Source organism: Mustelus asterias, chromosome 1, assembly GCF_964213995.1.
Source record: "Mustelus asterias chromosome 1, sMusAst1.hap1.1, whole genome shotgun sequence".
NCBI classification, from domain to species: Eukaryota; Metazoa; Chordata; class Chondrichthyes; order Carcharhiniformes; family Triakidae; genus Mustelus; species Mustelus asterias.
In genome coordinates this window covers 2,972,524-3,115,397 of record NC_135801.1, presented here as the reverse complement: position 1 = coordinate 3,115,397, position 142,874 = coordinate 2,972,524, and the positions used below count along the sequence as shown (strand labels likewise).

Sequence of the window (142,874 nt, the reverse complement as noted above, 5' to 3'; positions counted from 1 at the left end):
CCTCACTGCTATAGAACACACCGCCTCACTGCTATAGAACACACCGCCTCACTGCTATAGAACACACCGCCTCACTGCTATAGAACACACCGCCTCACTGCTATAGAACACACCGCCTCACTGCTATAGAACACACCGCCTCACTGCTATAGAACACACCGCCTCACTGCTATAGAACACACCGCCTCTGCTATAGAACACACCGCCTCACTACTATAGAACACAACGCCTCACTGCTATAGAACACACCGCCTCACTGCTATAGAACCCAACGCCTCTGCTATAGAACACACCGCCTCACTGCTATAGAACACAACGCCTCACTGCTATAGAACACACCGCCTCACTGCTACAGAACACAACGCCTCTGCTATAGAACACACCGCCTCACTGCTACAGAACACACCGCCTCACTGCTATAGAACACAACGCCTCACTGCTATAGAACACACCGCCTCACTGCTACAGAACACAACGCCTCTGCTATAGAACACACCGCCTCACTGCTACAGAACACAACGCCTCACTGCTATAGAACACACCGCCTCACTGCTACAGAACACACCGCCTCTGCTACAGAACACACCGCCTCACTGCTATAGAACACACCGCCTCTGCTATAGAACACACCGCCTCTGCTACAGAACACACCGCCTCACTGCTACAGAACACACCACCTCTGCTATAGAACACACCGCCTCACTGCTATAGAACACACCGCCTCTGCTACAGAACACACCGCCTCACTGCTATAGAACACACCGCCTCACTGCTATAGAACACACCGCCTCACTGCTATAGAACACACCGCCTCACTGATATAGAACACACCGCCTCACTGCTACAGAACACAACGCCTCACTGCTACAGAACACACCGCCTCACTGCTATAGAACACACCGCCTCTGCTATAGAACACACCGCCTCTGCTATAGAACACAACGCCTCACTGCTATAGAACACACTGCCTCACTGCTATAGAACACACCGCCTCACTGCTATAGAACACACCGCCTCACTGCTACAGAACACACCGCCTCACTGCTATAGAACACACCGCCTCACTGCTATAGAACACACCGCCTCACTGCTATAGAACACACCGCCTCACTGATATAGAACACACCGCCTCACTGCTATAGAACACACCGCCTCACTGCTATAGAACACACCGCCTCACTGCTATAGAACACACCGCCTCACTGCTATAGAACACACCGCCTCACTGCTATAGAACACACCGCCTCACTGCTATAGAACACACCGCCTCTGCTATAGAACACACCGCCTCACTACTATAGAACACAACGCCTCACTGCTATAGAACACACCGCCTCACTGCTATAGAACCCAACGCCTCTGCTATAGAACACACCGCCTCACTGCTATAGAACACAACGCCTCACTGCTATAGAACACACCGCCTCACTGCTACAGAACACAACGCCTCTGCTATAGAACACACCGCCTCACTGCTACAGAACACACCGCCTCACTGCTATAGAACACACCGCCTCACTGCTATAGAACACAACGCCTCACTGCTATAGAACACACCGCCTCACTGCTACAGAACACAACGCCTCTGCTATAGAACACACCGCCTCACTGCTATAGAACACACCGCCTCACTGCTATAGAACACACCGCCTCACTGCTATAGAACACACCGCCTCACTGCTATAGAACACACCGCCTCACTGCTACAGAACACAACGCCTCTGCGATAGAACACACCGCCTCACTGCTACAGAACACACCGCCTCACTGCTATAGAACACAACGCCTCTGCTATAGAACACACCGCCTCACTGCTATAGAACACACCGCCTCACTGCTACAGAACACACCGCCTCACTGCTATAGAACACACCGCCTCACTGCTACAGAACACAACACCTCACTGCTATAGAACACACCACCTCTGCTATAGAACACACCGCCTCTGCTATAGAACACACCGCCTCACTGCTATAGAACACACCGCCTCACTGCTACAGAACACACCGCCTCTGCTATAGAACACACCGCCTCACTGCTATAGAACACACCGCCTCACTGCTACAGAACACACCGCCTCTGCTATAGAACACACCGCCTCACTGCCATAGAACACACCGCCTCACTGCTACAGAACACACCGCCTCACTGCTATGGAACACACCGCCTCACTGCCATAGAACACACCGCCTCACTGCTACAGAACACAACGCCTCACTGCTATAGAACACACCGCCTCACTGCTACAGAACACACCGCCTCACTGCTATGGAACCCACTGCCTGACCACAATGCTGCAGAATTACCCAGCATTTGAAAATGAAGAGGTGAAATAACAAAGTGAAAAGTAAATTGTAAATGTTTGCAAATGAAGCCCTATCCAATAGTTATAGACCCAGCGAACTTTTGTTTTGTCAAGGCTGTTGAGCTTTGACAAAGAGTCATCTGGAATCCAAACGTCAGCTCTTTTCTTACAGATGCTGCCAGACCTGCTGCGAGTTTCCAGCATTTTCTCGTTTGGTTTTAGGTTCAAGCAGCCGCAGTAATTTGCTTTTATCTTTTATATTCTTAGCTTCTAACTGTGCAAAGGTCCCTAAAGGTATTTGTTGTTTATCACAGCTAATGAATGGTCACTGACCTGAAATATGAACACACCAAGCTGAGAATTTCCAGCATTTTCCTTCTGATTTCAGTTTTCCAACTTTCGTTACATAACGGTTAAGACCTCTACTTGAGTTTCAGACAATAATCTCAATCAGCGCCACTCACCACTGGCCCGTTATCACCCTCTCCAATTATTTCCAATTGATCCAAAGCTGTTTTTATTCGTGATGTGGAGATGCCGGCGTTGGACTGGGGTGGGCACAGTAAGAAGTCTGACAACACCAGGTTAAAGTCCAACAGGTTTATTTGGAATCATGAGCTTTCGGACTGCTGCTCCTTCATCAGGTTCGGGGATAGGTTTTTGTTTGGTTTGGGTAAGAATTGATACGTTGCAGAATTTGAGTAGCAGTTTACAACGTACTGATCCTATGGTAGAAGTCATAAGCTATCCTCTTCCCTTTTCCTCCTGAACTTCACCCTTGTTCTGATTTATTCATTCCTTTGTGAGATGTGGGTGTTTCAGGATTTCCCCCATTGGTTTCATAAGAACTAGGAGCAGGAGTAGGCCATCTGGTCCCTCAAGCCTGCTGCACCATTCAATAAGATCATGGCTGATCTTTTTGTGGACTCAGCTCCACTTACCAGCCTGCTCACCATAAACCTTAATTCCTTTCCTGTTCAAAAATGTATCTATCCTTGAATATGGTTGCCATCACAAAGGAGAAAGTGCTAGAGAAACTAAAAGGTCTGAAAATTGATAAATCTCCGGGCCCAGATGGGCTACATCCTAGAGTTCTAAAGGAGATAGCTGAAGAAATAGTGGAGGCGTTAGTTATGATCTTTCAAAAGTCACTGGAGTCAGGGAAAGTCCCAGAGGATTGGAAAATCGCTGTTGTAACCCCACTGTTCAAGAAGGGAACAAGAAAAAAGATGGAAAATTATAGGCCAATTAGCCTAACCTCAGTTGTTGGCAAAATTCTAGAATCCATCGTTAAGGATGAGATTTCTAAATTCTTGGAAGTGCAGGGTCGGATTAAGACAAGTCAGCATGGATTTAGTAAGGGGAGGTCGTGCCTGACAAACCTGTTAGAGTTCTTTGAAGAGATAACAAATAGGTTAGACCAAGGAGAGCCAATGGATGTTATCTATCTTGACTTCCAAAAGGCCTTTGACAAGGTGCCTCACGGGAGACTGCTGAGTAAAATAAGGGCCCATGGTATTCGAGGCAAGGTACTAACATGGATTGACGATTGGCTGTCAGACAGAAGGCAGAGAGTTGGGATAAAAGGTTCTTTCTCAGAATGGCAACCGGTGACAAGTGGTGTCCCGCAGGGTTCAGTGTTGGGGCCACAGCTGTTCTCTTTATATATTAACGATCTAGATGACGGGACTGGGAGCATTCTGGCCAAGTTTGCCGATGATACAAAGATAGGTGGAGGGGCAGGTAGTATTGAGGAGGTGGGGAGGCTGCAGAAAGATTTAGACAGTTTAGGAGAGTGGTCCAAGAAGTGGCTGATGAAATTCAACGTGGGCAAGTGCGAGGTCGTACACTTTGGAAAAAAGAATAGAGGCATGGACTATTTTCTAAACGGTGACAAAATTCATAATGCTAAAGTGCAAAGGGACTTGGGAGTCCTAGTCCAGGATTCTCTAAAGGTAAACTTGCAGGTTGAGTCCGTAATTAAGAAAGCAAATGTAATGTTGTCATTTATCTCAAGAGGCTTGGAATACAAAAGCAGGGATGTACTTCTGAGGCTTTATAAAGCACTGGTTAGGCCCCATTTGGAGTACTGTGAGCAATTTTGGGCCCCACACCTCAGGAAGGACATACTGGCACTGGAGCGGGTCCAGCGGAGATTCACACGGATGATCCCAGGAATGGTAGGCCTGACATACGATGAACGTCTGAGGATCGTGGGATTATATTCATTGGAGTTTAGGAGGTTGAGGGGAGATCTGATAGAAACTTACAAGATAATGAACGGCTTAGATAGGATGGACGTAGGGAAGTTGTTTCCATTAACAGGGGAGACTAGGACGCGGGGGCACAGCCTTAGAATAAAAGGGAGTCACTTTAGAACAGAGATGAGGAGAAATTTCTTCAGCCAGAGAGTGGTGGGTCTGTGGAATTCATTGCCACAGAGGGCTGTGGAGGCCGAGACGTTGAGCGTCTTCAAGACAGAAATTGATAAATTCTTGATTTCTCGAGGAATTAAGGGCTATGGGGAGAGAGCGGGTAAATGGAGTTGAAATCAACCATGATTGAATGGTGGAGTGGACTCGATGGGCCGAATGGCCTTACTTCCGCTCCTATGTCTTATTCTATGAGGTAGCCTCAACTGCTTCACTGGACAGGGAATTCCACAGATTCACAACACTTTGTGTGAAGAAGTTCCTCCTCAACTCAGTCCTAAATCTTCTCCCCCTTATTTTGAGGCCATGACCCCTAGTTCTAGTTTCACCTGCCAGTGGAAACAACTTCCCTGCTTCTAATCTTATCTATTCCCTTCATAATCTTATATGCTTCTATAAGATCTCCCCTCATTCTTCTGAATTCTGAGTATAGCCCCAGTCTACCCAGTCTCTCCACATAAGCCAACCCTCTCAACTCCAGAATCAACCTCGTGAATCCCCTCTGTACCCCCTCCAGTGCCAGTATATCCTCTCTCAAGTAAGGTGACCAAAACTGTACACAGTACTCCAGGTGTGGCCTCACCAGCACCTTATACAGCTGCAACATAATCTCGCTGTTTTTAAACTCCATCCCTCTGGCAATGAAGGACAAAATTCAATTTGCCTTCTTAATTACCTGCTGCACCTGCAAACCAACTCCTTGAGATTCCTGCACAAGGACATCCAGGTCCCTCTGCACAGCAGCATGCTGCAATTTTTTACCATTTAAATAATAGTCCATTTTGCTGTTATTCCTACCAAAATGGATGACCTCACATTTACCAACATTGTACTCCATCTGCCAGACCCTTGCCCACTCACTTAGACTATCTATATCCCTTTGTATCCCATCCCTAGCTGCCCTTGAACTGAGTGGATAGGTGATTTCAGACAACAGTTAAGAATCAACCACATTGTTGTGGATTGGGAGTCACATTTTAGTCAGACCAAGCAGATTTCCTTCCCTAAAAGACATTGGAGAACCAAAATGAGTCTACAACAAGCACTCTGCAGTTTCGTGGTCACCATTACTGAGTCTAGCTTTCAATTTGAAAAATATTAATTAATTGAATTTAAATTCCACCAGCTGCCCTGGTGGGATTTGAACCTGCATTGCCAGAGCTTCTAGATTACTAGTCCAGTGATATTATCACTATGCCACCCTCCAGGTTCTCACTCTTAAAGGGTTCAGAGCAGAATCTTCCCAAGCAAATTTTCCCCCGTGTTCCTCCCCACCTACACAATTTTAGTGATTATGCAGTAAGAAGTCTCACAACACCAGGTTAAAGTCCAACAGTTTATTTGGAATCACGAGCTTTTGGAGCACTGCTCCTTCACCAGGTGAGTGTTAGTGATTATACAGACAGCGCTGGGATCATTCTTACATCTGCCTCCAGTCTCATAACACACTTATGTTTGTCGTGTTCAATGGTTTAATCACTCTGCTTATACCTGCTACTGGAGTGAGAGAGCTCAGTCATTGACACTCTACAGAAGGTTCCGGAATCTGGGCTGAGAGCATGTGTCTAGAAATCCTGTGATTGAGTTACAGTATTTTAAAATACTGTAAATAAGCCTATTGGAGAGCTAGAACTTTTATCATCTCTGCATTTCTCTAAAACTAATCAGATATACAAGATATACTGCAAACCGGCAAATAAATAATACTGTCTCCGGGCTAATGGCCAATCCTGTAGACCTTCCAATGAGTAATGGCTTTATTGGCTGTAGTTCAAATGCCAAAACACTGTTCCTGTTACTATTTTAATTGGGGGAATGAATGTAACTATGGCCTTTCAAAACTGAGGGCTTAAATGTAATCCACCAATATTATCATCTGACTAAGTTTTTGTAATGATGTGGAGATGTCGGCGTTGGACTGGGGTAAGCACAGTAAGGAGTCTCACAACACCAGGTTGAAGTCCAACAGGTTTATTTGGCAACACTAGCTTTTGGAGTCTCAAGCTCCTTCATCAGGTGAGTGAGGACTTGTGTTCACAAACAGGGCATATAAAGACACAAACTCAATTTACAAGATAATGGTTGGAATGCGAGTCTTTACAGGTAATCAAGTCTTAAAGGTATAGACAATGTGAGTGGACAGAGGGCCAAGCACAGGTTAAAGAGATGTGTATTGTCTCCAGCCGGGACAGTTAGTGAGATTTTGCAAGCCCAGGCAAGCTGTGGGGATTACAGATAGTGTGACATGAACCCAAGATCCCGGTTGAGGTCGTCCTCATGTGTGCGGAACTTGGCTATCAGTTTCTGCTCAGCGATTCTGCGTTGTCGTGTTTAAAAGGATTAATTATACTCCACTCACATTGTCTGTACTTTTGAGGCTTGATTACCTGTAAAGACTCACATTCCAACCATTATTTTGTAAATTGAGTTTGTGTCTTTATATGCCCTGTTTGTGAACACAACTCCCACTCACCTGATGAAGGGGCAGCACTCCGAAAGCTTGTGCTACCAAATAAACCTTTTGGACTTTAACCTGGTGTTGCGAGACTTCTTACTAAGTTTTTGTAGGTCAGATAAGAAAATAACAGTGAGACAGGAAAGGTCTGTAATCAACAGGAAAGCTTTAAGATGAATTCGCTGTTATATGGAAGCTGCAATTTTTAAATTCCTTCAAACTGGTTTCTCCAAATTCTCTTTAAATCCATTTCTAAACCCAGAGTAATCCAGGAGGATTGGTAACACTACCTCACTGCACCTCACCCACCCTCCCTCAGTCACACAGGGGGTGATATTGAGCCCACCCCCAGGATGGGTGTGAACCCGGTTTACTTGGATTTGAATAAATTTAAATATAATCCTTTTAAAGTTTATTTATTAATGTCACAAGGAGGCTTACATTAACACTGCAATGAAGTTACTGTGAAAATCCCCTAGTCCCCACACTCCGGTGCCTGTTCGGGTACACTGAGATAGAATTTAGCATGGCCAATGCACCTAACCAGCACGTCTTTCAGACTGTGGGAGGAAACCGGAGCACCCGGAGGAAACCCACACAGACATGGGGAGTACGTGCAAACTCCACACAGCCAGTGACCCAAGCTGGGAATTGAACCTGGGTCCCTGGTGCTGCGAGGCAGCAGTGCTAACCACTGTGCCACCGTGCTGCCCTAATCTGCCCCCGTGGCAGATATTAGCACCCTGTTGTATGTTGACAGTGCACCAACGTGATGTGAAGCTGTCATGGATGTCTCCCTGGGGGCATAAAGTACGTACAGTCCACGGGGGAGAGGGACAAGGCCTGGCAGTGCCATGGCAATACCCCTTGGCACCATGCCCATGCCAACTTGGCTGTGCCAACTTGTGCCAAGGGGCGGGCCCCAGTGGGAGCCTCATGGAGGGGGGGGGGGTTCATTTAGATGTGGTGTTAGTCAGGAGTGGATGGAGGAGCTGGAGATTCTGGTGATGGCTGTGGGGGTGGGGTTGTTGGAGGTGGTTGCTGGCTATGGAGGGTGGAGGGGGTTAAGAGGGGGCCGATGATTGGGGGCAGGGGTAGAAAATGCCAACTGTAATCAGGGGTGGGGAGGGGCAGACCCTGAGACCACGGTGGTGGGCTTGCGGGGGGAGATTTACTCAGATTCTGATCGGAGTGCCCTGTCTCTGTGCAGCCAGGCTTTGCCTCCCCCCTCCCCCCATGACAGTGTGAATCACTCCCCTTTGATTTTTTTGCTAAAGTGGGGTAGAATCTGGAGAGAAACATACCGGCTTTCTCACCGGAAAGAACACTGCCGTTTCTTGGTAAAATTCCCCACCCACCCCCTCCCAGATAATCCAGGCAGCCCCCTGTCCGTTCCAGACTTTGGACTTTGTAAAAAATGTTAAATCTCAAAGCAGGGCAGAATCACAAAGCACCATCTACTGTTGTGGAATGCAATAACAGCAAGAAGCTAAAAGCAGGAGGGAAAGTAATGGTGCTCATTTTCACTGTGGTAATTAAACCTTATTGCAGAATCTTCATTCAACTTTCTCCCCTCGTGCCACAGCCAACTGTACGCATATCCGCCTCCAACAACCTGCATCTTCATTGTAGTAAATCATTCTCAGGTGCTTCACAGGAGCCTAAGTTGGACACTGACCCACCAGAGGAGATATTAGGACAAGTGATCAAAGCTTGGTCAAAGAGGTAGATTTTAAGGAGCAGGTTAAAGGGGAGAGAGAGAGAGGTGGAGAGGTTTAGGGAGAGAATTCCAAAGCTGAGGGCTCTGCCAGGTGAAGGTGTGACTGCCCAGGGCAATCAGGACATGCGAGGGACAAGAATTGGAAGAGTGAAGAGATCTCGGAGGATTGTCGGGCTGAGGAAGGTTACAGAGATAGGGCGCAGCGAGACCACGGAGGGATCTGAATGCATCTGAATCCGAATGGCAGACGCGATGGCCTCGTGGTATTATCGCTGGACAATTAGTCCAGAAACTCCGCTAATGTTCTGGGGACCAAAAGAGAAAATGCTGGAAAATCTCAGCAGGTCTGGCAGCATCTGTGAGGAGAGAATAAGCTGACGTTTCGAGTCCAGATGACCCTTTGTCAAAGCTAATGTTCTGGGGACCCAGGTTCGAATCCCACCATGATGCAATTTGAATTCAATAAAAATATTTGAAATTAAGAATCTACTGATGACCATGAAACCATTGTCGATTGTTGTAAAAACCCATCTGGTTCACTAATATCGTTTAGGGAAGGAAATCTGCCATCCTTACCCGGTCTGGCCCACATGTGACTCCAGAGCCACAGCAATGTGGTCGACTCTCAACTGCCCTCTGAGATGGCCGAGCGAGACACTCAGTTCAAGGGCAACTAGGGATGGGCAATAAATGCTGGCCAGCCAGTGACATCCATGTCCCATGAATGAATAAAAAAAACCTCAGCTCCCAACTCTTACTGTAATAGTGACATGGTAAAATTCTCAGTCTGTAGCATTCTCTTCATTTCCAGGTGAAATGTACAATGATGTGGACATGTTGGATTGACCTCCTTCAAGCTGAAAGCCAGGTTGACGAGAGCGGGATGGGATACTGTCTGTGTTCTAAAGTTTGTGTTTTTGCTCACAGGAGGTATGAATGTTCAAAAATGAGCGACGGGAAAAGATGACCATTCCTGCCTCACATTGCTATGATACGTCCGATTAAACACCCATCTCTCACCAGCAGTCCCACAATCCCGACGGAAATAGAAGATATAAACATGGACAAGTAGGGGAAAAAAAATCAGGATAATTCCGTTTCCCACACTCAGTGCAGCACAGATCAAACAGAATGATATTAGGACCAACTGGGTTCAATTTTAATCAGTCTTGGCTTGTATTCTCTCAAGGTTAAAGGTGATCTAATCAGGGTGCATCAGATGATTAAAGGAGTTAATAAGGCGGATAGAGAGAAACTATTTCCTCTGATTGGAGAGCGCTGAACACGAGGTCAGAATGTCATCAGCCATTCAGGTGCGATATCGGGAAGCATTCCTTCACACAAAGGGCGAGTGGAAATCTGGAACGCTCTCCCCGAATAAAAGCTGGGGGTCAAACTGGGATCGAGTTTTGTGAGGCGATGATATTGAAGCAGTCCGAAACAAAACCCCTCCAACTTCTCCTTCCTCTCTTAAATGCACTTCTTAAAACCAACTTTGATCATTTATTTATTTACTTTCTTCAAATTCATTCACGGGGTGTGTGTGTCACTGCTAGGCTCCAGCCACGGTCCACCCCTTGAGAAGGTGGTGGTGAGCTGCCTTCTTGAACCGCTGTGGTGTAGGTACACCCATAGTGCTGTCAGAGGGAGAGTTCCAGGACTTTGACCCAGCCACAGTGAAGGAACGGCGACATATTTCCAAGCCAGGATGGTGCATGACTTGGAGGGCTGTGGTTTTCCCAGGTATCTGCTCCCCTTGTCCTTCAGAGTGGTCGAGGTCAGGGGTTTGGAAGATGCTGTCGAAGGAGCCCTTGGCAAGTATCTTGTAGATGGCACACGCTGTGAGTTGATGGTGGAGAGAGTGAATGTTGAAGGTAGTGGATGAGGTGCCAATCAAGCGGGGCTGCTTTGTCCTGGATGGTGCTGAGTTTCTGGAATGTTTGGAGCTGCACCCATCCAGGCAAGTGGGGAGTATTCCATCACACTCCTAATTGTGCCTTGTAGATGGTGGACAGATTTTAGGGTGTCAGGAGGTGAGTTATTCTCTGCGGGATTCCCAGCTTCTGACCTATCCCTGTAGCCACTGTATTTATATGGCTATTCCAGTTCCGTTTCTGGTCAATGGTAACCGCCTGGATGTTGATATTGGATCTGACAATAGTCTCCTTTCCACTCCCTTTTAACTGTACAGCACTGTGCCAACACCTCTGGTGGACCTGTCCTACTGCTGTGATAGGACAGACCAAGAGATAGGGATTGATTGGTCAGAGGTAGGAGAAGGAGGTTTAGAATGAGGACTTCAGACTGTTAGCTGCCTTCCTGTTGCCCCATTGCAGGAATCTGGGAGGCAGCTTTCCAAAGGGAGTTTGCTTTAGTCATCTCCACTCACCAGGAATACAGGTGAATCAGCTTGTGAAAGATGCAAATCCTCTGGTGCGAGATGGTGACCAAAACATAAGTAGGTGCAGCCAAGATCTGAGACAAATGCAGCAATCAAATACTCGAGAGACAATATTAACTTGCTGGTCCATCTTATTATTCTGCTTAGGAAGCACAAGCTTCGAAAAGACACAACAGGTTTAAACCACTGATGAAGAGACTGATGTAAAGACAATATCAAGGTTCAGTTTGAAGTTGCATTGTGTGGAAACACAGGAACCAGGTGGAGGCTATTCAGCCCCTCAAGACTCTTCTGCTATTCCATTAGATCAAATGAGTCACTGAGGGTAACTGGATGTTGGTTGCCCACTCCAATCTTATTCATCTGTAGTAGCTTTATATGCGAACGATGCTCACCAACACTGGCCAGCTGCAGTCCGTACACTTTGAATTAATTTTACCAAGTACAGAATTCTAACACCAATATCTTTTATCAAAAACAATACAATATAAGAACAGTTAGAACAAGAAATTGAGTTAATTGTTACACACAAACCTCTGGATAATTAACCCTTATGTTCCAGAGAGAACAAAAATGTTCAAAAACAATTCTTATGAGTGACAAATATGAATGCAACATTTATGAAACCGGGCACATTATTTTGCTAAAGGTTCAACCGTAACAGACAAGGAACAAACTGACTGGCAAGCCAGCATTTAAGTTCTGCAGCTGGAGTGTCAGTTCTAGATCAGAGTAAACAAACATGCTTTGATATTAATCCTCTGGCACAATTGTTTATTTTCCAATCGAGAGAAGCCTTTCAAATTATATATCCACAGAAATGTACACCTTCCCCAATCACTGCAGTCAACAGCCTCATGCAAAGGTTCCAGGTTGTTTCACCACCACTCCAGCCAATTACTCAATCAATATCCCAGCAGAGCAAAACGGAAAGTGAGCATTGAGTTTGCAAGCACACTGGGAGCGATGCCAAAGACTTTTTGGAAATACATCAAATGCTGACTCATGTGTGCGAAGATATATTAGCACTTTACTGTAAATATCTACACAGATATGGCTGCCCCGCAAGAGAAACATGCAAGTAACAGCTTGGTTCAGTGGTCGCACTCACACCAGAGTCAGTAGCTCAAACCCCACCCTCAGTCTTAAGCACCTAGCAGGCAGTAACGGGAGGGTGCTGCACTGTTGGAGGTACCACGTTTCGGATGTGATGCCCAATCGAGACCCCACCTGACTATTCTGCAAGATATAAAGAACAAAGAAAAGTCCAGCACAGGGACAGGCCCTTCGGCCCTACAAGCTTGTACCGATCATGATGCCCTAACCAAAGAAAAACCATCTGCCCTTACTGGGTCCGTATCCCTCTATTCCCTCCCTATTCATATACCCATCCAGATGCCTCTTAAATGTTGCTAATGTGCCTGCTTCCACCACCACCTCTGGCAGCGCGTTCCAGGCACCCACCCCTACCCCTCTGCGTGAAAAACTTCCCCCGCACATCTCCCTTAAACTTTCCCCCTCTCACCTTGAACCTGTGCCCTCTTGTAATTGACACTTCCACCCTGGGAAAAAGCCTCTGACTATCCACCCTGTCTGTGCCTCTCATAATTTTGTAGACCTCTATCAGGTCTCCCCTCAGCCTCCGTCTTTCCAGTGTAAACAATCCTAGTTTATTCAACCTCTCCTCATAGCCGACACCCTCGAGACCCGGCAACATCCTGGTGAACCTTCTTTGCAGTCTCTCCAAAGCTTCCACGTCCTGTGATATTGTGGCAACCAGAACTGCGCGCAATTCTCCAAATGCGGCCTAACCAAGGTTTTGTATCGCTGCAACATGATTTGCCAACTCTTGTGCTCAATGCCCCGGCTGATGAAGGCAAGCATGCCGTATGCTGCCTTAATCACCTTGTCCACCTGTGTTGCCACTTTTAGGGAGCTGTGGACCTGCACGCCCAGATCCCTCTCTATGTTAATGTTCCGGAGGGTTCTGCCATTTACAGTATAATTCACACCTAAATTTGATCCTCCAAAATGCATCACCTCGCATTTGTCCGGGTTAAACTCCATCTGCCATTTCTGTGCCCAAGACTCCAATCTATCTCCATCCTGTTGTATCCTCTGACAATCCCCAGCACTACAGCAATTCCGCCAATCTTTGTGTCATCCGCAAACTTACTAATCAGACCACCCACATTTTCCTCCAGATCATTTATATATATTACAAACACCAGAGGTCCCAGCACTGATCTCCATTCTGAAAAACACCCTTCCACCGCTACTCTCACCAGAATTCTACCACCCTACCTGTCAAGGAAACGCAGCGGGCGAGGGGCGGACAACGGAAATGTCCGTTGACCTCGGCTGGTTATTTCCGGTCTCGCTCGAGGCAGTAAAATCCTGCCCTCTGTCTTCTATAACCAAGCCCGTTCTGTATCCATCTAGCCAGCCCACCTTGAATCGTATGTGATTTTAGTTTTTGTACCAGTCTGCCATGTGGGAGTTCTTGTGGCCTTTCTAGAACAATCGGAAGTTTTCCTCGTCTCCTGGCCCGCAATGTCAGGGAGTCGAGCGTTATGAGGAACAGGCAGGGAAGGTGGAGTTGAGGCAAAGATCAGACCAGCCATGACTTTATTGAATGGTAGAGCAGGGTCGAGGGACCGAATGGCCATTCCCCCCCCATCCTAGCGGTGTTCTTATGGCCCAAACATTCAAATCCTCAACCGTCACTATTCATCTGTTTGTGGGATCTTGCTGATCATATTAAACATGTCACTTACAAGAAGGGGGAAAGAAGGGATTACAGTTTAAAAATGCACATCATTGGTTGCTCAAGGACATGAAAGGTGCAAATTCTAAAGCCATGAGACAGGAATTACAAGACTGAAGACCAATTTGAATGCTTCAGACATCAGTAGTTTATTGTATGTTTAGTCCAACACATTCAAAAAAAATGAAAATCAAAAATGAAGATTTGCCACCTGCAACATGTGTAACTATTACTATGTTCTAACAGCAGAAGATGGCCAAACATATCAGCTTTTGAAGATGGAAAACCATTATCTATAATACCCACAGAAGCCAAGGTGGTAAAGTCCATCCCATTGGCAAAATGGAATGATATTGCTCGAGTACAGTAATATATACCAGCATCTAGTGCCACCCAGTAATAACACTCAGTGGGAAAAGTCTACTAACTTTGCTTTTGGGGTATTATTGACTATTCTAGGGGATGGGGAAACAGGACAAGAGCACACAATTAAATTCAGTGAAAAAAAATCACCAGTAAGTCACCACATTCTGATGTTACCAGATTCTTGGGTTTTTTTTTCTGTTTTGTATGTTTGTTCAATACTTAAAGTGAGTGAGAAGCAAGCCGGGTTGAAGGATGGCTCACCTGTTTTTCTCAAGTTAACTAAACTGGTACGCAAGCACTTGCTGGGATTAGTGTCCGTTCCCAGGAGTGGTTTGAAGTGAAGATGAAGTTCAGTGCTGGTGAGGTGTAGCGATTAGTATAGCAGAAATCTGTAAAATTCTGGTAAACTGCTTGGCAATGAACTTGTGCAAATGATACTGAAACCAAGTTTTGCGTCCAAGGGCGAGGGTTTCAAGTAAGATTTGGGGTGGGGGGGGGGGGGGGGGTGGAAGAAAAGAGACAGTAACCCTTCCTTGCCCGATGGAAACTTCAAGTACAATATTTCCAGGCCACATTGACAAATCTGAAGTAGATATCAGTCGGGAATAAGTTTAAACAAGATTGGAAACACAAAAACTACTAATGTATCCCAGAATTTGAGAAATAGTGCAAGACTACCATCAAAACAAGGAAGACCTCAGAAATTTTCAAACAAAAATCAAAACCAACAGACACGTTTTTCCTTTCCATCAACACCTAGAAACAAGTAAACTTTGCCGTGTGTCTGCCAGGTTTGCTGAACAGTCAACAAGGGACAGCCTTAAAGCTGTGCATGTAAACAAATCACTGCGCCACTGATAAATGTGCATTGCTGCTAGAAGCTGTGACTTAATGACATCACTCATTACAACAAACAGCTTTCACCTGTACCAAGCTCGCACGGGTTATTTCCACACATCTTATGCTCCTTCTTCTCAAGCTGTCGTTCAGGTGAAGCCAAACATTGGCACAAATGGAGCACAAGCTGCTGCTGTTCCTGGATTGAAAGCTGCAGAATCCTTTATGTTGACCGCACTGCCGTTTCTTCCATTTTGTTTTTTTTTTCAGGAAGAACACGCAGCAATCAGTTTGAACCTTTGCATAATATAGCTTTCCCTCGAGGTTATACTTTATAGATAGACCGGATCAAAATCGTACAGATCAGCAACACATCTTTAAATAACCGTTATATGCACGACCATACTCTTTGCATATTTTTCATCAAGGTAACAGTAATGGGTTTGGATTTTAAATACCTAATTTTCCAATGTCAAAACACAAACATGCAGAAACAACCATCAGGTTGCAGGAATGATACAAAAAAAACCACACATAGCTCGGAATAGATGAATGGATTGTGCAATTTTCTTCTTTCTTCAATCTTTTTTAATTCTCCCCAACCCCCAACTCCCACCCCACCCCCACCCCCCCCAAAGCAAGGATGCTGCAGCTTTTCACATCTTTGCATTTTGTCAACACACTAGTGATTCCGTAAGGTTTTACAGCTGTTTGGCTTTGTACAACACAGCAGTTAGTACAATCCGTAGAAGAGTTGCCAGTGAGACTGGAATGACGTATCAATAGAAGGCACCATCATGCTCTTTACACGTTGAAAGAACTAAAACAGTAAAGTTTAGCTATGATTTTTCGCTGCACATTCATAACTGCACAGGTCGAGAGAAAGAAAAACTGGTGTCAAGCAGCGAGGCATCCCTGTATTGCAGTGGGTAGATAGAAAAACTAGCAGACATGCCACCAAACACAAGTTCAGGGCTGTTAATGAGTTCACAATTGCTTTTGTATTTCAATTTTTAGTTCGAGAAAAAAAAAATCCATCTCCATCTGAAACTGTTTCAAACATTGTCCATTACGGTTTACAGATGTGGGAAAATGTGTCGGCCACAGCAAATATAAGATTCAGAGCCCACATCTGGTCAGTCATCCTTCCCTTGTCAAAGTGGACAGTGGCTGGATCTTCACCCGTCTCCTCCTGCAGTTGCCATGGCGAATGACGCTTTAAAGAGTACCCATTAGTGCATTATGATGAGTGCATGAATGCAAGTTCTTGAGCCTAGTATTTCTAAAAAGAAAAATATCAAGGCAAGCTTCTCAAATTGCACCGATTTGATTGCCTCAATAGAACTGAGCAGAAACTTGACACATTTATAAAATAAAGCAGCCAAGTTGCACCAAAGACCCGAGGTTGTGTTTTTGTTTCGAAATGGGTGAATCTTCAGACCTTTAAGAAGGGTTCCAATTAAATCAAAGCCATTTGTTTGGTTTTTTTCCAGGTCCTTACACCAGGTTTTTTTTTGCTTAAATCCTGTTCCAAAAAGAGGGAAAATGATCACTTTGATGTAACTGGTAAAAAGAAGGCTTGTTTTCACAGAGAGATGAAAAACAGGCTGTGTCACATTCCAAAGCCAAAATTAACAATAACGCAAAGAAAGAAGAGAAAACGAAGAGTATGGTGTCACCAGCGAGTTATCAGGAGCGGTGGCTCTTAGCGACGGGGTCCAGCAAACCGGCCTTCAGTGGGCAATCCACCTCTCCCGGGTCCAGGACCCAGCTTCTGTGCCATGCCACCTCTGGGCGGAGGTCCCCGGGAGTCGCGGTCCCGCATCATCCCACCGCCAATCATGCCCCGTGGACCAGAGCCTCTGTCGCTGCGGCGGTTGTCCCTGCGGTCATCTCCGCCCCTGCGCTCCCCTTCACGGACTGCTCGCGTTTTCTTTTCTTCCACATTTAAGCGGACCTCACCTCGGAACATGACTGGCTGTGGACACAGATTTCAGGTTTAGTGGGCAGCGGGATGAAAACTCCACATAGCTTCATTAAAAAATCTATATTTTTCTGATGTCTGCATCATTTCTGGTACGGGTCAGCTCAGTGGGTCATACCTCAGTGGGTCATACCTCAGTGGGTCAATTCCCCACTCCAGACTTTAACCCTTAAACGAGGCTGAAACCCCAAATGCAGTACTGAGGGAGGACTGCACTGTCAGAGGTGCCACAATTCAGATGAGATGTTAAATTCGGGCTGTGTGCGCTCTCTTAGGTAGATGCAAAAGGCTCTACAACAGTATCTGTGGAACGGGAGTGTTCTCCCCAGGTCATTATTTAACCTTCAACCACTGCAATGGCCACATTATGTGCATTTAACTGTTTGTGGGATCTTACTGTGCACAAAGTGGCTGCCCAGTTTCCTACAATTCAACAGCAATTCCATTTCCAAAATACTTCACTGGCTGTAAATTACTTTGTGACCCCTGAGGCTGTGATATTAGTACATGTCTTTCTGTTTAACCTGATTGTATGAGCTCTGTAGGGAAGGACAGTCCCTTTTCTCAGCTGAAGACCAAATAGCTGCTTTTTCCGGCAGGCACGATTGGATGAGAGCCCCCATCTAATTTACAATTACTGTTGTTTGTGGGATCTTGCTGTGTGTGATATGGATGCAGCATTTGCTATGTTGCAAAAGCAACCACACTTCAAAGGTATTTCAGTGGCTCTGAAGCATGCTGGGATGTCCCGAGATTGCGAAAGGCACTACAGAAATGCAGTTTTGTTAGTTCAGTTGTTACCTTGGCACTCAAGATTCTTTGGACAGGATCTGGATCATCAAACACCACAAATCCAAAGTTGGGCAGCTTCCCCCCGCTGCTCTTTGTGTTAATACGGAGCTCAACCACATTGCCAAAACCTAGGCAGTGCAAAGACAAAACACAAATTGAAACTTCCAAATGCAGCAACAAGGCTAACAATAAAAGAGACTTTAGCAGGCTGAAGAACAAAGATTACCATGCAGCTGGTTCTTACCCTATCGTGGGTCACTCATCGCAGAAGATGCAAAGACTAAGAAACTCCGGCGAGGTGGCACAGTAGCACAGTGGTTAGCACTGCTGCCTCACAGCGCCAGGGACCCGGGTTCGATTCCCGGCTTGGGTCACTGTCTGTGTGGAGTTTGCACGTTCTGCCCGTGTCTGCGTGGGTTTTCTCCGGGCGCTCCGGTTTCCTCCCACAGTCTGAAAGACGTGCTGGTTACCTGAACGGGCACCGGAGTGTGGTGACTAGGGGAATTTCACAGCAACTTAATTGCAGTGTTAATCTATACCTTACTTGTAACTAATAAATAAACTTTTACTTTATTTAGGTTCATGGCGTTGCAAGCTCACTCCTGGCCGGTAGGTTGGCTAAGGTTACTGGGGAGAATTTAAACTAGATAGGTTGGGGGGAGGGGAGCTAGAAGAGTTGACTAGGATCAAGGAACTAATTGATGGGGTGGAGGATGCAGGGGTAAGGGGAATTACAAAATTAATGGTAGAGGAGAGGGTGCAAGTGAATGAAGGCGGTAATTTAGATAAGGGAGTAGAGGGAGAGGGTGTTCGCGACTCATCAAAGCGGGTCCAGATAAAAGCTGGAATAAGGACACTTTGCCTGAATGCACGAAGCATTCGGAACAAGGTAAATGAGTTGATGGTGCAAATCAGCACGAGTGGGTACGATCTAGTGGCCATTACAGAAACGTGGCTGAAAGGTGACCAGGACTGGGAGATGAATATCCAGGGGTATCAGGCGTTTAGGAAGAATAGACAGGAAGGAAAAGGTGGTGGGGTCGCGCTATTAATAAGAGATAACATCAGGGTAGTACTGAGGGATGACATAGGCTCTGAGGAACAAAACGTGGAATCATTATGGGTAGAGATGAGGAATAGTAGAGGGAGAAAGACACTAGTAGGTGTGGTATATAGGCCCCCAAATAATAATGTTGAGGTAGGGAGGGCTATAAACAAGCAGATAAGGGATGCGTGTAAAAACGGAACGGCAATAATCATGGGGGACTTCAACATGCACATTGACTGGCAGACTCAAGTCGGTGAGGGTGGAATGGAGGAAGAGTTCTTAGAATGCTGTCGGGATAGTTTCCTTGAACAGCATGTTACGGAACCGACGAGGGAACGAGCTATTTTGGATCTGGTATTGTGTAACGAGGTAGGTAGAATTAAGGATCTTATTGTGAAGGACCCTCTTGGGTCTAGTGACCACAATATGGTCGAATTTCTGATTCAGATGGAAGAGGAGAAAGTTTGGTCCCAAACCAGTGTCCTCTGTTTGAACAGAGGGAAATATGATAGGATGAGGGATGAATTGGCTAAGGTAGACTGGGAGAGCAGGCTGGCAGGTAGGATAGCTGAGGAACAGTGGAGGATTTTTAAGGAGATCCTTTTCAGTTCTCAGCAAAAATATATTCCAGCAAAAAACAAGGATTGTAAGAAAAGGGAGAACCAGCCGTGGATAACGAAGGAAATAAAGGAGAGTATTAAAATAAAAACAGCTGCGTACAGAGTGGCCAAAAATAGTGGAGAAACAAGTGATTGGGAAAAATTTAAGAAACAACAAAGAGAGACTAAGAAAGCGATAAAGAAAGGAAGGATAGACTATGAAGCTCGGCTAGCAATTAATATAAAAAATGATAGTAAAAGTTTTTATCAATATATAAAAAGGAATAGAGTGGCTAGAGTGAATGTTGGACCCTTGGAGGACGAGAGGGGGGAGTTAATAGTGGGAAATGAGGATATGGCTGAGTCTTTAAATAAGTTTTTTGTGTCGGTCTTCACGGTGGAGGACACAAATAGTTTGCCAAATATTAACGATAGAGGGTTGGCAGCAGGAGAAATACTTAATACAATTAATGTTACCAGAGAGGCAGTGCTGGGTAGACTAATGGGACTGAAGGTGGATAAGTCCCCGGGTCCGGATGGAATGCATCCCAGGGTATTGAAAGAAATGTCAGAGGTAATAGTGGATGCGTTAGTGATTATTTATCAAAACTCGTTGCATTCTGGGGTAGTGCCGGTTGATTGGAAAACGGCTAATGTTACGCCGCTGTTTAAAAAAGGAAGGAGACAAAAGGCGGGTAACTATAGGCCGGTCAGCTTAACGTCTGTAGTAGGGAAAATGCTGGAATCCATTATTAAAGAGGAGATAGCAGGGCATCTGGATAGAAATGGTTCGATCAATCAGACGCAGCATGGATTCATGAGGGGAAAGTCGTGCTTGACGAACATGTTGGATTTTTATGAAGATGTGATGAGGGCGGTTGATGGAGGAGAACCGGTGGATGCGGTGTTTTTGGATTTCCAAAAGGCGTTTGATAAGGTGCCCCATAAAAGGCTACTGAAGAAGATTAGGGCACACGGAGTTGGGGGTAGTGTGTTAAAGTGGATTGGGGACTGGCTATCCGACAGGAAGCAAAGAGTCGGAATAAATGGGTGTTTTTCTGGTTGGAGGAAGGTAACTAGTGGCGTGCCGCAGGGATCGGTACTCGGGCCGCAACTATTTACCATTTATATAGATGATCTGGAGGAGGGGACGGAGTGTAGGGTAACGAAGTTTGCAGACGACACAAAGATAAGTGGAAAAGTGAATCGTGTGGAGGACGGAGAAGATCTGCAGAGAGATTTGGACAGGCTGAGTGAGTGGGCGAGGATATGGCAAATGGAGTATAACGTTGAGAAATGCGAGGTTATACACTTTGGAGGAAATAATAACAAATGGGATTACTATCTCAATGGAAACAAATTAAAACATGCTACCGTGCAAAGGGACCTGGGGGTCCTTGTGCATGAGACGCAAAAGCCCAGTCTGCAGGTACAACAGGTGATCAAGAAGGCAAATGGGATGTTGGCCTATATTGCGAAGGGGATAGAATATAAAAGCAGGGATGTCTTGATGCACCTGTACAGGGCATTGGTGAGGCCGCAGCTGGAATACTGTGTGCAGTATTGGTCCCCTTATATGAGGAAGGATATATTGGCATTGGAGGGAGTGCAGAGAAGGTTCACCAGGTTGATACCGGAGATGAGGGGTTTGGATTATGAGGAGAGGCTGAGGAGATTGGGTTTGTACTCGTTGGAGTTTAGAAGGATGAGGGGGGATCTTATGGAGACTTATAAGATAATGCGGGGGCTGGATAGGGTGGAGGCGGAGAGATTCTTTCCACTTAGTAAGGAAGTTAAAACTAGAGGACACAGCCTCAAAATAAAGGGGGGTCGGTTTAAGACAGAGTTGAGGAGGAACGTCTTCTCCCAGAGGGTGGTGAATCTCTGGAATTCTCTGCCCACTGAGGTGGTGGAGGCTACCTCGCTGAATATGTTTAAAGCGCGGATGGATGGATTCCTGATCGGTAAGGGAATTAAGGGTTATGGGGATCAGGCGGGTAAGTGGTACTGATCCACGTCAGATCAGCCATGATCTTATTGAATGGCGGGGCAGGCTCGAGGGGCTAGATGGCCTACTCCTGCTCCTATTTCTTATGTTCTTATGTTCTTATTAGAGCATGGAACAGTCATAGAATTTCAATCACAATGAAAATTCATCTTCTGAAAGCCCTTGCGTGGCCAGAATAATGTGTGGCTGTGAAAACCAGACATCACAAAGAGTAACGAGGCTCGAATAAGAGCACTAGAAATGAAAGGTCCCAGGCGGATGTTACATGTGTTATGGACAGCCAAACGTTCACAAAGCTGGTGTTAAGAGGAATCTATTTGAGGCAGTATTATCCGGGAAGTTGACATGTTTTGGACATGTGATGCAAAAAGGAGGGGTGTGTTTGGAAATAGGGGCAATGTGAGGTGAGAGAGCTGCAGAATGTGCACAAAGACCCAAGATGGCATGGATGGATGGATAAGATCAGAACGTGGACTGGCCTCTCTCAGTGAGGGCAGTGGGGAATAGAAATCAGTGGAGAAAGATTGTTCATAGTGCGGCCAACCCTCGGAATGGGGACAGATGAAAGACAAGAACGTGGAACAACTGAAGCAAATGAACTCAGGAGGCTATGGACAAGGTAACCTGGTTGAATATTCTCTTCCCGTGTAGCAGTGAGCCTTTACTATCCTTGCTTTCAACTTATCTGATGGACAGTCAGAAACATGACATGGTCGGGCTGATTGATCCTCAATATTGGTTTTGGTTTCTTTCCCCTTTTCACCCCAAATGAATAATGTAGCGGCAGGCCCCACACTGATTCAGAAGTCACCTGTGAGATTTGGAGAGCTCAGAAGCTGGGATTATGATGCACAAGAGGTCACACACAACACCAGACCTCAAATATGTGTAAATGTGAAGCTGCAGCAAACTGCTGCTCGATTAAATGTTGAGAGGTCGAGATTTCCAGGTTAGTATATGCGAGATTAATCTATCCACGTTCTGTAAAGGACTACTCAGACATTTTAAATTGGACTATAATGATCCTTGCTCACTCATGAAGAAGTCTTTCAGTTCATTTTCATCAATGTCATGGGGCAAGTTGCCAACAAAGAGCTGGTGACTATCTGGGTAACGGATGATTCTTCGGTTCTCAATCTCATTTGATTCAACATCTCGACCTGCAACACACAATAACATTCCTGTTTTAAACTTGTTAATCCACATCTGTACAAACAAATAACTAATGCTCACATTCAAAAAGGGGATGCATTATTTTATTGCTCATGAGTTATCATGCTTGCCTATTCAGTTGTAGTTTCTCTTCCCGCACTGTATTGGCACCACAGGAGTCCCAATCTTCTTCCCCATGTCTATGCTGCAGCTTGGCAATGCCAACCACTGACAAGAGCTCAACTTCCAGATGTATGCCAATGACACGCATCTCTACCATCCCACCAACCCCTGTACCCCAGCACCCCCAATCTGCATGCCGCCATTCTCATTGTCTAATATGCAGTCTCAGGTAAGTCACTGAGTTTTTTCGGCTAAATACTCCACCGTCATTCCTTTGTTACTAACTCGATGGCAATCCCTGGTGACTATTTCACATGCTGCAATCCTCTCATTCTGTTTTGACTCTCTAACTCCAGATTTCCTCCATCACCCACTGCCTCTCCTGACCTCCCGCCATTTGCTGCCATGTCCCTCGCTGATGCTGTCTCACCTCTGGACTGGGGCACTCCATCCTCTCCTGACTGGCCTCGCATTCTCCACCCTCTGTTAACTTTTGTCCAGAGGAAAGCTGCTGTGATTATCAAGTCCCGTACCAATTTGCACCAGCCCATCACCCAACTGTGTTCCCTTACATTTTAAGATCCCAGCATCCCAGCTATAGCTTGGTCTGAATTGTTGCCTGTTCCTGATGTACATTGTTAGTATTGTGGAAGGTAACATTTATATCAATACCCCAGTCTCAGTGTCAAGCATCAAAATAAGGGGGAGTCAGTTTAGAACAGAGTTGAGGAGGAACTTCTTCTCTCAGAGGGTAGTGAATCTCTGGAATTCTCTGCCCATTGAAGCAGTGGAGGCTACCTCGTTAAATATGTTTAAGTCACAGGTAGATAGATTTCTGATCAATAAGGGAATTAAGGGTTATGGGGAGCGGGCGGGTAAGTGGAACTAAACCACTGTCAGATCAGCCGTGATCTTATTGAATGGCGGGGCAGGCTCGAGGGGCTAGATGGCCTACTCCTGCTCCTATTTCTTATGTTCTTATCCTCAGGACAGATAAAGAGCCCCATCATCAAAGAGCACCAGTGTTAACACTATCTTGTGGACTCTCTCACTTGATCAAGATTGCCAACTTAATGCCAAAATCAGGTGCTTTTATGCTGCCACTGCATCGCATTGAGATTGTCAACTTCATGCCACATGCAGCTTGGATTCAGAGCCGACCGCCCTTCACATCTGTTGGTGCCGAACCCAAATCCAAACGAGCAAGGTGACTAACTCATCCACTCAGGCCCCATCAGCTATCTGCTCCACTTCACATTTTCCCTATATTGATATTGAATTCACAGCACAGAAACGGGGCATTTGGCCCAAACAGTCCATGCAGACTTCCACCTTATTTCAGCGAATCCTACCATAATCCTCTACCCCTTTTTCCTCACGTGTTTATCCAGCTTCGTCTTCATAGAAATCATAGAATCCCTACAGTGCAGGAGGAGGCCATTCGGCCCATCGAGTCTGCACCGACCACAATCCCACCCAGGCCCTACCCCCACATATTTACCCGCTAATCCCTCTAACCCACGCATCTCAGGACTCTAAGGGGCAATTTTTAACCTGGCCAATCAACCTAACCCACACATCTTTGGACTGTGGGAGGAAACCGGAGCACCCGGAGAAAACCCACGCAGACACGAGGAGAATGTGCAACCTCCACACAGACAGTGACCCGAGCCGGGAATTGAACCCAGGACCCTGGAGCTGTGAAGCAGCAATGCTAACCACTGTGCTACCTTGCCGCCCCGTGGCTGGTGTGATAGGTCTTAAACCTATCTACTCTAATTACCTCAACCACTCTGTGGTCGCAAGTTCCACTTTCTCACTACTCCTTAGGGCAAGAATTTCCTGTTGGGTTCAGTTGTGATTATCTTATATCGATGACCCCTAGGTCTGGTCTCCCGACAAGCGGAAACACCTTTGCCCACCCTATCAAATCCTTCCCCAGGAAAACAGCCCGAGCCTGTTCAATCTTTCCTGATAGTTACAAACCTGACAGTTCTGGTAATCTTTATAAAGTTCCACTTTTACTCGAAACATGGTTAGTGAAATCTGTACAGCTCACCTGTTCTCGGCCCTCGGGACATTAAGCCCATCCTCTCCCTGGGTCTCTGGTCACGAGGCCGTGGGGGCTGAGATTGGGTTTCCGTTTTAGCTTCAGCTCTTGGCTGGAATTAAAAGTGGAGGAAGAAGAACAGAAAATAATGAAGTGGCTACATTGGCTTGCTGCAACAAGTAACAAACCGAACACACGCTTGGAAAAGAAAGGCTTGTATTAACAACTTCCTGCCTAAAACAAAAGCAGTCTTCCTCTAGTAATCAACCGACATTACTCTATCACGGGTATGTACCAACAATTACCAACACAAAGCTATGCTAGCAGTTCTTTCTTTATTTAATTATTACCCAATCCAAATTGAAAAACAAGACAGAATATCTAAGCTTTTCTTTTGAAGAAAAGCAATTTGAATTAATTTTTATATATATGCATGTCCATTCACAGATTACCTGTGAGGCTGGTGCTTTAACAACATGGGGAGGAATTCCAGAGGAAGGAACTGTACCACTAGGAGGCAGATTTTTACTTGTCACTGAGGCCCAGGAGAAAGCCTGCAGAGAATGCAACACATACCTATGCTACTATCAAGAAATAAAGCATTCCCTCAAATATAAAAATTCCTGAGCCTTTACACAGGGTAAGATTGCAGACTGGCACCTTATTGATGCTAATTATATCGGGCAGTTGCATTTAACATGTCTATTTCATATGGTCAAATTAAAACTGCTGCAACTTACCATTTAGTTTTAACCTTTAGTAACTATGATTTAATATTAATATTGAGTTAGTTTACCAATCCATACATCATTTTGCAGTCCTGTCTATATACAAAGTAGTTTTACTTGGAAAGCACTTTTTAAAAAAAAATTAGGCTTATTAAAAAGTTACACCTGCCACTAAGAGTAAGTGACACAATGAGGATGACTCATATTAACCTTGGGAGCCTCTGGAGTTTGAGAAACTGGTTCCACCGGGGCAGGAGATGGCGCCTTCTCCTCCAGCTCTTCCACACTCTTCTCTGCCAGCTCGGGTTCAGGTTTTGTCTCCTCAGTTTTGGATTCCGGTTCAGGCTCAGCCTCAGGTGCGGGCTCTTCCAGGGTTTCCTCCACACCATTACTTCAAAATTTTAAAACGCAATGGTTAAAATCTAGACACATTTCTACACAGCATGCCAAAAACCTGCTTTAAGAAAGCCAAAATACCTCTCACTCCGTTTATCAACAATTTGTCTAATTCAGCCTTGAATATACTCAATGCCCCTCTCTGCCGCTGCTCTCTGGGGAAGGGAATTCCAAATTCCAGCAACCCTCGGAAAAGTGGTAAACAAAGTGCGATGCAAAGAAAATGGAACCGTGACGCAACCGAGCTTCGGTTTCAAAGGAAACGTGGCTGGTGTGATTAAATGTTAACCAACAAAACTTTGTACAAACAGCATTGGAAGCAACAGTGCCACTGCAGGTTTAAGGAATTCTACTTAAAAACTGCACCCAGCAACAACAACCAAAATGACCTGCATTTCCCTCACATACTCAGCCGATAGTACCAAGTCTCGGGTGCAAATTGCAAACCAAAATCATCAGCACATCCCTGTTCCTGCTTGCTTGGATGAGTGCAGCTCCAACCACACAAGCTGCCGGATACTATCAAGGACAAAGCAGCCAGCTTGATAGGCACCCCATCACGTTCACTCCCTCCATCACGAGCACATCACACCTACAGCGTGCAGCATCTACAAGGTGCAATACAGCATCTTGCAAACCTGCCTCGAAGGACATGGGCAGGATGCGATTGGGAACACTATCACCTGCAAGCTCTCCCCCCCCCCCGCCCCAATCCCTGAGTCACACACTGTCTTGACTTGGAAATATATCGCCGTTCCTTCACCGTTGCTGGGTTAAAGTCCTGCAACTCCCTTCCTGACCACTCTATGGGTGTATCTACACTACATTTGGCACTTGAAGGCGGCAGCTCCCTGCCACTTTCTCAAGAGCAATTAGGATGAGCAATAAATGACGGTCTAGCCAATGATGCTCACGTCCCTGAATAAATAAAGCTTGGCAAAATACAAAAAAATAACGTAGACTGGAATAATTCAGCAGGCCAGAGCTTTCTAAGGAAATGGTGGGTATTTGCTACCCCCGTATGGTTTGGTATTCTGGGCATTGGTGCGAACACTGACCACTGCCGCCAAAGTAAAGACTCCTGTAAAAAAAATCATCCTAAAAGTGTAAGAAATAGGAGTAGATCTCACAGCCCATCAGGTGTGCTCAGCCAGTCAGTATCACTCGCTGATCTCCCTCAACTCCACTTTCCCGCCTCATTCCCCGTGATTCCCTGAGACACCAAAAATCTGTCTATTTCAGTCAACCCCTTGACCGCTGACGCTCTGCCCCAAATCCTGATGCACAATATCTTTTGGTTGCTTCAGAAAGGATGACAGCTCAGACAGATGATGCGCACCTGAACCAGTCCAGCAATAAGCAAATGATCTCATTCTTATCAGGTTGCTACAGGTAAATGGCCTTTCGTCACGGGAAACGTTATCTCTCTTTCTCTCTCCACAGTCGCTGCTGAACCGGAGTATTCCCAGCATTTCCAGTTTGTATTTCAGATTCTCAGCTTCCACGCGATTTAACTTTTCTACCTAATTTTTATTGTTGCCTTCAGCTGTGGTCACTATTCTTGTGCAATGTATTTGTGAGATTTGGAATGTACCTGACGGCGTGAGCCTCATAATATGTGTTATTGGTATTTTCCTGCACGGGTTCAGGAGATTGTTGACGTTCCTCTGGTTCTTCCTCCACGTCCTCTTCAGATTCTGAAAGTGCAAATTGACTTAAGGAGGAGTTCCACTAACTTAGGCATTCATTTCAAGAATAACAAATCATCTAACGGGCTCTGGTTTGAACACTTCCTAAGTTAAGCAGTACAGTACTAATAACCAGGGCTACTGACACCCAAGGACTAACTTGTAGACCAGCAGGGTTCCTCATCCAGAGCAAACACCGCCCACTTCAGCAGCACCTGGAAATGCCTTGTGGTTCCTCTCCTGCTCCATCAAATTACTCACTGCAGAGAAATGGGGCCACAGCCACAAGACAGAGATTGGGTGCCTCGGAGGAGACTGAGGGGGTGCGGGTGGTCAGAGAAAGGAAAGACCCAAGATGTTGAGAGTCAGGAGTCAAAGAAAAGAGACAGACGAGTGGAAAGGAGGGCAGCAAGTACAGAGGAAGGCAGTGTTGAATTATGCGTGGAAGGGTCATAGGAGGCACTGAAGGAGTGGATGCGAAAGTGAGGAAGTACGCCTGGGGCTGGAACAGATGACGAGAGGCCTACCACCCAGTCACTTTTCTATCAGACAGCACAGCGGTTAGCACTGCTGCCTCACAGTGCCAGGGATCCAGGTTCAATTCTGGCCTTGGGTCACTGTCTGTGCGGAGTGTGCACGTTCTTCCCCATGTCTGCATGGGTTCCCTCCGGGTGCTCCGGTTTCCTCCCACAGTCTAAAGATGTGCAGTTTAGGTGGATTGACCATGCTAAATTGCCCTTTAGTGCCCCAAGATGTATAAGTTAGGGGGATTACATGCTAAACTGCCTTTTAGTGTCCCAGGATGTGTAGGTTAGGGGGATTAGTGGGGTATGTGGGGTTACTGGGTTAGGGCCTGGGTGAGATGCTCTGATGGAGAGTTGGTGCAAACCCGATGGGCCAAATGGTCTCCTTCTTCATTGTTGGGATTCTATTATCCAGTGATGGATGTCAGGAGCAGGAAAAATGTAATTCCTCATCTTTCAGACCCATGATGGCACTGCTTTTAATCGGGAAAGAGTAACTCAGGGATTGGTGACAGCCCAAAACCATTTTGTGACCCATAGCTCAGCCTTCTGGCACTGTGGCCACAAAACGACAAGTGCTGTTATAGCTGACTACGTGTGGGATTGTAGGAAGCTAAATGGGCATTCCTATGCCTCCCCATGACAAGGAAGCTACTGTTTCCTGAGGGGCATCCAGCAGTTTCTGGAAGAAACGTTGAAGCTCGCTTACCAGCTGGCACAGATACATCTTGTGCGTGTAATGCACGCTCTGTCACATTTGGGAATTTCGCTATCAGTGGACTGAGGGGGTCATCCTCTGTGCAATTTGCATATTACAAGATGCCTCCTGCCTGAAGGAGGAGAACTCTCGGCCCATCCATCTCAGAACGCTACTTAGGGTGAAGCTGAGTAAACAGGGGCTGTAATCGATCCATTGCTAATTTTGGTTAGCACTTGGCGAGGCGAGTTAAAGCAGCCCCAAATATTTTGACAAATAAGTCAAGAAAAACCTGCAACTGACATTCTGGATTGGAACGCATTAAAATTGACATAAAAAAGCAGATAGTAATACACTTTCATTGCCAGGTTAATCTGCCTCCTCATTTCGTTACCTTCTTCCAATTCTGCGTCTGAATCGAAAACCTCATCCTGGTAGCGGAATATATCATTATGGACGTAGAATTTGTTTGGAACAGAACCCTGTTTATTTTTAAAAACAACAACATCAAGTTAATCTGTCAATATTGTAATAACCCTGCCTTTACTAGCCTAATCCATTCTATAATAACAGTAAAATTCATCACACATCTATACAACTCTCTATGCATTGCAAACTTAACCTTCTTATTAAGCAATCCTCTCAACAAATCTGAGTAACGCAATGTGATTCTACCAAATACCAATCTGAAACACAAGCCAATGCTGTAATTACAATCGGGGCTTCAGCATTCAAAATAAATAATGGAGCAGATCAATTGAAGAAAGCAAATTGCATGTCAGAACCCAGTTAGGGTGAGCATTACAAGACTGTAACTCAGCTAAAACAGGAGAGTCATTGTTATTGTTGGTCTAGGGGATAAACCCCAGTATATTTTTCTTCCTCTCTCCCTCTGTTGGTTCACTTATATCTTGTCAACTCAGATCATTGTTATAGTCACAGTTTAAACCTTACCCTGCCTGTAGGTTCAGTGAAACAACAGCTTTCTGGTACTGTGACTGTTTTAAGTTTTAGCTAACATCCAGTGAAGCTGTTACAGTGAGAACCTTCCACCAGTGCCTGGTGATGCAACTTGTGCTTTCTGTCTCTTCAGCTGCTCTCTCTTATTTTTCCCCACACCTTTTAGGTTTTTATGATATACTTTTTTCCCCCCAAGAAAACCCATAACTTTTGCCTAGGTTTGCTTCTAGCTTGGGAAAGAAGAAACCTTTCCCTTCTCCAGCTAAAAATAATCAAAGGCTGAGGGACCAACACCCTGGAAAGCCTCTCTATTGTGCCGCCTGCAGCAACTGGGCTACATTACAATAGTGACTGCATTTTTAAGTACTTGATTGGCTGTGGTGTTTTGGGACATTTTAATATCATAAAAGGCGCTATATAAATGGAAGATTTTCTCTTTGTTTTACATGGAAACCGACATACTATCATGTTAGTAAAATTCTCCTTCTTCCGCAATCACTTGCTGACTAAGAAACTCCGTGTCACTGGTCATGGGTTCTGTGGGTCCTGGCATGGCTGATGAACCCAATCCCAGAGCCAAATGTTCTACCACACATCTGGCAGGTGTCCCCGGGAGGTGGGTTAAGTCCTTTATGACTCAAGATCACTGCATTCTTTTCTCAGACTCCTTTTCCGGACCCTCCTCTTGCCTTTGGGTGTCCTGGAAGAATTGTGTCCCTTCAAGCAGGAGGTTCCTCCAAGCAGGTCACTTCTGTGCAAAGGTCTCCCAGGCATTGACACCTATGCTGCATTTCTGGAGGTAAACCTTCAGGGTGTCTTTGAAAACTTTCCTTTGTTCTCCTCTTGTTGGGGACTCTTACTCGAGCTGGGTGAAGAAGGAGTTGCTTTGGCAGTCGTGACTCTGTCATCCTGAGTACACGGCTGGCTGGTGGAGTTGGTTTCGGAGGATCATGCCTCGATGCTGATGTTCTCGGCTCCTTCGAGGACGCGGATGTTAGTATGCCTGCCCCGAGCTGATGCGGACAATTTATCTCAGATAGTGTTGATGGCACCTCTTCAGGGCCATGAGGTGCAGTCTACCTAGTCCAGATTTCTGAGCCATTTAGAGTCAGTCATAGAGGTTTACAGCAAGGAAACAGGCCCTTCGGCCCAACTTGTCCATGCCGCCCTTTTTTTAAACCCCAAAGCTAGTCCCAATTGTCCGTGTTTGGCCCATATCCCTCTATAGTCACTGTCTAAATGCTTTTAAAAAGACAAAATCGTACCTGCCTCTACTACTACCTCTGGCAGCTTGTTCCAGACACTCACCACCCTGTGTGTGAAAACATTGCCCCTCTGGACACTTTTGTATCTCTCCCCTCTCACCTTAGACCTATACCCTCGAGTTTTAGACTCCCCTACCTTTGGGAAAAGATATTGACTATCTAGCTGATCTATGCCCCTCATTACTTTATAGACCTCTATGAGGTCACCCCTCAGCCTCCTACGCTCCAGAGAAAAAAGTCTCAGTCTATTCAGCCTCTCCTTATAACTCAATCCATCAAGTCCCGGTAGCATCCTAGTAAATCTTTTCTGCACTCTTTCTAGTTTAATAATATCCTTTCTATAAGAGGGTCATTTAGAAAGGTTGGGATGATGGTTGTCTTGTACATGATGATCTGAACATCAGCACGAATGTCACGTTCATCAAAGACTCTCATCCTTAAGTATCAGAAGGCAGCGCTTGCAGACTGGATACAATGTTGGATTCCCACATCAATGTCGGTTCAGCCTCAGACGAGAAGCGGCTCTTCAGTTAAGGGGAATGCTCCATGTTTGGGAGGATTTCTCCGTAGATCTTGATGGAGGGAGAGACCGATCTTGCCCTGGCACGGGTTGGTAAAGAGCTCGAGTTTCCTTGAGGCTGAGACCGATTCTTCAGCACGCTTCCGCCAAGACATCAAACATGGCTTGCAGATTCTCGTCTGAGAGTGCGGAGAATAAAACTCGAGGTCCTCACTGAAAGCAACAATTGAATGTTTCTTTTTTAGTCATTCGTGGGACATGGGCGTCGCTGGCTGACCAGCATTTATTGCCCATCCCTAGTTGCCCTTGAGAAGGTGGTGGTGAGCTGCCTTCTTGAATCGCTGCAGTCCATGCATCTGTCCGTTGGAATTTCTGACCTCAGAAGCTGTGGATGTTTATATTCAAGACAGAGGTGAATAGATTTTTGGACACTAATGGGAAAAACAAATATTTAGAGAGTTCAGGAAGGTGGAGTTGAGGTATAAGATTAGCCGTGATCCTGTTGAATGATGGAGAAGGTTCGAAGGACTGTATGGCTTACTCCCAGCTCCTACCATGTATTCAAACATGGCATCAACTCGCACTGCCTTACAACAGAAACGTTAAAAACAAATCATTTTTAATATTATAAACTTACCTCTGGCGCCAAGACAAAAGTCTGCATGAACTTCCTCATTGGCTGACCACTGTTTGACAGCTCTCCCATCACCTGTACCACCACCCCGTCACTTAGAGTAGCATGTGCATCCACGTGGCGTATCTTTGTGTGACAGTCACTAAACTGAAGGGACATGACCTTTTTGTGGATTTCCTACCAAAAGAGACAAGAACAATTTGGAATTGACACTAAGTTTTATAAATCTTTGGAACTCTTGCGAAGCTTTGTTCTGAACAGTGATTTAAAAGACATTGGCCATATATTTAAGCAGGCTAGTGCAGACACAATGGGCCAGATGGCCTCCTCCTGAGCTCTAACAATTCTGTGATTCTGTATAATTCTACACAAGTCTTTGAGAGGAATGAAAAAGCTCTCTCTGACAGTAAGGATATAAATGCAAGCTGTAAGTAGAACTACACCTGGCCATAGCCTTCTGAGATTAGAGTGGAAGAGGGTGGAAATGCATTCTTGTGGTAAACACTGTCCAATTGCTGCTGTAAGACTGGGGCAGGACGGAAAGTTGGGCCACAGGAGAGAGATGGAGTGAGAATAAGAAAATTTGAGAGAGACATGAATCAAACATACACACAGGGAGGGGAGTGAAGAAAGTGGCCGTTTGTTTTATTTGATATCTTGGATGGCGCATCTTGAACATATAGAGCTGTTGTGTATGGATAAAAGTCTAAGCTGTGCACAAAGACAGAAATATCTGTATACAGTATTATACAAATCACAGAAAAGCCATCCCAATAACCTTCTCAACAACATAACATTACACTTTGATATTAATACCAAAGCATCTTGCTTGCAAGAAACACAAAGCATCTTAAGTACTTACAGCTTGGCCATAAACTGCTTCTGCAGGCTTCCCATTACCATCCAGTCCACCATGAACATAAGATGAGGTCCTGCCATAAAACCTGGATGCACACATATCCAAGAAAAACCAACCATTAATAAGTAATCTTGGAAAGGTTTATGCTCTGAATGTTTGTCAGCAGCACTGGACATTCCAACATCAGAAAATATAAAAAATAAAAAGTATTTATATTGTAAGAGCATTTCTTGGCAATCTTAGGTTGCAATATATTCAGAAAACGATAAATGCCAAGTTACTACATCATCAACAGACCAGGCACTGGGAACAGAAGCAAAGTCTACTGACAAAGGTTACGCGGGAGTCATTGGAACTTGCTGCCCTTGCAAGGGAGTGGGGATGATCAACAATATCAAAAGGAAGTTGGATGAGTACTGAAATGAAATAAACTTTGAAGGCTAAGGGGATAGTGAGAGAGAATGGACTGACTGGATTGTTCTAGAAAGCTGACATGGAGTCAATGGACTGAATGGCCTCCTTGTGTCATTGTGATTGTATAACAGCAGACCCAGCAACGGACACTATTCAAAGTACACAGAAACCTCTGTGAAAACTAACATGGGCCTGCGTAAGATACTCTTTCAGTGATTCAGTATAGATTCGATGGTCCGAATGGCCTCATTCTGCACCGTAGGGATTCTATGATTCTGTTGTTTTATTGAGGCTGAGGTGCTGGTTGCTTAAACATGGAGATAATAACGGTTGGTTCTAAGTTCACAATGAGAAAAGGTCTCCCCGAACCCAGAAAGGTGTTAACGATATCAAGTTGCAAATTGTTACCTATCTCTTTGGTTCTAAGATGAAAGGCTGTTGTAATCAGTGAAAACAGATTAGCACTTCCAGTAGGATATAAAGCTAATGTGTTTCCCACTGCCATGGAGAAAAGGATAGAGGAAGCCATTTTGAGATCCGATTACAGGTTTCACTCAGAGCTCCCAACTGCATTCTGCGTGGTGGACGACAAGGTGAACATTTTCTCTGCTTAAGGTGCAGGATTGGCTAACCACTATCTTTTACTCTCCCCATTTTAGGTTTCTCTGCAGAACACACAAGCCCTCTCACTGTAACATTTCTTCATAAGGAAGGGTGCACAGGAAAGCAACACGGATTACACTGTTTCACAAGGAGCAAAGAGAATTAGGAAGCAGGATAGGATTCCAGTGCCCAGAACTAACCTCCATCCAGTCAGCTTTTCATATTTGATTTTAATCAAATACTGACAGTCATGACATAAAACAGGAAACATAGCCAGACAAATCCACCCGTTTTCAAACTCTTGGCAGCAAATCTGAACACGTTGTTTCTGCGCCTCAATTCTGCTCAGTCAGGAACAGCCTTGTCAAGTCACAATGAGTTTTACGGTTGATTTCAATAGTGCAATTCCAAAACAAATCTTCACGGATAAACAGAACAGAAGTCTGCTGTGAATTGAATATATGCGACCTCAATTATACTTTCAGTCGCTGCCCGCATCTTTGCAAGTCAAATCTGTGATCCAAGCGCCAGCCTTTTGGTAATCCAAACTGACACAACGATCAGTATGGTAACAGAAAAGGAATGAATCACTGGTCTAATCAAATTTCATACAAACAAGGGCCTGATCGACAAAAGGTACCATATCAGAGAGAGCCTGGCTTTACAATCCATGCATTCCTGGTATCAGATCACTCAATGGTAACTGGGAGACAGATTCTTGAACAAATTCAACCTCCTCCTCTCACTAAAACTAGCTATTAGCAAATGGGCAGACAATACTCAACTACACTCTGTAATCTTCTATTCCAAATTTCAGGCCAAATCTCCCATTTAATACTTCCCCCATAAACTAATAAAGACAGCATGATGCTACATTATTGAAATTATGTGCATAGTGCCGTCAAACACATCATTCTACCTTCAGTAAAGTAAATCATAGAATCTCTACAAGTACAGAAGGAGGCCATTCGGCCCATCGAGCCTGCACCGACAACTATCCCACCTAGGCTATATCCCCATAACCCCACATATTTTCCCCACTCGTCCCTCTAAACTACGCATCCCGGGACACTAAGGGACAATTTAGCATGGCCAATGCACCTAACTTGCACATCTTTGGACTGTGGGAGGAAACCGGAGATCCCATTCTCATAGCCATAATTTTGTTGAGATGTAGAGTTAATTCAAACTAGGGCTGTATGGCGTCACAGTGGTTAGCACTGCTGCCTCACAGTGCCAGGGACCCGGGTTCAATTCCAGCCTTGGGTGTCTGTGTGGAGTTTGCACATTCTCCCCGTGTCTGTGTGGGTTTCCTCCACGTACTCCGGTTTCCCTCCACAGTCTAATGATGTGCAGGTTAGGTGGCTAAACTAGCCCCTTAATGTCCAAAGATATGTAGGTTTGGGGGATTAACGGGGTAAACATGTGGAGCTATGGGGAGAGGGCAGGGGAGTGGACCTGGGAAAATGCTCTGAATGTCAGTACGATTCAATGGGCCAAATGGCCTCCTTCTGCACTGTAGAGGTTCTATGATTCTATGGCTACTCATTCAATTGCACCACTCAAGTGTCACAGCCAAAACTACCAGGTGGAGACGCTGGCTTCAGTTGCTAGTAAGTGCATGCAATTGAGAAAATGGCACACATATGACACAAGGACATAAGAATGGCATAAAAACATTCTGCAATAACATTTTCAATTGAGTACAGATTTCTCTGTGTGCTTGGTACCTCTAATATCTAGTCTGAACAAGCAAGGTATTTGCATAAACCTCACGACTCTTTCAATTCCGGTAACAAGTTGTGATTACCTGGAATGTGTTTACTGAGAGGGTGGTGGATGTAGGTTCAGTAATAACTTTCAAAATGGGAATAAGATTAATACTTGAAAATAAAAATTCCCCAACTTTTTTGGGGAAAGGGCAGGGAGAGTAGGAATAACTGCAGAATAGTTTCAAAGGGCTGGCAAAGGCTTGGTGGGATGAATGGCCTCCTTCTGCATTGTATTTTTTATGCCTCTAATGAGATTGGCTAACTTTAGCAATGGTAAAGAACTGCGTCACGTGTGTGAAATGTCAACGCCGACAGGAGTGGTTTCACCTACTTGCTGAAACGGCATAGTTTAACAGTATTAATCTGCCCAGGTCTAAGCAGCTGCGAATTAGATGCACTGGAAAGGTCACAACAAAGGACACCAATAGCAAACTTCACTTAGGTGAGAGCTGCAAGATGCCAGTCTCCCTGATCAGGCGTTTTCCCATAAATAAAATCTCTCTAACCCAGAGCAGCCATTGAGTTAACACAACACAACGGCCAAAGCTCTCAGTAGAATCGTAAAGGTGGAGGCAATTCAGCCCATCGTGTCTGTGCTGGCTACCTGATGGAATTATCCAATCAAATTTAGATTTTGGATAAGCAGTTACATTACAGATCCAAACTATAATGAGTGGCGAATCAAGACTTTCCTGTTTGGGAACCGCTTGATTGCCGATTTATGCCTTAGGCACTACCTTTCAATATATAACATACAATGTCATCAGACAAGGTTAACCCTCAAAGGGAGTAACAAACATAACATGCTGCCCAAAGTCCTTATGGCTTCTGTCTCAATCAAAACTGGAGGAAATGTGCAGATTCTGGTCTCTGTAATCGTAAAAGGATACAGAGACACAAGAAAAATGACTTACAAAGATGAAACCAGTATTGAATGTATAGGTCTGTCGGGAAAGACTGGGGCTTTTCTCGAGAAAAGAGAAAACTTGAGAAATGACCTGATAAGAGATCTTTAAAATAATGAAGGAATTTAATAGGGTATCGGTTGAGAAAATGTCTCCGCTTCTGAGATCAGAAATTTAAGATAACCACTAAAATCAAACAGGGGATTCAGGAGAAACTTCTTCACACAGCGTACTGGGAAAGTAAAACTCGCCGCCCCAGGCAAAGAGCGGAGATGTATTGAAAGGGAAGCTAGGTAAGCACATTAGGAAGAAAGGAATGGAAGGACATGCGGATCGGGCGAGATGAAACTAGGTGGGAGGAAGCCCTTATGGAGCGTAACTGCTGGTGCAGGATCAGGTGGAGGATTGGGTGCTTGTACAGCAAATGTAAATGTTATACAAGTAAATACAAAGTGGAAAAACTTCAACTTTTGGGTAAATATAAGATTTCAGAAGAATCATCATCTACTTTAACAGTCATAGGTTGCATTATACATAAATCAAATATTTACATATATACGCAATAAAATTTAATTTAGTGATTACCAAGTACACTCATTGGGTATGGCAACATATAACAAGCAGTAGGTTACTGAGAGAATTTAACTACTTATTCTACCTAATGTGTGATGTTGTCTTACTGTCAGTGTTGGAGCTGAAGACATAAATTTGTCATGTCAGCTACGACTCTCACCAACTTTTACAGATGCACATGGAAAGCATTCTTTCCGGATGTATCGCAGCTTAGTATGGCTCCTGCTCTGCCCAAGACCGCAAGAAACTACAAACGGTTTGTACAAACTACAAAGTTAAACTTTAATTTTTAACTTTCTACGGTTATGAACATAGCCCAGTCCATCACGCAAACCAGCCTCTCATCCATTGACTCTGTCTACACTTCCTGCTGCCTTGGCAAAGCAGCCAGCATAATTAAGGACCCCACACACCCCGGACATTCTCTCTTCCACCTTCTTCCACCGGGAAAAAGATACAAAAATCTGAGGTCATGTACCAACCAACTCAAGAACAGTTTCTTCCCTGCTGCCATCAGACTTTTGAATGGACCTACCATATATTAAGCTCAGCTTTAACTGCACCCTAGCTATGACTATAACATTATATTCTGCACCCTCTCCTTTCCTTCTCCCCTCTGTACTCTATGAGTGGTATGCTTTGTCTGTATAGCATGCAAGAAACAATACTTTTCACTGTATACGTGACAATAATAAATCAAATCACCTGGGCTATTGCAGCTCTCATTTCCATGAACATTTTGAAAGTTTTATACAGAGGTCTTTTGCAATAATTCCAGTAAGACCAGTGGTTAAACTGTACAAAAGTAATTACCTGTGCAAGAAGTCTGGTGCCTTGTTCAGCAGTGTGTAATACTGCCTCACAAACTCCCGCCCTACAAGCAGGGGACTTGGCTTCTCCATCACCATTTCTTTGGTACACAATGTTGCTTTCTGAAGGAGAAGGGGTCAGAGTGTTAATTATTTACTTCCTTAGATAATGGCTGGTAACAAATGAGCACAAATAATCACCGCTGCGGTCACCCACCCCCACCTGAGGCCCTATCCAAAAATACATTCGGCATGAAGTAAGCAACAGTATCCTACACGGGTACAGTAACGGGATCTTGATCAATTGGGCCAGTGGGCTGACGAATGGCAGATGGAGTTTAATTTAGATAAATGCGAGGTGATGCATTTTGGTAGATTGAACCAGGGCAGGACTTACTCAGTTAATGGTAGGGCGTTGGAGAGAGTTACAGAACAAAGAGATCTAGGGGTACAGGTTCATAGCTCCTTGAAAGTGGAGTCACGGGTGGACAGAGTGGTGAAGAAGGCATTCAGCATGCTTGGTTTCATCGGTCAGAACATTGAATACAGGAGTTGAGACATCTTGTTGAAGTTGTACAAGACATTGGTAAGGCCACACTTGGAATACTGTGTACAGTTCTGGTCACCCTATTATATAAGAAAGGAAATTATTAAACTAGAAAGAGTGCAGAAGAGACTTACTAGGATGCTACCGGGATGATACCGCCCATGGGCGGCATGGTAGCACAGTGGTTAGCACTGCTGCTTCACAGCTCCAGGAACCTGGGTTCGATTCCCAGCTTGGGTCACTGTCTGTGTGGGTTTCCTCCGAGTGCTCCGGTTTCCTCCCACAGTCCAAAGATGTGCGGGTTAGGTTGATTGGCCATGCTAAAATTTCCCCTTAGTGTCCTGGGATGCGTAGATTAGAGGGATTAGCGGGTAAAATATGTAGGGATATGGGGGTAGGGCCTGTGTGGGATTGCGGTCAGTGCAAACTCGATGGGCCGAATGGCCTCTTTCTGTACTGTAGGGTTTCTATGATTTGATGGTTTGAGTTATAAGGAGAGGCTGGATAGACTGGGACTTTTTTCTCTGGAGCGTAGGAGGCTGAGGGGTGATCTTATAGAGGTCTATAAAATAATGAGGGGCACAGGTCAGCCAAATAGTCAATATCTTTTCCCAAAGGTAGGGGAGTCTAAAACTAGAGGGCATAGATAGGTTTATGGTGAGAGGGGAGAGATACAAAAGGGTCCAGAGGGGCAATTTTTTCACACAGAGGGTGGCGAGTGTCTGGAACAAGCTGCCAGAGGTAGCAGTAGAGGCAGGTACAATTTTGTCTTTTAAAAAGCATTTAGATAGTTACATGGGTACGATGGATATAGAGGGATATGGGCCAAATGTGGGCAATTGGGATTAGCTTAGGGGTTTAAAAGAAAAAGGGTGGCATGGACAAGTTTGGCCGAAGGGCCTGTTTCCATGCTGTAAACCTCTGACTGAGTACAATGCTCTAATTTACAACACAAACTTTAAAATGTCGCAAACCATGTTCTCTCCAGCAACTGTCGCATAAATCAAGTCTGAATTTGATATTTTTTGAGTTCAAAAATGAGCTAATCTGAACGAATTAACAATGTGGTAATGCAGCGATGCACAAGCTTGAATCCTGCAACTTAGAGGGATCTGAGATAAGTGCTCCACTGGCTGAATTATTCTCATCTTACTTTTGATTCCCTTAAACCTTCATCTTGTGTCCACTTTCCATACAGTTCCTCTATTTACTTTCGCAAACCCCTCACAATTTAGCACCTCAATTAAATCTCCTATTAAATGTAGTTGCTCTAAGAACAATCCCAGCCTCTCCAGTAATAAGAGAAATTGCTGAAATACTCAGCAGGTCTGGCAGCATCTGTGGACAGAAAGGCTGAGCTCACGTTCTCAGCTGTGTACAACTCTTCTTCAGATCTGCCTTCTCTCAGTAACTGAACTCCCTCAAACCTGCTAACCTGATAAGTACAAACAACTTAACATAGAACCTACAGCCATTCGGCCCTGGTAGGATGTTACTTATGCATCAAACAAACCTCTCCCTACCCATCTTTATCTCGTCTTCTGTTCCTTTCCTGGGTTTATCCACCTTTCCTGGGTTTATCCACCTTTCCCTTCTGTAGTATTCATCTCAACCACCTCCCGTTCCACACTCTCACTATTCCCCCATGCGAGCAAGTCCCACATTCTCACCACTCCCCGTTGTCGTGAGTCCCACATTCTTCCCACTCCCTGTGGGAGTGAGTCCCACATTCTCAGCACTCCCCATGGGAGCGAGTTCCACTTTCTCACCACTCTCTAGGTAAAACAGTTTCTCTTGAATTTCCAACAGGATTTATTAATAATTATCTTATTTATGACCCGGAGTTCTTTAACATTTGTCTACCTTATTGAATCTCTTTCATATTCCTAAAGACATTTATCAGGCCATCTCGCAGCCTTCTCTTCTCTTAACAAAGAGTCCCAGTCTGTTCATTTACAAACAATGACTCCTTGTTGCTGGAAAAGATCATTTAATCAGATTTCACTCCAGGACAAAGTTAAGTCATCTCCAGCCACTCAATCTCACCCCATCACTAGTCCCTTCTGTTCCCCTCTCCCTCGTGTTCATTCAGCTTTCTCCTTACCCACTTCTACAATATTCACCTCAACCATTCCCCATGGGAGCGAGTTCCACATGTTCACTATTCCTCATGCTTCCATGAGGAACAGTGAACATGCGGAACTCGCTCCCACAGGGACTGGGGAGAATGTGGAACTTGATTCCGAGGCCCACATTCTTCCCGCTCCCCGTGGGAGCGAGGCCCACATTCTCCCCGCGGGAGCAAGTTCCACATTTTCCCCACGGCACCAAGTTCCACGTTCACGCAACTCCCTGTGGGAGTGAGTTCCACATTCTCACCACTCCCCTGTGGGATGAGATCCATATTCTTACCATCCCCCATGGGTGAACAAAGAACATGCAGCACAGGAACATGGCCTTCAACCCACCAAGTCTGTGCCGACACAGATGCCTCTCTAATCGAATATTTTCTTACCTCTACATGGTCCATATCCCTCTATTTCCTGCCTATTCATGTATCTATCCAGATGCCTCTCGAACATTGCTATAGAATCTGTTTCCACCACCTCCTCCGGCAGCGTGTTTCAGGCATTTCACCACCCTCTATGTGAAAAACTTACCCCTTACATCTCTTTTAAACTTTCCCCCTCTCACTTTCAACCTATGCCCCCGAGTAATTGAACCTTTGACCCTGGGAAAAAGACTCTGACTATTCACTCTGTCCAAGCCTGTCATAATCTTGTAAACTTCTATCAGGTCCCCCCTCATCCTCCGACGCTCCAATGAAAACAATCCAAGTTTGTTAAACCTTTCTTCATAGTCCATATCCTCCAAACCAGGCAACATCCTGGTAAATCTCTTCTGCACCCTTTCCAATGCATCAACATCCTTCCGGTAGTGTGGCGACCAGAATTGTACACAATATTCCAAATGCGGCCGAACCAAAGTCTTATCCAGCTGCAACATGATTTTCCAATTCCTATACTCAACGCCCTGATCGATGATGGGCAGCATGCCATACACCTTCTTGACCACCTGAGTTGCCACTTTCAGGGAACTGTGGATCTGCACGCCTAGATCCCTCTGTTCATTTACTGTAGACTTTCCTTCTGCAATAGACCTTCCAAATCGGATTACTTCACATTTGTCCGGGTTAAATTCCATCGGCCCAGGTCTCCAGCTGATTTATATCCTGCTGCATCCTCTGACAATCCTCCTCACTATCCGTTACTCCCCCAATTATTGTATCATCTGCAAAGTTACTAATCAGACCACCTACATTTTTCCCCAAATTATTCATATATATTACAAACAACAGAGGCCTCAGCACTGATCCTTGTGGAACACCACTTGTCACAGACCTCCAGTTAGAAAAGTACCCTTCCACTGCTACTCTCTGCTTTCTGTGCCCAAACCAGTTTTGTATCCATCTTACCAGCTCACCTCGGATCCCATATGACTTCACCTTCTGTATCAGCCTGCCATGAGGAACCTTATCAAAGGCTTTACTAAAGTCCATGTATACTACATCCACTGCCCTGCCCTGGTCAATTTTTCTTGTCACTTCCTCAAAGAACTCAATCGAGTTTGTGAGAAACGAGCTCCCCTTCACAAAACCATGCTGCCTATTGTTAATGAGGCTATTCTCTTCCAGATGTGAGTACATCCTGTTTCTAAGAATCTTCTCCAATAATTTCCCCACCACTGATGTGAGGCTCACAGGCTGTAATCTCTCGGATTGTCTCTTCTGCCCTTCTTAAACAGAGGAACAATGTTAGCTACTCTCCAATCCTCTGGTACCTTGTCCGTGGCTAAAGTGGATGCAAAGATTTTGGCCAAGGCCTCAGCAATTCCTTCCCTCGCCCCTCTCAGTATTCTGGGACAGACCCTATCTGGCCCTGGGGAACAATGTCAGCCACTCTCCAATGGGGGCGAGTCCCACACTCTCCCCACTCTCTGGGTAAAGAGGTTTCTCCTGAATTCTCCACTGGGTTTATGATCTGAGCTCTGGGGAACATTTCCCTGATCTTTCTCAGTGTTGAGGGTCTCCAGTCGGTTCTATGAGGCGCTGCTCCCTGTCTCCACACACCCACAGGCTGCAATCTCTGCCAGGCCCCAGGACAATGGCGCCTCCGCCCTCCCAGCCCCCGGCCCGGGGATCAGGCCTCAGCCGGGGGTCGAGGCCCAGTGGCGGTGAGCCGGGCCCAGGCCGGCCTTTTCCCCGCGGCCTCTCTCCCCCCCCCCCCCGGCCCGGCCCGGCCCAGCCCCCGGTACCTGCGGGATCCCAACAGCAAGCGGCCGCTCCGGGTGTCTGCCCGCGCCGTGTGCGTCAGCCGGAAGGGTCCGGGCGGCGCGGTGTCACACTGTTTCCGGTCCCCCTCACCCCCCCCGCAGTGTCGCACTATTTCCGGTCCCCCTCACTCCCGCGGTGTCACCCTTGTTTCCTGTCCCCCTCACCCGCCGCGGTGTCACACTGTTTCCGGTCCCCCGCATCCCCGCGGTGTCACACTGTTTCCGGTCCCCCTCACCCCCGCGGTGTCACATTGTTTCCGGTCCGCCTGCAGTGTCACTCTCTATTCGGTCTGGGCGCGCCCCTGCAGTGTGGGCCGGGTGACCCCGTTCTGCAAGCTTCGCGCTCCCATTGGCCAATTGCCAGCAGCGTCAGCCAAAAACACGGCGTAGGAGTGCGGTGGCGCTGACGTCATGACGCCAGCTAGGCCCCACCCCCCTGAGGCAATGCGGACGCTGAAGGGAGGAGTGCGTTTCTATAGCGCCTGACACCTCCTGAGAGAGAGTAGGCCCTGTGTACACAGCAAGATCCCAGGAGGGTGGGCCCTGTGTACACAGCAGGATCCCAGCAGCAGCGCTGTGATCATGAGCAGCCACGCAGACACCTGACGCTATCACCGCTTCTCTCTCCCGCTGAGTATAAATCATAGAAACCCTACAGTGCAGAAGGAGGCCATTCGGCCCATCGGGTCTGCACCGACCACAATCCCACCCAGGCCCTGTCCCCGTAACCCCATGCATTTACCCCAGCTCGTTCCCCTGAAACTAAGGGGCAATTTAGCACGGCCAATGCACCCTAACCAGCACGTCTTTCAGACTGTGGGAGGAAACTGGAGCCCCCGGAGGAAACCCACGCAGACACGGGGAGAACGTGCAGACTCCACACAGACAGTGAGCCAAGCCGGGAATTGAACGCAGGTCCCTGGCGCTGTGAGGCAGCAGTGCTAAGCACTGTGCCATCGAGCCGCCCTCTCCAGCACTTTCTGTCTTTACCCCAGACAATCCGCCTCAGTGAATGCTGATTGAGGGATAGATATTGGCCCAGGTAAAGTGAGGCCCTGACCCCATGAGGGACCACAGACCGCTCCGTGTAGGAGCAGGGGGAGGCCATTCGACCCCTCAAACCTGTTCCACCATCCAACTGGATCATGGAGGCTCTTTTACCTCAGTGCCATTTTCCTGTACTATCTTATGGATTTTATATCTAAAAATCCATTGATTGAACATACTCAACAACAGATGTACCACAGCTCTCTGGGCGAGAGAATTCCCAAGATCCACCACCAGTGAAGAAATTCCTCCTCGGTCTCAGTAACAGTCCTGCCCCTTGTTTTGACGTTGTGTTATCCGGTGTTGATCCTCCCCACAACTCCAGCCAAGGGAAACATCCGCATTTAGCCTTTCGAGCCTTGGAATGATCTTGTAAGTTTCAATTAGATCACCTCTCTGTAGAATTCAGGCCCAGCCTCCTCCAAGGACAATCCACCACCCCAGTGATTAGTGAACATCTGCTGCTCTCCCTTTATTGAAAGCATGTTCTTCCTTGGGTAAGGAATACAAAAGTTGTCTCACCACAGCAAGAAGCAAGTGGTTGTACAGTTTGAGGGACACCATTCCACATCAAGCATGGAAGAAGGTGAGGAGGCAGATCTCCATGACCACAGCCAGTGCTGGGTTTTAACCCACGCCATTGGGATCATTCTACGTCACACTCTAACTATCTAGCTAATTGAGCTAACCATTCCCCACAGCATGAGCCAGGGCACTGGGGAAAGCTCCAATGCTGTTCATCAAAATATTGTCTTTAATAGATATTTTCTGTTCACCTGTATGGACAGTCAGGGCCACAGTTCAACATCTCATCTGCAGAACTGTTCCTGCAGCAGTGTAGCACCCCTTCAATAGGGACAGTCAGCCTGAATTTCTGTGCACAAGTCTGGGGTGGCACAGTGGTTAGCACTGCTGCCTCACAGCGCCAAGGACCTGGGTTCAATTCTGGCCTCGGGTCACTGCCTGTGCAGAGTTTGCACGTTCTCCCCGTGTCTGCGTGGGTTTCCTCCGGATGCTCCGGTTTCCTCCCACACTCCAAAGATGTGCTGGTTAGGTGGATTGGCCATGCTAAATTGCCCCTTAGTGTTAAGGATTAGAAGGGTAAAAACGTGAGATTACGGGGATAGGTCCAGGGTGGGATTATGGTCGGTGCAGACTCGATGGGCCAAATGGCCTCTTTCTGCACTTTAGGGATTCTATGATGAAGTTCTGGATTCTGACTTGATCCCACAATCTCTGGACCCGGAGGTAAAAATGCCATCCACTGAACCAGGGCTGACAATAAGTATCTGAACACTATTTTGGATTTCTTGTGCAGACACTTCAATCTATCCAAGGGATGGGAGGATTGCCCTGGTGCCTGAGCACAGAGCGCTACTGGGGTTCGGTGCTCAGGATCATTTTTGAGTGACTTCCAAGAATTTTGAGTGGGTCGAAATACGCAGGAGGAATGAGAGGATTTTCCAGGAACGCTGTTGTTGGAAGGTTCTGGGAAAGTTGGGAGAGGGTCATTGTGATCCCATTGGAAGAATAAATGGGGGTCATGGTGAATAATTTTGGCCCATTTGGCTCACGTTTGCATAAATACCTAGAACGTCCTTATCAAGCATCTGACTATCCCCGAATCACTCCAAAGATTTTCCTCCCACTCTGAATGTAAAATGGCTGCAAAGTGTTCTGTCTGAAGATGTAGGTCAAGGTTTGGGGGAGTTATTCTGTTCAGGTGAAGTCTGTTGACCTATCAAAGTAAGAAGTTTAACAACACCAGGTTAAAGTCCAACAGGTTTATTTGGTAGCAAAAGCCACACAAGCTTTTGGAGCTGCAAGCCCCTTCTTCAGGTGAGTGGGAATTCTGTTCACAAACAGAGCATATAAAGACACAGACTCAATTTACATGAATAATGGTTGGAATGCGAATGCTTACAACTAATCAAGTCTTTAAGAAACAAAACAATGTGAGTGGAGAGAGCATCAAGACAGGCTAAAAAGATGTGTATTGTCTCGACCTATCAAAGTGCAGGGCAGCAGAATTTGTTTATTAACAAACTGGGATAAGGAGTTGGCCAATTAGGACAGCTGAGAGATTAGGACAGAGAAAGTTGTTCGCTCACAGTGTTGTGAATCTTTTGAGTTCTCTTAACCCAGAGAGCTGTGGATACTCAGTCACTGAGTATCTTCGATATTGATGGTTTTTGTGTGCTAAGGGAATTGAGGGATATGGGGATAGTGTGGGAGAGTGGAGTTCAAGATGAGGTTTGACGGGGTGAACAAAGAACAGTACAGCACAGGAAACAGGCCCTTCGGCCCTCCAAGCCTGTGCCGCTCATTGGTCCAACTAGACCATTCGTTTGTATCCCTCCATTCCCAGGCTGCTCATGTGACTATCCAGGTAAGTCTTAAACGATGTCAGCGTGCCTGCCTCCACCACCCGACTTGGCAGCGCATTCCAGGCCCCCACCACCCTCTGTGTAAAAAACGTCCCTCTGATATCTGAGTTATACCTCGCCCCTCTCACCTTGAGCCCCTGACCCCTCGTGATCGTCACCTCCGACCTGGGAAAAAGCTTCCCACTGTTCACCCTATCTATACCCTTCATAATTTTGTACACCTCTATTAGGTCTCCCCTCATTCTCCGTCTTTCCAGGGAGAACAAGTCCAGTTTACCCAATCTCTCCTCATAGCTAAGACCCTCCATACCAGGCAACATCCTGGTTAACCTTCTCTGCACTCTCTCTAAAGCCTCCACGTCCTTCTGGACGCAGTACTCCAAATGTGGCCTAACCAGCATTCTATACAGCTGCAACATCATACTCCAGCTTTTATACTCTATACCCCGTCCTATAAAGGCAAGCATACCATATGCCTTCTTCACCACCTTCTCCACCTGTGCTGCCACCTTCAAGGATTTGTGGACTTGCACACCTCGGTCCCTCTGTGTTTCTATACTTTTGATGGCTCTGCCGTTTATTGTATAACTCCCTCCTACATTAGTTCTTCCAAAATGCATCACTTCGCATTTATCCGGATTAAATTCCATCTGCCATTTCTCCGCCCAATTTTCCAGCCTATCTATAGCCTGCTGTATTGTCCAACAATGCTCATCACTATCCGCAAGTCCAGCCATCTTCGTGTCATCCGCAAACTTGCTGATAACACCAGTTATACCTTCTTCCAAATCATTTATATATATCACAAATAGCAGAGGTCCCAGTACAGAGCCCTGTGGAACACCACTGGTCACAGACCTCCAGCCGGAAAAAGACCCTTCGACTGCTACCCTCTGTCTCCTGTGGCCAAGCCAGTTCTCCACCCATCTAGCCACTTCTCCTTGTATCCCATGAGCCTTAACCTTCTTAACCAACCTGCCATGAGGGAGGAAGTGGAGGGTTGCCAAATTTGTTGATGATACAAAGATAGGTGGAAAAGTAAGTTGTGAAGTGGACATAAGGAGGCTATAAAAAGATATAGATAGATTAATGAGTGGACAAAGATCTGGCAAATGGAGTATGAGGGAAAATGTGAAATTGTCCAATTTGCAGGAAAAATCAAAAAGAAGCATATTTAAATGGTGAAAGATTGCAGAGCTCTGAGGTGCAGAGGGATCTGGGTGTCCCAGGGCATGAATTGCAAAAGGTTAGTATACAGGTCCAGCAACTAATCAGGAAAGCTAATAGAATGTTATGATTTATTGCAAGAACTGATTACAAAAGTAGGGAGATTATGCTTCTGTTGTTCAGGGCACGAGTGAGATGATATTTGGAGTATTGTGTACAGTATTGGTCACCTTGTTTAAGGAAAAATGTAAATGTGTTTGAAAGCAGTTCAGAGAAGGTTTACCAGACTAATGCCTGGAGTGGGTGGGTTGCCTAATGAGGAAAGGTTGGACAGGCGAGGCTTGTATCCACTGGAATTTAGAAGTGTAAGAGGCAACTTGATTGAAACATACAAGACCCTGAGGGGTCTTGACAGAGTGGATGTGGAGAGGATGTTTCCTCTTGTGGGAGGAGCTAGAACTCGGGGTCACTGTTTAAAAATGAGGGGTCGCCCATTTAAAACAGAGATGAGGAGAATTTCTTTTTTTCTCAGAGGGCCCTGAGTCTTGGAACTCTTCCTGAAAAGTGGAAACAGAGTCTTTGAATATTTTTAAGACAGAGTGAGATAGATTCCTAATAAGCAAGGGGATGAAAGGTTATCGGGGGAAGGCAGGGATTTGGGGTTGAAGTTACAATCAGATCAGCCATGGTCTTATTAAATGACGGAGCAGGCTCGAGGGGCAGAGTGGCCTCCTCCTGCCCCTAACTGGTATGTTCTTATGTCTTCAGACTGTTCAATGGAGCAACAGATGCCACTGGGAAAATGTTATCGTTAGATAGGAGTGTGCAGTGACATCATACATAACTTACATGTATTCCCCAATGACAAAAGGCTTCATTGTTCACCCAGAGGTCAGCTCTCCCTTGCTCAAGGTCAGCTTTGAGCTTGTTTGTGGAAGTTGCTTTCATGTTAAGTACAATGAAAAGTATTGGCAAGGAACACAAATCAGAACACTTGTTTGTGTTGGCATCTCCAAAGTGAAGTCATTGCTTTTACAATTAGTTTGTAAGAACAGCCTATCAAATGTTCCAGGAGGAGTGAGTGTCCATCTCCCAGTCTGATCCTATCGCTCTGTATCTCGAGTAATTTATGTCTGGTCTCACTTCTCCAATGCAAAGTTTAAACTTTCTCTTCAGGAGATATCTAACAAAGTTTGTTTTGAATGGATAGTACATGAGCCAATCTTCAACTACATAGAAAAAGACTCATAAAATATACATTTATGATGTGAGGCAAGATATTACTCTCATTTCAAGAGTTATGTGTATTAGAATATATGCATCATATGCTACAAAATTGTATTGTGTATCATCAAGAAAACAAATAAATTTTAATCTTTTACCATTGGTAATACCATTGTCATATTTCCTATGCACTGGAGAGTAAGCTCTTGTGGATTAGTGAGTATGGAAATTGGAGCATGAGACTAAGAGAATCTAAACTACCAACATAAGAACATAAGAAATAGGAGCAGGAGTAGGCCATCTAGCCCCTTGAGCCTGCCCCGCCATTCAATAAGATCATGGCTGATCTGAAGTGGATCAGTTCCACTTACCCGCCTGATCCCTATAACCCCTAATTCCCTTACCGATCAGGAATCCATCTATCCGTAATTTAAACATATTCAACGAGGTAGCCTCCACCACTTCAGTGGGCAGAGAATTCCAGAGATTCACCACCCTCTGAGAGAAGAAGTTCCTCCTCAACTCTGTCCTAAACTGACTCCCCCTTTATTTTGAGGCTGTGCCCTCTAGTTCTAGCTTCCTTTCTAAGTGGAAAGAATCTCTCCACCTCTACCCTATCCAGCCCCTTCATTATCTTATAGATCTCTATAAGATCCCCCCTCAGCCTTCTAAATTCCAACGAGTACAAACCCAATCTGCTCAGTCTCTCCTCATAATCAACACTCCTCATCTCTGGTATCAACCTGGTGAACCTTCTCTGCACTCCCTCCAAGGCCAATATATCCTTCCGCAAATAAGGGGACCAATACTGCACACAGTATTCCAGCTGCGGCCTCACCAATGCCCTGTACAGATGCAGCAAGACATCTCTGCTTTTATATTCTATCCCCCTTGCAATATAGGCCAACATCCCATTTGCCTTCTTGATCACCTGTTGCACCTGCAGACTGGGTTTCTGCATCTCATGCACAAGGACCCCCAGGTCCCTTTGCACAGTAGCATGTTGCAATTTTTTTCCATTTAGATAATAATCCAATTTGCTATTATTTTCTCCAAAGTGAATAACCTCGCATTTGTCAATGTTATACTCCATCTGCCAGATCCTCGCCCACTCACTCAGCCTGTCCAAATCTCTCTGCAGACCTTCTACGCCCTCCACACGATTCACTTTTCCACTTATCTTTGTGTCGTCTGCAAACTTTGTTACTCTACACTCAGTCCCCTCCTCCAGATCATCTATATAAATGGTAAATAGTTGAGGCCCCAGTACCGTTCCCTGCGGCACGCCACTAGTTACCATCTGCCAACCGGAAAAGCACCCATTTATTCCGGCTCTCTGCTTCCTGTCGGATAGCCAATCCCCAATCCACGCTAACACCCTACCCCCAACTCCGTGTGACCCAATCTTCTTCAGCAACCTTTTGTGAGGCACCTTATCAAACGCCTTTTGGAAATCCAAAAACACCTCATCCACCGGTTCCCCTCCGTCAACCGCACTAGTGACATCTTCATAAAAATCCAACAACGGATCCAAACCTACAGCCTCGGCCATCCAGAAGGACAAGAGCAGCAGATACCTGGGAACACCACCACCTGGAGGTTCCTCTCTAAGTCACACACCATCCTGACTTGGAAATATATCAGCCGTACTTTCACTGTCACTGGGTCACTATCCTGGAATTCCCCCCCCCTACAGCACTGTGGGTGTACCTACACCTCAGGGACTGCAGCGGGTTCAACAAGGCAGCTCACCACCACCTTCTCAAGGGGCAACTAAGGATGGGCAATAAATATTGGGGCTACATCCCATAAAAGGAATTTTTTAAAAAGTTGACGATAAAAGACACCAGAAGATGGAGAGGAAGAACTTGTTTCCAGATCAGAATCCAGTGGGGAGATGTTTAAAGTTGTTCCAAAGTTTTAAGAAAGAGACGTTGAAGCATTCTTTAACTCAGTTGACAAGGTAGCTAAACAAATGAAGGGACAAAAAGAAATCTGGACATTACTATTACAGAGTAGATTAGCAGGTTGCGCTGATGAGGTACATGCATCCCTGTCAGAATAAATATCTGGGGAATATGATGCAGTGAAGAACGCTATCCCTAGCACGTATGAGTTAGTTCTAGAGGCTTAAGGCCAGAAATTTCAAAAAGGAGGAAACAAGCTGGACTTGTATTGAATTAGAAAGAGTCAAAAAAGTAAAGTTGACAGGTGGATAAAGGTATTAAAATAGAGGGAACCTATGAAGCACTGAGACAAATAATTCTTTTGGAAGAATGTAAAAATTCATTTCCTTCAGTAATAAGAACCATTGTGGAGGCATGAAGGGTTAAAATGGCTGGACAGGCACCAGAGTTAGAAGATTATGAGCTGGTCCACAGATCAAAACCATTTTTTCAATACCCTTTTGAATCTGAGAAGGATAAAAACTGGGAATGTGAGAGGAAGACAAGAAGCTGGAGATTCTAAGGAGGTCTTTTCTAAGCAGGCACGGTGAGCGCTGCTGCCTCACAGCGCCAGGGACCTGGGTTCGATTCCCAGCTTGGGACACTGTGTGGAGTTTGCATGTTCTCCCAGCTTTGACAAAGGGGCATCTGGACTGGAAACGTCAGCTCTTTTCGCTCCTGACAGGTGCTGCCGGACCTGCTGAGATTTTCCAGCATTTTCTCTTTTGGTTTCAGATTCCAGCACCCGCAGTAATTTGCTTTTATTATGTAAGAAAACTTAAATATTTTCATTGTAATAAGATTGGCCAAACAAAGTCAGTGTGCTGGGGGTCATATCGTAAACCTGTTGGCTTAGTTAAGACTAAGAAAGGTGCAGGAAAATCAGAGACATTAGGACAAGACAAACTGGTAGGATTGCAAGCACAGGTATTAGCCAAAAATGTGAAAATGTGTTCACAGCCTGTTCACGGGAATTCGAAAGGCAATCGCAGACACGTTTAAAGATTTTATCTGTGAGGAAAAAATACTTTCATGTGAATGAGATGGAAGTGGCAAAGATATTCCAGCCTTAAGGGATACAGGAGCTCGTCGATCCTTAATGTTATTGGATAACAAGATTTGTTGTTCAGAGGGAATTTCGCAAGAAAAAGTGTTAGTAAGTGGAATTCATGGGGAAACAAAAAAAATCCATTGTGTAGGGCAAATTTGAAAAGAAGCTTGAAGACAGGTGAGATGGTTCTTGGCGTGATAGGTGGCACGGTGGTTAGCACTGCCACCTCACAGCGCCAGGGACCTAGGTTCGATTCCCGGCTCGGGTCACTGTCTGTGTGGAGTTTGCACGTTCTCCCCGTGTCTGCGTGGGTTTCCTCCGGGTGCTCCGGTTTCCTCCCACACTCTGAAAGATGTGCTGGTTAGGGTGCATTGACCCGAACAGGCGTCGAAATGTGGCGACTAGGGGAATTTCACAGTAACATCATTGCAGCATTAACACATCACAAGCCTTACTTGTGACTAATAAATAAACTTTAGTGGAGAAATTGCCTACTTCAGGGTTCAGTGTAATCCTCAGAATTGATGTAGCTTGGTCACAGATATTGGTGATCCCGACTGTTGTTGGACAGCCTGTGGAAAAGTAATCCACAGAAGTGTTGCAAGAGGAACGTACTGGTTTGATTCCAGACTGTGTGGTAACAAGATCACAGACTCATTAGTTGAGACAGGAGGAGAAGTTTAGTGGACTCGACAAAGAGACTGAAGTGCGATGAGCTGACACTGTCTTTGATAAGATTGTTCAGGAAGAGAGACTTGAGCAGAATGGAGCTGAAGTGTTGAAGCTCAAGGAAATTAACAGAGTTACAGACATTCTTGTGTTTAAGTGTAATTCGTTTTTTAATTTCTTACTAAGCATTTACTATAAAATCATCACAACAATCATAATGTCATGGACATTATTTACTGGATTACAGAAACACTCTTTGTACTATACAAAATGCAAAAAAACCTGTTTTATCAGCTGTTTCCATCTTCTCTTCTGGGATAAGAACTAGGAGCAGGAGTAAGCCATCTGGCCCCTCGAGCCTGCCCCACCATTCAATAAGATCACAGCTGATCTTTTTGTGGACTCAGCTCCACTTACCCACCCGCTCACCATAACCCTTAATTCCTTTACTGTTCAAAAATGTATCTATCCTTGCCTTAAAAACATTCAATGAGGTAGCCTCAACTGCTTCACTGGGCAGGGAATTCCACAGATATGTGGCAGCTCTGCATTTATCATCAGCCGTGCCCTAACTATTGCAGGATGAAGTGCAATGTGTCAATAACAAGCTTGCTCTACATGTTTCCTGTCAGCCAAAGCTACTGGTCAGCAGTCTAGAGTAAAACCTGTGACTAGATTATAGTAACCACATTTATAAATAGTTACGATGACTCATTTAGGACTATGATTGGATTAAGATATAATATTGCAACATTTTACCAGCTTTTTCAATAGCTGCTTGGCTAGAACAAATTGTCTAGATCCAATCTGTTGGTGAGGATATAATGTTTTTTCATGGCGGCATTTACAGGTCTTGAAAAGAACAAGATTTAATTTGTTCAGACTTTTAGATGCCCAGTATTTGAATTGACTTATTATTGTCACGTTTGAAAAGTATTGTTTCTTGTGAGCTATACAGACAAAACGTCCTGTTCACAGATGACATAGGGGAGAAGGAAAGGGTAGGGTGCAGAATATAGATTTGGTTATTTCCTTGAATTTTATGACTCTTTACATAAAACATTCAATTCAGATCAAATCAATTCAATAAACCACTTTTGCCACTGAGAAATGTACGAGAATTGGTAAGGTATATCAACCCTGCTAGAAATTCAGCCAGTCTGAGGTTTAATTGCTCCACCCAGTCCTCTGGGCATATCATTTCTATGGAAATGTATGCATGTTCCTCTTTGAGAATTGTGTGTAGAGCTACCATAGGTTGTGGTTGAGGAAAATAGATGTTTTCTATAGGAAAGTAGATGAGTACATGAGAGAACAGGGATAGGAAGATGGGCTGAATGGCTGGGATGAGTCATTCCGAATGGTAGGAGACTCATGCAAACTGTAAAGACTGGAGCAGCCTAGTTTGGCTGACTGGCCTTTTCCTGTGCTGTATCTATTTACTATACAATTCAGGCATTACCCTTTCCAGCATTGCATTAAACACTGCCCTTTTAAGTGAAGCAATGTTGCAAAAGCGCTGTCCCTTTTCATAGCAATACTGTGTATGTGCTGTCCCTTTAAATGGGGCATTGCTTCATTAATAGTGTCCATTTAAATGTAGAAATGCTTTAAGTGTAGCAGCGCTACATTATCACTGTACCAGTAAATGGAACAACGATGCCAGGACACTCTGCCTTTAAAATGGAGCAGTGTTCCATTAACACTCTCCCTTTAAATTGATCTGTGCTATATTAATGCTGTCCCTTTAAATGGAGCAAAGCTGCATTAACACCTTCTCACGGTAGCACAGTGGTTAGCCCTGCTGCCTCACAGCGCCAGGGACCCGGGTTTGATTCCCGGCTTGGGTCACTGTCTGTGCAGAGTCTGCACTTCTCCCATTGTCTGCGTGGGTTTCCTTTGGGTGCTCTGGTTTCCTCTCACAGTCCTAAAGACGTGCTGGCTAGGTGCATTGGCCGTGCCAAATTCTCCCTCATTGGCCCTAGCTATGACTGTAACATTATTAAAGGAAGTGGCGGCGGAGATAGTGGATTCATTGGTTATAACATTTCAAAATTCCCTGGACACAGGAAAGGTTCCAATGGATTGGAAAAATGCTAATGTAACGCCCTTATTCAAAAAGAGAAGGAGGCAAAATGTGGGAAATTACAGACCAGTTAGTTTAACATCTGTTGTTGGGAAAGTGTTAGAATCAATTATCAAGGAAGCAATATCAGGACATTTGGAAAGTCAAAACACTATCCATCAGAGGCAGCATGGATTTTATGAAAGACAAATCATGTTTGACTAATTTGCTAGAGTTCTTCGAGGATGCAACAAGCAAAGTGGATAATGGGGATCCTGTAGATGTAGTATATCTGGACTTTCAGAAGGTGTTTGATAAAGTGCCGCACAAAAGGTTAATTCACAAGGTTAGATCACATGGGATTAGGGGTAATTTATTAGCTTGGATAGGTGACTGGCTGATGGACAGAAGACAGAGAGTCGGGATAAATGAGTTTTTTCTGGATGGCAAGAAGTAACTGGTGGAGGTGCCATAGGGTTCGGTCCTTGGGCCCCAGCTATTTACAATCTATATTAATGACTTGGATACTGGGATAGAAGGCTCTATCACCAAATTTGCAGATGACACAAAAATAGGTGGGACAGTAAGTCGCAATGAGGAAATAAGAACCTTACAAATCGATATAAATAGGTTAGGAGGGTGGACCAAAATGTGGCAGATGGAATTTAAAGTGGATAAGCGAGGTCATGCATTTTGGTCGGAAAAATGGGAAGGCGACTTATTATCTAAATGGGGAGAGACTTTGGGGTGCTCCAGGGCAGAGGGATCTGGGTGTCCTCGTTCATGAGTCACAGAAAACTAGCATGCAGGTACAAACATCTTCAACCTCTCTTTACAACAACCTTGGTCTCTATCTGCTTCAAGAAGACGACCACCATCCTGGTACCTAAGAAAAGCCAAGCAGCGTGCCTTAATGACTATTGGCCAGTGGCTCTGACATCCATCATTATGGAGTGCTTAGAAAGGTTAGTCATGGCACGAATCAATTCCAGCCTCCCGGACTGCCTGGATCCACTACAGTTTGCCTACCGCCGCAACAGGTCCACAGCAGACGCCATCTCCCTGACCCTGCACTCAACCCTGGAACACCTAGATAACAAGGACAACTATGTCAGATTCCCATTTATTGACTACAGCTCAGCCTTCAACACCATTATTCCTACGAAACTCATCTCCAAACTCCATGGCCTGGGCCTCGGCACCTCCCTCTGCGACTGGATCCTGAACTTCCTAACTCACAGACCAATCAATAAGGATAGGCAACAACAACTCCTCCACGATCATCCTCAACATCGGTGCCCCACAAGGCTGTGTTCTCAGCCCCCTACTACCCCTTATACACCTATGACTGTGTGGCCAAATTCCTCTCCAATTCGATTTTCAAGTTTGCTGATGACACCACCGTAGTGGGGTGGATCTCAAACAATGACGAGACAGAGTACAGGAATGAGATAGAGAATCTGGTGAACTGGTGCGGCAACAATAATCTCTCCCTCAATCTCAACAAAATGAAGGAGATTGTCAAGAAGCGTAAAGGAGAACACCCCTGTCTACATCAACAGGGATGAAGTAGAAATGGTCGAGAGCTTCAAGTTCTTAGGTGTCCAAATCACCAACAGCCTGCCCTGGTTCCCCCATGCTGACACTATAGTTAAGAAAGCCCCACCAACGCCTCTACTTTCTCAGAAGACTAAGGAAATTTTGCATGTCAGTTTCAACTCTCACCAACATTTACAGATGCACCATAGAAAGCATTCTTTCTGGTTGTATCACAGCTTGGTATGGCTCCTGCTCTGCCCAAGACCGCAAGAAACTACAAAAGGTCGTGAATGAAGCCCAGTCCATCACGCAAACCAGCCTCCCATCCGTTGACCCTGTCTACACTTCCTGCTGCCTCAGCAAAGCAGCCAGCATAATTAAGGACCCCATGCACCCCGGACATTCTCTCTTCCACCTTCTTCAGTTGGGGAAAAGATACAAAAGTCTGAGGTCACGTACCAACCGACTCAAGAACAGCTTCTTCTCTGCTGCTGTCAGACTTTTGAATGGACTTACCTTGCATTAAGTTGATCTTTCTCTACACCCTAGCTATGACTGTAACACTACATTCTGCACTCTCTCGTTTCCTTCTCTATGAATGGTATGCTTTGTCTACACAGCGCGCAAGAAACAATACTTTTCACTGTATGTTAATGCATGTGACAATAATAAATCAAATCAAATCAAAAAGCAGATAATAAAGAAAGCGAATGGAATGTTGGCATTTATAGCTAAAGGAATAGAATATAAAGGTAAGGAAGTATTGCTGCAACTATACAAGGCATTGGTGAGGCCGCACCTGGAGTATTGTGCACAGTTTTGGTCCCCTTATTTGAGGAAAGATGTAGTGGCATTGGAGGCAGTTGAGAGGAGGTTCACTAGATTGATTCCAGGGATGAGGGGTTTGTCATATGAAGAGAGATTGAACAGTTTAGGCCGATACTCTCTGGAATTTAGAAGAATGAAGGGATACAAGATGATAAAAGGTGTGGATAAAGTAGACGTGGAGCGGATGCTTCTGCTGGTGGGACATTCTAGGAAGAGAGGTCATAGTCTTAGCATAAAGGGTAGCAAATTTAAAACGTTGAGGAGAAACTACTCCCAAATGGTTGTGGATCTGTGGAATTCGCTACCCCAAAGTGCAGCGGATGCTGGGACAGTGAGTAAATTTAAGGAGGAGTTAGACAGATTTTTAATTGGTAATGGGTTGAAGGGTTATGGGGAGAAGGCAGGAAAATGGGGATGAGGAGCTTATCAGCCATGAAGAGTGGACTCAATGGGCCGAATGGTCTAATTCTGCTCCTATATTTTATGAACTTATGAACTATATTCTGCACTCTCTCCTTTCCTTCTCTATGTATGGTATGCTTCGTCTATATAGTGTACAAGAAACAATACACTGTATACTGTACACATGTGACAATAATAAATCAAATCAAATCAAAATTCTGAAACCTAAAGAGAAAATGCTGGAAAATCTCAGCAGGTCTGGCAGCATCTGTAAGGAGAGAAAAGAGCTGACATTTTGAGTCCAGATGACCCTTTGTCAAAGCTCCCTCAGTGTATCCAAACAGGTGCCGGAGTGTGGAGACTCAGGGGTTTTCACAGTAACTTCATTGCAGTGTTAATATAAGTCTACTTGGGACACTAATAAATATGTCCCCTTAAATTGAGCATTGATTCATGAACAATGTCCCTTCAAATGGCGCAATGCAACATTAGTATTGCCCCATTATATTTAACGTTGCATTAATATCTGTTCCTTCAAATTGATCAATGCTGCATTAATGTTGTCCACTTAAATTCTGCATTGCTGAATGGACGCTGTCCCTTTAACTGGAGCCGCGCTGTCCCTTTAAGCAGGTGACGCGGGACTCAGTGGCTACGTGTGCTGCCACGTCGCCGCGCAGGGGCAGTGAGCGGAGTCTGCGGTGCCGGCGCTCCATTTTCAGCTGTGCGCAGGCGCGGATGCCAGCAGCCCGCTCCCCGGCCTTATGTGCGCAAGCGCCGGTGCTGGTCGCTCGCTCCCCGGCACTGTGTGCGCGCAGGCGCGGATGCCGGCGGCCGGCGCTGCTTGGGTAGTGACCGTTGGGCGAACATGAACTTCCTCCGCGGGGTGATGGGCGGCCAGAGCGCCGGGCCCCAGACCAGCGGCGCCGAGACCGTGAGTAACAGCGGCAAACACTCGCTCTACCACTCACTGACCGGTCCCCGGGCCTCCGCTACCCCGCCCAGGCCGCTTAACCAGAGGCCTAGGCCTCAGGCCTCGGCCTGGATTAGTTGGAGAGGCGGCTGAAGGAGCGTCTTGGCTGGAGCTGGGCTCTGACCGAGCGGCACTGACCCTCCCCGAATGGGAGTTGTGGGTTCAACTCCTACACAAAACCTATACTGTAGTACTGAGGGAGTGCCGCACTGTCAGAGGGTCAGTACTGAGGGAGTGCTGCACTGTCAGAGGGTCAGTGCTGAGGGAGTGCCGCACTGTCAGAGGGTCAGTACTGAGGGAGTGCTGCACTGTCAGAGGGTCAGTACTGAGGGAGTGCCGCACTGTCAGAGGGTCAGTACTGAGGGAGTGCCGCACTGTCAGAGGGTCAGTACTGAGGGAGTGCTGCACTGTCAGAGGGTCAGTACTGAGGGAGTGCCGCACTGTCAGAGGGTCAGTACTGAGGGAGTGCTGCACTGTCAGAGGGTCAGTACTGAGGGAGTGCTGCACTGTCAGAGGGTCAGTACTGAGGGAGTGCGGCACTGTCAGAGGGTCAGTGCTGAGGGAGTGCTGCACTGTCAGAGGGTCAGTACTGAGGGAGTGCCGCACTGTCAGAGGGTCAGTACTGAGGGAGTGCTGCACTGTCAGAGGGTCAGTACTGAGGGAGTGCTGCACTGTCAGAGGGTCAGTACTGAGGGAGTGCCGCACTGTCAGAGGGTCAGTACTGAGGGAGTGCCGCACTGTCAGAGGGTCAGTACTGAGGGAGTGCTGCACTGTCAGAGGGTCAGTGCTGAGGGAGTGCTGCACTGTCAGAGGGTCAGTACTGAGGGAGTGCCGCACTGTCAGAGGGTCAGTGCTGAGGGAGTGCCGCACTGTCAGAGGGTCAGTGCTGAGGGAGTGCCGCACTGTCAGAGGGTCAGTGCTGAGGGAGTGCCGCACTGTCAGAGGGTCAGTACTGAGGGAGTGCCGCACTGTCAGAGGGTCAGTACTGAGGGAGTGCCGCACTGTCAGAGGGTCAGTACTGAGGGAGTGCCGCACTGTCAGAGGGTCAGTACTGAGGGAGTGCCGCACTGTCAGAGGGTCAGAGCCCAGGTCAGACCCACTTAATCTTAAACATTCTCCCACAAGAGGAAACATCCTCTCCACATCCACCCTGTCAATACCTCTCAGGATCTTTTCTTTCAATCAAGTCACTCTTACTCTTCTAAACTCCATCAGATAGCCTGTCAAACCTTCCCTTATAAGACGACCCATCCAATCCTTGAAGGTATTACTTGGTGAACCTTCTCTGAACTGCTGTCAGTGCACTTACATCTTTAAAGGTGACCAATACTGTACACCGTACTTCAAATGTGGTCTCACCAATGCCCTGTATAACTGAAGCATAACTTTCCTACTTTTGAATTCAATTCCCCTTGCAATAAATGTTAACATTCTATTAGTTTTGCTAATTACTTGCTGTATCTGCATATTAACGTTTGGTGATTCATGCACTCGGACATTCAGATCCTTCTGCACCTCAGAGCTCTGCAATCTCTCACCGTTTAGATAATATGCTTTTTTAATTCTTCCTACCGAAATGGACAATTTCACAATTTCCCACGTTATGCTGCATTTGCCAGCACTTCGTCTACGCACTCAATTTGATTTATTATTGTCACATGTATTGTGATACAGTGAAAAATATTGTTTCTTGCACGCTATACAGACAAAGTATACCATTCATTCATAGAGTGCATGAGGGAGAAGGAAAGGAGAGGGTGCAGGATATAGTGTTACAGTCATAGCAGGGGTGTAGAGAAAGATCAACTCAATATAAGATCAACTTAACCTATCTATATATTTCATAGCCCTCTCATGCCCCCTTCACAACTTACCTTTCTATCTATCTTCACGTCATCAGCACATTTGGCAACCAACCCTTCAATTCCTTCATCCAAGTCATTTTTATAAATTGAAAACACTTGAGGTCCCAGCTCTGATCCCTGTGGCACACCATTCATTACACCTTGCCAACCTCCAATCTAAAAAAACCCCATTTATATCTGTTCTCTGTTTCCTGTTAGCCAGCCAATCATCTTTCCATGCAAATATGTTACCCCCTCTAACATGAGATTTTATTTTCCACAATAGCCTCTGAAATGGCACTATATCGAATGCTTTCTGAAAATCTAAGTACAGCAGATCCACCAGTTCCACTTTATCCACAGCACGTTACTTCCTCAAAGAATTCCAATAAGTTGGTTAAACATGATTTTCCTTCCACAAAACCATGTTGAATCTGTCTCACTATCTTGAGCTTATCCAAGTGCTCTTCTATAATTTCTTTAACGATGGCTTCTCACATTTTCACTGATAGATGTTAAGCTAACTGGTCTACAGTTACCCATTTTTTGTCTCCTCCCCTTTTTGAATAAACATTTATATCTTCCAATCTAATAGGACCTTCCCCAAATCTAGGGAGTTTTGGAAACTTAATACCAATGTATCAGCTATCTCATTAGAAACTTCTTTTGAACCCTAGGATGAAGTCCATCAGGACCCAGGCATTTTGTATGCCCGCAGCTCCAACAATTTGTTCAGTACCACTCTCTAGTGACTGTAATTTTCCTGAGTTCCTCCCTCCCTTCCATTTCCTGATTTATAGCTGTTTCTGGGATTTTACTTGTATCCTCTAAAATCAATGCGAATGCAACATACCTGTTCAATTCATTTGCCATCTCCTTATTTTCCATTATCAATTCTCCAGAATCACTTTGTATAGACCAATGCTCTGCTAACTATTTTTAAAAAAAATGTCCAGAGAAACTCTGTTCTAACTGGCTTCCTCACATACTCCAATTTTTCTCCCTTATTAATCTTTTAGTCATTTTTTGCTGTTTCTTAAATCTGTTCAATCTTCTGACCTATCATCCAACTTTGCACAATTATGATTTTTCTTAAAGTTTAATACTGTTAACTTTATTAGTTAACCATGGATGGCAGGTTTTCCCTTTGGATTTCTTGTTTCTCATTAGAATGTATCTATTCTGTGATTTTTCTAAAATATTCTCTTAAATGTTTACCACTGTATCCCTATTGACCTATCCCATAACATCATTTGCCAGTTCACTTTAACCAGCTCTATTAATAATTGCCCTTATTTAAGTTCAAAATTCTTGTCTTGGACCCACTCTTCTCTCTGTCACACTGCAGGTAAAATTTGATCATGTTTTGATCACTGCTACCTAGGATGCCTTCACTATGAGGTTATCGATTAATCTTATCTCATTGCACAATACCAGGTCTATAGCTGGTTCTCTGTTTGGCTCCAGTACATGCTGTTCTTAGAAACTATCCTGAAAAACATAATATGAAGTCCTGGACAGTGCTAATTTTGCCCAAATGATTTTTCTGGTCCATGTGTAACTTTCTGACAAGCTCCCATTATCTCTCTAACGAAAAAGACTCTGGCTATCCATTCTATCCATGCCTCTCATAATTTTGTAAACTTTTGTCAGGTTTCCCCTCAGTCTCTAACATTTAAGTGAAAGCAAACCAAGTTTGTCCAATCTCTCCTCATAACTAATCCCCTCCAAACCAGGCAACATCTTGATAAACCTTTCCTGTACTCTTCAAAATCTTCACATACTTCTGGTAGTGTGGCAACCAGAACTATATGCAATACTCCAAATGTGGCCTAACTAAGGTTTTATACAGCTGCAACGTGACTTGCCAGTTTTTATACTCTGTGCCCCGACTGATGAAGGCAAACATGCCTTCTTGAGCACCTTATCCACTTATGTTGCCACATTCAGGGAACTGTGGACCTATACGCCTAGATCCCTGTGTATGTAAACGGTTCTAAGGGTTCTGCCATTTACTTTGCATTGGTGTCAGATGTTTGGAATGGTGCCTGTGCTGAGGAGTTTGATAAGCAGCTTTGCTCATCACTTCTTTCCCTGTAATCTGATGTTCTTCAGCAATTTCTCAGTGAATCCCATCAACTCCTGCTTTACCTGAATTGGCAGCCACCAGGACATTGTCCACTTCCTCTTGTGTGTAAGAGTTTGATAATCTGTCTGCTGTGGTGCAGTTTTGAGAGATCGCATCAGAATTGTTTTTACTGTCATTGCTCACCTTCCCTGCGGGCCTGTATCTTTGAGCTTATTAGGAGTTGTGAAGCGACAGCATCCAGCTTTGGCTCTTGACCACTGATGTGGTTGTTGCTCAACTGCTCCGAGGAAGGAGAGTGGTTTCCATGCCTTTCGCTTGTCGATGGAGTCAATGGTCTCAATTGTTTCCCACCATCTTATGAAGCGTCCTTCTCAAAGGATTCAATGCTATTGTCACAGGGTCTCCATCTCTCCAGCATTGTTCAAGGAGCCATTCACTTTCTGGGGTCCAGCAGAGGCTGAAGTTTTTCTGAAGCCCCAGGAAAGAAATTAGGTGGCTGCCAGTTTGAGAAGTTGAGTAAAGCAGTGTAGTTTTTGGGTTGGGATGGGATTTGTGTATCTGCTATAGGTATCCCAGTTGCCCTTTCACAGATTCTGGCATAGTTTTGACTTGGAGTTTATGGATCAAAACTGATGTTGGGAATGGGATAAGATGGATAGTACTTGTTGGGAGCTCATCAGGAGTCAGCTGTTGCTGTTGTAGGTCATGAAACCAGGATCATGACCTTCTATCTGGTGGAATGGCTGTTTTGCATTATGTACAAGTTCTAGGTCATCAACACAAGCCCAGTCTGACAATTCTCTGTTGTTATTGAGGTACCCCAATGTGCAATGCTGCTGTTGAAGTCATTAGTGTAGGTGGTTGAATGTGTTGCAGGCTGTATTATAATGTTGAGCCCGCATCATTTAGTGGCTTGTAAGACATTTGTGATGGTCAGGTTATCTACATTGGAGATGGAGTGGGAGGTCATCTGATTTTGGGTCTGCTTGTCTTTGGTAAGACTTTCCTTGATGTAGGTGGCTGGTCATATCCTTGTTTGCAATAAGTCAGCAGCCAGGGATGTGGGTTAGACAGCTGGAGTAGTTCATGAGGTGGGTTTCTTGCAGGGTGACGTTCTTGTCAGAGTTCCTTTGCGAGTAGCTGATGTTTTGCCCAAGATAGGCCTTCAGTATTGAGCTCCTATGTTCTTATTGATGGTCCTCTTTCTCTGTTTCGTTGTCTGAGTGCAGAGATCATTATCTGAAAAGGAAAAAATTGCAGGACAAGGGGCCAAAAGTGGGGACATGACACTGATTTTCTCATTCAGAAGGCCAGCACAGACATGATGGGTTGAATGGCCACCTCCTGTGCTGTAGCCATTCTGTGATCCTATGACAGTCAAGTCATAGAAGCTAATCTTAACTGGATTTTAGCAGTGGTTTCCAAGCCTTGAATGACACTTTTGGTTAAATTAACGCTTTTGTCATCTTGACAATGTTTGATCACAATGTTGTTCTTTCATTTTCTGGAACAGGTTCAGAAGCTGTGTGACCGAGTTGCCTCTTCAACACTATTGGATGACCGCAGGGATGCCGTCCGTGCACTCAAAGCACTATCTAAGGTATATAATTAATTTTTCAGCTATTGGGTCCTTGGAATAGGCCATTTGGTCCCTCGAAGCAGCTGCACCATTCAGTTAGATCATGGTTGATCGACCTCTGTTATTTTCTTGTACTATCCTAAAATCCCTAGTTTGAGATGTGTGATCTTAGTGGCCATGTGGTTTTGTTGTTGTCTTCCAGCAGGCGATAATTCTGCAGCCTGCAATTTGAGCTAATGCACCTCACCCTGTCGAGGCATATTGATTTTGATCCAAATTAAATAAAACATGCGTTATATAGAAATGTGTTTGAAATAATGTTGGTGGATGTGGGTGAATTAGGATCGATCGTGGAGGGACATCCATTTAAAATTCTATTGCATAGAAATGGACCATGTGGCGCAGTAAAGGTCTTTGCCTTTACTTATGATCCAGATACCCTTATCCCACCTTCCTTTCATCCACCCTTGGGGGTTTCTCTCACCCTGTCAACATATTCGTCTATTCTTTTCTCCCACATGTTTGTCTACATCACCTTTAAATAACACCTGTGTTGTTTGGCCAAACTAATCCATGTGGTGTAGTGCTTTCCACTCTCTCCACTCTCTGGGGGAAGAAGTTTCTCCTGTGTCGCTGGAGAGGTTATTAGTGTCTATTTTATATATGAACTCTAGTTTTGGACTCCCCTACAATTGGAGGCATTCTCTACATCTTCCCTATCAAACCACTTCATAATTGTAAAGTCCTCTATTAAGTCACTCCTCTAGCTTCTGTCTTTTTGACAAAAGAACCCCAACTTGTTCAATCCTGATAACATAAGAACTAGGAGCAGGAATAGGCCACCTGGCCCCTCGAGCCTGCTCCGCCATTCAATAAGATCATGGCTGATTTTTACGTGGACTCAGCTCCACTTACCCGCCTGCTCACCATAACCCTTAATTCCTTTACTGTTCAAAAATTTATCTATCCTTGCCTTAAAAACATTCAATGAGGTAGCCTCAACTGCTTCACTGGGCAGGGAATTCCACAGATTCACAACCCTTTGTGTGAAGAAGTTCCTCCTCAGCTCAGTCCTAAATCTGTTCTCCCTTATTTTGAGGCTATGCCCCCTAGTTCTAGTTTCACCCGCCAGTGGAAACAACTTCCCTGCTTCTATCTTGTCTATTCCCTTCATAATCTTATATGTTTCTATAAGATTTTCCCTCATTCTTCTGAATTCCAATGAGTAAAGCCCCAGTCTACTCAGTCTCTCCTCATAAGCCAACTCCGGAACTCTCTCAACTCCGGAATCAACCTAGTGAATCTCCTCTGCACCCCCTCCAGTGCCAGTATACTCTTTCTCAAGTAAGGAGACCAAAACTGTACACAGTACTCCAGGTGTGGCCTCACCAGCACCTTGTACAGATAGTTCTAATAATTTCTGTGAATCTTTTCTGCACCTTCTCCAATGATTCCTATATCCTTATTCATAGAACCATAGAAACCCTACAGTGTAGAAAGAGGCCATTTGGTCCATCGAGTCTGCACCGACCACAATCCCATCCAGGCCCTACCCCCATATCCCTACATATTTACCCACTAATCCCTCTAACCTACACATCTCAGGACACTAAGGGGCAATTTTAGCATGGCCAATCAACCTAACCCGCACATCTTTGGACTGTGGGAGGAAACCGGAGCACCCGGAGGAAACCCACGCAGACACGAGGAGAATGTGCAAACTCCACACAGACAGTGACCCAAGCCGGGAATCGAACCCAGGTCCCTGGAGCTGTGAAGCAACAGTGCTAACCACTGTGCTACCGTGCCGCCTTATTGTCATATAGGAACCAGAAATGTGCACAGTGCTGCCAAGGTCCTACAGAAACTTAACATTGTTGGAATTCTGTTCCTCTGTAAATGACCTCAGGTGCTTTGTTTACATGTTTGTAGCTTTGTTAACATGCAGCAGTTTGTAATGTTTCACTCTGCACCCTCAATCTCTTTCTTCTTCCATCCTGTTTAGACTCTTGCTTTTCTCTTTATTCCTCATCATTAAAAAACATCTGCAGGAGGAAATGATTTTTTTTTAGTCCTCAAAAATGCTTGTTTAATTTTTTTCTGTTGTTTAGAAATATCGCCTTGAAGTGGGCAGTCAGGCCATGGAACACCTTGTCAATGTGCTTCAGACAGACCGGTATGTATATATTCCTGTATATGGAAAAAAGCATTTAAATATATGAAACTTGTCTCAAGCAACAAGTATTAGCAAGGGTGTGTCTAGAAATTGTGCCTTTTTTATATTTGGAAGTTAATGAAGTAAAATTATCTAAATTAATCTAGCTTGTAAATTGAAACTGGAGAGCTATTCTCTCTGAGCGATTGTTTGAGAGATGAGTGATGATATTGCTACATTTGCAGCTTGTTTTAAATGTAGATTGTGTCCTATTCAGGATTGTATGGCAAGGACTCGAGTCACTAACTCGACAAATTTTTACAGCTGAATTGTGATTGGTTTTTTTCATGAAAGATGCTTAACCGCTATTTCCAACATTTTGAGTTTTTAGTTTTGACTATTATGCATTGATTTGTCTCCATACCTTTTGGAATTCTAAAGCATGACGTTTTCCATGGCGTAGGTTTTCCTTTCAGTGCCATTGTGATCTATCCAGAAACCATTGCTGCCTACTTTTATACTTTGACCCCGTCAGTTTTGAGTTTGGCATAGCATTCAGGAATCTTGTCTGGCACTATTACTGTTCTATGGCTGAGGCAGCAAGACACGAGCAAACTAGCACTACGTCATGGATAGTAGCCACAATCAGTGTAAGAAATCTAAAGCCTGTTGGAAGCAGCTGGGAATGTTAAGGCCCTGATGTATAATATGGCTGTCAAATTAATCCTAATGCATTGGTTTCCAGTTCCACCCTGGCAACAGTAGAAACCTGAAAATCTTTGGAGTATATGGCAAAGCAAATTGGAAGTGCAGCCACTGACTTTATTCTGATTAATTATCAGTCTAAAGTACTTGATGGTTATCTTATTATGCAGTAAAGTTGTCCATGTTGTACTGCTTGACAAAAACATAATTATTTCAATAAATGGAAACTGGATTATTGGATTTTTCCTCCTTTTTGAGAGCAGAATTAAAGAAACTTTACACTATATCACAGCTGTACTCTGGGAGGACACCTCGGAGGACTCATGCAGCAAGGCAATATGGGTAGAGCTCAGGAATAGGAAAGGTGTAGTCACAATGTTGGGGGTTTACTATAGGCCACCCAACTGCCAGCGGGAGATTGAGGAACGGGTATGTAGGCAGATTTTGGCAAAGTGTAAAAGTAACAGGGTTGTTGTGGTGGGAGATTTTAATTTCCCCTATATTGACTGGGACTCACTTAGTGCTAGGGGCGTGGATGGGGCAGAGTTTGTAAGGAACATCCAGGAGGGCTCCCCGAAACAGTATGTAGATAGTCCAACTAGGGAAGGAGCCATACTGGACCTGGTATTGGGGAATGAACCCAGCCGGGTGTTTCAGTAGGGGAGCAGTTCGGGAACAGTGACCACAATTCAGTAAGCTTTAAGATACTGATGGATAAAGATAAGTGTAGTCCTCAAGTTAAGGTGCTAAATTGGGGGAAGGCTAATTACAACAATATTAGGCAGGAACTGAAGAATGTAGATTGGGGGCAGATGTTTGAGGCCAAATCAACATCTGGCATGTGGGAGGCTTTCAAGTGTAAGTTGATAGGGATTCAGGACCGGCACATTCCTGGAAGGGTGAAGGATAAGTATGGCAAGTTTTGGGAACCTTGGATAACGAGAGATATTGTGAGCCTAGCCAAAGAGAAAAAGGAAGCATTTGTCAAAGCGAGGAGCCTGGGAACACACGAAGCAAGTGTGGAATACAAGGAAAGTAGAAAAAAACTTAAGCATGGAGTAGGAAGGGCTAAAAGGGGCCATGAAAAAGCATTGGCCAGCAGGATTAAGGAAAATCTCGAGGCTTTTTATACATATATAAAGAGCAAGAGGGTAGCCAGGGAGAGCGTTGGCCCACTCAAGGACAAGGGAGGGAATCTATGTGTGGAGCCAGAGGAAATGGGCGAGGTATTAAATGAGTACTTTGTATCAGTATTCACCAAAGAGAAGGACTTGGTGGATGATGAGTCTGGGAAAGGATGTGTAGATAGTTTGAGTCATGTTGAGATCAAAAAGGAGGTGGTATTGGGGTTCTTGAGAAATATCAAGGTAGACAAGTCCCCAGGGCCTGATGGGATATATCCCAGAATACTGAGAGGGGCAAGGAAGGAAATTGCTGGGGCCTTGAGAGAAATCTTTGTGTACACACTGGCTACAGGGGAGGTCATGATGTGGAGATGCTGGTGTTGGACTGGGGTAAACACAGTAAGAGTTTTAACAACAGGTTAACGTCCAACAGGTTTATTTGGTAGCAAATACCATTAGCTTTCGGAGCCCTGCTCCTTCGTCAGATGGAGTGGATATCTGTTCACCTCACCTCACCTCAGGTGGAGTGGATATCCACTCCATCTGACGAAGGAGCAGGGCTCCGAAAGCTAATGGCATTTGCTGCCAAATAAACCTGTTGGACTTTAACCTGATGTTGTTAAAACTCTTGCAGGGGAGGTCCCAGAGGATTGGAGAATACCCAATGTTGTTCCTTTGTTTTAGAAGGGTAGCAAGAATAATCCAGGTAATTACAGGCCGGTGAGCCTTGCATCAGTGGTAGGGAAATTATTGGAGAGGATTCTCGAGACAGGCTTTATTCCCACTTGGAAATAAGTGGACGTATTAGTGAGAGGCAACATGGTTTTGTGAAGGGGAGGTCGTGTCTCACGAACTTGATCAAGTTTTTCGAGGAAATGACGAAGATGATTGATGAGGGTAGGGCAGTGGATGTTGTCTACATGGACTTCAGTAAGGCCTTTGACAAGGTCCCTCATGGCAGACTGGTGCAGAAGGTGAAGTCGCATAGGATCAGAGGTGAGCTGGCAAGGTGGATACAAAACTGGCTCGGTTAAAGAAGACAGAGGGTAGCAGTGGAAGGGTGCATTTCTGAATGGAGGGCTGTGACAAGTCGTGTTCCTCAGGGTTCAGTGCTGGGACCTTTGCTGTTTGTAATATATATAAATGATTTGGAGGTAAATGTAACTGGATTGATTAGTAAGTTTGCGGATGACACAAAGGTTGGTGGATTTGCGGATAGCGATGAGGACCATCAGAGGATACAACCAGGATATAGATCAGTTGGAGACTTGGGCGGAGAGGTGGCATATGGAGTTTAATCCGGACAAATGTGAGGTGATGCACTTTGGAAGGTCTAATACAGGTAGGAAATATACAGTAAATGGCAGAACCCTTGGGAGTATTGATAGGCAAAGGGATCTGGGTGTACAGGTACACAGGTCACTGAAAGTGGCAATGCAGGTGGAGAAGGTAGTTAGGGGGGCATACGGCATGCTTGCCTTCATCGGCCGGGGTATTGAGTTTAAAAATTTGCAAGTCATGTTGCAGCTTTATAGAACCTTAGTTAGACCGCACTTGGAATATAGTGTTCAATTCTGGTCGCCACACTACCAGAAGGATGTGGAGGCTTTGGAGAGGGTAGAGAAAAGATTTACCAGGATGTTGCCTGGTATGGAGGGCATTAGCTATGAGGAGAGGTTGGAGAAACTTGGTTTGTTCTCACTGGAGCAACGGAGGTTGAGGGGTGACCTGATAGAAGTCTACAAGATTATGAGAGGTTTGGACAGAGTGGACAGTCAGAAGCTTTTTCCCAGGGTGGAAGAGTCAATTACTAGGGGGCACAGGTTTAAGGTGCGAGGGGCAAGGTTTAATGGAGATGTACGAGGCAGATTTTTTACACAGAGTAGTGGGTGCCTGGAACCTGTTGCCGGGGGAAGTAGTGGAAGCAGATACGATAGTGACTTTTAAGGGGTGTCTTGACAAGTACATGAATAGGATGGGAATAGAGGGATATGGTCCCCGGAAGGGTAGGGGGTTTTAGTTAAATCAGGCAGCATGGTCTGTGCAGGCTTGGAGGGCTGAAGGATCTGTTCCTGTGCTGTAATTTTCTTTGTTCTTTGTTCTATAATTTTTGTACTAACTGCTGTAAGGTAAGTTTAAATGTCCAGTGTGAATGTTAGTGAATGAGTCAGGAGCTAGGTAGGTAGCGGGATGGCAGGTGGGTGAGTTGGTAGATGGGTCAGGGTAGTTAGGTCAGGTTGTGAGAGTGGTCTGGTTTTGGGGGCTAGTCATGTTGGGTTGGGGGGAGGGACTGGTCAGGTTGGTAGATATGGGGCGAGGGTTGTTGCTGGCTCAGGAGGTCAGTGAGAGTGATTAGGGTGGTCAATTGTATCATTACCCAGGAGTTAGACTTGGGGTTTTCTTTTCTGTCTAACGTTTCCTGGGTAACTATTCAGGCAAGCATGTCAGAAGTGTCTAAAGTCTCTGAGTCTGGCTCAGCATTGGAGACTTTTGTGGTGGATCCCAGGAATAAGTTCCATTGGAAATAGAAACCTCCTGGGCAGTTCCCACGGAGATCAGCATTTTGAGACCTCCACAGGGTCCTGATGTGCACCTTGGGTCATACATCCGCTTTCCAGTGATCCAGAGACTGGAAGATCTGAGCTAACAGATAGCTAAGAAACCATCTCTGACCTGGGAGATAGATTGGAGATATAATTCCACAGAACTGTACTTCAGTTAGTTCTAGTTTGGAAGTTTTCCAATGTAACTTGGCTATAGCTTCTATAAGCAGATTACAATTCATAAATTTATCCTCCTCAACACTATCGCCGAAAACTTGCTATCATTCACACCGGCGGGATCTTATAATCCTGCCGATGGCATGTCCCCTCTGCGAGTTTCCCGGCAGCGAGGAGTGCATTCAGGAAACCCTGTTGACCACGGCGGGATTATAAGATCCTGCCGCCAGCGAGCACCATGCTGCCTCCCGTCGCCACGAAACACACCGCAGAGAAAAATCCCGCTCACCGTTTAACAGTGAGTTCTGATCAGAAATTTCTCCCTGACAATTGCAACATCTGCCAGTCCAGAAGGTGAAAAATAACACTGGATTGCTTTACACAAGCCAATCAACAGACTGGATTTATGTTTTAAAAAAATCAACATCTGGTATTCTGCAACAAATACATGAAATATTTGAAAGTATCCACAAGGGATTCATTTACATTTCAAAGCATCTAATCTTCATGGTTACAGTCAAACAGCTCATTCCCATACTTGTGATTGGGGCATTGTTTTAAGATAAATCAAATCAGCTTGCTCCAATTGCCCGGAACAACAGTTCTAAGCTCTTTCACATAGAGGAGTTACTTGTATGAAAATTCAAATATTTGCAAGTTAATGACAACTGATCGCTGACGGAAATTCAGACTGCGAAATGATCCTTTTGAAGATACTTTCCTCTTTGACATCAGAAAATAATATCTTGGCAGATTGTACAGCAATAAAATGCTGAAACAGTCTAACACTTGAGTAAATAACGGGATATTTTGGTTTGGGACTTGCCTCGTCCTTGCGACGACTGTATGTTTGCATTCGATGATCTTAACGCACAGCATTGGAAACACCACCTGAATGCTGCATTTGGTTGCATTTTAATCATTTGCCCTCCTTTATTGTGTTTACCTTGTGAACTAAAATCCCTCCTTGATTTCAAACATTTAAACCCATTAAAGGAACATTCTCTGTTTCAATCTTTGTTATTCTTGTTAGTTCAATAAAAAATGATACCAAAGCCGGAATTTCACGGGACACAAATGGCTCCCAATACAAGGCACCTCCATAATTTTCCTTATTGCAAAATTATTTTAATTAATACACTCAATCAGGAGGTGTTTGAAATGTCTGTCAATTTCCGATTGTTAATGGATGTGAGAGTGTTGATGTTTGTGTTATTGAGGATGTAAGCTTGTCAAGCTATGTGAAATGTCCAGATCCTGTTACTACTGGAAGCTCAAAGTTGAGGTAGTGCTCGAGGGAGACAATTGTCCAACCTGTCATCTTGACACTTGGGCAGAGAAGGTACTCTGATACAGCACAACAGAGGACATGGAGAGATTTACCGCCATCCGTCAGAAAATAACTTTTAAACTGTTTCTATTGAGTCTTGCTGAATCAATGAAAAACAACTAATGGAAAAGTTGTTAAACATGTTTCAGCTACTGTATCCATTGCCATAAGAAAGCACATCTCTTGTGGAGGAATAATCTGCTCTTGTGCTATAAACTTCAGTGGTTCGAAACCAAGTTTAAAAACTTCTTGCATTTGTGCTTGGCTGTTTTTGGTTTTGTAATTTTCTTTACATATGTTTGTGAGGTTAGTACTTCTGTTTTAAAATAAGTATGTGGAGCTGTTGGTGCTAACAGCCCTTGTGCATGTCGCTGTGTGGAGTTGTGATCCTTTTACAAATGGTTGAGTACTCTTGCTATAGTACCCAGAAAAGAATGAGAGAGAACCTGCTGAATAATTGCAGCATGTGTTATTTGGGCCAGCTCAGGCTTGTTGTACCTGAAGCCACGAGGAAAGCAGGCCTTATGTTTAATTATTCCAGAGAAATGGTTCCTGCATTATGCGTATCTGCGAAATGACTCATTATTGCCTTGATGTCATGGGTGACTCTGCTTGTGCGATGAAAGTGGGCAATTGATATATATGTGTTTTTTTTCCTCTGTTATAGTAAACTGCTTTAAAGGATTTTTTCCTAAGGGCAGCCAGTATGTCGCGTGGGGTTGGGTAAGCAGGATAATTACTCATTTTAGTCACATGTGCTGGAATTCTGACACCCCACCTGCCATGGAATCAGAGCAGGTGAGGGGCGGACAATGGAAATGCCCGTTGACCTCGGGCGGGATTTTCCGGTCTCTCCTCGAGTGAGGCCGTAAATTCCCACCCATGGTGTTGACTTAGGAGAGAGCTAATGGACTTTTGTTTTTTTAAAAAAAAAAGTCCCCTGGGGTTTTTGGCATTAGGTTAGGTGCATTGGCCATGCTAAATTCTCCCTCAGTGTATTTGAAGAGGCGCCGGAATGTGGCATTAGGGAATTTTCATAGTAACTTCTTTGCAGTGTTAGTGTAAACCTACTTGTGACACTAATCAATAAATAAATAAGGAAGGTGGATTTAGGTATGCAGGACCATGTGATAATGTGGTTAATGGGAGGAGCTAGATATGTAGCACAGAGAACAGCTTTTGAGTTCTGGCTTGGGTTTCTTTAAAGACGAGGTCAGCAAGCTGCTCTTTCCACAAAATCTCCGAAAGCTTCAAGGCTGTTTACACTCATTATAGCAAGTATATTTATGGTTGCTAACTCTATTTAAAGTTGCATTGTACGTTTTTGTCAGAGAAATGTTGCTTATTAGGAACTGAAGCAGCCATAAATTAGAAATTAGAGTTGTTACTTTTCATCTTTAATTATTCAACAGGTAATAGTTAAGCTGCTTCATTTTTTAGAGTTGTAGTTAAACTGTTATTAAATTTTATTTTACTATAAAAGATCCCGAATTTGTCAGCAGAATTACTCCCAGAGTGAAGCATTCTATGCTCACATTTAGGCAGAACTGGAAAAATTACTGAGGTCTAGTCTGGCATCCTAATGTAGTTTGAAATTCTGGTCCAAGGCTCTAACACTTGCCTCTTGGCATCTTGCTGCTGTTGAGGTCAATATGTTGATGAGGTTTTGACCAGAGTGTTTTTGGTAAACTCACTGGGGGTTTTGTTGTGAGGGTACTTCTTTATGGTAATGTTGCTAATTTCTTCAGCGCTTCAAAAAAGAGAAGACCAAGGGTGAATGGGACATAACAGGGCATTTTTCTTTGTCCCGTAGATATTATAATCATAACTGGACATTTTGTTTGTGGATGTTTTTGGACAATGTTTTATATATTAATTAAAGAGCAAGATTTAAAAAACAGCAACGTTATCAATAATAAAAACAGAAAATGTTGGAAACACTCAGCAGGTCAGGCACAATCTACAGTTAGAAACAGTTAACATTTCAGGTCAGTGACCTATAGTCAACTGATACCAGTTTGGTTTTGCATGTCTGGATTTGAAAGGATATTTATACCATTTCTTACCTCTCCAGCTCAGACTCTGAAATTATTGGCTATGCATTGGATACTCTTTGCAATCTGATCTCCAATGAAGTTGAAGAGGAGGAACCAGGTACAGTGGAGCATTTCAATACTCAGTCACTTTCCAGCTAAAGTTTCCGTATACTCTTATCATTGTGTATAGCTCTTAATCTTCACTGAAAACATTCTTTGAATTCAATGTGTGCTTTGCTTTTGAACTTGCTTCTTTCTAAATCTCAGAAAATAGACCATTTCGAGAGTCTTGATTTGAGCTACATCTGCCACATGAAAGGGGATTAATGACTGGTGCAATGAGATCATTGAATAACAAACCTTGGGTCTGTACCATGGATGATTGAAATCAAGATGAGATTGATCTGAAATTAAATTAGGTTATTTTTATCTCGTATAAAACTTATCACAGCTGTTTCCTCATTTCTCTCTTAATTTCACTTAAAATACTTTGAGGAAAAATGCTGAATGAAGCTGTGCTCTATAATAGGGGTGACGGACATAATGTATCAGAGAAAACTTCATAGGAAGCATGCCACTTGGATGGGTGCATGATACGTAAAACTTAATACATTGAGTAGACATGACGTAGCATTTCCCCTGGTGTGTTGGCACTCCTATATGGGCCATTTAGCCCATTGTGCCTGCATGGCAGATAAATGCGATCCAGCTCATTCTCACTTTCCAGCTTTTGGTCTTGTAGCCCCGTAGGTAATGGTACTTTAAAGTGTGTCTCCAAGTATTTTTTAAAATGTTATTAGGGTTTCTGCCTCTACCACTCTTTCAAACAGACAGCTGCACACCCTTGCCACCAAACTGAGTGTTTCATTTTGTGCGGCACCCACAGGGGCACAAAAGATTAGTTTTTGAAAAAAAACTTGCCGCTTCAAAATTATTGGGGTATCGGAAAAGCTCTTGAAGAATTCCAGATCAAAGAACAGTACAGCACAGGAACAGGCCCTTTGGCCCACCAAGCCTGTGCCGATCACATTTACATATCTAAACCAACCGCTTATATCCTTCTATTCCCCGTTTGTTCAGATGACTTTCAAGACGAGTCTTAAATGTGGCTAATGTAACTGCCTCAACCACCTCACTTGGCAGTACATTCCAAGCCCCCACCATCCTCTGTGTAAAAAAAAAAACTTCCCCCGCACATCTCCACTGAACCGTTCCCGCCTTATCTTGAACTTGTGCCCCCTTGCAATTGTCATTTCTGCCCTGGAAAAAAACTTCCAACTGTTCACCCTATCTATACCCCTCATAATTTTATAAACTTCTATCAGGTCGTCCCCTCAGCCTCCGTCTTTCTAGGGAGAACAATCGCAGTTCATTCAATCTTTCCTCATAGCTAATACCCTCCATACCAGGCAACATCCTGGTAAACCTTTTCTACACTCTCTCCAAAGCCTCCACGTCCTTCTGATAGTGTGGTGACCAGAATTGGACACGGTATTCCAAATGTGGCCTAATCAATGTTTTATACAACTGTAGCACAGTGGCACGGTAGCACAGTGGTTAGCACTGTTGCTTCACAGCTCCAAGGACCTGGGTTCGATTCCCAGCTTGGGTCACTGTCTGTGTGGAGTTTGCACATTCTCCTCGTGTCTGCGTGGGTTTCCTCCGGGTGCTCCGGTTTCCTCCCACAGTCCAAAGATGTGCGGGTTAGGTTGATTGGCCATGCTAAAAATTGCCCTTAGTGTCCTGAGATGCATAGGTTAGAGGGATTAGTGGGTAAATATGTAGGGATATGGGAATAGGCCCTGGGTGGGATTGTGGTCGGTGCAGACTCGATAGGCCGAATGGCCTCTTTCTGTACTGTGGGGTTTCTATGATTTCTATGTAACATAATACTGTATATCTGTCCACCAAGTATATAGTGCACCAAGGCAGAATGTATCATGCTGTCTGCAATGATATTAAAGATAAGGTTTAAAGGTTTTTAGTTTTTTAAAATTAGCTTTTAAAATAAAGAACAAATCCCCTCATTGGTGAAAGCACTTAATGAGCTAGCAATTATTATCTCTATATAGTACTGAGCTTTGAGTTATGGAATTTGTTAAAGACTTTGGTAATTGTTTGACTGGCACTAAACGTTTGGAGACTGTGGGACGAGGTGAGGTACAGATGTTTTGAAGAGATGAGGGTACAGTGTCGAGGGTGAGAGAGGGTCACAGACTGTGACATGGGCCCATAAAATGTGAGATGGTGGATCACTAATGGGAGTGTGAAGCTTTGTACTTGGTGAGTGGGAGACAGTCCCAAGGCTGATTCGGTAACAGTTAGGTTGGTGGGTAGAGCCAAGCACTAAGTTTGAAGCAGGTCACATAGGCTGGTGAGGACTGGATAGGGTGCAACCAAAGGCCTAGAATGAGGTGGCTGCAAGCACATAGTGGGGGAATCCTGAGATTAAAAGCAATGCAGCAGCTAGCTGTTGAAATGAAATGTTTCCCATTTTAAATGAAATCATCTAAGTTTTGGCAGAATTTTTGCATTTATAAACATTGACATATAACAATGACTCAAAATAATTGTGGCATCGAAAATATCTGTAGGCCATCTTGAGCATAGCTGTGTTTCAAAGTAGAATGACAATTATTATACCCGCTATTATCTAACTATCCGTAAACACCATAGGACATATGTAACTCTTCAGAGACTGCTCTATTAGGAATTTTTCTTATCTCTGGAAGACATCCTATTCATCTCTGCCCTTTGTTCTTTTAAGTCATCTTTATATTTACCATTATGATTTGTATTTGTTCATGTTTCCTGTGCCTTTTGCCCTGTTACTCAATGATAATGACAAAGAGCACAGAACAGGAACAGGCCTTTCGGCCCGCTAGGTCTGTGCCGACACAGATGCCTCCCTAATCTAATATTTTCTTGTCTCTACCGGGTCCATTTCCCTCTATTCCCTGCCTATTCATGTATCTATCCAGATGCCTTTTGAACGTTATTATAAAATCTGCTTCCACCACCACCTCCGGCAGCACGATCCAGGCATTCACCCCGCTCTGTGGAAAACTTGCCCCTTAGATCTTTTAAACTTTCCCTCTCTTAGTCTCAACCTATGTCCCCGAGTAATTGACCTTTCGATCCTGGGAAAAAGACTCTGACTATCCACTCTATCCAAGTCTGTCATAATCTTGTAAACCTCTATCAGGTCCCCCCTCATCCTCTGACGCTCCAATGAAAACAATCCAAGTTTGTTCAACCTTTCTTCATAGTCCGTATCCTCCAAACCAGGCAACATCCTGGTAAATCTCTTCTGCACCCTTTCCAATGCATCAACATCCTTCCTGTAGTGTGGCGACCAGAATTGTACACAATACTCCAAATGCAGCCAAACCAAAGTCTTATACAGCTGTAACATGATTTTCCAATTCCTATACTTGACGCCCCGAATGATGAAGGCCAGCATGTATACACCCTCTTGACTACCTTGTCCACCTGAGTTGCCACCTTCAGGGAACTGTGGATCTGCACGCCTAGATCCCTCTGTATGCTAATATTTCTAAGGCCTCTACCATTTACTGAATACTTTCCTTCTGCAATAGACTTTCCAAATCACATCATCTCACCTTGTCTGGGTTTAATTCCAACTTCCATCTTTTGGCCCAGGTCTCCAGCCGATATATATATATATAAATATATTACAAACAACAGAGGTCCCAGCACTGATCCTTGTGGAACACCACTTGTCACAGACCTCCAGTTAGAAAAGTTCCCTTCCACTGCTACTCTCTGCTTTCTGTGCCCAAGCCAGTTTTATATCCATCTTACCAGCTCACCTCGGATCCCATATGACTTCACCTTCTGTATCAGCCTGCCATGAGGAACCTTATCAAAGGCTTTACTAAAGTCCATGTATACTACATCCACTGCCCTGCCCTGGTCAATTTTTCTTGTCACTTCCTCAAAGAACTCGAATCAAGTTTGAGAGACTTTACTTCCCCTTCACAAAACTATGCTGCCTATTGTTAATGAGGCTATTCTCTTCCAGATGTGATACATCCTGTCCCTAAGAATCTTCTCCAATAATTTCCCCACCACTGATGTAAGGCTCACAGGCCTGTAATTTCTCGGATTGTCTCTTCTGCCCTTAAACAGAGGAACAATGTTAGCTACTCTCCAATCCTCTGGTACCTTGTCCGTGGCTAAAGTGGACGCAAAGATTTTGGCCAAGGCCTCAGCAATTCCTTCCCTCACCCCTCTCAGTATTCTGGGATAGATCTTATCTGGTCCTGGAGACTTGTCCGTCGTAATGCCTTTCAAAACCTGCAATATCTCCTCCCTTTTTATCTCAACATGTCCTAGAATGTCAACATCCTCCTTTCTACGCTCGTATGAAACTCAAACAGATTAATTAAATGCTTTATTTTTTCTGAATCCTTGCCAATTATCTCTGGGAAAACTCAAATTTATTGCAAGGAATTTCTTAGCAATAGGTAGTTGCATATAGTTAAATAACTAGTATGTTAATGAGTAGATCACCTTCAGTAATACAGAATGGAGATTGCTGCTATTTTTTGGTATTAGGGTTTCTTGACTACTTCATAGTGAAAATCCAAGATCAATGAAGATGGAATGAGGAATCGCACTAATAATACCACCCACAAAACTTAAATATTGCCGAATAAAGAGACATGTTGTCAAAGCTTTTCGTCTTGCACTCATCAGGACAGGCACAATATTATCAAATTTCAAAGGAACCAACAATTTCTACTGTTTCTTAGCACACTCGGGATTGTTCAGCAAGTGCTACCCAAGTGCGGAAGCGCATCTTACATTAGACAGTATGTTAAGAGTTTTGCAGTCATGATGTGGAGATGCCGGCGTTGGACTGGGGTGAACACAGTAAGAAGTCTCACAACACCAGGTTAAAGTCCAACAGGTTTGTTTGGTAGCAAATACCATAAGCTTTCGGAGCGCTGCTCCTTCGTCAGATGGAGTGGAAATGTCACATTTCCACTCCATCTGACGAAGGAGCAGCGCTCCGAAAGCTTATGGTATTTGCTACCAAATAAACCTGTTGGACTTTAACCTGGTGTTGTGAGACTTGTTAAAGAGTTTTGCAAGCAGGGGTTGGTTGAGTGCAGTCAGTACTCTGCCTATTCCGAATGAAGAAGAGACATGCTATTTGATTTGGTTTTGGGATGTATGGCCAACATACCTTGCAACACATCAACAATGGAATACATATACCACATTACTCATTTGTGTGATAGACAGAAGATCTTTTAGGCACCATGGCAGCATCCTGTTGGTGGAAAATAGCACTCATGTTGCCACTCCATAATAACGGTGTGAAATAGTTTCATCTGCTGCTCAACCTTTTGAGAAACCTTACCCTTCCAGAGTAACTTGAATTAAACTGGGCACTTTCAGGTCCAACAGTTGTGACCGTGGGCACATTCCTGAGTATACATGATACACAGCGAGCAATAATCCGATTGATTGGGTTAGTTATTCTCCCGCAGGATAGCTTTGACGTGCCCTATTGAAGCTGAGAAAACTTCTTGGGTCTATTTACAGGATTGCTGTTAAGGCCAACCTTCTAGCAAATGGAGCTGTAGAAATCCCAACACTTATTTTGACCTAATTTCCCTTTGAAATTGCATATGTCCTGAAGAGTGCATGTTTTTTTTTCAGAAGTACTCAAATCATCTACTATTTGCCTGCACTTGGAGGCTGTGCTTGGTATGATTTGAGTTTTCTTTGGGCCTGGTCTTAAAAATTTGGGTCTGCATAAAAGACCTGAAGTATTTTTTTTCCCTGAGGCTAATCTTAGTCACTTGAAACACCATGAGCACAAATAGGAAAATTTGGGAATAATGTATCTTTAAAAGTAGCATGATTTTCTCCCCGTGTCCCTTATTTCTAAATTTGTATTATGGCATGTTTCATTGCCAAACTTGTTTTGAGCATTAGTGCTTCAGCATGTCTGCTGCATACAGTGCTTTGCATTTGTAACGATCTGTTTTGTCTCAGTTGATGTTTCTTCTCTTTCATGTATAATTCAGCAGATGAATCTGAAGGTAAAACTTTAATTTTGTACGGCACCGCTTCAAATAAATTTGCAAATGGAAATGGCATTTCAAATTTAACAGCCTGCACGTGCCCTGAATGCAGACTCAGTAACTGGACTAATTGCTTTTGTTTTTTGAAGGTGAGAGTGCATCTAATCCTTTGTGCATCTAATCCTAATAGAAGAAGCAGTTAATAACCACAATCAAAGATAATTCTAAATTGGTTTGTCTGCTACACACCCCCACTCTGAAAATGCATGTTTTTTTCTCAAACTAATACTCTTGGTTTGAAAGGCCCCATCAAGTAACAAATAATTTAGAAATGTCTTCAGAAGCAGCTTGATCACGAATCTTAAGGTAGAACAAAGCTTTCAACATAAAGCAGGTATGTTTTGAGAATTTGGCTTTTACGTGGCTGTCGGTACATTCTGTGTGGTGACTAACTAACCACTTTTTTAGATGGTGTATTTTGATGTACATGCACAGGATGGCAGACATTTTGTGCACAAATTGAGTGAGCAATTTCGTTTTGGATTTGAGTAATTGCAACCTGAAAATGTCCTGGCAACCCAATACTGAAAGAGCTTTGGGGAGTTTCGGGTCGGAAGCCTATAAAATAAGTATTGATTTTATACATAAACCTGCTCAATCTGGCTGAGTATAGGTACTAGCATAAATACCTGCTTCAGTTGGGCAAGAACTTTTCATTTGCAACCTTGTTTGTCTCACCTGATTCTTTAATTTTCTCCTTCACTTTATTTCTTAATCTTTCCGTATTGAAGGCCTTTACTACTGCTACAAACACTGGGCTGGTCCAGTCTTTGTAAAATTCTGCATTTTTTTACTTTGATCTTTGAAAAAACAATAGAAATGCTGAAATTTACTGCTACCTTGCAGGTAAACGTAACATCATGATCCCGAGGCAGGAAGTTGGGATAATGAAATTTTGAGTTTGAGCCTCCTTTTTTAAATGCAAGAGAGTCGATAGACCTGTGTAAACCTGAGGAGATTACGCTAATGATCAGTGCAAACCCATGTACAATTTTATATAACGAGACCGCAAGCACTAAATCTATGAATAAAATTAGGTTTTATTGCCTGTTCACACTGTTTTAATCGGTAAGTTTAAAGGTTGGTGGGTGTTACCAAGTGTGCCCTCAGGACTGGAGCATGTGCAGGTGGGAGGAAACCGGAGCACCCGGAGGAAACCCACGCAGACACAGGGAGAACATGCAGACTCTGCACAGACAGTGACCCAAGCCGGGAATCGAATCCATGTCCCTGGCACTGTGAGGTAGCAGTGCTAAGCACTGTGCCAAGGGAGGGATATAAGAAATGGGCTGAGACTGCCATAGGAAAAATAGTATGGGATAACATAGGGGAGGTGAGTCAGATAGTGGAATTGGTAAAGTGTGGCAAAATGATAGGAACAAGTTATTTGATACAAGTTATTCAAAGGCTATTCATAGAACCCTACAGTACAGAAGGAGGCCATTGAATCAATCCCACCCAGGCCCTATCCCCATAATCCCACATATTTACCTCACTAATCCCTCTAACCTACACATCCCCGGACACTAAGGGGCACTTTAGCATGGCCAATGCACCTAACCCGCACATCTTTGGACTTATTCTTTTTGGTAAAAGTGAAGATTCACTAAATTTGAGTATAAAACTTGCAGAAAAGGAGAGTTAAAAGGCAACATTGATTCTATAAACAAAGAGGATGGTCACAGCCTATACCCTCCAGAGCTTCTCTACAGTCGATCTCCAATGGGCATGTCACCGTACAGGCTTCGATTTAAGGGCAAACAGTTATAATGTTGTGAAGGAACTTTGATCCTAAACAAGCTCTTGGCTCAGGAACAAGACTGGTAGGAAGCTGTTTTCTTGTAGATGCTAAAATTATACCAAGTAAATTTCAAAGAAATAGCATTTATTCTTTGAATAACATTAAGCCCATCAGATGTAATCTTGTCTTTTCAACTGTGGGGGGAAAAAAATCCCAATTAAATTTTCATATTGTATAACTATAAACTAGTCACAAGGCCCAACTCTTGATAACATTTGTATTTCTAAGTCTGTTTTTATATTCCTTGGTCTGTTTCTACACATGGACTGCTTTATGTAACTTTTTCCAACAATGAGAAATTCTGTATTTGAAGAAATACTGTTGCAATAAAGGTGTTACATTGCAGATGTTTTGTGGCCATCTGCCAGTTTGGATCAAAACTGAGTGTTAGAAGCACTCAAAAGATTTTTAAAGGCTATTTATTAGTGTCACAAGTAGGCTTACATTCACATTGCAATGACATTACTGTGAAAATACCCTAGTCACCACACTCCGGTGCCTGTTCGGGTACACTGAGGGAGAATTTAGCATGACCAATCCACCTAACCAGCACGTCTTTCGGATTGTGGGAGGAAACTGGAGCACCCGGTGGAAACCCACGCAGACATGGGGAGAAAAACGTGCAGACTCCACACAGACAGTGACCTGAGGCCAAAATTGAACCTGGGTCCCTGGCGCTGTGAGGCAGCAGTGCTAACCACTGTGCCACCGTGCTGTCCTTGGCCACTCAGTATCTGTGAAGAGGCGAAGGTCCGGCAAATATTTTGGACCTATTATCAAAACCCAATTTTTGCATGCATTGGTAATTAGGATCATGGAAGTCTGAACAGTGACATGCCATTGCTTCTCCTGCTGTTTAATTTAGCCTGTAATTAACTTACTATAGATGATAATGGAATTGCAGTCAGAATTCTAAATTGGGAGTGAATGTAACTGTTTTGCTATAAATCACTGGTAAGGCTGCTGGATCATTCTCTCTCAGTTCTAGGCTTCACACCTTAGGATGTCCAGCTATAGGATCTGGTACAGAGGAGTTTTATTGGCCTGATAGCAGGGATGAGGGAATTCAATTTCCTGGAGAGACTGGAGAGCTGAAATTGTTCTCCTTTATGGTAGAGAAGATTAACGAGATTAATAATGGTGTTTCGGAATTGAAGGATTGTGTAAGAGTAAAATGAGAAGTACCTGTTTCCAGTGACACAAACATTGACAACCAAAGGACACGGACAAGATTCTGGCAAAAACAAAATCAGGTGTGAATGAGAATTTTGTTTAGGTAGCGAGTTATGATCTGGAATGTGCTCCTCAAAAGGCTGTGGAACTGATTCAATAATAACTTTGATAGGGAATTTGGCGATTTACTTAAAAAGGGGAAAATTGCATGACTATGGGGACAGAGCCAAGGTAGGGGTGGTGGGAATGGGACTAATGAGGATTCTTGCAAAAGAGCTGGCACAGATCTGATGGACTGAGTGGCCTCTTTCTATGCTGTGGTTCTGATTCTCCTCGACCTCTGTGCAAGTAGTTACTGTCTTTGGCTGGAATTCTCCGATATTGTATGTCCCACCACCGCTGCCAGCGCAAACAGAGTTTGGCATTCAGCCAAATCTCCATTTACTGAAGCAGGAGTGGAGAATCCCGATGGTGAGGGGGAGGCCTTTTATGTTTATTTATTCAAGAGATGTAGGAGTCGCATGGCGAGGCCAGCGTTTATTGCCAATACCTGATTTGCCCATGAGAAGGTGGTGGTGAACTTCCTTCTTGAACTGTTGCAGTTCATATGGTGTAGGTACACCCACTGTGCTGTTAGGTAAGGGCGTTTCAGGATTTTGACACAGCAACAGTGAAAGAATGGTGATGTCCAAGTCAGGATTCTAAGTAGCTTGAGGAGGAACTTCAGATGATAGTGTTTCCATGTGTCTGCTGCTCTTGTCTTTCTAGATGGTAGCTTTCATAGCTTTGGAAAGTGCTATCTCAGGAGCCTTAATGATTGATCTCCCAACCATTAATCAGTTTAAAGAACAAATATCTTAAAATCATGCTCTGGGAATAGCCCCATTGGAATGTAACACAAAGCTTCTGCATGTTGTGCACACAAGTAAATAAAAACAGTGTTTCCGCTGCCTTTCAACCAGTTTTTTTCAAATACCACAGGAATGTTTTAACAAATTGAATTCTTCTCAACCTGAAAATTCAAAGATCTTGGTTGTTGAAACCTGGTAAATTCTGTTGTGTATTTACAAACCTTTTTGATCGTTAACTCTTCAGTCTATTTCACATTGTTGTGCTGGCTTTGTTTAATAATTTTCTATTATAACAGCTTCTTCCTTCTAACTGTACTTGCCCCATCTCTAGATTCTGGTGGTACCTAAGTAGAGTCTTCTGACTTTACATCACCTTTGATTTCTTTTCCCTTCTGTATTTTCTTTCAGAGGAGAATGCCCAGAAGACCAATTCGGATGATCTGGCTGGGCAGTTCGCAGAGATTTTCATCAAACAACAAGAAAATCTAACCCTACTCTTATCCTTGTTGGAGGTCAGTTTCTGATTCCATTTCAACACTGTTGTGGATTAAGAAAATCAGATGGGTGTGAAAATACTGAGCAGATTGTATTGCTTTTCATTTCATTGGGGTGTTTAACAATGGGAGAAAATGGTGGACTGACTGACTGGAAAGTGGGTTTTTGGCCAGATGGCCAGGACAGGACTGGAGAGTGTGAAATGCCGGCTTAACTGTCCTCCAAGCCATATAGAAAACCCCCAACTCCAACCTCGCTGCCCCTCTCGAGCTCTGTCACTGATCATCAGTAAGATTTCAAATATCCTATAATTTTGAGTCTGTCTGTCAATTGTAGAAATAGCTCAGTGGAATCGGGGAATCAGAGAATTGATTTAATTCCAGTCTTATCTATGATTCTATGCTGAATTAACAGGTACTGTATAGGTTAGGTCATATTGGAACTACAGTTGCCTTCAGTGCCTCAGATTAATATAAGGACTAGAACCCAGGATACCTGCTCCTGGTCCCTTTCTGGTGGTCCCTATTGGGATGGGTGCATGCATGGAGTTCATTGAGAACAGGATCTGAATTCCTAGTCCTGTAACCAGCAATTGAACAGCTCCAGCAAGGAGCGATTCCTGTGGGGAAGGATTGAGGAAATTGGCGGCACGGTAGCACAGTGGTTAGCACTGCTGCTTCACAGCTCCAGGGACCTGAGTTCGATTCCCGGCTTGGGTCACTGTCTGTGTGGAGTTTGCACATTCTCCTCGTGTCTGCGTGGGTTTCCTCCGGGTGCTCCGGTTTCCTCCCACAGTCCAAAGATGTGTGGGTTAGGTTGATTGGCCATGCTAAAATTGCCCCTTAGTGTCCTGGGATGCGTACATTAGAGGGATTAGCGGGTAAAATATGTAGGGATATGGGGGTAGGGCCTGGGTGGGATTGTGGTCGGTGCAGACCCGATGGGCCGAATGGCCTCTTTCTGTACTGTAGGGATTCTATGATTGTAGGTGCCAATCAATAGTTCCTGGTGTTTTATTTGAAGGGGTCAGAGTACAAAATAATGTTCAATATCTGTTTTACTTTCATAGGTGAGTGAAATACATTGTATAATTATAACTATTATAGATGGACCTCTTTGCTTCGTACTTCTAGAAGTCAATGAGAAATTGCCATAATAACATGGTCAGTTGTCTATTGTATGATACGACTCGTCAATTAGTCGTGCGTATCTTTAAGATTGAAAAGGTAGATTATAGTTCAAGGAGATAAGTGTTCTAAAATAATAGAAATTCTGGGAAAATGGGACTTGTCTGTGAGTCATCAGCAGCAAAGAAAATTAAAATAAGCAAAGTCTATGAGGAAAGGGCAGGGAACTGGACTAGCTAAATTGCTCTTGCAGAGAGCCAGCACAAACTGGATGGACTGAATAGCTTCCATCTGTGCTGTAACAGTTCTGTGATCCTGTAGAAAATTCCAATGCCCCCAGTTGCTGCAGACTCTTTGCTAGTGTGGGACATGTGAGCATTCTTGATTCTGTTGCTGCAACTGACTTACAACATGTTAACAAAATTTGTCAGGCAAAGCTCTTTTGATGCTTGGGGTGCCACTGGGTAGACCAACATTTAAGGAGCCATAGTGAGTTGTTGCAAAGCAGCTTGCACGTGGTACACTGCTGCCATTGTATGTCATTGGTGGAAACAATAAATGTTTAAGTGGACTGCTTTGTCCTGGGTGGTGTTGAACTTCTTGTGTTGTTGGAGCTGCACTCAAAGTACAAAGAACAAAGAAAAGTACAGCACAGGAGCAGGCCCTTCGGCCCTCCAAGCCTGTGACGATCATGATGCCCTAACTAAACTAAAAAAAACCTTTCTGCCCTTACTCTCTTTTTTTACAGTATTCCTGACTTGTGCCTTATAGATGTTGAACCGGCTTTTGGGGAGTCAGGAAGGAAGTTACTTGCTGCAGAATTCTCAGCCTCTGACCTCTTTTCGTCACAGTTTTTATATGGCTAGTCAAATTTAGTTTCTGGTCAATAGTAAACCTTTGGATGTTAATAGTGGGGGATTCAGCGATGGCAATGCCACTGAGTGTCATGAAGAGGTGCTTAGATTCTCTCTCGTTGAAGATTGTCTGGCACTTGTGTGACGTGAATGTTACTTCCACTTATCAGCCCAAGCCAGAATGTTTTCTAGAGTCAGAGCCATAGAGGTTTACAGCATGGAAACAGGCCCTTCGACCCAACTTGTCCATGCCATTGTACTCATGTAACTGTCTAAATGCTTTTTAAAAGATAAAATTGTACCCGCCTCTACTACTACCTCTGGCAGCTTGTTCCAGACACTCACCACCCTCTGTGTAAAAAAATTGCCCCTCTGGATACTTTTGTGTATTTCCCCTCTCGCCTTAAACCTATGCCCTCTAGTTTTAGACTCCCCTACCTTTGGGAAAAGATATTGACTATCTACCTTGTCTATGCCCCTCATTATTTTATAGACCTCTATAAGATCACCCCTCAGCCTTCTACGCTCCAGAGAAAAAAGTCCCAGTCTATTCAGCCTCTCCGTATAACTCAATCCGTCAAGTCCCGGTAGCATCCTAATAAATCTTTTCTGCACTCTTTCTAGTTTAATAATATCCTTTCTATAATAGGGTGACCAGAATTGCACTCAGTATTCCAAGTGTGGCCTTACCAATGTCTTGTACAACTTCGACAAGACGTTCCAACTCCTGTATTCAGTGTTCTGACCGAAGAAACCAAGCATGCCGAATGCCTTCTTCACCACTCTGTCCACCCGTGACTCCACTTTCAAGGAGCTATGAACATGTACCCCTAGATCTCTTTGTTCTGTAACTCTCCCCAACGCCCTACCATTAACTGAGTAAGTCCTGCCCTGGTTCAATCTACCAAAATGCATCACCTCGCATTTGTCTAAATTAAACTCCATCTGCCATTCGTCAGCCCACTGGGCAATCGATCAAGATCCCGTTGCAATTGGAGATAACTTTCTTCACTGTCCACCATGCCACCAATCTTGGTGCCATCTGCAAACTTACTAACCATGCCCCCTATATTCTCATCCAAATCATTTAATATAAATGACAAATAACAGTGGGCCCAGCACTGATCCCTGAGGCACACCGCTGGTCACAGGCCTCCAGTTTGAAAAACAACCCTCTACAACCACCCTCTGGCTTCTGTCAAGACGCCAATTTTGTATCCAATTAGATACCTCACCCTGGATCCCGTGAGATTTACCTTTATGCAACAATAAAGTCTAGGCCTTGCTGCATTTGGGTGCAGACTGCTTGGAATTGCGAATGATACTGAATGTTGTGCAGTCATCAGCGAGCATTCTCACTCCTGACCTTACAGTGGGACAAACATTATTGATGAAGCAGCTGAAAATGGTTATCCTGAAGTGATGTCCTGGGATTGAGGAAATATACTGTATCATCATCATTACATCACGGGTGACACAGTAGCGCAGTGGTTACGGGCGGCACGGTAGCACAGTGGTTAGCACTGCTGCTTCACAGCTCCAGGGGCCTGGGTTCGATTCCTGGCTCGGGTCACTGTCTGTGTGGAGTTTGCACATTCTCCTCGTGTCTGCGTGGGTTTCCTCCGGGTGCTCCGGTTTCCTCCCACAGTCCAAAGATGTGCGGGTTAGGTTGATTGGCCACGCTAAAATTGCCCCTTTAGTGTCCTGAGATGCGTAGGTTAGACGGATTAGCGGGTAAAATATGTAGGGATATGGGGGTAGGGCCTGGGTGGGATTGTGGTCGGTGCAGACTCGATGGGTCGAATGGCCTCTTTCTGCACTGTAGGGTTTCGATGATTCATTCAAGCGTCTAATTTTAAAACACTGAACTTGTAAATTGCTGCTCCCCAATTTTGTGCAATTCTGACTGCTGCAGTTTCTCTTCTCCCATGGAATTTATTGATTGGATTAGTCTACACGTTTACTGTTAAAGATGGGTAGAGAAAAGCAGTTGCGTGGTTTAATATACATGGGGAATTGTGATTCTTTTTCAGGAGAGAGCTTGGTTTTTTGACAGTGTACTTGTAGAGTATGTATGTTAAAAGTTTATCCCTTGTGGGGATAATTGGGTTAATTTTTCCCATGAGAATGTCTCCAGGTTTATTGTGTTGCTGTCTGTGTAAACTGATATTTTGAATGTGCTGCTGTGCAATGCACCATATTTCCTTTCCTCCCATCGCCTGCTGTTTCATTGCTGCTTTTTCTCTCGCCCAGCCCTGCCACAGATCCCACTCAGCATCTCCTCATTTGGATCTAATTAAATAATCTATGGCATTAATCTGAGTCTGCAACCAGCTATAATATTATCAGACTACTCACTGTTTAGGTTTCAATTTATCTCCTTAAAGGCTTTCCAATGGCAGCTGCATTTTGTCATACGTTGCAAACTGTCTGTGATTTTTAAGTGTCAAACTTAACTTTTCTTCTTTTCAGGAGTTTGATTTTCATGTGCGTTGGCCTGCAGTGAAACTTCTAACTGCACTTTTAAAAAACCAAGGTCAACAAGTTCAACAGATTATCCTTGTCAGCCCAATGGGTAAGAACATGGCTTATTCTGAACACTGCGTAAGAGGGAACAGTTGAATAAGCTGAAAGTACTGTATGAAAGAAGCCTCCGAAACCCAGGACAAAATTAAACTTAACAAGCGCAATAGTTAATATCATCCATATTGATAGCCCAAATCTGGATAAGGTTAAAATCCACTCCATGCCAATTTAATCCTCTTGTATCATCGATTACTGGCGTCAAAATTGTCTTGTTTATTTTTTAAGGACAAATGAATCAAATAGGCTCATCAAATATTTAGCAAATATAAAACAGCCCCATTGACTCTTAATCAAAATGTTGTATATTTTAGATTACTATCTGCTGATCTATTTTAATATGAAGTTATAGTTTTTTTTGCTAAATGATATATAGTTTCGTAATATGAAGCTAAAACCTAGATCTTGCAACTTGTGATTGTAAAAAGCTTAAATTCTTGTCTGCTCACGGATTCTGTAATCATCAACTCGATGCCCATGAAGAGAAAATGTTTCAACTCTCTGATGTTAGACATAGATGCAATATGTGGGTAGACAGGAACTGTTACACTTCCAATTTGTTAACAAATCTGCCTTATAGAGCCTAATCAGAATTCTCTTACTGAGACCAGGACAGTTTCACAGTAACATGTCTTTACTTAGAGTGGATCAAGGATTTGTGTTCCCTGGCAGACGGCATGGAGCTGGTACAAAAGATTATGAAGAATGAGGAAAATAGCTTGAGAGAAACAATAAATTCAGCACGAGGCTTTCATGCCGAGAATCCAGGACCTGGTGAATGTGGCAACAAGGATTCTATATGGAAGAATGTTGGACCGCCTGAACCTATTCCCAATGCTAATGGGTCCAAAGCCCCAAATCCCTTACTTGCTGATTGTAGCCAAAGACTCTGAAAAGTTGGACAGCGGCAATCCACCCCTAGTGAGAATTGTCCTTGACCTCAATCAGAGAATTGCCACTTATTTCCAATTCCAGTCAGAGATCCCTCAGAATGTGGGTGAGTGGTGGGGAGGAAGTGGGGTTAAATATTCCCCAGTGGTGTATTTGAGTGGTGATCTTAAGGTGGAACAGAATAGAGGGAGCTTTTCATTGCAGCTAACCTCATCTGGCATTGCCTGATGTGAGTGGTGGGGATCCAGAATGAAAAGTCCTGCGCTTCCCACATTAATGTTTTTGCATTGGACACAAATGAACAATTTGAAAGATTAATGCTTGGCCAAAGTTTCTCTTAATCAAAAGTGTGTTTAATCAAAACTGGGCACAGTTGCCAGAAGTCAGGAAGGAAATCAGATCCAGGAAGTCATAAATGATGATGAAAGTGTGTGTCAGATAAACTCCTGCGGTGTTGATCAGGTTCAGACCAAGGGCTATGATGAGATTGAGGTGGGCTGCAGGGAGATAATGCTTTATTGTAAAACACATTTGCAGAGTGCAATTGCATTATGAGACTGATGCTCAGTAACCCAGAAACTGAATTATAACTTGCAGAAACAATTCACCCAATCATCTCCTGCTCCTCGGGTAACGCTCACTCCAATCCCCTTTTGGCTTTGTGCTGCTGTATCCCCCAAAATGCATCCATTTCTCTCTTCCCAACATTGGCTTGTTTAATGAAACTTAGAGATTTGATCGCAAATTATGCTGTTGCAGGGTAAATACATAGCTACGACTCAAAATTATATGGATAGGTTGTTAAATAGAAAGACACATAGCTATGCACAAGTACACTCTTTTAAAGCCATCAAAGGAATCCTGAAAGAAGCTTAATGACAGCTATAAAATAAAACTGGATCACAGACCATATATTTGTGAAGTAATTTGAAACATGATGAAAAAAACAGAATTACAAATTTAGATCATATTTTAAGATTCACAAACAAAAATTGAACATGCAGAGGGGTGGGTGGTGGGCCCGCTCGGGGTGGGTGGTGGGCCCGCTCGGGGTGGGTGGGTAGTTGGGGGATTGTCTGTAGCAATTTGCTGCCTTTGAAGATGCTGTACAATTTTGCATGAGGTATGGAAAAACTGATTCCTGTTCAGAAAGTATTGTTAACTGTGAACATTAATGTACAGGTGTGTCCAGGATGATGGATTTGCTTGCAGATTCCAGGGAAGTGATTCGCAATGATGTGAGTGTCCTTTCCTTGAGCCACCTTCAGCATACCAGGCAAAACTGAAAAAAAACATTAAAGAATGCAGCCACTAATGTGGGTTCAGAGTAACTTCCTTTCCTAAGAAATGGGTAGACTGATAGGGGTTTATATTTGAAGTAGTGACAATGGATTGAAATTGGAGAGCAAGCAGGACTGTTCTATTCAATGCTTCCAAGTGGAAGGTTAATTTGCTTAGCTTCTATCTGCCCCCGATGCCTTACGTCTTCTGTTTGAGGAGTCTACCAGTGACACACCAGTTTTGACCACAGCTTTTGGGTTGCACAGAGCCTGTGAAATTTGTGATGAGGACCAATTATGACTTTCTCACCCTTTTCCCCAAAGCAATGACAATCCACCCCTTCCTTTATTAGATGAGAACTATTCGTATCTAGTTTGAGTGAATCCCTGCAAGCCTATTTCAGCATTTTGTTTCAGGAGAGATGGGAATTGTTGCATCACCCATTACGGGGAAGCATTCTCTGGCTATTTGCATTTGTTTTCTATTATGTTGGATTATCAGAGTTTTATCTGGGGTTCTGAAATTCATTGTTCATGACAAATTCGAATATAGGCTGTTTCTGAAGGATATTGATCATGCTCCTTCAAATTCTAAAGGGCACCTTGCAGAACACTGGTGGATTCAGATCCTAGTTCTCTTTTTTTATATTTGGGGATCTGCTTTCAAAATCGTGTTCAATCATGGATAGCTTATGACCAAAGTTGTGACACACATGTCTCGCTTTCAACTAACTAAGGTTTCTGACCACACGCAAGTCATAGTCATGTGTGACGTGTTGCTCAGTAGGTTTGCTCTAAGCAATTTTCCTGTGTTTTCAGTGCTTTTGAAATATCAACAGCATGCAATCACAAGTGTTAAGTGTTATTTACACTTTTTTTAAAAATCACCTTTTTAGGAATGGTTTTATCTCAGCTTTTTAAACCAAAATATTTTTCCTGTGATTTCTCCAGGGAAGAGATTGCTTCCTGAATGAGAGATGGTGGTTTGTGCCTTCGAAGCTTTAAAGGATAGTGCACTGAATCCTCTATATTTATATATAATCTTGCCAAATCTAGTTTGCGCTTATCTGGCTTAGAGCTTTGGCAAATCTATAAAGCAGATATTGTTATTTTATCTCTAGGTTGATGGTGCTGCTAAAATAGCCAATGATGGGAGAGAATGGAAGATTTTAAAAAGGGAAGATAGTAAAAACATCTCTTTTCTTCCCCCACTTCCCCAGGGTCTGCTTTTGCTGCAACAATTAACAAAAGCTAATGCAGCCATTCAGAAGATTGTAGCTTTTGAAAATGCCTTTGAACGCCTGCTGGATATTATCACTGAAGAAGGGATGAGTGATGGAGGTATTCCTAAACCTAAACACAAACATTTAGTCAATTCACAATTTTCCTGCAAAACAAAACCTGCCACAGACATTTATTTTTCCAATTGCATAGTTATAAAAATCTTGACCGTTAACTTGCTGAAGTTGCAATGTAGTTTGCTGGTGAATCTACCTTTCATTTCAAAAATTTAATTTAACAAAATAATTAAAAACTGCAAGACTCCTTCCACTGTGATGCATTCTTCCGTTCATGTTCCATTGGAATATCTCTGATTGAGAATCTTGGCATTGCTGCAAATGTGACTTAACCCTGTCACTCTTCTATCAGTGTTGCATATCATCTGATGATTAATTGTAATTTACCAGCTCTCAGAAAACAAAAAAAAAAGAGAAGAAACAAGCCCACAGAACAGAGTGAAGGGATGGCAGGCACTAAATGGAAATTTTGTCTAGGCCTTTCCAGGTTTGAAATTGCAGGAACATCTGAAATTGGTGTGGAATTGTTGGTGGAGGCTTTTATGTAACGATGAAGGGTGCTGATGAAGCCATTCACACTTGTAGGGACTTCGCCTTTTACATCCAGGCAAATTGGAGGGAGGAAAAAGAGGAGGACCCGACTATAATTTTCCAAAATTCTGTTGAAGAGAAACTGAGATGCCTCTTCAATACAGGACAAGGAATATGTCAGGAAATTCTTGGGATAGAATTACCAAGTATTTGGAGTGAAGTTAATTGTGATTAGTCAGCATTGAAATAAAATCAAAGTGCTGGAAAAACTCAGCAAGTCTGACAGCATCTGTAGAGAGAGAAACAGTCAATGTTCCAAGTCCAGTACGACTCTTCAGGCAGCATTTATTTTGAAAGACTGTTTTGTGTGCTATGGAATAAAAAAAAAACGGATATGTAAAATAAGTGAAGCTCGTGGTTTTAATTTTCAAAAAAATCACTTCAAATCACTCATCACGAGACGAGGTGGCAAAGTGAATGGCTAAGATTTTACAAGACCTGTAAGTTGTCATTAGTAAATTGCGTCTGTCCCATTATAGGAAGAATAGTCAAAGTGCAGTGTAGATTGACTCGGATTTTACCAGAGGTAAGGGATTGCAGCAGAGAAATTTCAGAAGTTAGGAATTTTTTCACTAGGTTGACGGATGATCTGATAGAAACTTTTAAGATGGTGAAATGGTTATGACGTCATAAGTACTCATTGTAGATTATGATGGTGACAAGAGGGAACACATTTAAAATTAAAGGCAGAACTTAAGATAAAAGCATAATTTTGGTCAACAATGCTAGCACATTGTTAGTGACTTGTTCAATCTTTGCCACAATATAGTCATCTAAAGTGATTATTTGGCTGACAATCTATGAAGCATGAGTGTTCTTTATCTCGTCAGTGACATTTTATATTAAAAAAACACACTTGCTTGGTAATCATAATGGAAGCTGTTTGTTTCAGATTCTCGATTCCCACTCCCTAAAATGTGAACTTTGAAATGATCCCACTTTGAAATGGGTAAATCCTCTACACTGCTAATTCCAATAATCTACAGATACATTATTAAGACCTTCCAAGCACTTTTGACCATCTGGATTCCTCTCCTTTGGAAAAAATACATATCTGCTCAATAGTGCAATTAATTTTAGCCAATGCTGAATAATAGTTTGAGAAACTTCAGCCCCTTAATTTACCAAAGTACCCACTGAGGTTTTCTGACAAAAAAAATGCAAGTCCTATAGTTTGAGTTGAGTAAAATTTAGGGCACTTTATGACTTGATAAATTGCCATTTCTTAATAAATGTCTTGAACTGTTTTGTGTGTACCAGGCATTGTGGTTGAAGATTGTCTTTTACTGCTCCTTAACTTGATGAAGAACAATAGTTCCAATCAGAATTTTTTCAAGGAGGGTTCATACATTCAACGGATGAAACCTTGGTTTGAGGTTGCTGAAGACAATTCTGGCTGGTCTGCACAGAAAGTGACAAATCTTCACCTGATGCTGCAGGTAAATAAATAAAACTTCATCGAATACGGTACACAAGCATGACACAGCAAAGTACTGCCAAGTCAATTGCTTATTTTTCACTTGTAATTACTATTCTATCGTTGCTAAGTACAGCAGCTAATTTACCTCCGGCAAGATCTCAAACAGTGGTGACACAAACGTGTGGTTACTCTATCGAAAGATGACTGTTGACCAAGACATTGGTGAAAGCTCCTGGCTGTTTGGAAAATGCCATTCGATCCTTTAAAGCCAGCAGGGGGGTCTTGCTGTAACCACTGTATTGGAAGGCAGTATGTCCAACAATGCAGTCATCCTCCTCGTTCTCTGGCTATTGGATTGTCTCATTTAGCACTACCACTTTCTCGTAATCTGGGTCTTTGACCGCTTAATTCTTGTTTCTGTTATGTTGCTAGAGACTGAATTGTTCTGACTGATAACCCATCACTTTTACTATCTTGTCCACGGTGACAATGAAATCAGTTTCTAGTTTCATTATTTAATGTAATTGCACAGTGATAGCTCAGTTCATATGAGCTGTGTGACCCTTTCCATCAATGACTCTTCATGTTCCAAAATCTACCAAAAACGCCTAATTGTTGCAGGTTACAGTGATTCTTTTTCAAGAAAACAGCCACATTCAGGTCATTGCAAATCTATATTGATTTTACTTTTAACCATTGATGTTTAAACTACTCTTAACTGAAGTTATCCTTGGATAGTTCAAAATATGTTTGCCATAAAACCTTGTAAATTGGTGTAATGTTCCCATATTTTCATAAAATTGAGGACTTTGGTAAACCTTTGTGGAAATGACTCTGACTCTAAATCCAGATCAGCTTCCAAGTGTTCAGATAATGCAATGTCTTTCTAAATTTTAAAAAGAAAATATATTGTCCTGAGAGAAATGATTCTAACATAGTGACCAGATCACTTTTTGTGATGTTGACTTCAGATGGTGTTATAGAATCTTTTACATTGACCTAAGAGATGGGTGTTAATTTAACATCTCATCTGAAAAATGGTGCTTCCGCAAGTGCAGCCCTCCCTCAGTACTTCCCTGTAGTGTCCGCTTCAGTTTTTATGCTCAAATCCTGAAGTGAGGATTAAACTCACAACCTTACGACTCAGATGTTGAGTGCTACCAACGAGCCATGCCTGTCACCCATGCTACCCCCTAACCAAAATCACCTATCAAGATAAGGTCACCTTTCCTATACATCCAATGGACCCTAACTCACTCTGTCACCTACTTTCCGGTGGCATGAGCCCTCACAGAAAACTGCACTGTTTTAATATTGTGACAAGCTTCTCGAGACCACAGACTAGTGGAGGGTGGTGGTGGGAATGGAGTATCATGCTGGTATGTAAGGTTGCTCCTCTAGTGGTCGGAGTTGTATTACATTATAGTGTTCGATTAGGTGGAGTTTCTTGGCATCTAATCATGTACTTGACCTGGGAGTACTAGTCACTGGACTAGTGATCCAGGTTAATGTTCTCAGAGCATGGGTTCAAATCCCACCACAGCAGTTCAACCGATGTATTGGGCAATACGGTTCAGGAACAGATGATTTTGAACTTTATGCTTCTGTAAAGAGATGTCAGTCAGACTTTGAAAACTTGTTTGCATGGGAGAGTTGTTTAATTTTTATTTTGGGACACTGCTTGCAACTAAAGCTTCCAAATATATTCCCTGAGAGTTGCAAATGTGGTTGGCCTAAAGAGCAAATTCTGTGCACACAAGTTCCTGAACTGTTCTACTGTTCTATTCCTGGATTCTATCCGCAGAGGTGATTGAAATTTCTTGTGATATTTAACCCTAGCTGGTAAGAGTGCTGGTGTCTCCTGTGAATCCTCCGGGTGCCACAAGTAGTTGCCAGAAGTCAGCGTTCCAGTGTGGCTTGTTACAGCAGTTGTGCACCATCCTGATGGCAACTGGAGTTCCTGCTGACATTCTCACTGAGGTGAGTTACATATCATTTCACAGCATTCAGCTCCTCAGCTGCACACCGAGTCTCTTCCCAATTTACTAAGGCCACCAGGTCAACATATCATTGTGTTTCTCCCTCCTTACAATTGTGGTTCGGATAACCAGATGATGAAGGCTTGAACTGGAGCCTAGTCTTTATGTACTTGCAAATCTTTATTTACAAAGCAGCACTTTATATATTGTGCACCTCCAAACCATCACAGGCAGTATCGGTCTGCAACTAAAAGAGAAAATGCTGGAAAATCTCAGCAGGTCTGGCAGCATCTGTAAGGAGAGAAAAGAGCTGATGTTTCGAGTCCAGATGATGCTTTGTCAAAGCTATTGGTCTGCATCTATATGACCACAGATGAATCCCCAGTAAAGCCTACAATATAAATACAATTAAACTTCAATTAATTACAATTAACAGTTATTAGTACTTCCCCCCCCTAATAGCATCTGTCAGATTCACCTCAGCCGAGTTCAGCGTGGAAGTAAGTTCCACATTCACACCATTCTGGGTGAAGAACTTTCTCCTAAATTCTTCATTGGATTTGTTAGTGGCTCTCGGATATTTGTGAAATCTTAGTTCTGTTCTCCACATCAAGTTGTAACATTTTAATGTTGACCCGGCCAACCACCTTCATAGTTTCATGGACCCAGGGTCTCTGTCATGATGCAGAATGCTGTACAAATTAAATTAAAGTTTTAGTCTGGCAACATTCCTGAAAATTGCCAGGGTAGGAGCAGTTTAACAAGGGTTACTAGCGATGATGTTTATTTGTTGCATGAATGTAATACTGAAACGTTACCAAATGTGATTGAAGTTGTTTTTGTGTGTTGTGTGTGGAAAGTACTTTTTTGTTAGTGATAGAACTGCCAAATTGAAGTTGCTGTTAATAATTTTGAGCTAACTGCTATTGATGGAAGGTGCAACTTAAAAGTGATGATGTGTTCCTTGAAAATTCCCAAAGGAAATGCAGGAAGAGACCAGGATTCTATAACCAGGACTTGTTGAATTCCAGCCCCAGGCAACTTTATCGCACAGAAAATCAGTGTTCTATTTCTCTTCCCCTGAAGGTTTGAGAGAGATGGAAGCAGCTGGGATAATAATTTTCAACTTGTTTTTAGGAGAAAAATGTTGGATTTTCATGGGAAAAGAAGGTGCCCAATTTTAAAGCGGGAGCAGACTGTCTGAATTCAGACCAGGCGGATGGGAACATTACAAAAGAGCAGGAGTATATCATCCTGCACACTGAACCACCTCCTCCATAAGGGATATCCTCTGGCTGCAAGAAATGATTTTTGGGAAGTCCCATTTGCTGTGGCGTCAGCCCCCACAGAATGCTGCCACGGTTTAGTATTGTGGTTAGCTTCCTTCTCGAGACCACAATTTGTGGGGGTTGGTTGGGAATGGAGAATCATGTAATGCTGAATTGCTTTATAGGGTTCGAGTAGGTGGAGCTTCTTGGCATCTTATGGCGTACTTGGCCTGGATGTATCTCGTATTGGGACTGTGTTTGGAATAAAAAATGTTCTTTTACTCATCACTGACATACATCACTTGGATCACAAAGTACATTTGCAAAGTACGTTTAACAGCCTGGTTGTAGTGTAGAGTGTGCTTAGCGTACTTGTGATATTTGATTTTTGATTTGACTTTTGTGTTTTTATAGACCATTAACACAGTATCAGAAGTCATCAGAGGCTCCCAGGTAAACCAGGATTATTTTGCTTCTGTGAATGCACCTTCCAATCCACCAAGGTAAGCACCCAGACTCGCCACGTTAACTCTGTTCTCTCTCTACAGATGCTGTCAGACCTACTGAGATTTTCCATCATTTTCTTTTTTTGCCTCGCAAGCTTAGTTTTACTGTGAGCTGATCTGCTGAAGTGTTTGAAGTAACAGTAACTGTCAGTTGAATTATACAAAGACATTGTCTTTGAAAGCCTGTGAAATGATTGCAATTTAGAGTTCATGTTGCATCATTTTATGGACAGCGCAGTGGTTAATACCGTGCCTCACAGCGCCAGGAGCCCAGGTTCAATTCCGGCCTTGGGTGACTGTGTGCAGTTTGCACATTCTTCCCCCTGTCTGTGCAGGTTTCCTCCAGGTGCTCCGGTTTTCTCCCACAGTCGGAAGATGTGCAAGTTAGATCGTTTAGCCATGATAAATTGACCCTTAGTGTCCAAATGTGCAAAGTTGTGTAGGTTAGCTGGATTAGACATGGGGTAGGATGGGGTGGTGTGCCTGGGTAAGGTACTTGGCAGAGAGTTGGTACCAAGTCGATGCGCCAAATGGCGGCCTCCTGCACTGTAGGGATTCGATGATTTTATCTATTTGCACATTGAACCTTCCTTCCTATAAGTTTTTCATTATTAATGAATGCAGTACAACTTATTTTTCTGCATTGTGACTGAAAGGTTAGTCAACTCGGGTCTTATGTGCATTTTATTGATTTTATGACATGCTAATGCCACCATTCTAGATGTACAGTATATTAAATGAATTCAGATTGGATTGGTTTTGTAAGTTAATAATAGTCTCATGGTCTTCTGTTACATAAAGTAGAAGATGCTTTGAAGTTTGAAGAACATGTTAATGAGTAATACTGACTTACTGCAGAATACATTTTGTTCTACAAGTGGCAGTGTGATGGAATCCATAACAATCTTAACTGTTTGTATGACAGAATTTGAATATTGTCTTGATGAGTGCAGGATGAAAAACTTTGGCAACATTTGTCTCTTTTCAGCAAAATAATGATTTACGTTAATTGCTGTATTGTGCGCATTTGAAATCGAAAATATAAGTTCTGGATGTCCCTTGAACTTTTGCGAGAAATGTCCTGACTGTATCTCACGAAGGGAAGAAAAGCAACAATGAGATCTCAGAGAAGCAATGTACAACTAGAGCAGCTTTCTGCACTAGGTGCAGTTTGTTACATCCCAACTACACTGTCTGGCAAATGTCAACCTATATTTGATGTTTTAAAAGTTGCATTCTTAGAATCTCTTTTTCTGAAGTTTATACAATAATTCCTTCTCCAACACAGACCTGCAATCGTAGTGCTTCTGATGTCCATGGTGAATGAAAGGCAGCCATTTGTCCTGCGCTGCGCTGTGTTGTACTGTTTCCAGTGCTTCTTGTACAAAAATCAGAAAGGACAAGCGGAGATTGTTACCACACTTCTGCCAGCAACTATTGATGGTAAGTTTTCTTGCTCGGACAATTTCCAGGATACGTCGATAGCTGAGAAACTTTTGCGTAGGTTGTGATACACACATCCGTGAAGTGACAGGACATCAGGGAGGGGATGGCCTAGTGGTATTATCACAAGACTAATAATCCAGAACTTCAGCTAATGTTCTGGGGACCCAGGTTCGAATCCCGCCACAGCAGATGGTGGAATTTGAATTCAATAAAAAATATCTGGAATTAAGAATCTACCGATGACCATGAAACCATTGTCGATTGTCAGAAAAACCCATCTGATTTCCTTCCCTTGGGGAAGGAAATCTGCCGTCCTTACCCGGTCTGGCCTACATGTGACTCCAGAGCCACAGCAATCATAGAAATCATAGAAACCCTACAGTGCAGAAGGAGGCCATTCGGCCCATCGAGTCTGCACCGACCACAATCCCACCCAGGCCCTACCCCCACATATTTACCCACTAATCCCTCTAACCTACGCATCCCAGGACACTAAGGGGCAATTTTTTTTTTTAACCTGGCCAATCAACCTAACCCGCACATCTTTGGACTGTGGGAGGAAACCGGAGCACCCGGAGTAAACCCACGCAGACACGAGGAGAATGTGCAAACTCCACACAGACAGTGACCCGAGCCGGGAATCGAACCCGGGACCCTGGAGCTGTGAAGCAGCAGTGCTAACCACTGCGCTACCGTGCTGCCCTCCAAGGGCAACTAGGGATGGGCAATAAATGCTGGCCAGCCAGCGACGCTCATGTCAATTTAAAAAAAAAACAAGTTGCCAAAACCTTCCTTTGGGGGGAAAAAAAGGATAAGGAGTTTTAAAGGTGCATCAAATAAAAATCAGAGGATGCTAAGCAGCTATGTTGGATCATTGTATCCAATTTTGAGTATCCCTTTAGGGAGTATATCAGGGCCATAGGAAGGTTTTAGAAGAGATTCAGCTTGATGGTGACCGGAATGAGAGCATTCAGTTATGAGGAGACCAGAAGAACTGGGCCTCTTCTGTTCATTGCAGTGCTAATGTAAGCCTAGTTGTGACACGAATAAAAATAAGCTTATAAAAACACCAAAGTTCACAGGACATTCTTTCGAAGTGTTCAGAATTATATGGGACCCTGCTGCGGCACATGGGCAAAAAAATTATTTCCACCATTTGAGAGCTACAGTTTGAAATGAACATTGAAAGAGAAAAGTCCAACAGAAATTTTATTATGTAGCAATAATCGAGATGCTCTGCCAGCAACAGTTACAGAAACAGATTTGGAGGAACCGGATGAATATTTTTAAAAGATAAACCCTGAAGCGAAAAGACCAGAGTGGGCCAAATAACACTCTCCCGTGCTGTAACAAAATCATTCTTAGAATAACAACACAGAGAAGTTAATTCAACCCATTGTGCTGATACTGGCTGATCAGTTTGAGCCTTCTACTCTAATCCCATGACTCTACGTTTGCCTTGAATCCATCCAAATTTATTTTCAAATACATAACCAGTCTTTTTGAATGTTACAGTCATTACCTTAATAAAAACAACACTGAGTGTTTACTTACACTGAGGTTCAGCTGAAAGTTTGAAAATTGTTATTTGTGCATCCTGCATATATAACAGAATTCACAACAAATCTTTGGTCTCCGTGGGATTGTGCTTTTTGGGATGTTTTGTCATAAATAAGAATTGTTTGCCAAAATTATTGCCCTTCAAGAATAATAATGTTTCATTTTTATTTGTGTCTCATCCCAGTTCATGATGATTTATACATTGTTCAAATCTAACGAGTCTTTTTGCTTTCTTTGTTCAGCCAATTCCATCTCAGCTGGCCAGCTGCTGTGTGGGGGCCTCTTCTCCACAGATTCACTCTCTAACTGGTGTGCTGCTGTGGCCCTGGCACATGCCTTGCAGGATAACTCCCTCCAGAAGGAACAGCTGCTCAGGGTACAGCTGGCAACCAGCCTTGGTAATCCTCCAGTCTCTCTGCTCCAGCAATGTACCAACATCCTGTCTCAGGTACGAGGTTGTGGACATTACTAACTATAAGCTGAATTCTGGGCTCCTGAGCTGTAGTCCAGGTTAATGTTCTGAGTTTCCGATATCAATGTTCACCATTTTAGGAAATCGCAGAGTCAGCGTAGAGCGGTGTGTTGGCGCTGCACCGTGTTTAATTCCACCCTGCCGATTAATTTTGATTTTGGTGCAAATTTCTGCTCTCTCAAGTTTTTCCAGAGTCAAATCATTTCTCCACCTTTCCAAAATCGACCAGGAAAGAGGGAGGCACGTGCCCATTGGATTAAGCTGAAGAAATTATAAAGCGATGACATTTTTAAATGGGCGATGCTTGAGAGAGGAGTGAAGTCACTGGCTTGTGGAGGATGTTGTTCATAAGTTCATAAGTTGTTCATAAGTTTCCTCCAGGTGCTCCGGTTTCCTCCCACAGTCCAAAGATGTGCGGGTTAGGTTGATTGGCCAGGTTAAACAAAAAATTGCCCCTTAGAATCCTGAGATGCGTAGGTTAGAGGGCTTAGCGGGTAAATATGTGGGGGGAGGGCCTGGGTGGGATTGTGGTCGGTGCAGACTCGATGGGCCGAATGGCCGCATTCTGCACTGTAGGGTTTCTATGATTTCTATTCTTTCTATAAGTCACCTTCATTCCAGACTCCACTGGTTATAAAGAACAAAGAAAATTACAGCACAGGAACAGGCCCTTCGACCCTCCAAGCCTGCACTGACCATGCTACCCGACTGAACTAAAACCCCCTAACCTTCCGGGGACCATATCCCTCTATTCCCATCCTGTTCATGTACTTGTCAAGATGCCCCTTAAAAGTCACTATCGTATCTGCTACCACTACCTCCCCCTGCAGCGAGTTCCAGGCACCCACCACTCTGTGTAAAACATCTGCCTCGTACATCTCCTTTAAACCTTGTCCCTCGCACCTTAAACCTATGCCCCCGAGTAATTGACTCTTCCACCCTGGGAAAAAGCTTCTGCCTATCCATTCTGTCCATGCCCCTCATAATCTTGTAGACTTCTATCAGGTCGCCCCTCAACCTCCGTCGTTCCAGTGAGAACAAACCAAGTTTCTCCAACCTCTCCTCATGGCTAATACCCTCCAGACCAGGCAACATCCTGGTAAATCTTTTCTGTACCCTAGATTTCCATTTGTTTCATTGCTAGCTCACTTGAACCATCATTGTTCAGAGGGCAGGGCTGGAGATCAGCCTCTCTTTGACATTTTTAAGAGTTAAAATTACTGTTTTCGTATTGCTATAAAATTCCCCAGCTGTTGAAAATGTGAGAGTGTTTGATGTGGCTGGTGCGTGGGTTTGTGAGGATATAAATGGGGGGGTGTCCATCACAGTAATGTTACTCTACACTGGTGCTGTTTGGCACCACTGAGTGTAAACTGACAACTTGCACAACCATTAAGGCCACAGAGATTGTTTCTGTTGGAGCAGAGGCTCCAACTTTTCAAAGGTTCAAATTTTTATACTGAAAATGTCTAATGTCCCTCAAGAGTGAGTGTGCTGGCACGTTATCCTTTCACTAGTGGGGTCAGAATTCAGCACAAGACCTGAGTAGTGAGTAATACTGTTAGCTCCATATACTTAACCTACACACAACACCCATTCTAATCTAACCTATCTATGAGTAGTGCTAAAGGATGGCTCCCCTTAATATATTTTATATGGTTTCTTTAAATGCTGTGTTCCTGGAATGAAGTTTAAGTTTCTGTAGTTTTTCTTCAGCCCCCATTCCTTTTAAGATAGTTGACCTTATTTTAAGGGCAGCAGTTAATTGTAGTTGACATCTATGATTAACCTGTTAAATCTTCTCAGATTTTTGTTAAAGTCATTAATGATGAATGTTGAGGTTAAAAAGCTGTGATGCATTTTATTGGGAGTCCTAAAGTACCGGTGGGAGAAAGGACTATAAGGTTATGCTGCGAAGGGTACATGACACAGGTTGGGAGAAAGCTCATGAAGCACAGAACATCAGCATGAAGCAGTTGGGCTGAATGGCCTGTCGCTGCGCTGTAACATTATGTAAGCTACACAAAATGCACTTTACCAATAAATCTCAGTGGGAATACCGGAGTTTGTATTACGCTTCCAGGTACTCGATCCATTTCCAGAAGGGTAAAAGTAACTGGTCTATAAATGGAAACTGTGTAATCTTGGTGTTTATAACGCAATTTATATCCAAAGACTACTGACATCAAGGTTTCCCTCTTTTCTGAGAAACCATCCTCTTGTGTATTCATGATGGAAAACAGTGTTTGGTTTGTGAAATGGCAATTTCTGGATGCCTGTAATGTATATTTGAGGTGAGTAAGATTTGGAGTTATTGTTTGTGGTATTTGTGTCGGTAACAATTATATTTGAGGCATAAAATAAATAAGAAAGGGGCATTGCATTGTTCTGTTCAGGACTTGGACAAGATAATTTTATTGCCAGTTTAAGTTGCAGGGTAATAAAGAAGGAAGCATAAATCACCATTTCCTCCATTAAATAATCATTTATTCTGCAGTTAAAAGCAATTTATAAACAATATCACCGGCCCATCCAGTAAAATTATTTCCGAAATACTCTTTATATTGCTTGTTATCTGTGAAGCTGACCGTATAGGCGCTTGGTTTATTTAACTGGATAAGGTTTAGTTTGTCTGTCAATATTCAAGTGACTAGCATCAAGGTGAAATGTTCCTGGAAGTCCTTGAGTGAGAGATGGATCTGGGAGTCCGGAGATGTTAGTAAGTGAGAAGAAACATCGGGGAATTAAAATATATCGGCTGAGTGAAAAAGGAAAGAAGGAACTCCCATCAATCAGTTGAAGGTGAGGGTGGAACAGGGAGACAAGAGGAAAATCAGCTCCAAACTGCCACCCACTGGCCACATTCTGAATTGTATTGTAGTAGAGAGATCAGCAAATGGATTAGGATCGATGGACATCGGTCCATAATGTCAAAGGCTAATGCAGAAATATGAATAAAAAAGTGACAAGACAGCAGGGGCTTTGGAAGTGTATTTCTGCCATAATCCTAACTGCTGAATCTTAGTCAAAGTGTAGACATCCCTCTATCCCAATCCATCCACATTTATTTAGTTTGCCCCTGGGCTGATTCTAATTGCTGTAATCTGCCGGCAATTTTATTTTGTCTTGAGCTGCAGGTGACTGGTTAAACTTAACACAAACTTAACACAAACGTAAAACACATGAACAACTCCTGGTAAACTTAGACCGTTTAATACATTTAAAGACTTTTTTTTATACAGTTGAGGTACTTTGTACCTCCTACCAGTCTAATGTGCTTTTGTGACGGGCAAAGCGTTGCTGCAGAAGATTAAGGTACTCAGAGTTGGGGGTAAAGTGTTAGCGTGGATTGAGGATTGGCTATCCAACAGGAAGCAGAGAGTTGGAATAAATGGGTGCTTTTCTGGTTGGCAGTTGGTGACTAGTGGCGTGCCGCAGTGGTTGGTGCTGGGGCCTCAACTCTTTACCATATACATAGACGATCTGGAGGAGGGGACCGAGTGTAGGGTAACAAAGTTTGCGGATGACACAAAGATGAGTGGGAAAGCGAATTGCGTGGAGGACACAGAGTCTGCAGAGAGATTTGGATAGGCTAAGTGAGTGGGTGAGGATCTGGCAGATGGAGTATAACGTTGACAAGTGTAAGGTTATCCGCTTTGGAAGGAATAATAGTAAAATGGACTATTATTTAAATGGTGAAAAATTACAACATGCTACTGTGCAGAGGGACCTGGGGGTCCTTGTGCATGAATCACAAAAACTCAGTTTGCAGGTGCAGCAGGTGATCAAGAAGGCGAATGAAATGTTGGCCTTTATCGCGAAGGGGATGGAGTATAAAAGCAGAGGTCTTGCTGCAATTGTACAAGGTACTGGTGAGGCCGCAACTGGAGTACTGTGTGCAATTTTGGTCCCCTTATTTGCGGAAGGATATATTGGCCTTGGAGGGAGTACAGAGAAGGTTCACCCGATTGATATCGGAGATGAGGGGGTTAGCTTATGAGGAGAGATTGAGTAGATTGGGCCTGTACTCGTTGGAGTTTAGAAGGCTGAGGGGAGATCTTATAGAGACATACAAGATAATGAAGGGGCTCGACAGGATAGAGGCAGAGAGATTCTTTCCACTTAGAAAGGAAACAAGGACGAGAGGACACAGCCTCAAAATAAGGGGGAGTCAGTTTAGAACAAAGTTGAGGAGGAACTTCTCTCAGAGGGTAGTGAATCTCTGGAATTCTCTGCCCATTGAAGCAGTGGAGGCTACCTCGTTAAATATGTTTAAGTCACAGGTAGATAGATTTCTGATCAATAAGGGAATTAAGGGTTATGGGGAACGGGCGGGTAAGTGGAACTAAACCACTATCAGATCAGCCATGATCTTATTGAATGGCGGGGCAGGCTCGAGGGGCTAGATGGCCTACTCCTGCTCATATTTCGTTCTTAAAGCAATTTTACTCGGTGTGTTTCAGTTTTCCCCACTCAGAAACTAGTTATGCTGTCTCCAATCCGTTAATTCACCTGTCTGTAACTAGCCCCAAGTTCTGATTTGCAGCCTCTCCTATAATTCACTCCAGCGTTCTATTTTGAGAGCAATGAACCTTACAGTAGCATTCAGCTACGTAATTTTAATCCCCTTCCCCCAAAGCCAGTGGATTTGGTTTTGTGTGGTAGTTAACAATGCTAAACTTGAATCCAATCTGCCTTTAACAATTTTAATGGGGGAGGGAGGACAGACAACTAATGAAGACAGGTCAGTAGCTGGAATGTTTTAATGAGCCTGTCCACTGGTTCTATTTTTAACCGCAGCCAGCCAGGTTTCCCTGCCTCCTTAGCCCCGCCAGATCGGACTCTCCCTATCATCATTTCAACTCTGTGATCAGTCCCTGCTAACCTCCACTATCCAACAGATCCTACAGTTTTGCATTTCGACTGTCAGTTATAGCAGAGATCGCTTTTCCTGGTAGCCACCAATGTGATTGTAAAAGAAAAACTAACAATCTCAGGAATTATCGTCACTTGAATTGTAGCGATTGTTGCAATGTCGAAAATTGCAGCAGCCAATTTGTACACAGCAAGCTCCCACAAACAGCAATGTAACAATGACCAGATCGTCTGATTTGATGGCGTTTGAGGTTTAGTGTGTCCTTGAAAACGCACCAAGTCAGTTCGTTCGCACACGTACAAAAGTGCCAATTCCTGTACCCACTGAGGTTATTCATGAAGGCTGTCCTTCTCAACCTTATCCCTCGTCTGAGGTGTGGTGATCCTCGTATTAAATCAGCACCACTCAGCTCTCCCTCAAAGAGCAGCCTATGGATCACCTGATGACTTTACCTTCCCATCAGACTCACCCCATCTGCACTCCGTGCAACTGTCAGTTCTATGCAATCCAAGATTTTGCGTTGGTGCAGTACAGGCAACTGTCCAGTGCTTTCGTTCATCAGTAGAGCTATTAGCTTCTATACATAGTTTTACCATGCTAATATTGTAAGCTTGTCCCCAATGGCAGTCCAAAGGTGTTGGAGGTAACAATTGGCCCTCAGAAGTTTTACAGTTGCTGCCAAGTGTGCAGGTGTTAGCTGATATAAGCTGAAAGGCAACAGGCACTTTCTGTGGAAACTGGCCAGTAAAATACAAGTAGAATGAAAACAGAAAATGCTGAAGACGCTCAGCAGGTCAGGCAGCTTCTGTAGAGAGAGAAAGAGTCAATTCCATCAGAAGAATTCTGAAAGCTGAAGCATTTGGGAAATACTCTGGGGTCAGGTGACATGTTTGGAAAAGCGGAAAGTAACTGATCAGTGTTTGATGGGAAATTTGAGCAGGAGGCCATTTGGCTTTTCAAGCCCCGTTCTACAACATTCAGCAATAAAAAGAGATTTTGGCCTCCAGCGTCTTGGAAGTATTAGGTGCAACATGAGAAAAAGTCTTTGATTAACATTATTATTTTAAGTCTCTCTTTATATTCATTTTTGCTGTATGATTTACAGGGAGATAAGATCAACAGACGGGTAAGTTATTTGGCACAGAGACCATTTGCTTGTTGCAGCAGGGTTCTTTTCTCTTGCCTTGAATTGAGCTATATTCTCTAACTGCATTGAGTGATTGAAGCACTGTCCTGGGTTTCTGTGTTTTATGTTTAGGTTGTTTGGGCTCTATGTAACCTGGGAGTTTACACTGAATTTCTTTGTGTACTTACGAGCTAGCAAGATTGTAAGAAAGAGGACTTATGTTCTCACTGATCTCCCTTTCCTCAAGGGGGCAGTGTGCAATAAGAAATGAGGGTTTTTCCCCAATGTCAAAAGGGTTATTGGATGATGGATCACAGGGCTGTGCAGGAAAGTGTGCAGTCTGGGCTAAATTGGACACACCTTACAAAGGCATGACATGCCAAATCACCCTCTTCTGCTGCACGGCCCGATCCTGTGGGCCATGGATATTACCTTTCTCCCACCAACCCTCACCCCCTGCCTCCTGCGTACCAGACATGTATCTAAGCCTCATTTATCCTTATGCTCCTGTACAGCTAGACAAAATCAACACCATTGCCCACATACTGTATCTAAACGTGCAACAGCCCTGTGTATCATGCACTTGCATTCAGACTAAACCATACGGTGATTTAATAATGGCAACTTAACACTAACATGATGTAGATTTTTGGTGTTAGTCTTTCCTCTTGTTTGTGCTGCTTGTTCACTCAAGGTGCCTATTTGCAATCTAAATGTAACCACGTCACTTATTACTAAACTCCGGTCTTTTGCTTTTTTCCAATTCCCAGCACAGACTGGCCACCATCGGGTGCACACTGGGCAGATTCACTCAGTGGCTGTTGTGGGGAATGAAAGTGGGTTGCACTGTCCTTGAGGTTAATGCATGTTAGAGTAGTTGACAGGAACAATTCTCTGCGACCCATCATATAATTGACATGCAGGTGCTTGATACAAATATGTAGCACAAAAAAAACTTGGAAAATATTGCATTCCTGCAGCACTAACATCCCACTCAAGGCCATTTTTGCAGATTTTTAAGGCTAATTTATTTCCTTGTTCCCTGTGGCTGGGCATGCAATTGTATTGGCAAAATCATAGCTAATTTCAGTGCAGCATTTTGAGGAGTCTGTGTCTTGCTGTGAACAGATCTTTGGTGGCTGAATGTCAGTTGGGTATGTGCTTGTGCTACAACCTTCTCTCCTGGGGAGTGGGTGGTTGGCAGATTTGTCGCTGCTTGTAGTTGGCATTGATGGTTACCTGACTTGCGAAACATTGCTGCTTCAAATTGGTGAACGCCAGTTTTAAGATATTCAGCTACTGCCCTGCTTGGATATTCACGCCTCTGGGAATGAATGGTCGTGCTGCTTCAGTCCTCTCCTGTGATGTATTCGACTTTTAAAAATTGCAGGAAAATATGAAAGAAGTTATTGATTTTAAGATTGGTGTGTTAGACAACTAAACTTGGAATGTCAGTAACACTGCGGGAAAATCTGGACCATGAAATTTGGGTTTAATTGTCAAAAAGAGAAATCTGTTCTACTATACAAAGTATAATTCTACACACCTCTCTTTGTAACTAGTTCAGACATTTCCAAGTACTTGAATACTCAATTGCAGAGCATTAATTTGTATGCTCAGTGTACTTTCGTATACAGTCTGCATATCATTCAAAGTAGCCTAATTCAAATGGTCTGATCTAGTCTGTTTCTCTAAAAATTCCTAATTTCCTGTATTGTTCACATGGCTGAATTCAAATCATTGAATAACTCCAAATTGCTTTTGTACAGAAAATAACTTTCAATCCTCGGGATTAGACTGCACAAGCCTGAGTTTATTAGAGAATCAATTTCCCTATTTCAGAGTCTTGACACTTAAAATATTTTGGTCTGATATTAATTCTGTTGTTTGGGTGAAGGGAAACAAATGGCTTGACTCAGGACCAAGATGCTGCTGTTTGCTGGCAAAATGGAATTTTTATCCTGCGAGAATTAAATTCACAGCCATGTCTAGACACGTTTATCAGTGCTGTTATATAACCATGCCATCATTTCTCTTGTATCAACAGATGTGGGGTAAACACATTCACTCTGAGTGCGCATAGAGAAAATGGGCAAGGCTTAGTGAGGGGGAAAAAACATTGCTCCAGAAAATGTTTGTTTTCAGGTTGCCTCATGTTTCACCATTAGAATATTTCAGTTTAACTTGTGCCAAATTCGGGGAGGCATTATCAGTTGCGTCATATTTAAATATTTATAAGAAACTCAATATATGTGATAATCTATCACCACCTGGTTCTGAGATTTCTTAAGAAGGTTTTCTCTGTCCCGGGAGCTGATGGTCAGCTTTGTGGTGACATGTAAAGTGTGCACCGTTGAACATTGTGGTTTCATACAAAATAACCGCTGCAAACATTGTGCAATTTAATGTTAGAGTTGACAATTACATAAAATAAAGAGTCTTCCTTTTAAGATAGAGACGAGGATTTTTTCCCCTGAGGGTTGTTCGTCTGTGAATTCTCTTTCCCAGAAAGCAGTAGAGGCTGGGTGATTGAATTTATTCAAGGCTGAGTTCGTCAGATTATTACAAAGAAAAGTACAGCACAGAGACAGGCCCATCAGCCCTCCAAGCCCATGCCAATCATGATGCTGCAACGAAACTAAAAAAAACCTTCTGCCCTTACTCGGTCCGTATCCCTCTATTCCCTCCCTATTCATGGACCCATCCAGATGCCTCTTAAATGTTGCTAACATTCCTGCTTCCACCACCTCCTCTGGCAGTGCGTTCCAGACACCCACCACTCTCTGCTTGAAAAACTTCCCCCTCACATCTCCCTTAAACTTTCCCCCTCTCACCTTGAACCTGTGCCCACTTGTAACTGACACTTCCACCCTGGGAAAAAGCTTCTGGCTATCCACCCCTCTCAATTTTGTAGACCTCGATCAGGTCTCCCCCTCAGCCTCTGTCTTTCTAGTGAAAACAATCCTAGTTTATTCAATCTCTCCCCATAGCCAACGCCCTCGAGACCCGGCAACATCCTGGTGAACCTTCTTTGCACTCTCTCCAAAGCTTCCATGTCCTTCTGGTCGTGTGGTGACCAGAACTGCACGCAATACTCCAAATGCAGCCTAACCAAGGTTTTGTATCGCTGCAACATGATTTGCCAACTCTTGTACTCAATGCCCCGGCTGATGAAGGCAAGCATGCCGTACGCTTTCTTAATCACCTTGTCCACCTGTGCTGCCACTTTTAGGGAACTGTGGACCTGCACGCCCGATCCCTCTATATGTTAATGTTCCTGAGGGTTCTGCCTTAGTGTAATTTACACCTAAATTTGATCCTCCAAAATGCATCATCTCGCATTTGTCCGGGTTAAACTCCATCTGCCATTTCTGTGCCCAAGTCTCCAATCTATCTCTATCCTGTTGTATCCTCTGACAATCCCGGCACTATCAGCAACTCCACCAATCTTCATGTCATCTGCAAACTTACTAATCAGACCACCCACATTTTCCTCCAGATCATTTTATATATATACTACAAACAACAGAGGTCCCGGCACTGATCCCTGCGGAACACCACTAGCTACAGATCTCCATTCTGAAAAACACACTTCCATCGCTACACTCTGTGTTCTATAACCTAGGCACAGTAAGAAGTCTCACAACACCAGGTTAAAGTCCAACAGGTTTATTTGGTAGCAAATACCATAAGCTTTCAGAGCAATGCTCCTTCGTCAGACAACCTAGACAGTTCTGCATCCATCTAACCAGCCGCACCCATGTGATTTTAATTTTTGTACCAGTCTGCCATGTGAGACCTTGTCAAATGCCTTACTAAAGTCCATATAAACGACATTATTGATAGACAACTCAACTGAGGGTTATGGGGTCAGATGCAAAGTAGAGTTGAGACCACAACCAGATTGGCCATGATCTGATCAAACACCCGGCTAGGCACGTTACAGCCTTCCAGTCTCAACATCAAATTCAACAACTTCAGATGATTAGCTCTACCCCACCTCATCCCCTTTGTTTTCATTTTATTTAATTTTTAACTGTTCTCTACCTTTTATTTCTTGTATTGTTTTTCTTTATTTTTCTTCCCCCCACTCTTTTCCCCTATTTTATCCCCCCGTTTCTTATTTTTCTCCCTTTTGCTTCCCCTTTCCCCAATTTTCTGTTATCTTACCTCCCTCCCACCCATCTCTCCCTCCCCCCACATCTTCATCTGTTGCAGTTTACCCTCTGATTCCAGCTTCTCTGCCGTTTGGCCATTCACACCTACTCTCTCCATGGGCTGCCATTAGCACCTCTTAGTCTTTCCCCTTGTTTTTGTGGCTATGATTCATCTTTCATTCCCTCACCCTACACTATAAATATCTCCCACTTTCTGTGTCTTTTAGCTTTGTCAAAGGGTCATCTGGACTTGAAACGTCAGCTCTTTTCTCTTCTTACAGATGCTGCCAGATCTGCTGAGATTTTCCAGCATTTTCTCATTTGGTTTCAGATTCCAGCATCCGTAGTAATTTGCTTTTAAACAGCAGTCTTGTAGGCCCAATCCTGCTCCTGGGTCATATGTTCCTATAAGTGTCAATTGACTAATTCAAGGTCTTGTAACCTGTTCTTGGACTCTCTGAATTTTATGACGGGCTCTCAATTTTGGAACTGCAGCAATTTAAGTCGTAAAGCATTAGAATGAACTTTCCTCATCAAAAGAACAGAAACAGGAATGAAAAAAAAATGTTTGAAAGATAGAGGCTGGGGCTCTTTTCTTTGTAAGAAGTCTCACAACACCGGGTTAAAGTCCAACAGGTTCATTTGGTGGCAGAGGCCAACAGCTTTCGGAGCGCTGCTCCTTCATCAGGTAAGTGGGAGTTCTGTTCACAAACAGGGCATATAAAGATAGCAAAATCTCACGAACTGTCCTGGCTGGAGACAATACACATCTTTTTAACCTGTGCTTAACCCTCTCTCCACTCACATTGTCTGTACCTTTCAGACTTGATTACCTGTAAAGACTCGCATTCTAACCATTATTTCATGAATTGAGTTTGTGTCTTTATATGCCCTGTTTGTGAACAGAACTCCCACTCACCTGATGAAGGAGCAGCGTTCCGAAAGCTTGTGGCTTGTGTTACCAAATAAACCTGTTGGACTTTAACCTGGTGTTGTGAGACTTCTTACTGTGTTTACCCCAATCCAACACCGGCATCTCCACATCATGGCTCTTTTCTTTAAGATGGAGCAAACTGAGGGGTAGCCTGATAGATGTCTTTAAGATCTTGAAAATGTTTGATGGGGCCGATCAAAAATACATATTTGTGCTTGTGGGGGTGTCAAAAACCAAAGGTTCTAAATATAAGATGGTCAAAAGGGAATTCAGGGAAAACTTCTTTACCCAGGGGGTGGTGAGAATGTGGAACTCACTACACAGTGAGTGGGTTGAGGTGATTAATATAGATCCATTTCAGGGCAAGTTGGACAAAGGATTAGAAGGGTATGTTGGTGGGGATTGATAAACTATGATGGGAGGAAGCTCGTGTAGCATCACCAGCATGGACCAGTTGGGCTGCGTGCCCTGCTTGTGTTCAATCAACTTTACTCTATTGATGATATCATCATGCAGTGGGATTCTCATCAATTCCAGCACTTATTGCTACTTGGATCATCCTTTTGTAACAGTTTTGTGCTGCACAACTGAATCTTTCATCTCAACAATGACGTAGTTATATAGCGTCTCTAATATATATAGCAAGATGTCCAAGGTGCTTGAGTAACAGTAATTTCCATTTAAGTAACCCTTTCAATGCTGTGGTGTAAATAAGATGGCTTGGTGGAACAAGACCTGTATGAGAACACTTGCCTCAGCAATTGTAAACACTTTCAATCCACTGGCTGGGTGTAAGACAGGTGTTGGTGTCCAAAGCCCTTCCCCTCTTATATGAACATGGTCGAGAAAGGAGAGAAAAACTCATTAAATGCACCAGAAGATTAGAATAGTCCGAAGCAGAAATAGAAATTATTTTGTTTACCAAGCAAGTGGATCCACTGATATTCCAATGATTAGATTGGGTTATTAGTCTGTTATTGTGTAAAGGTAACCTGCTTATAACTGGTGTTTTGTATGTTCACATGCTATTTGTATGTGGTGTGCCTTTACTCTTTCTCAGTCCACGTGTACGAGCAGAAAAACGCAATTTTCTGATTGTCAAAAAGTTGTGGTAAGAAGTCTCACAACACCAGGTTAAAGTCCAACAGGTTTATTTGGTAGCAAATACCATAAGCTTTCGGAGCACTGCTCCTTTGTCAGATGGAGTTCCACTCCATCTGACGAAGGAGCAGTGCTCCGAAAGCTTATGGTATTTGCTAACAAATAAACCTGTTGGACTTTAACCTGGTGTTGTGAGACTTCTTACTGTGTTCACCCCAGTCCAACGCCGGCATCTCCACATCAAAAGTTGTGGTTACAGCCCTGGGTTACACTATTGTCCAGTTAGATACTGGGCAAATGGGTACAACCCTGTGTGCAAGACCATGAGAGGAGTGCTGCAGCTGCATATTCAGAAAATATCTAAAACTAGAGCCAAACCTACGACAGATATCCTTTCTTTAACTTGTGTGCAGTTTAGATTTCATGGGTTTTAACCAGACCAGCATAATTGTTTTCATAGCTTTGCTTTATCCTATGGTACTAAATATTATAAAATTATAATCTGTTGTATTACAGACTGCCTGACAGACCCAATTAACAGCTCAAACTTTCACCTGAAATTTGGAAACTAAATATAACCATCTCATTGCTAACGTTTTGCTGTTCAAATTCAGGGAAGCAAGGTACAGACACGGGTTGGCCTGCTGATGTTGCTGTCTACGTGGATGACTAACTGCCCCATCGCTGTCACTCACTTCTTGCACAACCAGACCAATGTCCCTTTCGTATCCTTTTGTGCGCTGTTTTCAAGAGTTGGAACCAACAGTCAGTTGGTCTCTTTAGGATAAATATAGATGATGGAGCAGTAATGGAAGGACAGTTCCCTTCAGCTGTGCACTGCATGTAGTTACATGCATGCCACTTTGAGTGTTTTTCATTAGATTTTTCAAGGTTGTACTTGTGTTTCCTGTGCTGTACTGTTCTTTGTATAGGAGATGAATGAGTTCCGAGAGGATGATACTTTCTTTGTGTATTTCAGTTTTATTTTGAGCTTGTACTCTGTTATCTCAGAGTCATATCCCTATTTCTTTGGCCACATATTTCTCATTGCTTTGTTTGTGTTTTTCAGTTCTCATTCAATAGAAAGATGTTGCAATGTGCATTAAAAATAGATGGTAACAATGAAGATGTTTAATCAGAAAACACACTATATTTACTAAAAAGAAATGCTTCCTGAATAAACACTCCATCCCATTGCCACTTTTACTTTTCTAACCTCTTTATTTCCAAGTTGCCGGTTTTAAGATTGGCCTTGACAACATCCTTCAGTTAACTGCACAGATATCAGAGAACCTTGGGGAAGAAGAACAACTCGTGCAAGGTCTCTGTGCCCTTCTCTTGGGCATCTGTATCTACTACAATGAGAACTCACTGGAGAACTACACTAAGTAAGTCATTCCACAATCCTTGAGTACAGAACAAGTTCAAGGAACATGCCCAGTTGCAAACAGCATGGTTGTTTAAAAAAAAAATTGGAGCAAAATGTTGCCACCTGAAGAGGTTGATTTGATTTGGGAAAGTTTACAAATGCAGTTAATGTTGAAAACTTCTTTGATTTTTTTCCTCGCTGTGAATTATCAAATGAGAAGATTGGGGTTGGTTGGACACTTTAGAAAGCAAGAAATGTGTTGTGATAAATACTCTGGGTTGGCTAACCCCAAGTTGCCATGTCCCTCATCCCCACCCACCCCATCCCAAACTGCATTCCAAATTTTCTTTATCTAGATCTGTGATTTGCTGCCTAATGCAGCACTATCTCATCTTCATTTTTCTTGAGCATTTGAGTGCAAAGATTATTCAGCCTTTTAACATCCTCCACCTGCATTGCCCATTTTGTAGACTGAGTTTAGTATTCATGTTAGTAATCCCCAAGATCCAGATATTGGAATGAAACCATAAAACCTCAGCAGTCTTGCTGATTGCTGCATGTTGAACCCTGGACGATTGGCGATTGGAGATGACTGAGAAAGCCGATACATCTCAGAGATTCCCTGAGAGACTGGCGTTTCCACTTTTCTGATCTTCATTGTCTCCTCCATCTTCGTATTGATAGTGTTGAGTTATTGCTCGCTTCAGAAGAACTTCCTGAAAAACTCTTCTAGGCCTCCAATATTTTCTTCTGGGACAATGTCAACAAAATCCAGATATATAATCTAATGGTCTTTGATGCTTCTGGTATCTTCTCCATCCCATAGAATCCAATCAATTCCAGTCTCAAAGCGAAAGCAGCCAAGTTTAGTTTCTATTATTTCAAACTAGCCCGAGTGTGGACTGGCAGACCGGGGAGACACTAGATCATCCCGCCCAAGGAGAAAGCCACTACCTCCATGTAAAAATCCCTCCCCCCTCACCAATTGTGTTTCCTGCCTTTGTCCTATTTTTGTCTAGATTTTTAAAAAATATATCTTCATTGAAGATTTTTCATTTTCTACAAATAATGGAACAGGCCCTCAGAATGGTACAGTATAGTATGACCATTCTCATGTGAATCTAAGGTGGGAGTGCAGCATGATCATTTTATATGTAGGGAGAGACAGAGTAAAACCTTTGGCATCCCAATAAATCGCCAACCCATCTATAGCACACTTCTGAAAGATCTGAATAATGTTCAGTGACTCCTGACATTAAATGAGTTTTGACCCTTGATTAAACCCATTCTGATCACCCTGGATGATGATAAGAAGGACTTTCTCTAGGTGCATCGCTAGAATCTACAACAGTCAGCATTTAACAAAGAAATCGGCTTATACGAAGCACACTGCTCAGGATTCTTGCCTGGTTTTAGGATTAAGGAAATATTCGCTTCACAAAGTGACTGTGGTAGCAAACCTATTTCAAATGGATGATTGTACATACCAATTAAAGGATCTATTAGCAAGTCCTTAAATTTGTTGTAAAATTCACACCCAAAACCATGGGGCCTGGACACCTTGCCGAATCGAAGCTCCTTTATGGTAGAAGCCATCTCCTCCCCATTAACATCCCCAGGCCCAGCCTTCCTATCTCCCCTGGAGTTCAACACTGAAGCAATCACCCGAGAGTCTGACTTGCTAATAAGACAAGCCAAATATCTACTTGGCTTATTCCCAAATTCATACAACTTCTGTTTAGCAAACAAGCTCTTTTCAGCATGTTGAGTTAACGAGGAGTCTATGCCACCCTAATTTCCTTCAACGTTGCATGCTTAGGATTCTTACTGTACTCCGTCTCTAACTCAGCCAGCCAGATTTCCAACTGGCGCTCTTGCTCTAGCAACTTGTGCCTCTTAGTTTTATATGAAATGACCAAACCTCTAGCAAAGGCCTTGCAAGTCTCCCAAAGGATTGAGGGACTTGCATCAGAAAGAGTGTAATTGAGTGTAACCGAGTAAAAAGTATCTAATTTGGCCCTAAAGTAAGAAATGGAATTATGGTCCTTGAGCAGAGGCTCATTACTTGAGGGTGGACAGCCTTGAAAAAAAATTCTAAAAAGCCTGGAGTGTGATCACAATACTATCTATGGTACAGGATGCTACCGAATGTAGAATCGCCTTTGGCAGATTATGTATGAGCTGTGCATCAGGATAAAAGGATTTGAAATGAATAGTGCAAGTGCTCACAGAAACAATTATTCACGCACTCACATCACTTAATCCCCCCCAAAGTCTAGATTATTGATCATTTTTGGAGTGCATAAAGGGTTGGGAAACAGTCCAGAAGTGGACTCATTAAACACCCTAATGTATTTATAGAACCTATTAGGCTTCTGAAATTCCTGCTCTCTCGTTATCCTTCTCAGAATGATAATCTGGCTATTTTAAGTGGTGCTCTTGGTATTAACTACATGATAAGTTCAACTTATTCCTCTCTTCATACAGGGAAAAGCTAAAACAACTCATTGAGAAGAGAATTGGGAAAGAAATTTTCATTGAGAAGTTGGCCTACATCAGCAAGCACGAGCTGTACTCTCGAGCTGGTCAGAAACCCCAGCCCAGCTACAACAGCCCAGAGCAAATGCTGTTTGACCACGAGTTCACCAAATTAGTTAAAGAATTAGAAGGTAAGCTTGGCTAACTTCATTACACTGTTAACAATATGAAACTGTTCAACACTGCACTTTCATTTTGTGTATAATCTCTCCCTCTGTCCACTGTCCCATTGCCCCTCAACAAATATTGCAATTTCTGTTTCCATCAGTTCTTATAACAAAAGCTGTCCAAAAATCCAGTGAGGATGAGAAAAAGGAAGAGGAAGTGAAGAAGTCTTTGGAGCAACATGACAGTATAGTCAATCAGTACAAGGAACTTATCCGTGAACAGGTAACAACTTTACACAGATTTAAACAACAGGGTTGAAGACCGTCTGAAGTTTTGCTTTTATTCAATTGTGGGATGTGAGTGTTGCTAGTTATTGTCCATCCCTAATTGCCCTTGAGAAGGTGGTGGTGAGCTGCCGCCTGCCTGAACTGCCACAGTTCCTGTGGTGTAGGTACTAGCACAGTGCTGTTAGGGAGGAAAATTCAGGATTTTGAACCAGCGACAGTGAAAGAATAGTGATTTCCATGTAGCAGATTACCTTGCCTGAAGATATTTGTGAACCTGATGGGTTTTTAAAAAAATAGTCATCAATTCCAGATTTTTATTGATTGAAATTGAATTCAAATTCCACCAATTGGGGTTCAAACCCAGGGGGGTATTTCTGATCCATTGACAATACCACTGCGCCATCACCTCCCCTTCCTGCTGGGAAACTGTACGGAAATACTGTGCCTTTTGGCAGCTCTTCATAGACTCAGTTGCGTGCTGGTGTTCCAGGATGGAATCGGCAGTGAGGACATTGTATGGGGACCTGAAAGCAGAATATTTTTCATAAGCAGCAGTTTTCAGTGGCAGAAAGCTCCATTACCAAAGGGCACGGAAAGAAGAGAATTAACAAAAGAACCAGAAGCAACAGGAGGAAAAACCTTTTATGCCGAAAGTGGTTAAGATTTCAAATACACTGCTTGAAAGTGTGGGGGAAGCAGATTCATAATAACTTTCAAATGAAGTTGAATAAGTTCTTGAAGGGAAAACATTTCTTTGATTATGGAGAAAGAGCAAGACAAGTGGGGCTTGTAGATAGCTCTGCCAAAAAGTTGGCAAGATACAATGGGCTGAACAGCCTTCTGTGTTGTATGATTCTATGCTATAAACCTTGACCTTTCATTGCAATACAGGATATGCAGCTGAATGAATTGAAGAAACAAGTAACTACCTTAACTAATCAGAATGAGCAGAGTCAAACAACTATAACACAGCAGACATCCCAGATTCAGCAGTTGCGGGACCAGTACAACCTTCTCAAAGTTCAAGGTATGGCGCAGTGTGAAACAATCCCATTAACTTTCCTCTTTTTAATATCCAAGGCATGCACAGTTGTCCAAAGTGCAGATTTTCAGGAATGCAAGAGGACAATTACAATGTAACTTGGTTTTGCTCCCTCTCCCTTCAGTCTCTACAGATTTGTAAGCCGTTGTTGCAAAGCACTTCAAAGGAAGGTTGCTTACGTAGAACAGTACAGCACAGTACAGGCCCTTCGGCCCTCGATGTTGTGCCGAGTTTTGTCCGAAACCAAGATCACGCTATCCCACTCCCTATCATTCTGGTGTGCTCCATGTGCCTATCCAATAACCGCTTGAAAGTTCTTAAAGTGTCCGACTCCACTATCACAGGAGGCAGTCCATTCCACACCCCAACCACTCTCTGATAAAGAACCTACCTCGGACATCCCTCCTATATCTCCCACCATGAACCTTATAGTTATGCCCCCTAGTAACAGCTACATCCACCCGAGGAAATAGTCTCTGAACGTCCACTCTATCTATCCCCCTCATCATCTTATAAACCCTCATATTTACAACTAATTTTTGGAATTAGTTGAATCCGCAGCAGATGGAATACATGTTAATCAACAGACTTAAAGTATGATTCTTTTTGGAAAGGATTATTAATGATATTATGGAGATTTCGCAGTGAATTCTTCTGCTTTTGCATTTGGCAATAGAGTTATGGGTACATTTTGAAAACCATTTTTAGCATTCTGTAAGTAATTGCCCTGGAAGCTAGAAGAGGATCCACTGTTTACAGTCTTTCATCATTTGGGAACAGCAAGCTGGTTAGACTGCCACCCCTTTCCTCCAAAGAAAAAGCGGCTTTTAGAATTGTCTGACCATTCAGTGGGAATATTTTTATCTTACCGGAGTGGTATTATTTTCTCTGCATTTTTGAGCCACAGTATTTTTTCTTAACTTTTTAAAAATCCTAATATCCATTTTCAAGTTGAGCCCTGATGAAAAGAAAACAAAACCACTGCCACAGAGGCAGAAACTGAGCTGCTTCTCCACATCCAAGCACGGTGAAGTTAGTAATTTGAAGCTTAATTGGTGCAGGAGAAAGAAAAAGTGGCAAATAAAAATCAGGCCATTTGTAAACTTCAAAGGGCGGTTGGAATGTTTCAGTTTTTGTTAACGCATTGCAAAGTCCAGCTCCTGATTTCACTTACAAAATTACATTTTGTCCTTCTACGTTTTACTGGCAACTTGATATCCGTACATTCAAGTTATGTTGCAGGATGGAATTGCAGACCTTGCTTTGATTATTACATGTTCAGGAAGTCAGTGTGTGCTAATTCTGTTGCTTAGGTAAGCCCCTAGAGAGCCAACATCACATCCACAATGAGGCAGCACAGATCAATGGCATCCAGCCCAAGGCTGACGCAGAAGAAATTGGAAGGTTGCAAGAAGAGATCGAAAAGCTGAAGAAGCAGCACGATCAATTAGAAGGACAGCTGGCTGAAAAGGAATCCGTAATCGATAAACTGGTACAAAATATTTGACATTTTATCCTTTAGATACATCACTTCTCGGTGGCTTCTCGTTCAGGCTCTGGATCAGATAGCATGTGAGAATAGATCTGCAGCCAGAGCATCCTCCTCGGAGCAGTGATTACGTGTAGATGACAAACTGAGAATCAGCCATTTGTTCAATGGTATTTTTAGAGTTTTGCAGCATAGAAACAGGCCATGTGGTCCAACAGGTCTACCTCAGTGTTTATGCTATAAGCCTCCTTCCACCTTGATTCATCTTACCACATCTGCATATTCCTTCATCCCTCATGTCAATTCAGCTTTTTCTTATAAATTTGGATGTTATTTATCTGTTTCACCCTGTGATAGTGCATTCCACCTTCTCCCCACTTTCTGGCTTTAAAGAAAAGTTTCTCTTGAATTCCTTAGTGACTAATAAGTCCAATATTATAGGGTGGCATGATAGCACAGTGGTTAGCACTGCTGCCTCACAGTGCCAGGGACCCGGGTTCGGTTCCCGACTTGGGTCACTGTCTGTGTGGAGTCTGCACGTTCTCCCCGTGTCTGCGTGGGTTTCCTCCGGGTGCTCCGGTTTCCCCCTACAGTCCAAAGGACGTGCTAGTTCGGTACATTGGCCATGCTAAATTCTCCCTCTGTGTATCCGAACAGGCGCTGAAGTGTGGCGAATAGAGGATTTTCACAGCAACTTCATTGCAGTGTTAATGTAAGCCTTACTTGTGACACTAATAAATAAACTTTACGTTGTTTTACTTTTTAACTCCCCACAAGTGGAAGAGTCATTTACCCTATCAATCCATTTCATAATTTTAAACAACCTCTGTCAGGAAGGAAAAATCACCTCCGCATTTCTATTGAACAGAGGACCAGTCCTGATGGTCTTAAAGCTATTCACAGTTGCTGTTGTTGGGAGCCCTGTTCCATCATGCAGTTTACCCTTTGCTATCTTGACTGGAAGGCAGTTTCTTCATGCACGAGTCTGGACAGTTAGCAGAGAAAGTTGATGCTGATGGGAGGATGTGGAAAATCAGCTGACCATTTCTGTTCGTTCTTAATGTCTAAATATGTTCACGTACCAAGAAATCTTTGGTATTGGCAGGGCAAATTGATAAACATATGGGATACTTGGCTTTGTAAATAGGGAATTGAATATGAAGACAAGGAAGTTATTGGTAAACCGCTACAAATCACTAGTGAGGTCTCACCTGGGACATTACATCCAATTCTGACACAGTTAAGGAAGGATGTCAGAGTCTTGGAGAATTAGCCCTAACACTAGCCACTGTTCCACTTGATGGAATGCCATACTTTTGCCTATTTTTCTTGATTGAGAGACTGTACTTTTTTTTTTAAAAAGGAGTTAACCAGATTCAAACCTGTTCCACCCTTCAATACGATCATGACTGATCTTCTGCCTTAACTCCATTTTCCTGCCCGCTCCTCATCCCTTGATTCCCCAAGAGACAGAAGAGATCTATCTGAGCCATGTTGTTTCTGTGGGCTATCGTTTCTGCTCTGAGTTGCAGGCTGACGTTTTGGCAACAGTGATTTGTTCATATACTTTGTGGATTTGAATTTGATTGCAGAAAGTACATTTTTAAGTACTTTCTGATTGTGTTTGAGTTTGATCAGTCTGCACCTATTAACACTGCATCATAGCTGTGTCTGGTAGAAAGTGCAAAGTGGATAAACTGAGCTCTCTGGTTTACCTGATTATAGAGGACTAATCAGACAACAGGAAATGCAGCTGAAGTCTGCACAGATGCTGCTGGTGAACAAACACAATTGTGCAAGGTAGGGTTTCTTCCCTATTTTATTTATAAATGCGCATGTTGTATACGGATTTTTAAACTCCTGAGGCCATGCCACTGAAATTAGGTTAGTGATCTTTCTAATCAAGTATATTAAACCAGTAAAATTCATTAATAGTTATTTCTTACACAAAGATCACTAAAGCTCTTTAGGGAATGTCGAATATTATGTATATTGTCAGTTAGGAACCATTTATTATTTTCCCTAAAAGTAGTAGGGTTGTGATTTAATTGCAGTTAACTGTGGCTGTTAAATTCATTTTTTTACCTATTCATTTTCTCAGCGTGAGTTGATTGCAGGAGCTGCACAAACAAGATTTCTTTTGCAAAATCTCAAGCTTTTGCTCTTTGATTCAAGATTTTTCAATATTCATTTCCTCTTTTACTCAGGATGTTCAATAACAACTAAGCAGCCAGGTGATCCGCTCTCAGTCCATCTTGTGAGCTGATTAGTGTGAGCCGTGTGTGAACAGTCTGTTGGTGACTTTCGTTCAGTCTCTGGAATTGGCCTTGGCCTTGATATTTTCAGATGGTATCTGGTGTTGAGTCACATCTCTAATCCACCCCTTAGTGCTCCATGGTAGGGGGTGCAACAGTGCACCAGATGTGGTAGCATACCAGTTGGAAGAAAGCCACATTCAGCAATACAAGTACATGAAGTATTTGCACAGGGTGGTATGTGGATTTTCTGAAAATTGGGAATCAAGCATGGTAATTACATTTTTGATATTCTGAAAATATTTAACAATTGGGCAATAAATACTGGCCAGCCAGCGATGCCCATGTCCCACAAATAAATTTTAAAAACCCATGAAATTCTCTTTGATCCATCTGAAAGAAGTGAGGGCCCATTTTTCAGCCTCATCATTTGGGGGAAATGTACAGTCAAGACCCCACAAGTTGTGCCGAACATATCCCTACCTTTTAGGCCTACCTATAACCCTCCATCCTATTAAGTCCCATGTACTCATCCAGGAGTCTCTTAAAAGACCCTATTGAGTTTGCCTCCACCACCACTGACGGCAGCCGATTCCACTCGCCCACCACCCTCTGTGTGAAAAACTTCCCCTGTACCTACCCCCCAGCACCTTAATCCTGTGTCCTCTCGTAGCAGCCATTTCCACCCTGGGAAAAAGCCTCTGAGAGTTCACCCAATCTATGCCTCTCAACATCTTATATACCTCTATTAGGTCTCCTCTCATCCTAAGTCTCCAAGGAGAAAAGACCGAGCTCCCTCAGCCTATCCTCATAAGGCATGCCACTCAATCCAGGCAACATCCTTGTAAATCTCCTCTGCACCCTTTCAATCTTTTCCACATCCTTCCTGTAATGAGGCGACCAGAACTGAGCACAGTACTCCAAGTGGGGCCTGACAAGGGTCTTATATAGCTGCATCATATCCCCGGACTCCTAAACTCAATCCCTCGATTGATAAAGGCCAGCACACCATACGCCTTCTTAACCACCTCCTCCTCCTGCGGGGCCGATTTTAGAGTCCTATGGACCCGGACCCCAAGGTCCTTCTGATCCTCTACCGTACTAAGAGTCTTTCCCTTTATATTGTACTCCTTCATTCCATTTGACCTGCCAAAATGGGCCACTACGCATTTATCTGGGTTGAAGTCCATCTGCCACTTCTCCGCCCAGTCTTGCATCCTATCTATGTCCCTCTGTAACTTCTGACATCTCTCCAGACTATCCACAACCCCACCAACCTTCGTGTCGTCGGCAAACTTACCAACCCATCCCTCCACTTCCTCATCCAGGTCATTTATGAAAATGACAAACAGCAAGGGTCCCAGAACAGATCCCTGAGGCACACCACTGGTGACCGACCTCCATTTAGAAAAAGAACCATCTATACCCACTCTCTGCCTCCTTTTGGGCAAGCCAGTTCTGGATCCACAGGGCAGCAGCCCCTTGGATCCCATGCCCTCTCACTTTTTCTAGAAGCCTTGCATGGGGGACCTTATTGAACGCCTTGCTAAAATCCATATAAACCACATCTACCGCCTTCCCTTCGTCAATGTGTTTAGTTACATTTTCGAAGAATTCCACCAGGCTCATACGGCACGATCTGCCTTTGACAAAGCCATGCTGAGTATTCTTGAGCATACTAAACCTCTCTAAATGCTCATAAATCTTGTCCCTCAGGATCTTCTCCATCAGCTTACCAACCACTGAGGTTAGACTCACCGGTCGGTAATTTCCTGGGCTATCCCTATTCCCCTTCTTGAAAATAGGAAGCACATCCGCAATCCTCCAATCCTCTGGCACCTCTCCCGTCTCCATCGACAACGCAAAGCTCATCGCCAGAGGCCCCGCAATCTCTTCCCTCGCCTCCCACAGTAACCTGGGGTACATTCCATCCGGTCCCAGAAGCCTCACTGCTAACATGCCCCACTGTGGTGATAGCATCTGCGCTAGTGGATGCCCGTGATGAGTGAATAGCGCTGGCATCGGAGAATTCCACAGGGATTTCCGCCGTGATATCGGCCAACGTCGCAGCGGAAGAATTGGGGAGAGGGGGACGCAACTCCTGTCGAGCTGAATGCATCAGGATTATTTCCTGCAACAAACATGGTTCAGTGCAAGTGAGGGATGAATGTCTGGGTAGCATGCCACTTTCTTGAGATATGGCATATGAAAGAAGGTTTTGCGGATGCACACTTCCATGTTGCAGGCCGACCTGGCATGCCTGCTCCAGTACACACTCCTCAAAGTGAGTGAGCAGACACAGTCGAAGGCCCCACTTCCGGTTTTCTCCTGCTGTCGGCAGTTATGGGCCATCTTATTCTGCGGGGCAGAAGGGGGATTGAAAGCCTAATGGCTGGGAGGGCCACGGGTGTCGGGCGTGGGTCGATTGGGTGGCATATGTCGGGACCGTGCCTCAGCAGGCAGGGGTTGTGATGGGTTGCCAGAGGTGTTGGAGGAAGTGGCTGGGGAGTCATGTGCTGGAAAGCCCAAGTGTGTCAGGGGGTGGATCGACCTGGACATTCCAGGTGCGGCATATGGGACTGATGTCAGGACTGGATGGATACTCGCCCTTCCTGCAAGAAGGAGGTCATTCATTTTCTTCACTGGTTGCCAGTCCTCTGTGCCAGTGCATGGACACTGAAAGCAACTGCTACGGCCTCCCAGACTGCAATGCTGGCCCGACCCGACCCCCTCGTTTGTCACCCATCTTGGGGGAAAAATATGGTCCACCTCTCCTCCACAGTATCCACCTTTTTTGGTAGATCCATCCATTTTGGTAGGAATAACAGCAAAAATGGATTATTATTTAAAAGGTAAAAAATTGCAGCTTGCTGCTGTACAGAGGGACCTGGGTGTCCTTGTGCAGGAATCTCAAGGAGTTGGTTTGCAGGTGCAGCAGGTAATTAAGAAGGCAAATGGAATTTTGTCCTTCATTGCGAGAGGGATGGAGTTTAAAAACAGCGAGGTTATGTTGCAGCTGTACAAGGTGCTGGTGAGGCCACACCTGGAGTACTGTGTACAGTTTTTGTCTCCTTACTTGAGAAAGGATATACTGGCACTGGAGGGGATGCAGAAGAGATTCACTTGGTTGATTCCGGAGTTGAGAGGATTGGCTTAAGAGGAGAGACTGTGTAGACTGGGGCTATACTCATTGGAATTAAGAAGAATGAGGGGAAATCTTATAGAAACATAGAAGATTATGAAGGGAATAGATAAGATAGAAGCAGGGAAGTTGTTTCCACTGGCGGGTGAAACTAGAACCCGGGGGCATAGCCTCAAAATAAGGGGGAGCAGATTTAGGACTGAGCTGAGGAGGAACTTTTTCACACAAAGGGTTGTGAATCTGTGGAATTCCCTGCCCAGTGAAGCAGTTGAGGCTGCCTCATTGAATGTTTTTAAGGCAAGGATAGATACATTTTTGACAGTAAAGGAATTAAGGGTTATGGTGAGCGGGCGGGTAAGTGGAGCTGAGTCCACAAAAAGATCAGCCATGATCTTATTGAATGGTGGAGCAGGCTCGAGGGACCAGATGGCCTACTCCTGCTCCTAGTTCTTATGTTCTTATACTATGTTCTTCCGCAGACAGTGGCATAGTTCATTGTGGTACCGTCTTCCTGGCGTGACGCCGCTTTGGGCAAGTCATGTACCCAGAGGATCCATGCCGGTCTTTCATTGTACAAAGTGTCAAAAAATTGCAGTCTGTGGCTCACTGAAAAAACTGGTGTGAATAACTCCCGTTTTCTTACTCGTTCAACATTTATAATTTGGTTGGAAGAATCGCACCAAACATTTTGAGTTCATAGACTGTCAGAACTGAGAGGGAGAATGTAGAAACTGCAACAATAAAGCAATTTTACGAAGAAAGGAACATGGTAAAAGAGACTAATGGAAATCCTGTCAGAGAGAAACTTCTTCAAGGAAGGATTTCCTGGTTCGGCATCTAGCCATTATTTGACATGGTGTGATTATGATAAAGCCACATGGCCAAGTAAATGCTTGTCCACTTTAACTGTGGGAATGATCACAAAGCCCAACTATGTACCTCGATTTTACCTTTCCAAATTTGAATTGTGAAATAAAAACAAAGAAAACGGCTTGTAATGTACAGCAGGCCCATTGCCCCTGGAAAGAGAGGGAAAAATAGAAGGTAACGTTGTGTGCAAACCCCTAACTTGGACTGTCTCAGGAGAGATCTTTTTGAACCGCTGGATAGGTCTTTTAGGAGCACTGCATTTGTGATTGGTTGGAGCAAGTGAATTAAGAGCATCTCACAAAGCTTTTATGTACCAGGAAAGGCAAGATCATGAATTCTGTACCATTGCCACAACATTATGAAGGACGTTGATTTGAGTGAGACTCTCTTTTCCCTCACCACCTTTACCGAGTATTGGCAGAAAGACCCAATCAAAACACTGAATTACACACACGATTTTTAAAAAACTAATCTCGTGTATTGCAATAGAAATTAATTCAGCAATTTCTAGAAATAACAGCCGCCACTGCAATTTTTAAAAGCACTATTGGCATTAATATGATTACATTTACGCATGTTCTAAAGACTTAGATACCTTAAACTCAAGTGCAGACACATGTTACAGAATTTAGCAAACCTTCAGACTGAGACCCAGAGAATCCAGTAAGAGAAACTTGCACACTCAGTTTTTCCATGAAAAGATTTTTGCTCAGTTAGGTATCGCCCTTTTGAGTTTTAGGTCTGGCTGTGCTTCTGAAATGGTGTACTCAGGGACTTGCCTGTGCATAGTTAATGTCAAATCTTCTGGTGGATTTGAAAGTACAGTAAGCGCCGCCTTCAGGTGAGTGAGAAGTTGTGTTCACAAACAGGACTTTAACCTGGTGTTGTGAGACTTCTTACTATGCTTGCCCCAGTCCAACGCCAGCATCCACATCATGGATTTGAAAGTCCCAGCACCATATTTAAACACCAGTCAAGCATACGCTCATCGCTCTGTCCAGTCCGCCTGTCTTCATCAGGCCGTGCAGGATGTCAGCAACCCAGAGGGAAAGGATTAGCAGCGCCAAGAAGAAGTCTGTTCCTTGATTCAGCCATCCACCACCCCAAGCCCATAACCTGCGAAGTGCTCATGTCCCATTTGGACCTCGACCCAATGCACCTGGAGTCTTTGTGCATCCTCTGTCAGCAAATAATGTGGTATCCCTTTGATCCCCTTATTTATGAGCTTTTTGTGTGGGGTTGGGGGGCGTCCAGCTTCCCCCTCCTCTGTCTTCCATTGTTTGTTGTCTTCATCCATCACCTCGCCCCTCTCTCGTCCTCTCCTTCCACATCACACTCCTTGTCTTTGGCAGCTCCGAGTATTCGTGCGATGTAATTGGCATTCACGCCACCAGCCAGAGGGAAGACAGACCTGCCATTATGAGCATTGCAATGTGATTTTGCGTTGGTGGGTTTCTGACTTTTTGGTTGCTGCTCGATTCTCTGCTCCCACCTGTCACAATGGGAGAATCCTGCCCAAATTTCTCCTGCTGAAAACGGGAATGCACCAGCATTGGTTGTGGAGTCGCTTGTTAAAATGTAGATCCTGTTTGAGTGCTATCTCTCTTTCACTAATGTCGTTAATTGATGTAAGGAGTTGCATTCAAAAAGTAAGGTAGCCGATGTACTGTTGATAAACTAACGTTTTCTTAACTGATAGTCTGCACTGAGTATCGATACCCCAGGCACATTGTCATGCGTAGAACCATTATAAAGGATTCAACAGTTCCAAATTAATCTGTAATTTAGATCAACGTCTGTTCAAAGTAGTTTTGTTTCTCTCATTGGGAATGAGGAGGTTTAGTATCTCGCAAACACCACTGAACAGTTTGCCAGCATGTGTTGCCTATCTTTAACACAATGGCAAAGCTAGATGCCCAGAAATTACAACTGTTGGTAGTAGGAATGTTAGAATTTTAGAAGACCTTCCATCAAAAACTGTTATGATTTGATTTATTATTGTCACATGTATTGGGATACAGTGAAAAGTATTTTCTTGCGCGCTATACAGACCAAGCATACCATTCATAGAGTACTTGGGGAGAAGGAAAGGAGAGGGTGCAGAATGTAGTGTTACAGTCAGCTAGGGTGTAGAGAAAGATCAACTTAATACAAGGTGGGTCCATTCAGGGTAGGGAATGGAGCTACCTCGGAAGGGAGGAAGCTGTTCTTGGATCTACGCCTAGTGCAGCAAAATTTAAAAATAAAGTATAATTGAAACTTTAAACTTTTTAACTTTCACTGTGAAGTTTATTTTCATTGCTACAAGCTGGTAAATAAGGGTGAAGGCAAAGCATTTTATGTGAATTAATTTGCAACAATTTAAACTTGTTCACTTTCACTTTGACACCCGATTTAAAGCCTATCGCTGTAGGAGAAGCAGCATCAGGGGATAATGACAGTGCTTCTGCATCAATGAAGATCTCTGAGCTCGAAAGCAGACTAGCAGCATTGGATGATGAAAATCAAAAGTTAAAGGTAGGTTATCGATTAGTCCATTCTGCCTATTTCTAGCCAGCTACTGAACTGTACAGCTTACAAATTAAAATATCTTTATTCTAAGTTGTTTGAATTGTGCAGAATGGTTGTGGTTTAATTTATAAATGTCATTTGTGTTGGGCTACTTTCTTATTCTAATGTGTCTCGTTTTAAACATCAAAGTGCATAAGCATCCAATTTCCACAAAGCAAAATTGGGTTTGCACTGAGACAGTATACTGCACATTCCTGTATGTTTGATTGCTGTATCCCACTTCATAATTCCAGTATGTGAACAGCATACAGTGGCTCACTCCACTTTTATAATAATTCTAACTGATCTGCGCATTCTGTATATACGACTACTGACTCATAATACATCAAAGATACACACACATCACATCAGAGTAACAACATGGAGCTGGCAAAATTCAGTTTTTAGTTCCACTTATTCTATTCTAGTCATTTTTCTGCCGTGGATGTAATACACAAACACTTTCACCACCCTGCACAAGAAAAAACTAACAGGAGTAAGAATATATTTTTTAAATTGGAAAAGTCCCAGGAGACAAGAGGATAACAAGCCAAAATGTTCCTAAAGTGTCTGACTCCACTATCACTGCAGGCAGTCCATTCCACATCCCAACCACTCTCTGCGTAAAGAACCTACCTCTGATATCCTTCCTATATCTCCCACCACGAACCCTATAGTTATGCCCCTTTGTAATAGCTCCATCCACCCGAGGAAATAGTCTTTGAATGTTCACTCTATCTATCCCCTTCATCATTTTATAAACCTCTATTAAGTCTCCCCTCAGCCTCCTCTGCTCCAGAGAGAACAGCCCTAGCTCCCTCAACCTTTCCTCATAAGACCTACCCTCCAAACCAGGCAGCATCCTGGTAAATCTCCTCTGCACTCTTTCCAGCGCTTCCACATCCTTCTTATAGTGAGGTGACCAGAACTGCACACAATATTCCAAATGTGGTCTCACCAAGGTCCTGTACAGTTGCAGCATAACCCCACGGCTCTTAAACTCCAACCCCCTGTTAATAAAAGCATGTAAGAACATGCTTACAACCCCCTGTTAATAAAAGCAATAAGAACATGTCCTCTCTCTGCCTGACCCCAAAAACCTAATGATGATCAGTGCAGGGAACGGGCTGCAAGTCTGAGGGCTAAGCCAGGTTTTAATTTATAAGCTTCATGTGGGATTATTCTGTTGAATTCATGTGTGCAGGATCAGGTACAACTCCTGACTGACGAGCAAAAGACCCTCAATCAGCAACTTGCCTCAACAAACAGCACGGTTGCCATTCTGGAAACTGACAAGAGGAAGCTCCAGCAAGAGGTGACGGAATCAAAGAAGGAACAGGATGATCTGTTGGTGCTTCTCGCAGACCAGGACCAGAAAATCTTTGGATTTAAGAATAAGCTCAAGGAGCTTGGAGAACCAGTATGTATGACGTAGCAGCATCAACATTTTAATGACTACATGGGGTTTTGCTATACTAGTTAATTTGGGTGTAGCACAAACTTTGTACATGTTTCATCTGGCCCTTCACTTAGGGCAGAAAATCTGAAATTGCTCTAATTAATGCTAAACAAGTAACATATTCAGGCTGATGCACGTTCCAAACACCAAAAACTTTAGTCACCTTAACTATTTAAATTTATTTAAGGTGTATTTATTAGTTTGCACTAAGCCAATTGCAAGTAAATTTGTTACTTTGATTCAGAAATTGAAGTTAAATGCCCTATGTGGTACGATTATAATCATAGAAATCATGAAACCCTACAGTACAGAAAGAGGCCATTCGGCCCATCGAGTCTGCACTGACCACAATCCCACCCAGGCCCTACCCCCATATCCCTACATATTTACCCACTAATCCCTCCAACCTACGCATCTCAGGACACGAAGGGCAATTTTTAGCATGGCCAATCAACCTAACCCGCACATCTTTGGACTGTGGGAGGAAACCGGAGGAAACCCATGCAGACATGAGGAGAATGTGCAAACTCCACACAGACAGTGACCCAAGTCGGGAATCGAACCCAGGTCCCTGGAGCTGTGAAGCAGCAGTGCTAACCACTGTGCTACCGTGCCGCCCCGGATATCATTAGAGTTGAGTAGAATTTTAGATGGTTGCAGCAGTTTGGAAGGGGTTTGATATGGTCATTTGCTGCAAGGAGAGAGGGAGGCCTGGGTATTTGTGCATAAATCTTTGAAGCCGGTAGGGCAAGTTATCTAAGTTAATAAAGCATATGGAATCTTTCGCTGTAAATAAATGGAGACACGGTGTATAAAATCCAGCAAGTTATGCCAAACCTTCTCAGACACAAGTGCAGCCCCAGCTGGAGTGTTGTGTCCAATTCTGGACACCACTCTTTAGGAAGGACATGAAGGTTTGGACAGAGTACAGAAGCTATTTCCCAATATGATTCCAGGGGTGAGAGTTACAATTACTTGAAGAGGCTGGAAAAGTTGGGGTTATTCTCCATAGGGCAAAGAAAGCTAATAGTGGATTTGATGGTAGTGTTTAAAATCATGAAGGTTGTATTGGAGCAAACGGAGAGAAACCCTTGCTCGTGGCTGCAAGTCTGATAACCAGTTGACACGGGTTTGAGTCAATTGGTAAAAGAACGCGAATCAATATGTAGTTACAATTTGATGTATACCGCCTGTTGGTCAATGCTAACTTTTGAATGGGATCTGGGCAGTCGCTTGAAGGAGAGAGAATGTCAGGGATCTAGGGTGAGAGTGGGGGAATGCTCTTCAAAATGCCAATCTCCTGTGCTGTGTATTCAATGATTCAATGAAGATGTTTCCACTTAGGGTGTCTGTAACTAACGAGTCACAAATGTATGATGGTCCACAATAAATCCAAGAGGGAACTCGGGAGAAACTTATTTTCCCAAAGTGTAGGGAGAATGTGGAACTTGCTACCACGGGGAGTGATTGAGGAGAATAGTGTGTGTATCAAAGGGGAAGCTGGATGCACACACAGAAAGGAATGGAAGAATATGGTGACAGGGTGAGATGAAGTTGGGTGGGAGCCGGCTTGTGTGGAGCCTGGACTTGCTGATCTAAATGGCGTAAACTTTAAATTTTGCATAATTGACATACAAATAAAAAGGCAGAGTGGTTAGTACTGCTGCCTCACAGCAACCAGGCACCCGGGTTCGATTCCAGCCTTGGGTGACAGTCCATGTGAAGTTTGCACATTCTCCCCATGTCTGTGTGGGTGTCAGAATCATAGAATCCCTACAGTGCAGAAAGAGGCCATTCAGCCCATCGAGCCTACACCGACGACAATCCTATCCAGGCCCTATCCCCTTAACCCACATATTTACCCTCTAACCTAAGCATCCCAGGACACTGAGGGGCAATTTAGCATGGCCAATGCACCTAACCTGCACATCTTTGGACTGTGGGAGGAAACCGGAGCACCCGGAGGAAACCCACGCAGACACGGGGAGAATGTGTAAACTCCACACAGACAGTGATCCTAGCTGGGAATGGAACCTGGGTCCCTGGCACTGTGAGGCAGCAGTGCTAACCACTGTGCCACCATGCTGCCCTTCCGAGTTCTCTGGTTTCCTCCCACATTTACCACGGCCAATCCACGGGTTGGGTGGATTGGCCATGGTAAATGTGCAGGGTTACAGGGATAGGGCAGAGGGGAGGGCCTGGATAACATGCTCTTTCAGAGAGTTGGTGCAGACTCGATGGACCAAATGGCCGCCTCCTGCACTGTGGGGATTATATGGTTCTAGTATGTCAGGCATAATTGTAAGAATATTAAATTTGAAAAAAGCACTTGAGTCTAGGAATTTGAAATTTAGTTGGCATATTAAGAAATTCCTATAGATTGATTCAGGTAAAAATCTTGGAGAATGATTTTGAGCTAATTTGCAGATGTGATTTGGCACCATGTGGAATGTTTTTACTGTAATATCAAATCTTTACTTTGTACCTATTGGGGTAATGTAGTCCGATGACGAACCATACCTATTGTTTTATACAGGTGGAAGATGAGGATGACCTAGAGTCTGCTGACCAAGAAGATGATGATGATGATGAACTGAGCTAATTGTATTACAGGCAGAACCAGGAAAAACAACGTCAAGATGGTCAAGGCTTCTATTACCACAAAATGCATAATGTAGAAGCAGAGTTAACAATGTTTTGTTTTTCTTTTGGAAAGGGTTTTTGAAATGAGTTTAAATGTATCTTCTACCAGTTAACGGAAGTTTGCTTACCAGGTAGGAGAGAAACTTTTAATTTTTAAGTATTAAAGTTTTAACAAAGCAAAGTTGTTTTTCTCAATTTAAGGGAAAAAATAAATGCAAGCATTCCCTCATGGTACACTAAGCAGCAACTCACTATCAGAGTGAAGAATAGCTCGCCAATTTTAGTCTACAGTTCTGCCTGTATAACATGCAGCATTATGGAAATCTAAACTCGCGCAATGTTGCAATATGTTGTATTTTTTTTTAGAGAATGCATTATTGTGGGAGGTTGCAGACCAACCTGGAGTTTAAAAGCAGCCCTTGAGAAAATGGCTAAGTGTCACATCAAGAATCCAAGCAACTAGATGTCCTGCACAACTCTCCTGTGACCAGAACAGATTGAACCTTAATCGCCAGTTATTTCATTGATTTACATAAACCTATGTATCCATCAAGTATGAGAGCAGTGTGTTGCTGGAGTGAAATGTGGGGCATCTATCTCACTGAGCTTTGCAGCGGTGCGAGGCATTGTGTCTTCAGTTTGGATCTATGGGCAGACCAGCATTGGGTAGCCTTTCTGCACTGAGGCCATGCGCTGGTAAACAGCTGAGCTGGTCATCACCCTGATTGGCATCAGTCTGTCATTCACAGAGGATCTAGTGTGCCTTTTCATTGTTCAAAAGCTATGTTCTGTCCCTCAAGTTCAGCAATGAATTGAAATATGTGCTGTGAAGTTAATAACTGAACAACATTTGAACAGTTTGGAATTACAGGTATTGCATTAAGGTGGATTATTATTTGCAGACAATGCCGCAGACAAAGGTTGATTATTACATTAGCTATATTGCTAATACAAGATCCTGTATGATTTATATAATTTATTGGCTATTATGCCAAAATTGGAATAAAATGAGATAGTAGACTTTATAGAAAAAGATTGTAATTGTGTTTTGGAAATAAAGTTCATATCTAGGAAATTTCAGGTAAATATTTTCACTATTTTCACACAGTGGAATTTTATACCATTCTGTCCTAATATGTTTTAACTAAATATTGATCAAATAATTGTTGTACATTGAATATCTGTGATTTATCAGAATGCTATTTACTTTTGGATCCAGCCAAGATTACAAGAGAAGTTTGAAATCTGGTCGAATTCCAAACTGAACACGACCTGAATAATTGTTTGGGGCTGAACTGCTGACTGTACATCTTGCCCATGTCTTTAAATCTAGTAATGAGTTCTGGCCTCCCGCGTGGCTCTGATTTCCATTGCTCCGACATTGGTAGCCGTGCCTCCAGCTGCCTGGGCCCTAATCTCTGGAGTCCCTCAAACCTCACTCTTCTCCTTCAAAACTTTTCTCTAAACCTATTTAATGTCTACACACCTATTTAATGATTACAGCACAGGAGGCAGCCATTCGGCCCATCATGTCTGTGCTGACTCTCTGAAGGAGTAATCCATCTTGTCATTCTCTTGCCGCCTTCCCATAGCCATGCACATTTATCCTTTCAGATAATGATCCAATTCTCTCCAATGCCTGGATTAAACCTGCTTCCACTACAATCGTACAGGTCTGAACCATTCACTGCATGAAAGTGTCTTTTTGTCGCTATTGCTTAATTGTTTTCCTAAAGAAAAATCCCAGCCTGATCTTGGAATCAAACTAATTATTTTTCTATCATTTTTGATTGCTGATGTCTTGGTAGAAAAAGAAAAAAATCTTCCTGGGCAAAATGTAAGTGGTTCAAATATTCAGTATACAGCTGGACTATTGTGTGGCAAGCAAAGGTTTAAAGTTTATTTTAGTGTCACAAGTAGGCTTACATTAACAGTGCAATGAAGTTACTGTGAACAGCCACCCTCTGGCACCTGTTCGGCAACACAGGGAAAATTTAGCATGGTCAATGCACCTAACCAACGCGTCTTTTGGACTGGGAGGAAACACAGACACAGGGAGAATGTGGAGTTGCACACAGCCAGAGACCCAAGCTGGGAATTCGAACCTGGGTTCTTGGTGCTGCGAGGCAGCAGTGTTAATCATTGTGCCACCGCGCTGCCCACTTGAGCAGTCCCAAACATTGTGTTTTGCAGTAGATAGAGCATTTGGGCAACTTGAGTTTCCACCTGAGCTAAGCAAACTGCTGTCTGCTGACATAGCCACAGGAATGAATTTGTAATACTTATTGCATTGAACATGACCTCAGTAAACATGTCTTTCGTCTAGACAAGAGGGAGTGCATCTTGTGACCAGCTGTTGGGAGAGGATAGGTGTTCCCATTCTTATAATTTACTCTTGAGCATCAGGTGTTACAACACTTAAATATATATTTAGAAGATGTATCTTTTTTGTGGGAGTATGTTTTTTTTCCTCCAGCAAACTCCGAAGTAAGTGGAATCTAAAGAGAATGTGATTTGTGAGGGATACAAGGAAGTGATCAGAGATGGTTGTCAGCAACTGAGACCATATGGGCAGAAAGACCAATAGGTGCAAAGTCGAGGGGGCAAAAGTGACTGAATCGGAGAGTTTCTTTGACAGAACTGTTAAAGAATGAGAGTAAACTCTGGAGGGAAATTTAGATTAATTAAAATGGAAGTGGAAATCTCAAGCATCCAGTCCTGCTGCTGTTTCTCCATATTGAAGGTGCTATGTAAATGCACAGTATTTTACACTATCTCTTCTGTATAAATAGGAATGAAACAATTATAGAAATGGATTACAAAAATGACATATAAAAAAGCAGCCTCTTGAAGTCTTCCACTTTATGCATTGATCTGAGTTGTTGGGGGTTGGCTTATTGGAGAGGCCCATGTGGACCTCCAGGTCCTATTGACAGTGATGTGGGTAGATGAGTTAGCTTCCACACTTGACAGCTAGATCCAGAACCCGACTGCTACAAATTTATTCAAATCGACCTCGCGCTGTCTCTATAGAATCCTACAGTGCAGAAGGAGGCCGTTTGGCCCATCGAGTCTGCACTGACCACAATCCCAGGTATTTACCCTATCCCCATAATCCCAGGTATTTAGCCTAGCTGGTCTCCCTGACACTTGGCATAGCCAATCCACCTAACCCGCACATCTTTGGACTGTGGACTCCGGTGGAAACCCACACAGACGTGGGGAGAATGTGCAAACTCGACACAGACAGTGACACGGGCACTGTGAGGCAGCAGTGCTAACAACTGTGCCATTGTGCATGTGTCAAGGCTCATATCCAAGATATCTGGGCCTGCATAGGTTTCAGACAGGACAGTGACTCTTTGTAGGTAATGGTGTTCTGTGACTCCTTGGGTTCTTTAATGCACTAAGTCTCTTGAACTATCACTGTCCAGATTCCAGAGATTCCTGTGCTTATGGCTCAGAAAAGCAAATGAACTCATGGCTTGTGAAAAGTGAGAGTATATTAGAATCATAGAATGCCTACAGTGCAAGAGGAGGTCATATGACCCATCAAACTGCACTGACAACAGTCCCACCCAGGCTTTGTATATATCCCTGTAACCTCATGTATTTACCCTACTAATCCCCCTGATATTAAGGTTCAATTTAGCATAGTCAATCCACCTAACCTGCACATCTTTGAACTGTAGGAGGAAACCCACGCCGAAACAGAGAGAATATGCAGATTCTGCTCAGATGGTCACCCAAGGCTGGAATGGAATTCGGGTCCCTTGGCACCATGAGGCAGCAGTGCTAACCACTGTGCCACCATGCTGCCCATTTAAGATGGTAGCGCCGAAACATGGTGGAAGATTGAAGGTAGACATATTGCATAAATAATACCATGCACAGTACCTTCCGAATAATATAAAAAAGGGGAAAGGGATGAATGGCAGAAGAGACTAAAAGATACAAAAAGTTTGAAGAAATCAGAATAATGCATCTTGGCCCAGTTTTTGCATCAACAGCAAAGTAACCCGACTCCCAACTGACCTTGAAGCAGACTGCCCACGAAGGTCTAGTGACCTTCAGGGAGTGAATTTCCCCTCGCCTCATCTTAACTCCCAAGTCAAGGGCATCTCTCCAATAGGGATGTCATTAAGCAGGGTAAGCGGCTATTCTGAAGAATTTTCACAACGATTTCGGAAACTGCACTGATTAAAATTTATACAAAGTGAAGAATGCAGAGTGAAATAACACTGGCAGGACGTGGCAGGTCTGGAAGCATCAGAGAGAGAAATGGTATTTTTCAAGTCCATGTGACTTCGTCATAGCTCTGTAGAAGTTGTACGCACTCCGTGCTCTTTCTCCTGTCTCCACCACACAGGCAGTGCAATCAGAGCCTAGCCACCTGCCGTATGAAGACATTTTTCCGTGTGTTGCTTTTTCTTTTCCCAATTACTTTAAATATGTGTCTTCTCGATCACGAGCGGGAACAGCTTCTCCCTATCTACTCTCTCCAAACTCCCCATTGATTTTGAATATCTCAATCAAATCTCTTCTCAGCCTTTTCTCCATGGAAAACAATCTTCTCCAATCTATCTTCATAAGTGAAGTTCATCATCCTTGGAACCATTCTTGTAAATGTTTTCTGCAATCTCCGATGCCTTCACATGTCACTACCATTGCTGAATCCCCCTCTATCTACATCACAGGAGTTACCATTGACCAGAAACAGAACGGGCACGCCATATAAACACTGGCTACAAAGAACAGGTCAGAATTCTGTGACAGCTAACTCATCTGATTTCCCCAAAGCCTGTCCACCATCTACAAGCTTGAAGTGTGAAATGGAATACTGTCCACTTGCCTGGAAGAGTGCAGCTTCAACAACACACAACAAGTTTAATACCATTCAGGATAAAGCAGCCTGCTTTATTGGCACCCCATCCACCACTTTAAACACTCATTCCTTTCACTGAATGCACAGTGGCAGCAGCAACTCACCAAGAATTCTTTGACAGCACCTTCCAAATCTCTGACTACAACGTAGAAGGGCAAGGGCAGCAGACACATGGGAACACCACCACCTAAAAGTTCCCTTCCAAGACACAGACCATCCCAACTTGGAAATATATTGCTGTTCCTTCATTGTCGCTAGGTCCCTAACAGCACTGTGGGTGTACTTACACCTCAGGGGCTGCAGCGGGTTCAAGAAGGCAGCTCACCAGCACCTTCTCAGGTCAATTAGGGATGGGCAATAAATGCTGGCCTAGCCGGCGACGCCCACATCCCGTGAAATAATTCATTGTGGACAGAGACCACTTCAGATTTCCTGCTACCATGTGCTTTGTGGCACTGACATCTTCAAACCATGTCACCTTCTGGGGAGACTTCCAAGGTCAGGGCATTGGCACCAATTCAATCTAATCATCACAGAATATAACTCTCTGAACAGCATTCTCAATACATGCAGCTAGCACAGGGTCCTTTGACACAGGGAATGACAGGGACATGTAGGAAGAGATCAAAAAGGCAACAAGTCACCACAAAGAAGATGGCTCCATTAGAAACTAAGGCGGGGAGGTCATTACCAACTGAGAGATGAGTGGAACACTACCCTGAGAGCAGATACATTCACAAAGGAATCTCTAGACACCATGGAAAGCCTGCCTGCCAAGGCAGTGCTGAATATTAAACCTACAGCAGAGCAGTTTAGCAAAGCTATTGACCCACGCGCAATTGGCAAAACTCCAGGTGCTGACGCTATGCTGTCAGAGTGTATCGAGCACGGGGAACCAGTACTTCTGCAGTATTTGTACAAACTTCTCAGTCTTTACTGGAGGGCAGTGCCCCAGGCTGTGCCTGATGCAAAGATTGTGACCCTGGACAAGACCAACGATGACTGCAGCTATCGCAACAACCATGGGGGCAGCCTGGTTGTCTTGTGTAAGTATGCAGCTAAATGGGCAAATCCAAAGGTTGCTCTGTGATTTCCTGCTATTTTCAGGCTGCAGTTCATAGAATCATAGAATCCTACAGTGCAGAAGGAGGCCATTTGGCCCATCGAGTCTGCACCGACTACAAGGCCCTATTCCCGCAACCCCACATATTTAACCTGCTAATCTCCCTCCCTAGGGGCAATTTAGCATGGCCAATCCACCTAACCCGCACATCTTTGGAAGCCCTGCAGCAGGAAATGACAGACATCATTTCTAGATTTACACATTGAAGTGTGTGTATCTGGACAATAGAAATTGCTGTCCGTTTCACGGGGAAGATCATGGCCAATCTGTTAGTAATCTCAAATCTGCTTCCCCTACCCCCACTGTTGTGGGAAAAGTACCACTAGGTCAGGCTTGAAGGTTTCAAGAGTACAGTTTTATTTTAACGAAGCTTCGTGGAGAAAAAGCACTAACAAGCAGCAAACCTCTCAATGAGACAATAGGAGCGGTCCATCTTTATACCCTTTACACAATAGATGGACCGGCATCTAGCCATTATCACATCGTTGTAATCAAGTAGATGATCGATCGTTAACACGTCGTTATAGACAAATTCAGACAGATACAGACATGAACATGTTAACATCGCATTGTCTTATGAATGGATACATTTCTTAGGTCAGTGGCTATCAATGGTTTTTAGTTTCAGCCTATTCATATAGTAATTTACAGTAATTGGTTTTCCTGCAGTTATGTATTCCCGATCCCACCTGTAGTTAATCTCGTTATCTTCCCCTATTGTCCTTATCTTTAAGCCCTGCCTGGCTTCCTGTAGGATTTGATTCCTGCATGTTTAATTTTGGATAGCTGTCTGTCCTTTATGTTTTAATCTCAGGTGGCTGTCTGTACTGCCTGTTTAATGTCTCTTTCCCAGGTGACTGTTTGTGTGCCAGGCAAGCATCTTATATGTACCCATCTGTATATTTTTCCTCCTTCACCCACTAATCTATTACTCCCAAGATTACCAAGAACCTTTGCCTTTAAAATATTCCATGACTCTACTTCCACCACTCTTTCAGGGTGAGTAAAGTGCTGTGATTTATTTATTTATTTAATCCGTTTTTTTTCGCGGGCTTTTTTCAAAGGTTCAAACTCTGAGGAAGTGGGAGTAGGCTGCAGGGGATTCTGGGAGATTGTGTTTTTTAGTATAAAAGTCACGCTATACAGCGGGCAGCGTCGGGAGCGGGCAGTGGAGTGAGTGGGAAGCTGAGTGAAAGCTGTCAGGGCTTTGGCTCACAGGGCTTAGGCAGAAAGGGTGAGGCAGGGTAAGTTATTTTTATCCAAACCTATATAGGACAAGGGTAACTATGAATGATAGGCCAGTTCGGTGCTTCCGGTGTGGGATGTGGGAGTTCCTGGAACCACCTAGCCTCCCGGAGGACCACATTTGCACCAGGTGCGTGGAACTGCAGCTCCTGAGGGACCGCGTCACGGAACTGGAGTTGCAGATTGTTGACCTTGGTCTAGTCAGGGAGAATGAGAGAATAATTGACATGAGTTATAGGGGACTAGTTACACCAGGGCATCGGGAGTAAGACACGTGGGTCACAGTTAGGAGGAGTAAAGGTCAGAAGGGTAATGTACCAGAGAGTACTCCAGTGGCTGTGTCTCATAATAGGAAGGGCTCGGCGACAGGTACGGGAGGGGAGTGAGCAATTAGTGGTGGGGTCACCTGTGGTTGTCCCACTCCAAAACAAGTATATTGTTTTGGATAGTGTGGGAGGATGACTCTCCAGGGGTAAGCCACAGTGACCAGGTCACTGGCACAGAGTCAGGCTCTGTGGCCCGGAAAGGAAAGAGAGGGGTTAGGAGAGCAATAGTGGTGGGGCATGCGTTGGTTAGAGGCACAGACAGGCAATTCTGTGGGTGCGAACGGGACTCCAGGATGGTAGTCTGCCTACCTGGTGCTGGGGTCACGGATGTCTCCGAGCGGATAGGAGGCATCTTAAAAGGGGAAGATAAAGAAACGGATGTCATTGTACACATTGGTGCAAATGACGTAGATAGGAAGAGCAGGGGGATCCTACGAGAGCAATTCAGGGAGTTGGGAAATAGACTAAAAAGTAGGGCCTCCAGGGTGGCCATCTCTGGGCTGCTCCCAATGCCTCGTGCCAGTGAGGCTAAGAATAGGGAGTTAGTACAATTGAACGCTTGGCTAAAGGACTGGTCCAGGAGGGAGGGCTTCATTTTCCTAGATCAATGGGAAGTTTTCAGGAGAGGATGGCACCTGTACAAGAAGGACGGGTCACAACTAAGTTGGAAGGGCACGAATATCCTGGCTGGGAGTTTTGCTAGTGCAGTTCGGGGGGGTTTAAACTAGTATGGCAGGGGGGTGGGGATCAAAATATTAGGTCTACAGATGTAGAGGCTGAGGACGAGCTTGGGGCTGGGACAAGGCTGGCAAAGAAGAAGAGCACTGGGCCTGGAGGTCTGGAGTGCTTATACTTCAATGCAAGGAGCGTAGCAGGTAAGACAGACGAACTTAGGGCCTTAATGCTCATGAGGACTTTAGATGTGGTTGCGGTGACTTTAATGCAAGGAGCGTAGCAGGTAAGACAGACAAACTTAAGGCCTTAATGCTCATGAGGAATTTGGATGTGGTTGCGGTGACAGAGACTTGGTTGAAAGAGGGACAGGACTGGCAGCTGAATATTCCGGGGTACAAGTGCTTTAGGCGAGACAGAGGAGGGGCCAAAAGAGGTGGGGGAGTAGCAGTATTAGTTGGAGAGCATATTACAGCGGTGCAGAGGGAGGACAATTCAGAGGGGTCGTGTAACGAGTCACTCTGGGTGGAGCTTAGAAACAGGAAGGGCGCAGTCACTATGTTGGGGGTATACTACAGGCCCCCCAACAGCCCAAGGGAAGTGGAAGAACGGATATGTCAGGAGATACTGGATAGGTGCAGGAAAAATAGGGTTGTTGTAGTGGGAGACTTCAATTTCCCTGGTATAGACTGGAAATCGCTGAGAGCTGGGACTCTGAATGGGAAGGAATTTGTAAAATGCGTACAGGAGGGTTCTTTGGAACAATATGTGGATAGCCCGACTAGAGAGGGGGCTATACTGGACCTAGTACTGGG

General features: G+C 43.8%; 2 protein-coding genes across 10 annotated transcripts; one reads left to right on the top strand and one right to left on the bottom strand.

Annotated features, from left to right (window-relative positions):
* Positions 1 to 14,207: 14,207 nt before the first annotated feature.
* Positions 14,208 to 43,362, bottom strand: g3bp2a (G3BP stress granule assembly factor 2a). Of its 2 annotated transcripts, XM_078204423.1 has the most exons (12): positions 43,248 to 43,362; positions 38,391 to 38,509; positions 33,314 to 33,395; positions 32,455 to 32,628; positions 29,467 to 29,554; positions 27,758 to 27,860; positions 25,978 to 26,158; positions 25,492 to 25,593; positions 25,049 to 25,151; positions 22,749 to 22,874; positions 18,069 to 18,187; positions 14,208 to 17,261 (listed from the first exon to the last, which is right to left on the bottom strand). In XM_078204423.1, exons 2-12 carry the CDS (start codon positions 38,483 to 38,485, stop codon positions 16,989 to 16,991), a joined length of 1,446 nt encoding a protein of 481 aa, XP_078060549.1. In that variant the 5' UTR covers positions 38,486 to 38,509; positions 43,248 to 43,362; the 3' UTR covers positions 14,208 to 16,988. The 2 variants fall into 2 exon arrangements, with proteins under 2 accessions (XP_078060549.1, XP_078060612.1); XM_078204486.1 differs by lacking the exon at positions 25,492 to 25,593.
* Positions 43,363 to 58,368: 15,006 nt separating this feature from the next.
* Positions 58,369 to 136,641, top strand: uso1 (USO1 vesicle transport factor). Of its 8 annotated transcripts, XM_078204211.1 has the most exons (25): positions 58,386 to 58,524; positions 64,010 to 64,096; positions 66,187 to 66,251; positions 74,184 to 74,263; positions 80,211 to 80,225; positions 84,501 to 84,604; positions 89,041 to 89,143; positions 91,225 to 91,280; positions 92,543 to 92,663; positions 94,472 to 94,650; positions 96,471 to 96,611; positions 98,293 to 98,381; positions 99,673 to 99,827; positions 101,633 to 101,838; positions 107,844 to 107,864; positions 114,671 to 114,781; positions 115,326 to 115,444; positions 117,913 to 118,094; positions 118,232 to 118,353; positions 119,250 to 119,385; positions 120,714 to 120,892; positions 122,615 to 122,689; positions 129,557 to 129,673; positions 130,911 to 131,126; positions 133,702 to 136,641. In XM_078204211.1, the coding sequence occupies exons 1-25, from the start codon at positions 58,459 to 58,461 to the stop codon at positions 133,765 to 133,767; spliced, it is 2,811 nt and encodes a 936-aa protein (XP_078060337.1). In that variant the 5' UTR covers positions 58,386 to 58,458; the 3' UTR covers positions 133,768 to 136,641. The 8 variants fall into 8 exon arrangements, with proteins under 8 accessions (XP_078060280.1, XP_078060337.1, XP_078059905.1 ...); XM_078203779.1 differs by lacking the exon at positions 80,211 to 80,225 and having other exon boundaries at positions 58,388 to 58,524; XM_078203840.1 differs by lacking the exon at positions 107,844 to 107,864 and having other exon boundaries at positions 58,388 to 58,524.
* Positions 136,642 to 142,874: the final 6,233 nt, after the last annotated feature.

Excerpts from the sequence above, each read along its gene's own strand:
- g3bp2a (XM_078204423.1), bottom strand. The coding sequence starts at position 38,485 with ATGGTGATGGAGAAGCCAAGTCCCCTGCTTGTAGGGCGGGAGTTTGTG. Across the intron at positions 33,396-38,390 it reads GCACCAGACTTCTTGCACAG|GTTTTATGGCAGGACCTCAT; the intron begins GTAATTACTTTT and ends GTGTGCATCCAG. Across the intron at positions 22,875-25,048 it reads GTCCCGAGGGCCGAGAACAG|GTCGAGATGTTGAATCAAAT; the intron begins GTGAGCTGTACA and ends TGTGTGTTGCAG.
- uso1 (XM_078204211.1), top strand. The coding sequence starts at position 58,459 with ATGAACTTCCTCCGCGGGGTGATGGGCGGCCAGAGCGCCGGGCCCCAG. Across the intron at positions 64,097-66,186 it reads CACTCAAAGCACTATCTAAG|AAATATCGCCTTGAAGTGGG; the intron begins GTATATAATTAA and ends TCTGTTGTTTAG. Across the intron at positions 118,354-119,249 it reads AGGAACTTATCCGTGAACAG|GATATGCAGCTGAATGAATT; the intron begins GTAACAACTTTA and ends ATTGCAATACAG.